We start from the raw sequence: 144,179 nt of genomic DNA, 5'->3' as shown, positions 1-144,179 counted from the left end.
ACAGACTTTTCAGGAGGCAGGTCAGGTGGTCTGGTATTCCCATCTCTTTCAGAATTTTCTGAAGTTTATTATGATCCACACAGTCAAAGGCTTTGGCATAGTCAATAAAGCAGAAATAGATGTTTTTCTGGAACTCTCTTGCTTTTCCGATGATCCAGTGGATATTGGCAATTTGATCTCTGGTTCCTCTGCCTTTTCTAAAACCAGCTTGAACATCAGGAAGTTCATTTCACGTGCTGTTGAAAGCTGGCTTGGAGAATTTTGAGCATTACTTTACTAGCGTGTGAGATGAGTACAATTGTGCAGTAGTTTGAGCATCCTTTGGCATTACCTTTCTTTGGGATTGGAATGAAAACTAACCTTTTCAAGTCCTGTGGCCACTGCTGATTTCTCCAAATTTGCTGGCGTATTGACTGCAGCACTTTCATAGCATCATCTTTTAGGATTTGAAATAGCTCAATTGGAATTCCATCACCTCCACTAGCTTTGTTCGTAGTGATGCTGCCTAAGGCCCACTTGACTTCACATTCCAGGATATCTGGCTCTAGGTGAGTGATCACACCATTGTGATTATCTGGGTCATGAAGATCTTTTTTGTACAGTTCTTCTGTGTATTCTTGCCACCTCTTCTTAATATCTTCTGCTTCTGTTAGGTCCATACCATTTCTGTCCTTTATTGAGCCCATTTTTGCATGAAATGTTCCCTTGGTATCTTTAATTTTCTTGAAGAGGTCTCTAGTCTTTCCCATTCTGTTGTTTTCCTCTATTTCTTTGCATTGATCATTGAGGAAGGCTTTCTTATCTCTCCTGGCTATTCCTTGGAACTTTGCATTCAAATGGGAATAGCTTTCCTTTTCTCCTTTGCTTTTTGCTTCTCTTCTTTTCACAGCTATTTGTAAGGCCTCCTCAGACAACCATTTTGCCTTTTTGAATTTCTTTTCCATGGGGATGGTCTTGATCCCTGTCTCCTGTACAATGTCATGAACCTCCGTCCACTACGGTTGTATAATATTGTCCTTATCACAATAAGGAACTCTTTAAGGTTCCAGAAATACAACAGAGAACTTTTGCTTTTTCAAAAAAAAAAAAAATTAATTGTAGTAAAATATGCGTAACATAAAATTAGCCATATTAACCATTTTTAAGTATACAGTTGAGAGGTGTGAAGTTACATTCAAGTGCTTGTGCAATCTCCATAATTATTTTCATTCTGCAAAACTGAGACTCTAAACCCATTATACAACTCCTCATTCACTTCTCTTGTCAGCCCCTTGCAACCACCATTCTATATTCTGTCCTTATGAATTTGACTACTTGTAGATATCTCATACAAGTGGAATCATACAATATTTGATTTTTTGTGACTGGCTTACTTCACTTAGCATAATGTCATCAAAGTTCATCTAATGTAATATATGTCAGAATTTCCTTCCTTTTTAAGGTCAAACAATATTGTATGTATATACCCCATTTTGTTTATCAGTTAACCTATTGATGAACACTTGCATTGCTTTCACTTTTTGATTACTGTTTATTATAAGCATGACTGGTCAAGTATCTCTTAGAGACTCTGCCTCAATTCTTTAAGTATATATTTAGAAGTGAATTTTTTGAATCGTATAGTAATTCTACATTTAATTTTTTTAGGAACCTCCATAATTATTTTTATAGTGGCTGCACTGCATTTTGCATTCCTGCCAACTGCACAAAAGTTGCAATTTCTGCACATTCTTGCTAACATTTGTCACTTATTTATATTTTGTAATAGCCATTCCATTGAACATGAGCATAACAGGAGTTTAAAATTTCTTTTCCTCTAGATTATAAACTCCTCAAGGCAAGTATCATAAGTGTCTTGTTTACTGCTATATCCCAAGTGCTTCAACATGTCCAGAGCTCAGTACAGAGCCAATAAGCATGTATGAAATCCAAATAGTTAAGGAACACAGCATAGTTGGGGCGCATTGTGTGTTCTGCAACTCTATGATACACCAGAGAGAAACATCTCAGGCAAGGTGACTTCCCAACATGCTCAAGAAGCAGATCAGAGGTGACCTCCCTCTCTGGAGAGATTTGAGGGCAACAAATATCAGCAAGGCAGCTGTTGAGAAATACATGTAGGTAGAAATTTCTGTAGGAATACAGGTATTACATGAACACTTTTGAGATGCCTTGTGGGATTTTCTGGAATTTATTAAAGAATATGTTAGATTTAGGAAAGCAAAACTGGAGGAGAGTAGGAATGCTGACTTTTTACAACTAGGGTAAGTCCACAGAATTCAGATATTACAATTTAAGTGACTACAATCGGATTTTAATTTGAAACAGCTATACTGAGCCTGCCAATGCAGGAGATGTATGAGACTCAGGTTCAGTCCCTGGGTGGAGAAGATCCCCTGGAGAAGGAAATGGCAACCTGCTCCAGTGTTTTTGTCTGGAGAATCCCATGGACAGAGGAACCTGGCAGGCTACATTCCATGGAATCACAAAGAGTTGGACACGACTAAAGTCACTTAGCATGACTTAGCTTGCATGCACATACTGAGTCCAAATACGGGCTTCCCAGGACTCAGTGGTAAAGAATTCGCCTGCCAATGAAGGAGACACAGGATACACGCATTTTATCTCTAGATGGGGAAAATTCCCTGGAAGAGGAAATGGCAGTCCACTCAATATTCTTGCCTGAAAATCCCATGTAGGAGCCTGGAGGACTACAGTTGGTGGGGTTGCAAAAGATTCTGAGACAACTGTGTGACTGAACACACATAGCACACATACTGAGCCCAAATTGAGCTCAATTTTCCCTACTATGTGTTAATATTTCTGAGTGACTGGCTCATTAAGTCTTTACATTACAAACAAACTGATAGTGATCCTGTTTCAGGCATTACTAGCAGTGAAAGTGAAAGTTAGTTGCTCAGTCACGTCCAATTCTTCATGATCCCTTGGTCTGTAGCCTGCCAGAATCCTCTGTCCATGGAATTCTCCAGGCAAGAGTACTGGAGTGGGTTGCCATTTCCTTCTCCAGGGGATCATCCCTACCCAGGGATCAAACCTGGGTCTCCTGCTTTGTAGGCAGATTCTTTACCAACTGAGCCACTAGGGAAGACCATTACTAATGAGAATTATTAGTAAAGAATTGATAATGCACAATACCAGTTAGCTTTAGTTCATAGGCATCAAAATGAACTTGCTCTAATGACTCCCACTGGATGATACTTCATTTTGTAAAAAAAAGTTTCCTTAAAGCATAGCTGATTATGAATGCTAGATGACAGTTGAGAGGTCATGGAACAAGGTACATAAGTCATATGATTACCTACTTTGCTGTGGCATATGGCCCTTGTATCAGTGTATGAAACAGCTTGAACTTAGAGCTAACTGAATTAAAAACACAGGAAGAATTCGCTAATTTGCCGTAGAAATAGGGTCAATAATAACAGATGATCCAGAGAAACCTGAGAAAGACAATTAGATGTGTTTAGAGATTAAGAGGCTAATGGAGAAGAGATGTCCCATGTTTTCAGAGAGAGCAGGAGAGTAGCTTGTCTCTAGAGTTGTCTCACTTTGTTTATAGGTTTTCTGTTCCAGTTCAGTCTACTGGCATTATCATTTTTTTAATATTTATTTATTTATTTGCTGGTTCAAGTCTTCATTGTGTTACACAGGATCTTTTGTTGAGGCTCACTGGACTTTCTAGTTGTGGAGCACAGGCTCCAGAGTGTGTGGGCTTAGTAACTGTGGTACATGGGCTTAGTTGCTCTGCAGAATGTGGGATCTTAGTTCCCTAACCAGGGATTGAACCATACCCCCTGCAATTGCAAGGCAGCTTCTTAACCAGTGGACCACCAGGAAAGTCCCTACAGGCATTATTAAAATCATCCAACTTTTTCTTGAGGTTACTTGAGTTACCCTCCTTCAAAATCAATTTGAGCATTGTGTCCTTTGATTAAAGCTGACCTCAAACCTGCTTTTATGTGCTGAGAGCAGTTTCATTCTCCACCATGCTTTCATTTGTAAATTGGTTAAATATAATAGAGGGTCAGACAGTAAAGTTTTGCACATCATGTTATTATTTACTCTCGTAAGTCACCCATTTTTGCTATGGAAGCTTAGTACCAGAATTAAGTACAATTGCCATTTATTGAATGTTTTATTTTTATTTTATTCAGTACGTATGGAGCTAGGTACTTCAAATAAGTATGACATAGGTAATAATATCATATTTTATATAAGAAGAAATTAAAGCCCAGAATGTTTAAGGACTGTTTTAGAGGTCACATTCAGGTCTTCTAGACTCCAAAGTCTTTAAAACATTAGAATGAGAGATGATGATACCAGCTTCTGTGTTAAAAAGGTCAAATCTTCTCAAATAAAAATTCCGTGTTCAGTCCTCAAACATCCATAATGTGTGAAGTGCTAAAGACTGGCATGCATAACACCACAACACATTTGGGAAGACATTAAAGTAGAACAAGACTTTAATAAGTTTCCAAGACTATCCTCTGAAGGACCCCCATAAACCCTGTGATGGGCAAGTCCTCTATGCGTTTATGTGTCAGTTGCTCAGTCACGTCCAACTCTTTGAGACCCCCATAGACTAGCCCGCCAAGTTCCTCTGTCACTGAATTTCTCCAGGTAAGAATACTGGAGTGGGTAGCCATTCTCTTCTCCAGAATATTTTCCCAACCCAGGGATCAAACCCTGGTCTCCTACATTGCAGGTAGACTCTTTATCATCTGAGCCACCAGGGAAACCCTCAATGACTTTATCTGTCTCTATTAAAAGCCATCTCTTTGCAGGGTTATCCAATGAATAAAATAAGTCATGATTTCAGTTACTTTCCCTTGATCTGATCACAGTTCCACAAAAATAAGGTATGTTGCACACATGTAAACCAGTACATTTTGCTGTAATATTTCCTAGTAAAGTTGTTTTACTTTAAATATAATTGCAAGATTTCTGGCTCTCACCCTTATTCTCTTAACCCATCTCTGTTTGTCATGAAAGTCTTTACTGAAATCATTTAGAAACTGCAACCAGGATGGTCTTTTGACAAAATTTAACTGAAGTAAAATCATACCTTTGCTTAAAACTCTTTGATGGCTATTTATTTTACTCAAACTAACCTGGCAAAATTTCCAACATGTCCTAATAACTTCAGGGAGATTTTGTCTTGCTTTCCCTTCTATTTGCTTGTTTTTTTCAAGCCTGTGAGTCTCAAGACTTCCCTGTGCCTGGAGCACTAGTTCCAATTATTTTTATTTAAACTCAGATATCCTTGTGATTTTTTCACATTTCCTCAATTTTGGGGAAAAATTATCTGAGGCGGACAATTCAATGCTTTGTCTTTTTTCCCAAGTGAATTAGAAAATACAAAAATTTCATTTGTGTTAAGATAAGTGCTCTGTGTTTTTGCCACTCCTCTCTCCCCAGCACTTCCAAGGTTTCCTCCAGTGTTTCTTGGCGTCAGTGGCTCTGACTTCTGAGTCACAGCTGCATCCCTGACTTTATATTTCACAAGGCAACACTATACCCAATCATAAATAATATGCTGGAAGCCTTACTAAGCTATCTGCACTTTCTAAAGTCACTGGTTGAACCAACATTCTCTATTCCCTTTGAAAAAATACTGATCTCTCATTGAAATCATGGCAGAGGGCTCAGTGCTGGTAGAACCCTGGCTAGGACCCTACCCACTCCTGGATCCTGCTCTTTGAGTTCATAGTATAACTAGAGTCAGCCATGTTTGTTCTCTTCTATGTCAGTTGATAGTCCCTATATTGAATCATTAAACTACTTATTACCTAAGCCAATGGAACAGGACTGCAAAAGTAAAAGTAATTTCTATTTTCATGAAATCTATATTAAATACTTTGGAAAGACTCAAGAAAGAAATGTTTTAAAAAGTTCAGTGGAATTGGATGTGGGCAGTTTCAGTTTCAGTTCAGTCACTCAGTCATGTCCGACTTTTTGTGACCCCATGGACTGCAGCATGCCAGGCATCCCTGTCCATCACCGACTCCTAGAGTTTACTCAAACTTATGTCCATTGACTCGGTGATGCCATCCAACCATCTCATCCTCTGGAATCCCCTTCTCCTACTGCCTTCAATCTTTCCCAGCATCAGGGTCTTTTGCAATGAGTCAGTTCCTTGCATCAGATGGCCAAAATATTAGAGTTTCAGCTTCAACATCATTCCTTCCAATGAATATTCAGGACTGATTTCCTTTAGGAAGAACTGGTTGGATCTTCTTGCAGTCCAAGGGACTCTCAAGGGTCTTCTCCAACACCACAGTTCAAAAGCATCAATTCTTCAGCACTCAGCTTTCTTTATAATCCAACTCTCACGTCCATACATGACCACTGGAAAAACAGCCTTGGCTAGACGGAACTTTGTTGATAAAGTAATGTCTCTGCTTTATAATAAGCTGTCTAGTTTGATCATAACTTTTCTTCCAAGGAGTGTCTTTTAATTTCATGGCTGCAGTCACCATCTGCAATGATTTTGGAGCCCAAAAAATAAAGTCTGTCTCTGTTTCCATTGTTTCCCCATCTATTTGCCATGAAGTGATGGGACCAGTTGCCACGATCTTAGTTTTCTAAATTTTGAGTTTGAAGCCAACTTTTTCACTCTCCTCTTTCACTCTCATCAAGAGACTCTTTAGTTCTTCCCCACTTTCTGCCCTAAGTGTGGAGTCATCTGCATATCTAGCACTTTTAGTCTCTTACTATTACTTCAAGCTGTAATAGAATTTGTTACTAGATTTCCCCTTTTACTTTCAAAAGAGACTTTTGTTATGCAGTGCCTTATAGATTATTCAGTATTTTGGCATAGTGAGGGAAGACTTGCTGAGGCAGAAAACATAATATTGGGAGGTTGAGGGCTCAGAGGCAGGGACAGCTAAGACTCAATAGTAAGATGTAGAAGTTAGCCAGGTGAGATTTGTTTGTTTTCTTGCAGGGAGTGAATTCATTATTACTTTACATAAAGAGTATGAATCAGTGTTATGGCGTTTCTGTTTCTTTTATTTACTTCTACACTTATATTTCATCTTCTGCTAAAAGGATTTGAAGTGCTGGATAGTAAACACACAGTTCACTAAAGCTGAACCATCAACTGAGAATTGTCTTTATCAAGCATTTTTTTGCATTTCAATTCTGTGTTGTATTTGAAAATGTCCTTGCATTTCACAGAGCTGAGTTTGTAAACAGTTTTTTAAAAAGGAAACTGCATGTCTTTGCCTTCCTTTCCCCTCTGACTGCTCTCCCCACATTTTAATAAGCAAGAAGAACAGAAACTTTATATAATGCATGTTGCAAACTTACATGTTGGTATTGTTTTTGAGTCGCTAAGGTGAGTCCCACTCTTTGTGAGTCCATGGATTGTAGCTCAGTCTCCTCTGTCCAAGGGATTTCTCAGGCATGATATTGGAATGGGTTGGCATTTCCTTCTCCACAGAATCTTCCCAACCCAAGGATCAAATTCACTTCTCCTGTACTGGCAGGCAGATTCTTTACTACTGAGCCACCAGGGAAGCCCACAAATTGGTACACATAGCCATGTTAAAAAAAAGGTGTCTATAATAATTTTTTATCACATGGTCTGATTTTATTTTGTTTGTTTATTTTGTTTTATTTTTTTTAATTTTGTTTTGGCAGGAGGATTCTTTACCATTAGCTCCACCTGGGAAACCCTGTATGTGTACAGGGCACTTAAACTGTAATCTGGAGAATCAGGTTGTTTCTAACTCCATCAATGTGCACTTGGATTTGCAACAAATAGATGTCACTAAAATGTGTTCAGCTTCACAGTTCTAACAAATAAAAAAAATTATTTTTATTATCTATCTGTCTATATATACACACACACACATAAGTACACTTGTAGTCTTTCCTGTGGCTCAGTGGCAAAGAATCCACCTATCAATGCAGGAGATGTGGGTTCAATCCCTGGGTTGGGAAGATCCCTTAAAGAAGGAAATGGCAACCCACTCCAGGATTCTTCCCTGGGAAATCTCATGGACAGAGGAATCTGGAGGGCTACAGTTCATAGGGTCACAAAAGAGTTGAGCATGATTTAGCAACTCAAGAACAAACACCAAAGTACACGTGTATATGCAGTTGTTTTTGAAAGTGAAGTAACGAACTTCTTGATGAGGGTAAAAGAGGAGAGTTATAAAGCTGGCTTGAAATTCAACATGCAGAAAGCTAAGATCATGGCATCTGGTTGCAACACTTCATGGCAGATAGAAGGGGAAAAAGTGAAAGCAAGTGGCAGATTTTATTTTCTTAAGCTTCAAAATCACTGTGTATAGTGACTGCAGCCATGAAATTAAAAGACACCTGTTTTTTGGACAAGACAGTGTGTTAAAAAGCAAAGACATCACTTTGCTGACATAATTCATATGCCATATGACTTTCATATGACTTTCACTTTCATATAGTGAAAGCTATGATTTTTCCAATAGTCATGTACAGATGTGAGATTGGTCCATAAGGAAGGCTTGGCACCAAAGAATTGATGCTATCAAACTGTGGTTTTGGAGAAGACTCTTGAGAGTTCCTTGGACAGCAAGGAGATCAAACTAGTCAATCCCAAGAAATCAGTCTTGAATATTAACTGGAAGGACTGGTGCTGATGCTAAAGCCCCCACACTTTGGCCACCTAATGTGATGAGCCAACTCATTGGAAAAGACCCTGATCCTGGGAAAGATTGAGGGTAGGAGGAGAAGGGGGTGACAGAGGATGAGATGATTAGATGGCATCACTGACTCAATGGATATGAATTGGAGCAAATTTCAGGAGATAGTGGACAGAGGAGCCTGGCATGCTACAGTCCATGGGCTTGCAGAGTAAGACACAACTTAGTGACTGAACAAAGAGAGTCTACAAAGAATTAAATTCAGGACTTGCTTACTTATCAATTTTTCAATTTCAATCTGGAAGCTTCATCAGTATTTTTTTTTCTCACTTTATACCAAAGACTATGTCAGCCTAATTGCTATAAATCTTTTTGTTCCATTTTTTGCAATAGTTTCTAGGCTATAAAAAGTCTATCACATGGCTTATGGGTCTAATTTACTGACTCAATAAATATGCTGCCTCACCTGGTTGACAATAGTGAATTCAATAAGTCCTAGGAGAAATTTTAAAGAAAGGGTTGGCTCAGGATTCCTATTCTTGGATGAAGGCCCTGTGATGCCCTGATCCACCAGTGGTGATCTCATATGTCACTTGGTGTGTGGTAGAGCCAAAGGAGACTGACATGTTTAAAATTATTATAGATGCTCCAGCCTCGTTGTGGAAGAAAAAAGTATATTAGAATTTTGAAGTTATTTTAGCTTTTCATTCTATGCCTATTGGGTTCTCAAAAATATAGTTCGATTTGACTGGCCCAAAAATGTATTTAGATCTCATTGATCAAAATAAAGAGAACTGATTTTTGTTTTTTATTTTTTAATATTGAGTGTAACTTACATGGGATTTTTTATAAGAGGTTTAAACACAGGGAACAAATATCTATTTTATCTAATAAAATATCCATTAAAAAAGTTGAAGAGGTTCATTACAGTTCTGATCTGCTCATTCCATTAAAGAAATTATTAAAGATTGCTTCAGGATGTGGCCAAAGTAATGAAGTGCTCAGAGTAATATCTTATAAATGTCATTCTTACAACTAATGGCTTCTGAGTAGCCATTTTAAATATTAAACCTTTTAAACATATTTTTTGAATATTTATGATTTGGGGAAGGAGATTCTACTTATTTAGTATGTATCCCTTCATGCATTTATATGAAAGTATGTTTATATTTGTTCTGTATGTTGAATGCTTAGTCACTCAGTCGTGTCTGACTCTTTGAAGTCCCATTGACTGTAGCCCTTCAGGCTCCCCTGTCCATGGAATTTTACAGGCCAGAATACTGGAGTGGGTTGCTATTCCCTAGGCATTTTCCTGACCCAGGGATTGAACCCACATCTCCTATGTCTTCCACATTGGCAGGAGGATTCTTTACCATTAGCTCCACCTGGGAAACCCTGTATGTGTACAGGGCATTTAAACTGTAATCTGGAGATTCAGGTTGTTTCTAACTCCATCAATGTGCACTTGGATTTGCAGCAAATAGCTGTCACTAAAATGTGTTCAGCTTCACAGTTCTAACAAATTTATTTTATATATTTAATTTAGTTCTTTCCAAATCTCAGAAACAAAGAAGGTCACATCCAAATAAAAGTTTTGCAAGTTTCATGAGAGCAAAGACTCATAAATGTTTTGGTATGTCTTGTAGGGTCCCAATTCCAAGGATGGTACCTGGGATATAATTTGAAAATTAGAAGCTGGGGCTACAGAATATATTATATTATATTATATTGCCTGGATGAGAATCTAGCATTGCCACTTGCTGTGTAATGTTGGGTACATTGTTCAACTTGTTCATGTCTCAGTTTCCTGAAACAGAATAGATCTGGTGTCTGGTGCTACGTCTGGATGTAGCATTTATCTGTTCCATGTTCACTCACTTCAGCTCCAGCAAGATCCTGTATGCTTGTCTAATTGCATTACAGACTCAACCTGAACTTTAGTTTACTCTTACCGTTTCATAGCCCATTTGAAAATTTCACTTTGATTCTACTTCAGTTTTTTTCTTGAACACTGAAATAAATGATCTACTAGTTTTGTTATGTAGTGTGGGTTTTGTGTTATGCTTATTCTTCCATTTCCTAATGTCCTCATGATAATATATAAACATTGGGAACTTTTAAGCTGGATAATGGATGGGGTGTGTGTGTGTGTGTGTGTGTGTGTGTGTGTGTGTGTGTAGTATTTGAGGAGGAAGAATAATTGTAGTTGCTGGTATGGTGTAACAAGTCTTTTCCTTTTTTATAAAGATCAGTGTGGGCATCACTCTGCTCAGATAATGGAATATGTCAATGTTTTGAATTTACTTGACATTACACTAGCTAACTCATGAGTCACATTTTTCCTGAAAAAAAAAATGAAGCAAAAAATATTCTTGAATAAAAAAGCAAATATGCTGTTTTTTAGTATAAAACATAAGATTTTTTAATTTGCTCTTTTAATTTCACAATTTCTATATTTTCCTATAAGTGGACTATTTCCCAGAAGGACTGAGTCTGAATTTTGTGCTAAGGGATGAAGAAATTAACCATATAAAGGGATAAGAAAGAATATACATGGCTATAACATTTCATAAGGATAAGATAAAAAATCTCCTAAATTGCAGTGAGACTAGCTGGTCATGATTTCACTGGCTTCTGTGGAGTCTAGAGAATGAGGTAGCATTTATCCACTTGGGACTGATAATGGACCATCAACATTGTATGCAATATCAAAGGCTGAGAGTTCAACAAAGTTAGTTACTAAAACATGTGCATTAGGCTTGACTGCAAAGTGATCCCTGGAGCTATGCAAATCTCAGAAACAAAGAAGGTCACATCCAAATAAAAGTTTTGCAAGTTTCATGAGAGCAAAGACTCATAAATGTTTTGCTATGTCTTGTAGGGTGTAAATGGTATAAATGAGGTTCTGTTCTCTGGTCTGTTACTGAGTTTGGTGTCAAAGGAGTAAGGAATAGGTCCATGCCATGCAAGCAATCTTTTAGGACCCAATGGCATCGACCCTACCAAGGAACTTGTCAGAAATGTACCTCTCTACAACCACTGGATGAAAATACACATTTTAACAAGATATCCAGGTGATTGCCAAGCATATTTAAGTTTGAGAAGCAATGATTTTAGACATCAGTTTTGAGAAGGTAGGCAATGAAAGAAGGGACATATAATTCATAAATTATTATTATTATCAGACTGAGCAGACTGAACACATAGAAAGTGATAATAGGCAAGTTTTAAAATACAAATTACATAATATCAAATCAAACATTAACAAAATAGATGTCTTTTTAAACATATAGATTTGGAAAAATTAGTCTCAGGGAGGTTAAGATACTTTTTCAGTTATAAAATAAGATGTTGAATAATTTTTCAAGTATGGGTATGTCTGTCTTGAGGTGCTTCTACCTTATTATAGTTAAGATTGACTCTTCAGTTCAGATCTGTTCAGTCGCTTAGTCGTGTCTGACTCTTTCGACCCCATGGACTGCAGCATGCCAGGCCTCCGTGTCCATCACAAACTCCTGGAGTTTACTCAAACTCACGTCCATTGAGTTGGTGATGCCATCCAACCATCTCATCTTCCACCATCCCCTTCTCCTGCCTTCAATCTTTCCCAGCATCAGGGTCGTTTCAAATGAGTCAGCTCATTACATCAGGTGGCCAAAATATTGAAGTTTCAGCTTCAACATCAGTCCTTCCAATGAATATTCCGGACAAATTTTCTTTAGGAAGAACTGGTTGGATCTCCTTGCAATACAAAGGACTCTTAAGGATCTTCTCCAACACTACAGTTCAAAGGCATCAGTTATTCAGCACTCAGCTTCCTTTATTGTCCAACTCTCACATCCACACATGACTACTGGAAAAACCACAGCCTTGACTAGATGGACCTTTGTTGACAAAGTAATGTCTCTACTTTTTAATATGCTATCTAGACTGCTCATAACTTTCCTTCCAAGGAGTAAATGTCGTTTAATTTCATGGTTGTAGTCACCATCTGCAGTGATTTTGGAGCCCAAAGAAATGAAGTCTGTCACTGTTTCCACAGTTTCCCCATCTGTTTGCCATGAAGTGATGGGACCAGATGCCATGATCTTAGTTTTCTGAATGTTGAGTTTTAAGCCAGCTTTTTCACTCTCATCTCTCACTTTCATCAAGAAGCTGTTTTGTTCAAGATGTACTCTGTATACAAGTTAAATAAGCATGGTGACAATATACAGCCTTGACGTACTCCTTTTCCTATTTGGAACCAGTCTGTTTGTTCCATGTCCAGATTTAACTGTGCATACAGATTTGATGTGCATACAGATTTCTCAAGAGGCAGGTCAGGTGGTCTGGTATTCCCATTTCTTGAAGAATTTTCCACAGCTTATTTTGACCCACACAGTCAAAGGTTTTGGCATAATCAATAAAGCAGAAATAAATGTTTTTCTGGAAGACTCTCACTTTTTCAATGATACAGCGGATGTTGGCAGTTTGATCTCTGGTTACTCTGCCTTTTCTAAAACCAGCTTGAACATCTGCAAGTTCATTTCATGTACCTTTGAAAGCTGGCTTGGAGAATTTTGAGCATTACTTTACTAGCGTGTGAGATGAGTATAATTGTGCAGTAGTTTTGAGCATCCTTTGACATTACCTTTCTTTGGGATTGGAATGAAAACTAACCTTTTCAAGTCCTGTGGCCACTGCTGATTTCTCCAAATTTGCTGGCGTATTGACTGCAGCACTTTCATAGCATCATCTTTTAGGATTTGAAATAGCTCAATTGGAATTCCATCACCTCCACTAGCTTTGTTCGTAGTGATGCTGCCTAAGGCCCACTTGACTTCACATTCCAGGATATCTGGCTCTAGGTGAGTGATCACACCATCATGATTATCTGGATCATGAAGATCATTTTTGTATAGTTCTTCTGTGTATTCTTGCCACCTCTTCTTAATATCTTCTGCTTCTGTTAGGTCCATATCATTTCTGTCCTTATTGAGCCCATCTTTGCATGAAATGTTCCCTTGGTATCCCTAATTTTCTTGAAAAGATCTCTAGTTTTTCCCATTCTATTGTTTTCCTCTAATTCTTTGCACTGATCACTGAGGGAGGCTTTCTTACCTCTCCTTGCTATTCTTTGGAACTCTGCATTCAAATGGGTATATCTTTTCTTTTCTCCTTTGCTTTTGGCTTCTCTTCTTTTCTCAGCTATTTGTAAGACCTCCTCAGATAGCCATTTGGCTTTATTGCATTTCTTTTTCTTGGAGATGATCTTGATCCCTTTCTCCTGTACAATGTCACAAACCTCTGTCCATTGGTCATCAGGCACTCTGTCTATCAGATCTAGTCCCCTAAATCTATTTCTCACTTCCACTGTATAATTGTAATTAATTTGATTTAGATCATACCTGAATGGTCTAGTGGTTTTTCCTACTTTCTTCAATTGCAGTCTGAATTTGGCAAGAAGGAGTTCATGATCTGAGCCACAGTCAGCTCCTGGTGTTGTTTCTCCTGACTGTATAGAGCTTCCCATCTTTGGCTGCAAAGAATATAATGAATCTTAGTTTGGTATTGACCATCTGGTGATGTCCATGTGTAGAGTCTTCTCTTGTGTTGTTGGAAGAGGGTGTTTGCTATGACCAGTGCGTTCTCTTGGCAAAATTCTATTAGCTTTTGCCCTGCTTCTTTCTGTACTGCAAGGCCAAAGCCTGTTACCCCAGATGTTTCTTGACTTCCTTCTTTTGCATTCCAGTCCCCTATAATGAAAAGGACATCCTTCTTGGGTGTTAGTTCTCAAAGGTCTTGTAGGTCTTCATAGAGCCATTCAACTTCAGTTTCTTTAGCATCACTGGTCGGGGCATAGACTTGGATTACCGTGGTATTGAATGGTTTGCCTTGGAAATGAACAGAGATCATTCTGTCATTTTTGAGACTGATTGCATCCAAGTACTTCATTTCTGACTCTTGTTTAGTATGATGGCCACTCAATTTCTTCTAAAGTATTCTTGCCCACAGTAGTAGTTATGATGGTCATCTGAGTTAAATTCACCCATTGCAGTCCATTTTAGTTCACTGATTCCTAAATTGTTAACATTCACTCTTCCCATCTCCTATTTGAAAACTTCCATTTGCCTTGATTCATGGACTTAACATTCCAGGTTCCTATGGAATATTGATCTTTACAACATTGGGCCTTGTTTCCATCACCAGTCACATTCACAACTTCATGTTATTTTTGCTTTGTCTCTGTCTTTTCATTCTTTCTGCAGTTATTTTCCACTGTTCTCCAGTAGCATATTGGGCATCTATTGACCTGGGGAGTTCATTATTAAGATTGACTCTTAAAGAGAAGAAATACACTGAATGAAGCAAAGGATGAAACTATGATGGTTGAGACTGTTAATTTTGGCATCATGATGCCAAATGGTATAGGAATTTCTTCTGTTATTTATTTCCTAATTATCTTATCAGCAAAGCAAGTCAGTGGATATATTAAGAAAATATTTTGTGCAATAGCAGATTCATGACAGGTATAGCCCCTACTATAGTTGCTAGTCCTTGTGATGCTAAATTTTGTGAAATCTTGAATAAAGTGTAATTTCCTGTGAATATAGTCTCCTACCTGTTAGCATACTACCGATGATGTGGTATCCATCCCAGAAAATCTTCATGAGGTTGATACACCTCATCCTTGAGTTGCACAATTTACTTTTCTCAAGGAATGGTTCTTAGTTGAAGGGATTTTTTTTTTTTCCAGACATTTGCTTGGGCTTCCCTTGAGGCTCCACTGGTAAACAATCCACCTGCAATGTGGGAACCTGGGTTCGAACCCTGTGTTTGGAAGATCCCCTAGAGAAGGGAAAGGCTATCCACTCCAGTATTCTGGCCTGGAGAATTCCATCGACTGTATAGTCCATGGGGTAGCAAAGAGTCAGACACGACTGAGTCACCTTCACTTTGCTTCACTTTTCTTGGGCAACTCATCTCCAGTGATTATAGAGATAATAGTGATATAAAGACCTAACCCTCATGTTTCAGTTTGGTCAAACCACAGAGAATCTGAGCTCCAGAAGGTTATACAGGGTTAGGTGAGGCCTCTGTTGGACCTGTGTTATAGTTCAATTCAGTGATGTGTTGGAGCCAGTTCCAGAGAGCTGCCAAGAGGCCATTTTATGGATCATTCCCTGGTAGGTCAAACAGTAAAGAATCACGTGCATTGCAGGAGACCCTGGTTTTATCCCTGGGTCAGGAAGTTCCCCTGGATGAAGGGAATGGTTACCTGGAGAATTCCATGGACAGAGGGGCCTGGCGGGCTACAGTCCATGCCACTGCAAATAGTTGGACATGAACATGACTGAGTGACTAACACTTTCACTTCCAGTTTCCTGTTCAGTGAGTTTATGTCAGTAGCTTTAAAAAATAAAATACAACATAAATATCAACAAATGCTACAAATCAAGTTTTTTTTTTTTTCCTGTAGAACTTGTTAAACTGTTACCTACATACCCCAGGTTCAAGTTCTACTTCAGCTCAAGCCTACATTCTTTACTTCTTTACATTTGTCACCTAAAGGGCATCCTTCAATAATCCTCCTGCCTGCATTTATTTCCTATCATCTGTTTAAGGGAACCCATCTAATATAATGGCATTTTTTTAAAAAGTCAGATATTTTCAGCCCTTTACAGTAGGGTGCGGCAAACAATAGCCAAAGGGCCTGATTTTGTAAGTAAATTGTATGGGAGCACATCGCTCATTCATAATGTTATTCATTCACTAAGTCATGTCTGACTCTGTGACCCCATAGACTGTGGCACACCAGGCTCCTCTGTCCTCTAATATCTGCTGGAGTTTGCTCAAATTCATGCCTACTGAGTCAGTGATGCTGTCTACCCATCTCATCCTCTGTTGCCCCCTTCTCCTTTTGCCTTCAGTTTTTCCCAGCATGAGGGCCTTTTCCAATGAGTTGGCTCTTTGCATCAGATGGCCAAAGTTTTGGAGCTTCAGCTTCAGCATCAATCCTATTAAGGGTTGATTCTTCTTTAGAACTGACTGGTTTGATCTCCTCATAGTCTAAGGGATTTTCAAGAATCTTCTGCAGTGTCACAATTCAAAAGCATCAATTGTTTGGCACTCAGCCTGTTTTGCGGACATCTCTCACATCTGTATATTGCTACTGGAAAAATCATAACTTTGACTATAAGGACCTTTGTCAGCAAAGGGATGGATCTCCTTTTTAATACACTGTCTATATTTGGCATAGCTTTTCTTCTAAGGAGCAAGCATCTTTTAATTTCCTGGCTGCAGTCACTGTCAGAAATTATTTTGGAGCCCAAGAGCATAAAGTCTGTCACTGCTTCCACTTTTCCCCCTTCTATTTGCCATGAAGAGAAGGGACCGGATGCTATGATCTTAGTTTTTTGAATGCTGAGTTCAAGCCAGGGTTTTCACTCTCCTCTTTCACTCTCGTCATGAGTCTCTGCAGTCCCTCTTCACTTTCTGACATTAGAGTGGTATCAATAGCATATGTGAGGCTGTTGATGTTTCTTTGGGACTGGGATGAATTCTTGGGTTTTCCAGTCTAGTGGACACTGCTGAGTTCTCCAAATTTGCTCACCTATTCATACACTTACCTTCAATGATTGCTTTCACGACAGAATGCCAGAGTTATACATGGCTTACAAAAACAGAAATCTTTACTGTCTGGCCCTTTATAGAAAATGCGTGCTTACTTCTGATACCCTGAATAACTTTCATGTCTCTCTAAGATGATTTAAGCTTAAGGTGTCCCAAACTAATTTCACTATCCTTCCTCTTCTCCATTTTCTATACTATTCCTGTCTCTGTATATTTCTTCTCTGTTTTCAGTGTTATACTCCATCTGGTTTCCCAAGAAACACTTGAATTCATGTTGTTTTTTTCTCCATCCTTATTATACTAACATTCAGATACTATATACTGTTTAGTGCCACTTTTTAACCTGCCCTTTTGATAAGCCATCTCTTGCTTTCTTAGTTTTCTCTCTATGCTCTTCTGAGAATGATTTTTTCTAAAACACAAATTTTACCATACAAGCTTTAGGCGAAAAACCTGTACTTAGACACTATGAATTTAATAAATTGCAACCCCCTTGACTTGGTATATGTGTTCTTTCTTTGTATGACCCTTCTGCTTTTCTACTTCTGCCTGTCAACAGTCTCCTTCAAATAAGGCCTCTACTTTAACACTACTGATGATCTTTTACAAACCAGAAATGCTTTTTGTTCTTCTGTGTCTGTGTAAATAGAGTCAGCTGCTTGTGATGTTTGTCCCTTTTCTGATTCATAAAATCCTATTTGTCTCTCAAGATCCAGCTCAAATATTCCTTCTAACTTTAAGGCTTCCATCACTACATCTAACAGAATTAGTTTCTTGCATTCACAAAACATGCTGAACTTATCACTACTTTGTACTACAATATGTTTCAATATTTGATTTTACATACAGTAGGGCCAGTACTATTTGCACATCTGCCTCTCTCCACCCAGTGACTGAGTTCTAAGATCATGGGCAATATTTAGTTATTCTTTTTCATCTTCCCCAGAATCTAGCACAATGCTTGAGGTTCCACTGGTTCTTAATGATGCTGCCTATATGAATACAGAAATAAAAGACAGCCCTAGAAATATACTGAGATTTGTCTTAGAGGGGGTTTAGGCTTATCAAATGGTAGAAAGTAGTGCATACCAGATTATATGACATTATCAAGTTTCAAAATTTTGAAAGGACCACTGCTTTCTAAGTAACTATATGTTAATTTGAAGCTTTGAGTTTTTTTTTCTTTATAATTTATTTTATTTTTTAAAATATTTTTTAGTTTACTTTTTATTGAAGGATAATTGCTGTATGGAATTTTGTTGTTTTCTGTCAAACCTCAACATGAATCAGCCATAGGTATACATATATTCTCTCCCTTTTGAACCTCCCTCCCGTTTCCTTCCCCATCCCACCCCTCTAGGTTGATACAGAGACCCTGTTTGAGTTTCCTGAGCCATACAGCAAATTCCCGTTGGCTATCTATTTTACATATGGTAATGTAAGTTTCCAGGTTACTCTTTCCATACATCTCACCCTTTCTCCCCTCTCTCCATGTCCATAAGTCTATATCTTTTTGTCTGTTTCTCCATTGCTGTCCTGTAAATAAACTCTTCAGTACCAATTTTCTAGATTCTGTATATGTGCATTAGAATACAATATTTATCTTTCTCTTTCTGACTCACTTCACTCTATAATAGGTTCTAGGTTCATCCACCTCTTTAGAACTGACTCAAATGCGTTCCTTTCTATGGCTGAATAATATTCCATTGTGTATATGTACCACAACTTCTTTATTCATGCATCTGTCAATGGACATCTAGGCTGCTTCCATCTTCTAGCTATTGTAAATGGTGCTAGTGCAATGAACAATGGCATATATGTGTCTTTTTCAATTTTGGTTTCCTCAGGATATATGCCTAGGAGTGGGAATGCTGGGTCGTATGGTGGTTTTATCCCTAGTTTTTTAAGGACTCTCCATAGCATCTGTATCAATTTACATTTTCACCAACAGTGCAACAGCATTTCTTTTCTCCACATCTTCTCCAGCATTTATTGTTTGCAGACTTTTAGATGATGGCCATTCTGACTGGTGTGAGGGGATATCTCATTGTGGTTTTGGTTTGCATTTCTCTAGTAATGAATGATGTTGAGCATCTTTTCATGTGTTTGTTAGCCATCTGCATGTCTTCTTCGGAGAAATATCTATTTCGGTCTTTCCCCCACTTTATGATTTGGTTGTTTGCTTTTCTGGCATTGAGTTGTGTGGGCCACTTGTATATTTTGGAAATTAATCCTTTGTCATTTGTTTCATTTGCCATTATTTTCTCCCATTCTGAAGGTTGTCTTTTCACCTTGCTTGTAGTTTCCTTTGATGTGCAAACTCTTTTAAGATTAATCAGGTCCCACTTGTTTACTTTTGTTCTTGTTTCCGTTATTCTAGGAGGTGGGTCATAGAGGATCTAGTTTTGATTTATGTCTTCGAATGTTCTGCCTATGTTTTCCTCTAAGAGTTTTATAGATTCTGGTCTTACATTTAGGTCTTTTATCCATTTTGAGTTTATTTTTGTGTATGGTGTTAGGAAGTGTTCTAATTTCATTCTTTTTCATGTAGCTGTTCAGTTTTCCCAGTACCGTCTACTGAAGAGTCTGTCTTTGCCCCATTGTATATTTTTTCCTCTTTTGTTAAAAATAAGGTACCCATAGGTGCATGGGTTTATTTCTGGGCTTTCTATATTGTTTCATTGGTCTATATTTCTGTTTTTGTGCCAGTACATGCTTATTGTCTTGATGATTGTACAATTGTAGTACAATCTGAAATCAGGGAGGCTGATTTCTCCAGCTCCATTCTTCTTTCTCAAGACTGCTATGGCTTTTTGGGGTCTTTTGTATTTCCATATGAATTGTGAATTTTTTTTTATTCTAGTTCTATGAAAAATGCCATTGGTAATTTGATAGAGATTGCACTGAATCTGTAGATTGCATTTGGTAATATAGTCATTTTCACAATATTGATTCTTCCTACCCAGGAACGTGGAGTATCTCTCCATCTGTTTATGTCATATTTGATTTCTTTCATTAGTGTCTTATAATTTTCTGTGTACAGGTCTTTCGTCTCCTTCAGTTCAGTTGCTCAGTTGTGTCTGACTCTTTGAGATCCCATGATTGCAGCACGCCAGGCTTCTCTGTCCATCACCAAATCCCAAAGCTTACTCAAACTCATGTCCATAGAGTCAGTGATACCATCCAACAATTTTTTCCTCTGTCATCTCCTTCTCCTCCTGCCTTCAATCTTTCCCAGCATCAGGATCTTTTCCAATGAGTCAGTTCTTCACATCAGGTGACCAAAGTATTGGAGTTTCAGCTTCAGCATCAGTCTTTCCAATGAATATTCAGGACTGATTTCCTTTAGGATGGACTGGTTGGATCTCCTTGAAGTCCAAGTGACTCTCAAGAGTCTTCTCCAACACCAAGTTCAAAAGCATCAATTCTTCAGTGCTCAGCTTTCTTTATAGTCCAACTCTCATATCCATATATGACAACTGGAAAAACCATAGCTTTGACTAGATGGACCTTTGTTGGCAAAGTAATGTCACTGCTTTTTAATATGCTGTCTAGGTTGGTCATAGATTTTCTTCCAAGGAGCAAGCGTCTTTTAATTTCATGGCTGCAGCCACCATCTGCAGTGATTTTGAAGTCCCTCAAATAAAGTCTGTCACTGTTTCCATTGTTTCCCCATCTATCTGCCATGAAGTGATGGGACCGCATGCCATGATCTTAGCTTTCTGAATGTTGAGTTTTAAGCCAACTTTTTCACTCTCCTCTTTCACTTTCATCAAGAGGCTCTTTAGTTTTTTGCTTTCTGCTTTAAGGGTGGTGTCATCTGCATATCTGAAGTTATCGATATTTCTCCTGGACATCTTGATTCCAGCTTGTGTGTAATCCAGCCAAGCATTTCTCATGATGTACTCTGCATATAAATTAAATAAGCAGGGTGAAAATACAGCCTTGATGTAATTCTTTCCTGTTTTGGAACCAGTCTGTTGTTCCATGTCTAGTTCTAACTGTTGCTTCTTGGCCTGTATACAGATTTCTCAGGAGGCAGGTCAGGTGGTCTGGTATTGAACATCCCTTGAACAATTTTCCATAATTTGTTGTGATCCACACAGTCAAAGGCTTTGGGGTAGTCCATAATGCAAAAGTAGATGTTTTTCTGGAACCCCCTTGCTTTTTCGATGATCCAAAGCATATTGTCTGTTGTAACTTCTCCTTTTTCATTTCCAATCTATTTATTTGAGTCTTGTCTCTTTTTCTCTTGATGAATCTGGGTAAAGGTTTGTCAATTTTATCTTCTCAAAGAACCAGCTTTTAACTTTATTAATCTTTACTTTTGTTGCTTTCATTTCCTTTTCATTTATTTCTGCTCGTATCTCTATGATTTCTTTCCTTCTGCTATGTTTAGGGTTTTTGTGTTCTTTTTCCAGTTGTTTTAAGTGTAAAGTTAGGTTGTCTTTTTGATGTTTTTCTTATGTCTTGAAGTAGGATTGTATTGCTGCAAACTTCCTTCTTAAAACTGCTTTTGCTACAACCCATAGATTTTGTGTTTTCATTGTCATTTGTTTCTAGAAATATTTTTATTCCCTTTTGATTTCTTCAGTAACCTGTTGGCTATTTAGAAACGTGTTGTTTAATCTCTATGTTTTTGTGCTTCTTTCAGTTTTTTTCTTGTAATTGTTATTAAGTCTCAGTGTTGTGTTCAGAGAAGTTGTTTGATACTATTTCAATTTTCTCAAATTTACTGAGGTTTGATTTTTGACCCAAGATGTGGTCTATCGTGCAGAATGTTCCATGTACATTTGAGAAGGTATATTCTTCTGCCTTTGAATGGAATGTCCTGAAGATATCAGTGAGATCCATCTCATCTAATGTATCATATAAGGCTTGTGTTTCCTTATTAATTTTCTGTTTTGATGATATGTTCATTAGTGTAAGTGGGGTTTTAAAGTCTCCTACTATTATTGTGTTACTGTCAATTTCTCATTTTATGTCTGTTAGCATTTGTCTTATGTATTGAGGTGCTCCTGTGTTGGGTGTATAGATATTTACAATTGTTATGTCTTCCTCTTGTATTGATCCCTTGATATTTATGTAGCATCCTTCCTTGTCTCTTGTAATCTTCTTTATTTTAAGGTCTATTTTGTCTAATATGAGAATTGCTACTCCAGCTTTCTTTTGCTTCCCATTTGCATGGAATATATTTTTCCATCACTTTCCACACATTGCTTTCAGTCTATATGAGTCTTTAGGTCTGAAGTGGGTTTCTTGTAGACAGCATATATATAGGTCTTGTTTTTGTATCCATTCAGCCAGGCTGGATCTTTTGGTTGGAACATTTAATCCATTTACATTTAAAGTAATTATTGATATATATGTTCCTATTGCCATTTTCTTAATTGTTGGGAGTTGATTTTGTAGATCTTTCTTTTTTGTTGTATTTCTTTGCTATATAAATCCATTTAACATTTGTCATAAAGCTGGTTTGGTGGTTCTGAATCCTCTTAACTTTTGCTTGACAGAAACACTTTTTATTTCTCCATCAATTTTGAATGATATCCTTGTCGGTTACAGTAATCTTGGTTGTGGATTTTTCCCTTTCAGTTCTTTAAATATCCTGCCATTTCCTTCTGGCCTGAAGAGTTTCTGCTGAAAAATCAGCAGTTCAGCATATGCTGTTTCCCTTGTATGTTATGTGTTGCTTTTCCCTTGCTGCTTTCAATATTCTTTCTTTGTGTTTAGTCTTTGTAAGTTTGATTAGCATGTATCTTGGCATGTTTCTTCTTAGGTTTATCCTGTATAGGACTCTTTATGCCTCTTGGACTTGATTAACTATCTTTTTCCATGTTGGGGAAATTTTCAACTATAATCTCTTCAAAAATTTTCTCATAACCTTTCTTTTCCTCTTCTTCTTCTGGGACCACTCTAACTCAAACATTGGTGCATTTCATATTGTCCCAGAGGTCTCTGAGACTATCCTTAGTTCTCTTCATTCTTTTTACTTTATTCTGCTCTTCAGAAATTATTTCCACCTTTTTATCTTTGAGCTCAGTGATTCGTTCTTCTGCTTCAGATAGTCTACTATTGGTTCCATCTAGAGTATTTTTTAATTGCAGTAATTGTGCTGTTTGTCTCTGTATGTTTATTCTTTATTTCTTCTAGGTGTTTGTTAATTGATTCTTGCATTTTCTCCATTTTGTTTTCAAGGTTTTTAATCATCTTTATCATCAACAAAGGTCCGTCTGGTCAAGGCTATGGTTTTTCCAGTGGTCATGTATGGATGTGAGAGTTGGACTGTGAAGAAAGCTGAGTGCAGAAGAATTGATGCTTTTGAACTATGGTGTTGGAGAAGACTCTTGAGAGTCCCTTGGACCGCAAGGAGATCCAACCAGTCCATCCTAAAGGAGATCAGTCCTGGTGTTCATTGGAAGGACTGATGTTGAAGCTGAAACTCCAATACTTTGGCCACCTCATGCGAAGAGTTGACTCATTGGAAAAGACCCTGATGCTGGGAGGGATTGGGGGCAGGAGGAGAAGGGGACGACAGAGGATGAGATGGCTGGATGGCATCACTGATTCGATGGGCATGGGTTTGGGTGAATTCTGGGAGCTGGTGATGGACCGGGAGGCCTGGCGTGCTGTGATTCATGGGGTCGCAAAGAATCGGACACGACTGAGCGACTGAACTGAACTGAACTGGACCATCATTATTCTGAATCCTTTTCAGGGAGTCGCCTGTTTCCTATTTATTTGGACTTCTGTGTTTCTGGTTTGTTCCTTCATTTGTGTAGTATTTCTCTGCCTTTTCATTGCTTTTTTTAAAAACTTATTGTGTTTGAGGTCTCCTTTTCCCAGGCTTCAAGTTTGAATTCTTCCTTCTTTTTGGTTTCTCCCCTCCTAGGTTTGGCTCAGTGGTTTGTGAAAGCTTTGTATTGGTTGAGATTTGTGCTGAGTTTTTGTTTGTTTGTTTGTTTTTCCTCTAATGGCTGAATGAGATGGTAATCCTGTCCGCTGATGATGGGGTTTGTATTTTTTTGTTTGTTTGTATTTTTCGTTTGTTGTTTGTATTTTTTGTTTGTTGTTTACATGAGGCATCCTGCACAGGGTGCTATTGGTAGTTCAGTGATGCTGGGTCTTGCATTCGAGTGGTTTCTTTTGTGTGAATTCTCACTATTTGATACTCCCTAGGGTTAGTTCTCTGGTAATCTAGGGACTTGGAGTCAGTGCTCCTACTCCAAAGGCTCAAGGCTTAAACTCTTGTTGGGAATGAAGATTCCACAATTGGTTTGTTATGACATTAAGTGAGATTAAAATAAATATCCAAAACAAAGAAACCAAAGATGAACCCTGGACAGATGGCAGTTACAAAATCAGGCAAATAATTATTAAAATAATGAAATATATACATATACTGAGCTAAGTCAAAACAGTCCAACAAAAACAAAACACAATAGATTGACCTGGCAAACAAAGGAAATAAAAAAAATTATATTTACCAGCTGAGAACAAAACTAAGGCACAACGTGGAAAAACAAAACTAAAGGAAGGTTTCAAGTGGGGAATACAGCAATGAAAACAAAACTAACAAATATGTTGAGGGGAAAAGAAGGAAAGAATAGATACGCAAAGTTAAATAGAGGTAGATGAAGATTTATATACATTAAAGATTGACTCCCAGGGGAAAAGAACAGTAGGAAAAGCAAACAAAGGGATAAGTGTAGAGAAAATATAATAGGTTTGGAAAAATCAAAAGCAAAATTATAAACAAGAGAAAGAAAAAAAAATGGGAGAAGAAAGAAAAAAGGAAAAAAAAATACAACCATAAGCAAAATCAAAACAGTACAACAAAATAAAGTATAAGAGATTGACCTGGTGGGCAAAAGAAACAAAAAATTATATCTACCAGAACAAAACTAACTAAAGCATAAACTGGAAAGTAAGATTGAAGCAAGGTGCCAATGGGGGAGTTAAGCAATGAAAATAAAACTAACAATATGTTGAGTGGAAAGGAGAGAAAGAAAAAAAAAGAAAGAATAGATATGCAAAGTCAAATAGAGGTAGATAAAGAAGATTTATATACATTAAAGATTAACTGCAAGGGGAAAAGAAGAGTAGGAAAAACAAACAAAGGAATAAATGTAAAAAAAAATAATAGGTTTAAAAAATTAAAAATTAAAATTAAAAATGAGAGAGAGAGAAAAAAGGAAAACTCCCCAGAATAGCAAAAGCCCAACATAGGGGCAGAGGTTTATAACAACAATAAAATATGTGACTTAGAGAAAAAAGAAAAAAAAAATCTCAAAAGAATATACAAAGCAAGTCAAAACATAAGAATAATAAATGCTTTTCTTGAGTTACTGCTGTCAGAGCCCTTTCCCTCGCTGGAAATCACAGTCCACCTCACCTCCCTAGGATGCCCTCCAACACTGCGCTGATCTCTGGACCTGCTGTGGGGGCAGCTCAGATTCTAATCTGGTCCTATTCCTCTGTGTTCTTGCCTCCAATGTCCACAGCTATGAGAACTAGTGCCTTTTCTTTTGTGGGAGCTCTCAATGTCCTTCTATATATTCCATAGACACAGAGTCTGCCTAGTTGATTGCTTGGATTTAATCTGCAGCTTGTGCAGCTGGTGGGAAGGTTTTGGGTCTTCTTCCTTAGCCACGCCGCCCCTGGGTTTCAATTGTGGCTTTATTCCCACCTCTGCAAGTGGGTCGTCCACTGGGGTTTGCTCCTGAGGCTGCCCTGGAGGACTGGGGTTTGCCCCTGTGAGGGCCAGGCGTGGAGGTGGTGCAGCTGCTTGGGTTGCAAGGTTCTGGCAGCACCAGGTTCTCAGGGGAGCCGGCAGCTAGGGAAGCAGGAAATATAGAGCTCAGGAAAGGTATAGCAACCAGTATTGGCCAATACGTTCCAGTATTCTTGCCTGGAGAACCCTCCCTCCCTGACAGGAAAGCCTGGCAGGCCACAGCCTACAGGGTTGCGAAGAGTCAGACACTACCAAAGCAACCCTGCACGCGTGGCCACAAGACTTTTTTTGCTGGTGGCAGTTCTGCCCCAGTGAGTGTTGAGTGAGAAGCTGGCACAGCCGCTTGGCCTGCAGGGACCCTGGCGATGCCAAGTGTGCAGGGGCATGGGCTGCCTCCACCACGGGAGTCAGGCCCTATAAGAGTCTCTTTTTGAGCCTCTTGTGCCTGGCGATCAGAAGGCCTCCTTGGCCAGTCTTTCTTCGAAACTCCGTCGGTTCAGGTATTTAGAGGGCTCCCTCGCCTGGGGTCCTTCTCTGATGTTCAGCGCGTCAGGGACATAAGAGGGGCCTCCCTGGTTGGGGTCCTACTCTATAGATCAGTGCGTCAGGGGCACCGTGGGTGGGATCTTACTCTGCAGTTCGTGCGTCAGGTGTTTGATGGGCCAGCCTGTCTACTTTTCAGCTGCCAATGTTGGTGTGTGGGGAGAGAGAGGCTGTGGTGATGGCCCCACCCCCATGCGTGACTCAGCAGCATCGCCTTGCTTCCATGGCTGTCTGGCTTTCCTCCACTGGCAATTCCCATCATATTCTTCTCCCTCACATCCCCTTGATCCATCTCTCCGCAGACGACAGCAGCCTTTGCCCTGGGATTGCTTCATTCCTTAAACGCCAGCTCCCAGCTCTGTGCCTTCCAGGATACCAGTGGTCCTGTCCAGGGTATGTATGGTTCCAACAAGGGATGTCTGATGCTTATTCCATTTAGGCCGCCACAGATCAGCTGTTTCACTCTCAGCCTTAATTTTTTCTCCTCTGATCAGAAAATTGCCCTGATGTGGGGATCAGACCCCTGCTTCAGTTCCCCTTCTCCACTGACGGCAGGTCCAAGCCAACTGACACTTGTGTTTCCTCCTAGTTCCTTCTTCCTACCGAGTTTTGTGTGGATCTATATATTCTTTCTGCTGGTCAGGAACTCCTGTCCACTCTCAGATGGTGTTCTTCATGCACTTCTGGGTCTGATGGTGTATTCTTGATGTATTCATGGAGAGAGATATACTCCATGTCCATCTACTCTTCCACTATCTTCCAAGCTTTGAGTTTTGATGAAGACATTTCTTATGCAACTTCTGGGATTAGAGAAAAATATTCAATTTCTTAGGAAATGTATTTCATCATTTTGCTTTATAGTCTTCACTGGGCTTGAAGCAGACAATAAACATTGAAATTCCTATTTTCAACATTGTTGCATGCCCTTGAAAAATGGTTGTGGGAGATTAAATTAATAAATTACACAAATGGTATTTTATCAACTTTTTCTTCTTGAAATTATATCCTGAGATAGAGTTCCAAAAGTTCATGTTTCCCGACTCCTCAGTAGCTATAAAGTTGAATGTAGCTCTTTAATTCAAAGGATTAAATTGGCTTTAACTGAAAGAGGAGAGTGTGGTTTTCTTTCACAAATTGCCATGGGAACATGAGTGCTGCAAAGCTATTATACCTCTCATCTGAAGCATTTCAAATAATTTGGAATGTCTCAAACAATGACATTCAAAACCTCCCAAGCATGATCATCTAGAATATTAAAGCTAGAAGACCGGGCTATTTTATAATTTAGTGTCATTTCACATATTCCTGTGTTATCAATTTAATAAATCATAACCTCATCTGGAATAACATCTGAATCAATAATATTTAAAAAAGCCTAATTATCATGTAATATGTATAGTGAAAATGTACCAAGCTCAAATATAAGACAACAAAATTCTAGAAAAAGAAAATAAATTATTAATGATGTAACAAAAGCAATTGACCCAGTGGTTTTTCTTATGATCATATAAGCATTAAAAACCATTTTTAGGAAAAGAAGCCCATTGTTTTCTTTTAGGAAACGAATCTATAAAATAAGATTTTATAGCAACGTGAAATGTGAAGTTTTTATCTTTGACATGTTACTAACTTGCAGTGCCGTCTATATAATCAACAACTGGACTGAAATAAGACTGCGTTTTCATTCATTTAGTATGAAGTCCAAATTTTACATTTTATTCAAGTTTATTGCTACTGCCAGCATGGTTAAAAAGTTCTATATGCAAGCTATTTTTGAACTGGAATACATACATTTTTATTCTTAGTTTTAGTTCAATGTTGCTGGAAGCAATTTCATTAAAGATGGATAGAAAGACAAAAACCACAAATTCTTTAAAAAAGACCACCACCAACAACGTAAGCTGCTCCTTTGATTTCTTTCTAAGTTAAAAAGAAAAGGCTATCTGAATATACTTCAGACATCATGAGGCAAACATTCTTTCCATGCAATCTTGACTTTTCTCATTATTAACCAATTGATTTTATACTTTTCCTTCCCTTGTTATTTTGTGAACATTTGAATTTATCTTATATTTAGTAGTCCATTATGGACTATTTAGCTTTCTAGGTATTCAGGAACCTATATTTTCCCATACAACTATAACAAAAATGCATTATTTTCCTAATGATGTTAATATATGTTCTGACTCATCAGAAAGAATGCCAATTTTTCCTAAGGGAAGACTATGCTTTAACTATTTCCTAAATGTTTCACATTTTCTAACTAGTTCAGTGTCAGATTCACTAAACCTTAAATAAATACATCTGAATGTTTGTTTTTTTCATTCTTAATGCACTGCTTTCAAACATTCTCTATTCTGACCCATCTTCCTAAGAGACAATAATTTTGACTCTTTAGAGTACTAGATAGACATGAGTCTGAGCAAGCTCTGGGAGTTGGTGATGGACAGGGAAGCCTGGTATGATGCAATCTGTGGGGTCACAAAGAGTTGGACACGACCGAGCGACTGAATTGACTGAGAGTGCTGGAGATAAGCTGGTGAGGGAAAATCAGGCAGAAGACCCATGATATAAAATGTTAGCAGCATGCGTTTATTTCATTTTCTCCCTAAACAGAAGGTAATGTATAAAGGTAATTGCACTTTCAGCAATTAAAAAAAAAAAGTTTACATAAAAATAATTTTCACTTACTGGGAAATACTTCAAAATAGATTTCTCATTTGATAGTGTAATTCACTTCTGAGCTTCTTGAAACAATCTGATTAATGTTAAAAACAAAATTAAAAGACATTTTTAGTATCTTTCTTCCTTCAATACCTGAACCAGAGAAAAATTTATTATTGTAGTTTAATTTTATTGCTACTGAACCTTTCTTGAAAATGAACTGGCAGACGCCATTAGTAGGTTAATTGATTTAATAATGTTCCTATGAATAAGCTAGCACTTCTGACTTGAGTCGCTTTCTCAATTGATTGGTACTCTATAATAGAGTTCTATAAAACTTATAGAAGGAGCAACAAGGAACTCAGCTTTGGGTTTTTCAGTTAATTCATTAGCGTTTTCAATTTGCTAAGTGCATGGCATTTGTTACTAATAATTAGACACATGCATTGCTTTTACAAAGGATCTTTAAAATGTAGTCTTGTAAAAATCACACTAGAAAAAAAAGTGTTTTAATAGCCTAGTTGTGTGTCTATTTTTCAAGTGCCAGCAAGTAGCACCTTCCAGAGATTTACAGGGCGGAAGAAATCAGTATCAGTCCAGGTAAGCTGCAGGGCAGGCTTGGTTCTGGAAAAGGAGGAGGGAAGGGGAGTGTCACAGAGAAGCTGCAAGAAGGGGGCTGCCACCACGCGCTCCAGAGGCCTGAGGAGGGTCACTCTTTGCTAATTTCCAGAAGTGAAAAAATGTTTCCATTTTTCAGGAAAAAAAAAAAAGCTGAAGTTTTACGAAACAAGATTGCTAGTTTAGAGGGTTAATGAATCCATTATTAGTCTGAAAACCAACCGGTTTCTGACTAAAATCAATATCTATCCAGAGCCCCAGCTAAAGTTACCTGTCACATTTATAGAAAGATTTCTAAGAGTGGCGGATTAATCTAAAGTTTTATTATGATCATCCCTATTATTAAAGTTGTATCATTTAATATTTGTAGTGAAATTTTAAATGATTGACATTATTGTAAAGAACTGATAATCTCTTTCAGTTTATGTTGAAGAAAAGCATCTTTCTGTAATGTGTTCCTAATTCTTCTTTAATGTTCTTATTTTTTTTTACACTCAATAGTTTTATATTCTATCTAAATGAAGTGCAAGATCATTGATTTTTTCACTTTTTGAAATAAAGTATGAAATATTAAATTTATTTTTGTAAAAAATTTCTGCAAAGATTATAGAACCCTCATCTCTATTATTCTGATTGGTATTGTTTAAACACAAAAATATTTATTAGCTCAAAAAGTAAGATAATCCTCAACACACTCTCATAATCCTCTCTGCAATTAAAATCTATTACCCTAATTATTTAAGTATTTAAAAATACTACATTGTCTAATGCTGTAATAATTAATGTATTTTTATATTAACTGAGAGAATTTCAATATACCAAATATGTATGACTTCATTTATTCCAAGTCATAGATATAACACTTATCTGTATTTGAAAGAGAATACTGAATTATTGGGCTTCTCTATTGGCTCAGAGGGTAAAGAGTTTGCCTGCAATGTAGGAGACCTGGGTTCCATCCCTGGGTCAGGAAGATCCTCTGGAAAAGGGAATGAATGGGTACCCATTCCATTATTCTTACCTCAAGAATTCCACGAACAGAGGCTATCGTCCATGGGGTCTGAAAGAGTTGGGCACAACTGAGCTACTAACACTTTCACTGAAGTATTAGATATCTGAATGATGTGCTTTGCTTGTTGTAGATATCATTGATAAAGTAGATTATAATTTCTGGTTGTATGACATTCACTGTGTGTAAAAATAAAGTATCAACTAAAGTGTGTGCGTGCGTGCTTAGTCACTTCAGTAATATCCAAATCTTTAAGACCCATGAACTGTAGTCTGCCAGACTCCTTCATCCATGGGATTCTCCAAGCAAGAATACTGAAGTGGGTTGCCATGCCCTCCTCCAGGGGATCTTCCCAACCCAGGGATTGAACTGGGCCTACTGCATTGTAGGTGGATTCTTTACTGCTAAGCCACCAGGGAAGCCCATCGACTAAAGTAAATAATACCTCCAGAAAAGGGCAAACCTACCTTCTACAAGAACATTAGGGTGGTGATCGAGTGTTCTGTAATTGAACTGTGCATTGACTTGGCTACAAATTTAGGTAGACTCAGTTCATAATTATCATCAGATATTTTGAGAGTACAGTGTAGACTTTCCTTTGTCAAGGCTTTGACTTTAAGCATTATAGAGATGTTAGCCATTCCTTTGTATTTTTCTAAACTACCTCTAGTTTTCCCAACCATGAGCGGTCTCACTTTGCTCCTGGCTGCCAGCCTTTTTTCTCTGGGGATGTTTTCTTTCGATCATTTGGTTGAATTTCTTCTGCCCTTTCCCTAGCTTTTGGGACACTGGAACTATTCATCTACCTGGTACACAGACTTGGAATGCTATTGCAATGCAGTCAGTGAAAATCTGAAATGATTAAGGAAATTTTTATTATCTTCCTCGACCCATGCACAACCTTCAAAGGGTCACTATTTCACATTCAGAGAATGCCAAGAACCAGGGGATCATTAGTGAACATCTCAAAGACTTCCTGCCACAAGTTAATTTACTTTTCTTAGTATGGTAAGACAACAAAGCAAAGCAAAACAAATGAACAAAAGGTGCCACCACCAAAATAAAAAAAACTCTGTAAAGATTTTATACTTACCTGACTTGTTCATTTTGTTTATGTTGAGAGTGCTGGTTTCTTATAAACTTAATTTCTACATTCTAACTTGTAGTGAGAACCTTAATCTTATTATAAGCATTTTAGTAGAAACTAAAGTAGAAACATTTCTTACTTTAAAATGTAAAAGTTATTTCTTATATCTGTGTAAAATCATACATAGTAATTTACATGTGTATATAGTTTTTTTCACAGTTGGTGTCTTGTGGACACAAGCTTATTAGAGGGGACCAGGGTCAGAGTGAGTGTGAATTGCTTTGGTGGGGGGGCATGGGCAGCATTCCCAGGGGTTGGGGTAGTTGGAGGGAGGATAGAGTCCATAGAGCATTGGGTCAGCACTCACTCTGTGGGTTTCTTCAGAACACTGGGACACTTCGGGGGAAGGTGAAGGGTGTAGGTGCCTGGCTCCAGTTGCAGCTGGGGTGGGGGACAGGATGATGAAGAAGCCCCCACCCCAGGCGTCTGCAGTCACTGAGAGATTAGCTTGGAGAGAGGATTTAGGGAAGGGCTCTTGGTTGAAGTGGGCAAGGGGCAAGTGTGATGGCGTCAGCAGCTGTACTGAGGGTACACACCACAGAGGGAACGGCGGGGTTGATGGGAGGCTGGACCCAAGGATGGGAGACTCAGACCTTTGGGAAGCCCTCTTAGCCCTGCCGTAGCGAGGGCAGCAGGCCCAGTGGGACAGCTCTTTGGCCATCATCTCCTGACAGCATTGGTGGCTCACGATGATGCAGAAGGCTGTCTGTACCCATAGCTTATCCCTCTGATACAAGAAGTTTTCCACTCAACTACCTAATCTTTGATCAGGGCCCAAGAAAAACCCCACATGTGGGGTCCATATTCTCTTCCATGTCATTTGCAAGCTCTATAGTAATACAGTACAATGTGTATATACTATATATGCAGTAGAGGTGTTTGTTAGTAAAAAAAAAAAAAAATTTAGACCGCTGGATCTTATATTTGTTTTGTAATGAACACTAGAAGTAAATAAAGCACTCTTTCTGGTGAATTCAAATCAAACACAAAACAGCCATTTTTCTACCTATTTTTTAAGACTTAGCTCAATTCTTCTTCTTTAAGAAGCTTCTCTCCTTAGGGAATTATTTCTCTTTTCTGTGTTTTAATGAACTATATGTATTTGTATTCGTTTATCATGGTTTCCACTATATCACACAGATTTATTTGACCATCAGTTCTGCTAAGACTCCAGTAGAACACATGATCCATAATAAATGCCTACACATATTTATTCAATTAATTAATTCAGAGTATTAAAACATACTTTCTTGGTGTCCTCTTAGTATCTGGCTTCATTAACAAATAAGAAATCTTACTTTTGAGTGACAAGTCATTTTTTTTAAATGCTTAACGACAGTTTCAAGTAGAATAAAATGGTATGAATTCTACAGTTAATATTTCTGCCTTTTCTCACATAAAAGATAATAGGTTTTGGTAAATTGACTTTGGGTAGAGGCCATTATGAGCTTCCCATGTGGTGCTAGTGGTGAAGAATCCGCCTGCCAATGCAGGAGAGGTAAGAGACACAGGTTTCATCCTTGCATTGGGAAGATCTCTTGGAGAAGGGCACAGAAACCCACTCCATTATTCTTGCCTGGAGAATCCAATGGACAGAAAAGCCTGGAAGGCCACAGTCCATAGGGTTGCAAAGAGTTGTAGAGGACTGAAGCAACTATACACACGCACGCATGCAGAGGTCACTGTAATATACAGGCTACTAATAAATAAAAGCTCTATTTGAAATCAACTCAAATAATTTATTGAAATCTACAGACTGACAACAATTTCAATAAGCAAAAATAACAGAATAGAGTTTTCTAAGAAACAGATGCAAGGATTACTTTCTGTAAGTAAGTTTAAGTCTTCTTTGCTGAATTGATTTGGTTGACGTCCCAGTAAATCTGCCAACACCAACAGCCACTTCTCTTGATATTTACTTATACTTCCTAGGAATTTGGTTATGCTGAGAAACTTTGGAACCAGTTCTTCACAAAGAGATGCCAGTGCATTGGCAGTGTGAACTATGAAAGGTCTTCAAAGAAACATTATTTATGGCATTTGATAATGTCTTTTTTTAAAATGCCTGGATACTTCCCAAGTATTCCTCTGTGACCTGACAGTATTTTCAATCATCCCAGGAGCTAATTCCTTTTCACGTTCAAGTGTTAGGAAAGAAAGAAGTTTTTCTTTTTTCTTATTTTGTGTTACTTATCAATCCTTAAACATAGAACTATCATGAAAGCAGCACTGATGTGGAAAATATTATACATTTTAAAGTTATTGGTTTTTAATTTTTTATATCAGATAATTTATACCAGAGAATTCTTAAATAAATGTTTGTATTTATACTAAGAATACCTGGATATTTTCCTTTTTTTTTTTTTTTTTGAGTGGCTTGAAAGCACAAGTTGATCACAGTTCTGTGGGCAGAAAGATTGAGGTGCCATCAAAATAGGTCTCTAGTGAGACCTCATGATGGCTTGTGAATCGCCACCTTCTTGTCCTCAGATGGCCTTTCTTCTGTGCACATGTAGGAGGAGAGAGCTCAGACATCTCTTGCTCTGCTACTGGATTAGATTCTGTTCTATCAGATTCCAGTTCTTCGGGATTATGACCCCATCTATTTTTTTGACTATGTGTAAATAGTCCTGAGATTAGGATTCAGATTGAAGGAGAATACTCTGCCTTCAAAATACAGAAGACAGGGAGGCCATTTTAGCACTAGTTAGGTTCTCCCCTGGGCAAAGTATGTTTACTGTCCTGAGATCCCTTTCTTAAAATATTTGCATAAAGAAATCAGGGACCTGGAACTTCCCTGATGGTCCAGTGGTTATGACTTCATCTTGTAATTCAGGGGGTGTGGATCCGATCCCTGGTTGGGGAGATAAGATCCCACATGTCTTGGAGCCAAAAAACTACAACACAAGACAGAAACAGTGTTGCAACTCACTCAATAAAGACTTCAGACATAGTCCAAATCAAAAAAATCAAAATTAGTTTTCCTTAGATTAGTCCTTGATAAATAGAAGGACACACCTTAGTCAATTTCTTATTTAAAATTGAAAAATCAGTTTTATCTAGTAAGTATTTATCAAGCCCTTATTGGGGCTTCTCCGATGGCTCAAGTGGCAAAGAATTTTCCTTCAGTGCAGGAGATGCAGATTCGATCCCTGGGTCCAGATCCCCTGGAGGAGGAAATGGCAACTCACTCCAGTATTCTTGCTGGGAGATCCCATGGACAGAGGAGCCTGCCGGACTACAGCCCATAGGGTCATGAAGAGTCGGACACAAATGGGTGCACACTTGCATGTGCACACACACACACACACAGACACACACACATGCAAGAAAGCACTCATTGAGGCAAGTCCTATGTTAAGCACGGAGAATATTCCTAGGATACAATGTACATAATCCCTGTCTTCCTTGAGCTCACATTCTCAAACAGGTAACAAACATTAACTAAAGGATATTTATTCAATTAAATTTAAGAAAACTACTATGAAGTAGGACAAAGAGAACTATTCTAGATGTTCCAGAAATATTTAAGGAAGTTCCATTTAAGGCCATTGTGGTATTATACTAGGTTACTATTGCCATAAACTCAGTAGTTTGAGATAGCACACATTTATCATCTTACAGTTCTGGAGACCAGAAGTCCAGTATGGATCTCACTGGGCTGAAGGCAAGATTTTCAGGGTTGCGCTCCTTCTGGGGCAGTTTGTTTCCTTTTTCAGTCTCTATAAATCACTGACATTCCCTTGTTTGTGGCCTCCTTCCTCTATATTCAAAGGCAGAAACTATGGTTGTTACACTGTTCTCATATTGCCATCACTGTGGTTTGCTCACTTCTGCCTCCCTTTGGTACTTTTAAAATGCCCTGAAATTCCATTGAACATATCTAAGTAATCTGGGATTGTCTATCCATATCAAGATCAGCTGATTATCAAACTTATATCTGTCTGCAACTTTAGTTTTCATTGGCCATGTAATCTAATAGTCACAAGTTTAAGGGTTTAGGATTTAGGCGTCTTTCAGTTCAGTTCAGTTTAGTTGCTCAGTCGTGTCTGACTCTTTGCAAACCCATGGACTGCAGCATGCCAGGCCTCCCTGTCCATCACCAACTCCCAGAGTCTACCCAAACTCATGTCCGTTGAGTCGGTGATGCCATCCAACCATCCATCTCATCTCTGTTGTCCCCTTCTCCACCTGCCCTCAGTCCTTCCCAGCATCAGGGTCCTTTCAAATGAGTCAGTTCTTCACATCACGTGGCTGAAGTATTGGAGTTTCAGCTTCAACATCAGTCCTTCCAATGACTATTCAGGATTGATTTCCTTTAGGATGGACTGATTGAATCTCCTTGCAGTCCAAGGGATTCTCAAGAGTCTTCTCCAACACCATAGTTCAAAAGCATCAGTTCTTCATCACTTAGCTTTCTTGACAGTGCAACTCTCACATCCATACATGACTATTGGAAAAACCATAGCCTTGACTAGGTGGACCTTTGTTGGCAAAGTAATGTCTCTGCTTTTTAATATGTTGTCTAAGTTGGTCATAACTTTTCTTCCAAGGAGTAAGCATCTTTTAATTCCATGGCTGCAATCACCATCTGCAGTGATTTTGGAGCTCCCCCCAAAATAAAGTCAGCCACTGTTTCCACTGTTTCCCCATCTATTTGCCATGAAGTGATGGGACCAGATGGCATGATTTTAGTTTTCTGAATGTTGAGCTTTAAGCCAACTTTTTCACTCTTCTCTTTCACTTTCATCATGAGGCTCTTTAGTCCTTCACTTTTCTGCCATAAGGGTGGTGTCATCTGCATATCTGAGGTTATTGATATTTCTTCCAGCAATCTTGATTCCATCTTGTGCTTCATCCAGCCCAGAGTTTCTCATGATGTACTCTGCATATAAGTTAAATAAGCAGAGTGACAGTATACAGCCTTGACCTACTCCTTTTCCTCTTTGGAACCAGTCAGTCTTTGGGTGGCCATTATTCTATTTACCACAAGTAGCAACTTAAATGAATAGGACTTGGCCCAGCAAAGGCAGGTCAGTAAGACCATTTCAATCAAAGGAAGCAACATGAGAGAAGACTGTGCACTGGCATAGAGAGGTATGACTAGGACCAAATTTGTCTGCCCCTCAGGCAACAGTAAGGGTAAGAGTGAGACGTGATCTATTGACCTGTGTATGGTGATGGATATTAACTGGGCTTATTGCAGTGATAATTTTGCAGTATATACAAATATCAAATCATTACATTGCATATCAGGAATTAATATAATTTTTATGTCATTATACCTCGGTTTAAAGAAATCTAAGATGAATAAGTAAAAACAACAATGTATATATTATCTTCTTCAATACTTACCTGTAAAGTTATAAATATGTATATTTTACTTCCAAGCTTTTTACAGACATAAATTTTCTTAAACAACATGAGAATGAAGCTTACATAAAATTTACATGACACCTGTCAAGCATTTAAAGAAAGCAGAATATATAATTCAACTTTCAGATAACTATGAATGGATAGAAAATATTTTTAATTGAGAATGAAGGATAAGTGACTGGAGGTATAGAAAATAAGTCACCCTGAAAGTCCACAAAATTTCAGAAAAACTCTGATTTAGTCTAGGATATGTGATACATACAGGCATTGAAACAAATTTAGAATTTAGAAGTTATTAATTTTTGCCAAACATAAATACACATTTCTATGAATTATAATTAAAACTCTTTCTTTCTGCTTCTTAACCTAGGAAAAACTTCCTATTAATTATATGAAACACAATTTCTGCTAATAAAAATGAAATGTAAGCCTTGAAAAGAATATCACCTGTTCAATTTATATGACTGCTTCATTTTTAATCAGAGCTTCTACTCAAATGTCTCTTTTTTTCATAGTGACAGAATAAAGGAATTGTTAGAAATTGACCTTGGTAATAAGTTCTAAAGATGAAAATTTTTAGTAGTGACAAGATGACAGAATTGAATGATTAGAAAAGGAAAAGCAAAAGTTTCTATGAACTTGCCACGTTTGAAATTTTTTCATTTATAAGCATGTCAATTTATCACTAAATAAGAATTACTGTTGAGGAAGATAGAATGTTATGTGATTTATCTTCCTGTTAAAATGGTCACAGATAATCATATATCCTACAAATATGGAGTATTTTTACATTCAAAGTTGGATCAAGGAGGAGAAAAAAGATGGGGTGTTAATCAAGAGTAGAAAGACATAGACAAAGTGTTACCAAATGCAAATAAAACTGAGGAAAAATCATATCTGTCTATATTTTAACTTAATACTATTTATCAAATATCTGGAATTTTTATGGTTTTAAAAAATAATAGAGAAATATACTTACAAAGTGTATAATCTGTTAATACTCAAACTGTGTGCAACACCTTAAAGATAAAGGATATTCAGTGCTGTCCTTGAGGATTATCAATAAATTTTATCAATAAATAAATTTTATCAATAAAATTATCATTTTATCAATAAATAAACTGACATTTTAACCAACTTTGTTATCTTAGGAATCCCTTGCAAAGAAGGTCTGAATCTCATTCATGGAAATCTCACGGGGAACGAGAGTGGGCAGAACTGGCACAACAGATGTTTCAGGACCAAAGATACTATGGGGGCTCATCATTCAGCTTTGTGTCTCGTTCTTATTCTAGCTGCCTCCGAAAGCACACTCATCTCCTAGAAGTTCAGAGCCACAGACACTCCCTGGAGAAGCTGTAATGTTTTGCTAATAATCAGGAGCACCATCATTGATGGCTCAGTTGGTAAAGAATCCCCTGCAATGCAGGAGACCAGGGTTCAATACCTGGGTCAGGAAGATGCCCTGGAGAAGGAAATGGCAACCCACTCCAGTATCCCTGCCTGGGAAATCCCATGGACAGGGGAATCTTTCGGGCTACAGTCCATGGGCTCGCAAGAGTCAGACAAGGCTTAGCAACTAAATCAACAACAAAATGAGCAGTCATTATCTGTAAATATAGCCAATTCGAAATTTTATTACCACCTTCTATGGATCAACCAGTTCCCCTTTCTTTCCCCAGAGAGCCATTTCAGTCTCTGCACTTCCCACTCTCACTTAAGAATTCCTTTCACCCTAGACTGAGAAGTCTTAGGATGGGCCAAGACTGTCACAGACTTGGGTGGATATGTAAGTGCCCTAGAAGGCAATGTGTGATTCCATATGTAGTAGAAATGAAGTAAAACAAAATTATTACATAAAAGGTTAACCACAGGATCTCTAGAAGAGATTTCTCTGAATCCCCTTGGACTTGTTTGGTTGTGTAAAGAAACCCTCTGGGTATGACTTGGAAGTGCAATGGCAGATCAAAACCCAAAACTGCTTGGGAAAAAATGTAAAGGGCTTTGGAGACTGAGATCAGGGATTCTAGGGAGATTAATAAAGGAATTCTGACAGAGATAGAGGGGCTATTTGAACAAGGTAAATAACTGAAGCCTGCACTGAAGAAAACCACAGTGACAATTTCCCTTAAGGGAAGAATACTCAAGTCGCTTTAAAGAACGCAGTTTAAAATGCTAACACAAGCCTTGTACCCAATCCCAGTGCTCATACATGATCTAGAAGTGGAGAAATAATGAGATTGAGTATTATGTAGAAATTCAGTGCAGCTCTTCTCATCTTTCTCAATTTTAGCTCTTGCTCATGTGTCATCTTTCAGTAAAATGGCTAAAATTCAGTAAATGGGCAAAGCCAATTACTACTGAGGAATGCTCATTCATTATTGATGGTAATTCACAACATTCACTTTGGAAGAGAACTTGGCAGTGTTTAAAAATGCTAAACCAAGCTCCACTATATAATCCAACCACTGCACTTCTAGGTATTTACCCAACTTATATGAAACCGTTTCCACACACAAAAAAAAACCTGGCATTCAGATAGTTATAACATCTTTATTCATAACTACTCAAAACAAAGCAACCAATATGTCACTCAGATGAATGTGCAAACAACCTGTAATACAGCTTTCCAATGGAATACTGTAAAAAAAAAAAAAATGCACTACCAAACTGTGCAACAACATGGATGAATTTTAAATCCATATTGTGAAGTGAAAGGAGCCAGTGTGAAAATTCTACAGACTGCTTGATTCCATTTGTATGACATCCTGGAAAAGGGAAGACTACAGAGATAAGTTTATTGCTGGGGGGGAGGGATAGTTAGGGAATTTGAGATGGACATGGACACACTGCTATATTTAAAATGGATAACCAACAAGAATCTATTGTGTAGCACATGGAACTCTGCTCAATGTTATGTGGTAGCCTGAACAGGAAGGGTATTTGGGGGAGAAATGATACAGGTATATATATGGCTGAGTCCCTTGACTGTTCACTTAAAACTGTCACAGCACTGTTAATTGGCTATACCCCATAAAGTCCCTGACCACGTGGCACTAGTGGTAAAGAAAACCCCTGTCAATGCAAGAGAGGTAGGAGATGGTGGTTCATTCCTTGGGTTGAGAAGATCCCCTGGAAAAGGGCATGGCAACCCATTCCAGTATTCTTGGCTGGAGAATCCCATGGACAGAGGAGCCAGCTGGTCTACAGTACATAGGGTCACACAGAATTGGACAGGACTAAGGTGACTTAGCACACACCCATGCATACTCACAGAACTTAGTTCAGAGTAAATCCTACGGTGATGTTGCTGGTGGTGGTGGTTTAGTCACTAAGTCGTGTCCAACTTTTGCAACCCCATGGACTGCAACCCACCAGGCTCCTCTGTCCACAGGATTTTCCAGGCAAGAATACTGGAGCGGTTGCTATTTTCTTCTCCAAAATCCTATGGTACATTAAAAAAAAAAATATATATATATATATATATATATATATATATATATATATGGCAGGAGTCCTATGATGGAATACTGTCCGTGACAAAGGAATATAAGTGAAAGTTGCTCAGTCATGTCCAACTCTGTGACCTCATAGACTATAGCCTGCCAGGCTCCTCTGTCTGTGGAATTCTCTAGGCCAAAATACTGGAGCGGGTAGCCATTCCCTTCTCCAGAGGATCTTCCCAACCCAGGAGTTGAACCAGGGTCTCCTCCATTGCAGGCAGATTGTTTACCAGTTGAGCTACCAGGGATAACTGTCTTGCAGATAGAAGAAACAACCTCGTATTGGGCTTGGAAGGAAAATCTACCAACTTATGTAGCTTTGGAAGTAAGTGGAATCTATGAGACTAAAAGCAAAGGGAAGTGTAGGTAACTCTATATAGTAGTACATGAACTTGTTTTTTTACATGGAAGTGCAAATTTACAATTCTGAAAATGCTGTACATGTATCCTAAAATTTAACAATTATGAAAATAAATGGTGGGATTTCTCACTGTTAAAGTGGAAGGGTACATTCAGCAAGAGAAGGAGGCTAGAATGATCCATGCCTTAAAGGACTCAGCTGGAGACAATAGAACCAAGTCATATTTACCTTTGCATAAAGAGATGTTACATAGAGAAATAATTACAGATATGTATACGTACATGTGTGTGTGTGTGCCCAGTTGCTCTGTTGTATCTGACTCTTAGTGATCCCATGCACTGAAGTCCATCAGGTCCTCTGTCCATGGAATTTTCCAGTCAAGGATACTAGAGTGGGTTGCCATTTCCTCCTCCAGGGGATTTTTCCAACCCAGGGATCGAACCCATGTCTCTTGTGTGTCCTGCATTGGCAGATGGATTCTCTACCACTGCACCACCTGGAATCCCTATATATGGGTTAATATATGCATATAAATTTCCTTGCTAAATTAAGTGAGAGCATCTACATGCAATAATTCCCCAGCAGCAAAGAATACACTGAGTGTTCATATCTTGGTTTTTAATGCCATTTTCAAATGAAAGAAACTAGGGGCACATGGGGAAATAGTTGATTTAGCAAATATTGGGGCAGGGCATGTACAAGATGGGCCTGAAGCATTTCACAGTGCCTGAAATTGAGTTAGTGCTAAAACTTACAATGAAAAACAAAAAAAATAAGCAATGGTAGAGGTATGTCAAAGGGACATAGATACCAAATGAAAGAGTTTCCAGTTGCCAAATATAAAACAATTTGAGCTACACATGCACATTCACACACAACAGTATTGGAGCATAACCCAAAATATAAAATGAATATTGATGATGAATATGTAAATGAGGAAAATAAGCACATCTTTGGGCAAAAAGGCTTCAAATAATTTATGCACATGATCCAACCTCCAGGAGGTGGAGTATACCTTCCCACTTTTTAAGGTAGGCTGCACATAATGGCCATGTTCTGAAGACTACAGTAGAGAATAGAAGAAAAAGCTAGAAACTGTACAATAGAGAAATCTGACAAATTCCATCTCAATACAGGTGGTTAAGTTTAACATGAACAGTGTTAAGTCATGTCAACAGTATGTACTTTTGATATGATGCAATGAAGATGATATTTGACCTTCACGGTCTTCCTTACAAACCCATAACAGTAGGTATAATTATAAGAAAAATACCAGTCTAGGCATATTCTACAAAATGCTTGAACAATACTTCTTGAAATTGTTGAAGTCATAAGAAATAAGGCAAGTTTGAGAAGCTGTCATGGTGGAGAGGAACCTAAGGATAAAAGATGACAAAATGTAATGTGATATCCTACATAAGATCTTGAGAAAAACAATTTTAGTAACAAACTAAGGAAATTTGAGTAACATATGGACTTTAATTAATAATAATGTATCAGTATTGGTTCATTAATATGAGCAATGCATCATACTAATATAAAGTATTAACAAGAGGGTAAACTGGGTGTGGACAATATGGAAATTTTTGTGCTATCTTTGAACTTTTCTATAAATTAGAAACTATCCTAAAATCAAAAGTTTATAAAAATATTAAAATTTTAGTTCTGAAAATTGAAAGTTACATTTCTTATAGTGCAGCTCTGGATATTGAACTTGTGAGTAAATATATAGACTTCTAATAGAAGATTCTTGAGAGTCCCCTGGACAGCAAGGAGATCAAACCAATGAATCCTAAAAGAAATCAATCCTGAATATTCATTGGAAGGACTGATGCTGAAGCTGAAGCTCCAATACTTTGGCCATCTGATGCAAAAAGCTGACTCATCAGGAAAACACCTGATGCTGGGAAAGATTAAGGCAGCAGGAGAAGGGGATAACAGAGGATAAGATGGTTGAATGGCATCACCAACTCAATGGACATGAGTTTGAGCAAATTCTGGTAGATGGTGAAGGATAGGTAAGCCTGGCATCCTGCAGTCCATGGGGCTGCAAAGAATCAGACACGACTTAGTGACTGAATAACGACAACAATAGAAGCCAAGCAAAAATACTTTTTATTTTATTGACAGAAGGTTGACTACAATAGATCACATAATTAAAAGAAGAAATGAAGAAGTTATAAACTTCTGAATATAGTTCAAAAAGATAGGATGAAGTCATCTTCCTAACAGTGCATTCTGCTCATTCCTTTATCCTAACAGCATTTTAGGGCAACTCGTATTATCTAACATCTATTAATCAACTCAGTAGGAAGCAGACACCACAAAACATTAGAGTGATGAGGATTTTCTTAAGTATTTTAGAACTCATCAAGGTAAAATTAGTATTTTGTTGCATTGCTTAGAGGAAATAACATTTAGCTTTCATTGTCATTCTAATCACTGGCAAATCTTGCTTGATTTTGTTGACAATTTGTTTTGTTAGAATATTAGTTGTTATTAGAAAAAAGATCTATCTTTAGGTAGAAACCATTTGAGATATAAGTATATGTGACAATAGAGTTGTAATATCTCAGGTGGGAAATGTCAATTAGAAATATGAATTGAAACTGTGGCAAAAACTTCCAACATTTCAGGTATTATAATAATTAATTCTTATGTATTCTAGTTCTTATGTTTCCTTATTATCTCAAACAGTTGAATTATTCACTGTGGAATATATTCTTAATCGAATGTAAAAATGACCTGTACAATTGTTAGCAATTTTATTATCACTGGCAGGGATTCTGTATTCTTGATCAGGTACTATTTTTATAAAAGTATTTAACATAATTTATTATTCAACTTAACCAAGTAGAAAGGTAGTGCCCCTTACCAAACTCATACCCCACTCAACAGGCTGGAAGGAAGTGTGATTTTGTAATGAGCAGCATCAGTGAGATTTCTTGCTATGTATGATGGTGGGAAGAATGTTCTTGATGAATATAATCTGATGAAAAGCAAGGTGACTTTGTAAAAAATACCTATATTTTTAAAATAGCATATTTGGGAGAAAAGACTCCAGTTACTGAAATGTCTATATTGCATTGTTGTTTTCACATCAACACCAATGGATAAACATATATAATGTTAATGATCTAAAAGATATGACTTTCTTAGACATTGTGATTATTTCTGTGATTACAATATGGCAACTCAATATATAAAAACACATCTGTTGTTTCTAATTATACCTGTTTCTGAACATTTCCATCATGCTAATTTCAGTTGCTGAAATAAGCAACTGAAATAACTGAATTTGCCTTTCCTTTCATCTAATATTTGTTTAAGCAAACACCTGGGAATTTCTGTCTACAGGGAGAAATATAATGAGATGATTCAACGATACAGCTTACTATAAAAACATAATTTTCATTTTTTGCTGTTATTTATATAAGTACAAATTCTCCATTTCTTTCTCCCAAATTAAAACTGCTTTACCTTCTTCAGCTAGATGTTATTGGTGGGGGAAAAAAAAAAAAGAATATTGCAACTTGAAGGATTTACCCAGAACATGACTTTGATTAAATTTTATAAGCTGAAAAGGAAACATATTTATAGCAAATTTGTAATTTCTTTTCCCAAAGAAAGGAAAAGCCAAAGAATGCTCAAACTACCCCACAATTGCACTCATCTCACACGCTAGTTAAGTAATGCTCAAAATTCTCCAAGCCAGGCTTCAGCAATATGTGAACCATGAACTTCCAGATGTTCAAGCTGGTTTTAGAAAAGGCAGAGGAACCAGAGATCAAATTGCCAATATCCGCTGGATCATCAAAAAAGCAAGAGAGTTCCAGAAAGAACATCTACTTCTGCTTTGTTGACTATGCCAAAGCCTTTGACTGTGTGGATCACAATAAACTTCAGAAAATTCTGAAGGAGATGGGGATACCAGACCACCTGACCTGCCTCTTGAGAAACCTGTATGCAGGTCAGGAAGCAACAGTAGAACTGGACATGGAACAACAGACTGGTTCCAAATAGGAAAAGGAGTATGTCAAGGCTGTATATTGTCACCCTGCTTATTTAACTTATATGCAGAGTACATCATGAGAAACTCTGGGCTGGATGAAGCACAAGCTGGAATCAAGATTGCTGGAATAAATATTAATAACCTCAGATATGCAGATGACACCACCCTTATGGCAGAAAGTGAAGAACTAAAGAGCCTCTTGATGAAAGTGAAAGAGGAGAGTGAAAAAGTTGGCTTAAAGCTCAACATTCAGAAAACTATGATCATGGCATCTGGTCCCATCACTTCATGGCAAATAGATGGGGAAACAGTGGATGACTTTGTTTTTTTGGGCTCCAAAATCACTGTAGATGGTGATTTCAGCTATGAAATTAAAAGGCACTTACTCCTTGGACAGACAGTTATGACCAACTTAGCATATTAAAAAGCAGGGACATTACTTTGTCAACAAAGGTCCATCTAGTCAAGGCTATGGTTTTTCCAGTAGCCATGTATGGATGTTAGAGTTGGATTATAAAGAAAGGTAAGTGCTGAAGAATTGATGCTTTTGAACTATGGTGTTGGAGAAGATTCTTGAGAGTCCCTTGGAGTGCAAGGAGGTCCAACCAGTCCATCCTAAAGCAGATCAGTCCTGGGTGTTCATTGGTAGGACTGATGTTGAAGCTGAAACTCCAATACTTTGGCAGCCTGATGTGAAGAGCTGACTCATTTGAAAAGACCCTGATGTTGGGAAAGACTGAAGGCAGGAGAAGGGGACGACAGAGGATGAGATGATTAGATGACATCACTGACTCAATGGACCTGTGTTTGGGTAAACTCTGGGGCTTGGTGATGAACAGGGGGGTCTGGCATGCTGTAGTTCTTGGGGTTGCAAAGAGCCAGACACGACTGAATGACTGAACTGAACTGAACCTTTTCCTATTAGTTCCTAAAATTCAAGTAAACTCATTATTTCTATTTAGATAATTTGTTTCAATGCCTCAGTGAATCATATTATTAATCAACTAGTTGCAGAACTCACTATATTAATCATTTTAGGTGTTATATATAACATGAATTTTGAGCTTTGCTGAATATACACACTAGTTGAGCAGATATGTCCTAACATAACTGAACATACAAGATGGTTCATATTTCTAATAGTTAATAGAGTTATCAATAGTTAATACTATTATCAATAAGAGGCTTCCCTTGTTGCTCAGTTGGTAAAGAATCTGCCTGCAATGCTGGAGACCTTGGTTTGATTCCTGGATCAGGAGGATCCCCTGGGGAAGGAAATGGCAACCAACTCTGGTATTCTTGCCTGGAGAATCTCATGGACAGAGGAGCCTGGCAGGCCAGAGTCCACGGGGTCTTAAGAGTTGGACATGACTTAGTGACTAAAACCACCACCACCTTGACAGAAAAACTATATCAATAATAGTCAAAATGTTATCACATAATCTATATATTATTAATTTTCATAAGAGGGTTAAATAATATCAGACTAGAGAGGCTTTAAGAAATGAATGGATTAATATATGTCTAAGTGAATAAATACCATAAGACATTCCTGAGGAGTTAACAATGTATTTTAAGGCAAAGAAAGAAGGCAAAGAAAACGTGGGCAGACATGACTATCAAGTTAGACTCAATTTCTCCCACTTTTGTTAGAAATTCCATACAAGTGAACCTAACAAGGTCTTTAAAACCTCTCAGAGATGTGTAGTAGGAGACCAAATGATTCTGTTAGGTGAATATAACTATGAAAAAAGTAAGCAATTACAAACCACAGTGATGCCTAGTAAAAATTTTACCTTTACCTAAAGCAGAATGTATGAGGGAGTATCAATCTTCTTGAACCATTTCACATATTCTTTCTTATTCTCCCTTTAAAAGTGTCTACTCCTTTGTACTTTGTGATTAATTGTCAGGATGACTGAGTAGCTCTTTCCTAAGCAATATAAATGTCATTCACTTCTCTTGAAACATGTTTGGGACCACTTAGAAGCTGAAAATCTCAGACTTCAATGTTCTCCCAGACAGAGAATGATAAACTGTCTTTCAAGACAGCAACAGGTCAGATTTGTTGAGAATAGATTTCTAGAATTAAGTTACACATGGAAATTGGTATTTTGTTGTATAATTTGGCATATCAGTGAAAAGTTGCTCAAATATTCCAGGAATGGTCTATTTTCATCTACATAAAATAATCTTGTGATTAAATGAAATGTCATGAGCCATTGTAAATAGTGTTTTTTTCATCATGCACTGCTTTTTAACAATTGGAATATAATTGTTTTACAATTATTACAGCTGGAGATGAACAGGGAGGCTTGGCATGCTGTGGTTCATGGGGTCGCAAAGAGTCAGACACGACTGAGTGACTGAACTGAACTGAACTGAAGTATAGACATAACCTGAGAAAGTAATAATTCAAAAGAACATATGTACCCTAAATTTCATTGCAGCACTGTTTACAATAGGCAGGACATGGAAAAAACCTAAATGCCCAATGACAGATGCATGGATAAGGAAGACATGATACATTTATACAATGGAATATTAAGTCAGTCATAAAAATGAATGAAGCTGGGTCGTTTGTAGAGATGTGGATGGACCTAGAATCTAGAATCTGTCATACAGAGTGAAGTAACACTCTGTTAGTGAAAGAGAAAAACAAAGAGCATATGTTAGTGCATATATATAGAATCTAGAAAAATGGTACAGGTTAACCTACTTCCAAGGCAGGAATAGAGACACAGACGTAGAGAACAGACACGTGGACGTGGGGGGGGAAGGAGAGAGTGGGTCGAACAGAGAGACTAAGACTGACAAAAACATACTCCCGTGTGTAAAGTAGACAGTGGGAAGGACTCTGAAGCACAGGAAGCTCAGCCAGGTGCTCTGTGAGAACCTAGAAGGGCCGGATGGGTGGGAAGTCCAAAAGGAATGGGATATATGTATATATATGGATGAACCTTTTTATTGTACCACAGAAACTAACACAATAATAATAATTGTAAATAATTGCTGCAGTCCAAGGGGTTGCAAAGAGTCGGACATGACTGAGCAACTGAGCTGGACTGAACTGAGGTGGCTCAATAGGCAAAGAATCTGTCTGCAATGTGGGAGACTGAGGTTCGATCCCTGAGTTGGGAAGATTCCCTGGAAGGAAGGCCTGGAAACCCACCCCAGCATTCTTGCTTGGAGAATCCCATGGACAGAAGGCCCTGCCAGGCTACTGTCCATAGGGTCACAAAGAGTTGGACACGGCTGAAACGACTGAGGATGCATGCATGCACTATATAATTGCAGCAATATTTTAGGAGAGCCTATATTTGATTTTTCTTCCTGATAAGAAGTCAAGTGGCAGTAAAGAACTAATTCATATTTCCTTTGTGCATTAATGTTGTGACAAATCAGTGAGCCTTTTTTTTTTTTTTTTTTTTTTTTCAGAAAAATGAAGCAACATGTAATTTTTGTTAAATAATTGGTTTTCTTAAATCATATGGCTGCATAAGGATATATGCTCATTTTCTTCTCTGTCTACACATTGCTTAGATGTCCTTGGAAGAAAGGTAGCTAAATTTAGGACAAAAGTAAAATCCTAAGATAAGCTTTCAGTCATTCAGAAAAGAATAGGATAAAATCTGGAGTTATTTTAACTCTTCCTGCAGGGACCAATCAACTGGGCTCCACTGCTTTTTTTGAAATAGGTTTTAAATACAATGTCCTGTTTTTCCTTTCATAGCATTCCTCATGTTTGAGTTATGCATCATTGGTAGTGTTTTAAACCATGGCATCTACATCTGGTCTTTATTACATGCTTTATTGCATACTTGAATGGCATTTTTCAAAGCCTGGAGGTTTTTCACATTTCCTTTAGTGAGATTTATGCAATAGAATTTATAGAGTCGGAAGAGGAGAATCGAGGAAAGAGAGCTGATGACTCTATTTAATGTAAACTTTGACTGCCACAGGCTAAGACAGACATAAGGAAAAAAAATCAAGTACCCAACTTAAATCAATGAAGCTTTAAATTCTTTTTTTTTTTTTAATACTCTATTGAAGTTCCAATTCCAACAGCCTTCACAAATGGCTGCTTGTGATACCAAAATGCTTCCTAACTTATTTTTTCTGTCTCCATATCAAGGGCAACTTATTTAAGGAAAAATGCCTACTATCACAGTTATAGAATGCTTAAAATACTATTTATTGAAAGAAAGGGCAGAGTTAAAATACTAAGTAGTCCTTGCACTGTAAGATCCCTTTCAGCCTTGGGCAGATGCCCTCCAGTATCTGGGGCAATCAATAAACTAGGATTGTTTCTACCAAGAGTTACATATTTTCCAAGTATCATGGTATAATGTAAAGCACAAAGGTATTAAAACCAGACAGGCATAGATTTTTAATCCCATCTTTGTGTGGCTATGGGAACATAACTACACCAGCTAAGTTTTAGTTTCCTCTTATATGAAAAGTAAATGTGACCTTGGAAGGCTGCTAGTAGATTAGAAATAATGGATATAAAGCACCTGGACCATAATAGACATTCTATAATAGCTATTAGTAAAAATTATCTGTCGCCTTTTTAGTTGCTGTTGGATACCCTAAACTGATTCATATTCTTCTGGTCTCACAAGGTAACCTTGCTCTTTCAGGCTTACCTACTCTTCTGTGAGTAGTTTATATCATGTCCTCTCAGGAATTGGTACAGGAGCTGTTTTTCTGTCAAGGAGTGATGCTAAACTCAGTTGTCTCCTTCCCTGACCTTCCCCATTTTTTCTGAAGTTTTCTATTTCAAATTTGTGCCTACACTGGGAACCCAGTGCTGAGTTAGATATGATCCCTGCGTCTGATCCCAGCTCCTGTCTCCCAAGTCACAAGTTCTCATGTTTTTTAAGAATGCCTCTAGTAGAAAGCCCATAGACCTAAATGACAACAGTATCCTTAATAGCCTGATTTACACAAAATTTTCATGGCTTCATTTTCATTGCTTCTCAGACTATTCAAATACAATTTTAGAATAAAATCTCTCTACAATAAAATTGACAGTTGAAAACCAGGAAAAAATTATAGTGCCCTCTCCCTCTTCAAACTCTTCCATCTTTAAATTGCTATTGCAAATGAATAATAGACCATTTATTATACAAATGTTTGCTGGGAATCTACTGAAGTTCTTGGCATAAAGCCCTGAATAAAACAAACAACTGTCCCTCATGGAATACCTGCTTTTGAGCCTTGGGCTTGTGTGGAACCTATGTTGTGTGTGTGTGTGTGTGTGTGTGTGTGTGTGTGTGTATGTGTGTGTGTGTGTGTGTGTATGTGTGGCTCAGGCATGTCTGACTCTTCCCGACCCCTTGGACTGTAGCCTGCCAGGCTCCTCTGTCCATGGGATTTTACAGGAAAGAATGTTTTAGTGGGTTGCCATTTACTACTCCAGGGGATCTTCCCAACCCAGGGATCGAACCTGCGTCTCTTGCATCTCCTGCATTGGCAGGCATATTCTTTACCACTGCACCACTGCTACATTATCTAGGTGGTAGGAATAATTTTTTTTTAAATTACAGCATATTTTCTTCCACTTTTATTGAGATATAACTGATATACGGCGTTGTATAAGTTCAAAGTGTACAGTGTGATTTGACTTACATACATTACATTATGAAATGATTATCATAGTGAGATTAATGAATGTCCACCATCTCATATAGATAAAAAAATTAAAGAAATAGAAAAAAATGTCTTTGTGATGAGACTACAGGATTTACTCTCTTAATAATGTTCATAAATAACATATAGCAGTGTTAATTGCATTCATGTTGTACGTTACATCCCTAGTATTTATGTGTCTTATAATTGGAAGTTTGCACATTTTGACTGCCTTCATGCAATTCGCCCTCCTTTCCCTTGCCTTTGGTAGCCACAAATCTTATCTCTTCCCCTATGATTTTGCTTGTTTCTTTTGAAGTACATAAGTTCCTGGTATATGCTATAGTGAATTGATATTTCTATGCATTTGAAAATGATCATCAAGGTAAGTCCAGTTAATATTCATCACAATATGAAGTTATTACATAAGTTAAGTTCAGTCGCTCAGGCATGCCCCACGTTTTGCGACCCCATGGACTGCAGCACACCAAGTTTCCCTGCCCATCACCAACTCCCAAAGCTCACTCAAACTCATCTCCACCAAGCCAGTGATGCCATCCTACCATCTCCTCCTCTGTGGTCCCCTTCTCCTCTTGTCTTAAATCATTCCCAGTATCATTCTTTCCAGTGAATCAGTTCTTCACCTCAGGTGGCCAAAGTACTGGACTTTTAGCTTCAACATCAGTCCTTCTAATGAATATTCAGGACTGATTTCATTTAGGATGGATTGGTTGGATCTCATTGCAGTTCAAGGCACTCTCAAGAGTCTTTTCCAACATCACGTTTCAAAAGCAACAATTCTTCACCACCTAGCTTTCTTTATAGTCCAACTCTCACATCCATACATGAGTACTAGAAAGCTGTAGCTTTGACTAGATGGACCTTTGTTGGCAAAGTAATGTCTCTGCTTTTAATATGCTGTCTAGGTTGGTAGTAGCTTTTCTTCCAAGGAGCAAGCATGTTTTAATTTCATGGCTGCAGTCACCATCTGCAGTGATTTTGGAGCCCAAAAAATAAAGTTTGTCACTGTTTCTATTGTTTCCCCAACTCTTTACCATGTAGTGATGGGACCAGATGCCATGATCTTAGTTTCTGAATGTTTAGCTTTAAGTCAACATTTTTACTCTTCTCATTCACTTTCATAAAGAGGCTCTTTAGTTCTTTTTCGCTTTCTGCCATAAGGGTGGTGTCATCTGCATATCTGAGGTGTTTGATAGTTCTCCCGGCAAGCTGATGCCAGCTTGTGCTTCATCCATCCTGGGATTTCACATAATGTACTCTGCATATAAGTTAAATAAGCAGGGTGACAATATACAGCTTTGACGTAACCCTTTCCCAGATTGCAACATGTCTGTTGTTCCATGTCCAGTTCCAACTGTTGCTTCTTGAGCTGCACATAGATTTCTCAGGACGCAGGTCAGGTGGTCTGGTATTCCCGTCTCTTTCAGAATTTTCCACAGTGTGTTCTGATTCACACAGTCAAAGGCTTTGGTGTAGTCAATAAACAAAAGTAGATGTTTTTCTTTAACTCTCTTGCTTTTTCTATGATCGAGTGGATGTTGGGAATTTGATCTCTGGTTCCTCTGCCTTTTCTAAAACCAGCTTGAATATATGGAAGTTCATGGTTCACATACTATTGAAGCCTGGCTTGGAGAATTTTGATCATTACTTTGCTAGCGTGTGAGATGAGTGCAATTGTGCAGTAATTTGAACATTCTTTGGCATTGCCTTTCTTTCATATTGGAATGAAATCTGACTTGTCCAGTCCTGTGGCTACTGCTGAGTTTTCCAAATTTGCTGGCATATTGAGTGCAGCACTTTCCCAGTATCATCTTTTATGATTTGCAATATCTTAACTGGAATCCCATCACCTCCACTAGCTTTGTTCATAGTGATGCTTCCTAAGGCCCACTTGACTTCGTGTTCCAGGATGTCTGGCTCTAGTTGAGTGATCCCAGCATCCTGGTTATCTGGGTCATGAAGATTTTTTTGAATCACTCTTCTGTGTATTCTTGCCACCTCTTCTTAACATCTTCTGCTTCTGTTAGGTACATACCATTTCTGACCTTTATTGTGCCCATCTTTGCCAGAAATATTCCCTCGGTATCTTTAATTTTCTTGAAGAGATCTCTAGTCTTTCCCATACTATTGTTTTCCCCTATATCTTTTCATTGATCACTGAGGAAGTCTTTCTTATCTCTCCTCGCTATTCTTTGGAACTCTGCATTCATATGGGTATATCTTTCCTTTTCTCCTTTGCCTTTCACTTCTCTTCTTTTCTCAGCTATTTGTAAGGCCTCCTCAGACAACCATTTTGCCTTTTCTTGGGGTTGATCTTGATCCCTGCCTCCTGTGCAATGTCAGAAACCTCTGTCCTTAGTTATTCAGGCATTCTGTATATCAAATATAATCCCTTGAATCTATTTCTCACTTCCACTGTAAATCGTAAGGGATTTGATTTCAGTCATACCTGAATGGTCTAGTGGTTTTCACTACTTTCTTCAATTGAAGTCTCAATTTGGCAAGAAGGAGTTCATGATCTGAACCACAGTCAGCTCCCAGTCTTGTTTTTGCAGACTGTATAGAGCTTCTCCATCTTTGGCTGCAAAGAATATAATCAATCTGATTCTGTTATTGACCATCTGGTGATGTCCATGTGTAGAGTCTTCTCTTGTTTTGTTGGAAGAAGGTGTTTTCTATGATGAGTGCATTCTCTTGGCAAAACTCTGTTAGCCTTTGTCCTGCTTCATTTTTCACACTTCCAAGGCCTAATTTGCCTGTTACTCCAGGAATTTCTTGACTTCCTACTTTTGCATTCCAGTCCCCTTTAATGAATAAGACATCTTTTTTGGGCTTTAGTCCTAGAAGGTCTTGTAGGTCTTCATAGATCCATTCAACTTCAGCTTCTTCAGCATTACTTGTTGGGACACAGATTTTGATTAGTGTGATATTGAATGGTATGCCCTGGAAACAAACAGAGGTCATTCTGTTGTTTTTGAGATTGCATGCAAGTACTGCATTTCAAATTCTTTTGTTGACAGTGCAGGCTATTCCATTTCTTTGAAAGGATTCTTACCCACAATAGTATATATAATGATCATGTGAATTAAATTCACTCATTCCAGTCCATTTTAGTTCGCTGATTCCTAAAATGCTGATGTTCACTCTTGTCATCTCCTGTTTCACCACTTCCAATTTACCTTGATTCATGGACCTAACATTCCAGGATCCTATGCAATAGTGCTCTTCATAGCACTGGACTTTACTTCCATCACCAGTCACATCCATAACTAGGTGTTGATTTTGCTTTGGCTCCATCTCTTCATTCTTTCTGGAGTTATTTCTCCACTGATCTCCAGTAGCACATTGGGTACCTACTGACCTGGGGAGTTCATCTTTCAGTGTCCTATCTTTTTGCCTTTTCATACTATTCATGGGGTTCTCAAGGCAAGAATACTGAAGTTGTTTGCCATTTCCTTCTCCAGTGACTCACATTTTGTCAGAACTCTCCACCATGACCCATCCATCTTGGGTGATCCTACTTGGCATGACTCATAGTTTCATTGAGTTAGACAAGGTTGTGACCCATGTATTCAGTTTGATTAATTTTCTGTGATTGTGGTTTTTATTCTATCTCCCCTTGATGGATAAGAATAAGAGGATTACGGAAGTTTCCTGATGTGAGAGACTGACTGCGGGGTAAACTGGGTCTTGTTCTGATGGGTGGGGCCATGCTCAGTAAATCTTTAATCCAATTTTCTGTTGATGGGTGGGGCTGTGTTCCCTTCATCTTGTTTGACCTGAGGCAAACTATGGTGGAGGTAGTGAAGACAATGGCAACCTCCTTCAAAAGGTCCCGTGGATGCATTGCTGAACTCAGTGCTCCCGACCCTGCACCAGGCCACCGCCAACCCACGCCTCCACTGGAGACTCCTGCACACTCACGGGCAAGTCTGGGTCGGTCTCCTGTGGGGTCCCCGCTCCTTTGTCCTGGGCCCTGGCACACACAGATTCTGTTTGTGCCTCCAAGGGTCTGTTTCCCCAGTCCTGTGGAAGTGCAGGCTCTATGGTGGGGTTTATGGCAACCTCCTCCAGAGGGCTCATGCCACACCTGGGTTTGCTGCACCCAGGGCCCCTGCCCCTGCGGCAGCCCACCGCTGACCTGGACCTCTGCAGGAGACACTCAAACACTCAAGATATTGCATAGTTATTGACTATTCCCCCTACACTGTACATTTTATACCCTTGACTCCTTTGTTTTTCAGCTGGAATTTTGTCCATCTTAATCTTCCTCATCTATTTGCTTTCCCTAATCCTCTTTCCTCAGGCCACCACCTGTTTATTCTCTGAATCTATAACTGTATCTCTGTTTCCTTTTTTTATGTTTGTTCATTTGTTTTTTTAGATTCCACATATAAGTGAAATCACCTAGTATTTGACTTTCTCTGTATGATTTATTTCACTTAGCATAATACTGTCTAGGGCCATCAATGTTTTCACAAATGCCATGATTTTGTTTTTATGGCTAAGTAATATTCCACTGTATACCACATCTTCATTTATCTATTGATGGTCACTTAGGTTGTTTTTATATCTTAACTCTTGTAAATAATGTTGCTGTGAACACAAGGGAGTTTCAAATTCGTATTTTCATTTTCTTCAGATAGATATCCAGGGATGAAATTGCTACAGTAGGTCTACTGTAAATATTTTGAGAATCTTTATACTGTTTTCCACAGTGACTGCACTAGTACACATTCCTACCAAAAGTGCATGAGGGTTCTCCTTGGCCCGAGGCGTCCTAATACCGGTGGGACAGGCTGGTGAGCAGGGCTGGGTCCCAGCACTAATAAACTAGAGCAAGTTTTCCAACATGGTGCTTGCTAGCACCAGTGTCCCTGAGGTAGAATGAGCCCCTCAGTGTCTATATCCCTGTGATGAGTTCTTGCCTCTCTAGGCATCTCTCTGAGACCAGCAGGTGGGTCTCAGCCAGGCTCCTTTTAAATTACTGTTTCTGCTGTGGGTCTGGAGCATGTGAGGTTTTGTGTGTGCCCTTTAAGAGTGGAATTTCTATTTCCTACAGCCCTCTGGGTCTCCTGAAAGTAAGCTTCACTGGCCTTCATAATCAAATATGCTGGGCCTCATCATCCTGGTGCAGGGCCCCTGGGCTGGAGAGCCTGATATGGGGCTGACACCTCTTATTGCTCCTTAGGGAGAATCTCTGAAATTATTATCCTCTCATTTTTGGATCACCCAACCAGGGATATGGGTTTTGGGTATAACATCTTTGCCACTCCTACCCTTCTCACTATGGTTCCTTCTTTATATCTTTAGTAGAAGAAGATCTTTTCCAATAGTCTTCCTGTCTTTCTCACCAAGAGTTCCTCTGTAAATAGTTGTAATTTTGGTGTGCCTGTGGGGGGCGGGGTGTGCTCAGGGTCTTCCTACTCTGCCATCTTGGTCACTCTGGAAATTTTTTTTTTTTTTTTGGATGCATTTCTCTCTCTGTTCTGCTATTTTCTTTGGATAAACATCAATTATCTGCTAACTGAGCATCATTGAAGGTTCTATAACCCTTCATCAGAAATTCAAGATCCCTTTCTTAATGCATAAGCAATACCCAAAGTCCTAATTAGGCCAAAATAATCACCTCAGCTTAGAATTTTACCCAAGACATTTATTATTTTTTTTTATTTCTGAGCCAGAAAGCTGGACAGAAAGCATGTTTTGACAAAGGGGGAGTGTGGGCTTTTATTTTGATCCTGGGAGTAAGATATCAGTTTTTCTTCCTTCTGCATGAAGCCATTTGCTTGTTTCACTTAATAATTAACCCCTTCAGAAGAACCAAAAAGCAAACAAAAACTTTTCAAGGGTAAAATTATAAGTTGTTTTCTCAGAGAGTTAACAATTTGGTCAGCAGAAACTGAATTAACTGTAGAGTTATAACTATAAAAGCTGTTTTACATAGTGGAAAGAAAGAGCTCAAGAATGACGTAGATGTGTTAACATCATGACTTTGCCACCTGACTGCCATACAGTCTTCGGTAAGTTTCTTACATCTAGTAAGCTGAAATTTCCACACCTGTAAGATAAAAGTAACATCACCTATCATATAGCTACTTTGTGGAAAAATGAATATTGTAAGTACAATACTCTGATAGAACATGGTTAGTAATACTCTGATAGAATATGGGTAGTAATTGTACTCATCATTATTATCTTTCATAAAGTCACAGAAATTAGAAAATTAATCTTTTAAAAGTTATTTAAAATGTGAATGATATTGTAGAAATTTAAAAGAAAAGGTAGCATTTTTACTTAAGCAAATTATTGGGTCTGGAATAGATCTTTCTAGAATTTTCCTTTCTTTCAACCTGACAGAGAAATTTGAAAGAATTCTTGTTGAAAGTTTGTGTTATAGATTTCTCCACTTTTAGATATGAATAACTTATAGGTAAAAATAGCATGCAAAGTCATAAAACCAATATTTTACTAACCATTGTTCATATGGCAAAAAATTGATTTAGGTAAGAAAAAGATATATAAAATGAAGAAAAACAATATTCTCAAACTTTACTTTCCATGGATAAATCCTTTTACTCATTCACAAAATGCCATAAATTATTTAAAAGACTAGATATGCACATTTAAATAAAATTTAATTTTAGTCTGTTACTGGGTAAGAGTAAAGCAGTATAGAATAAAATCTTTCTTTGAAGAGAAAGTAAGATAGAGTTTTGCCCTTTAAAAATGGGATGCTTTGGGTCCTGCTTGTCTTTATTTCACATTCTACAAAATCAACTTTGAAACAAGTAGCCCAGACTTTATTTTCAGAAAAATGACATTTTAAAATATAATGTATAACAGATGGATGAAAACATATACACACATGCATGCTGAGTTTGCTTCACACTGAATCCTCTCTGGTAAAAAGGAAGTCTGGTAAAAATGAGAGTTCCTATGAATGATGACCAGGAAGTGACACAGAAGGACTGTACCTGCCATCTCTCTCCCATAATTTTACTTTATTGAGACTTGACATTGGCTATATCAGAAAAGCTTTACTTGATCCCTGACATGTACTTCTTTCATCATCATTTAGTGTTTCAAATCATTTATAAACTTATGAAGATGAGATGAAATGCAATGCTCAGAGGGGATAGAGAAGAAAAAAATGTTTGCTAATGTAATCTTATTTTTTTTCTCATTCTTTAGAAAACTAAAATTTGAGTTGCCATTACCTTTGGGCAACTGGGAACTGTATGCTAAGTCTCTGGGGGTTTAAACTGTCAGGTTGGGTTTCTATCTTTTAAAAGCATAAACAACTTTAAACGCTAAAGCTAGGGCGTTAAAGCTGTTTCACTGAAATTCTTGTGGAAGTAAGGCCACGTGGTTAGGAGAAACTTTATTCTCTTGACTGCAGTCTAGCCTAAGAACCTGGGGATCCCAGGTGTTTGAAAGCTGGACCAGCATGCAACACAAGTACCAGAGTAACACTGCCTCATAACAACTTCATAAGATCGATGTTGTCCCGATTTTGCTGCTGTGGAATTTGCTGCTTTAAAAGTTTTGACTAGGTCTACATATATCCCCTCCCTTTTGAACTTCCCTCCATCTCTCTCACCATCCCACTCCTCTAAGGTGATACAGAGCCCCTCTTCCAAGCTTTATTCAGACTCCTCTAAGCCTTCTTCTCAATTAGATCAGACTGTGTCCCCAGCCCTTGTAAGCCCACATAGTCCAGTTTTAGCAAGAATTCTGCTGAGCCAATTTAGAGAGAATCCTTCACTCTTTATATCTGATCAAATCCCCCACCCCCCACCTTGACCTGCCTTCATCAACAACGCCAAGTCACTATAGTAAGAACTCGCCACTTCTTGATGTCTCCTCTTGGTAATTTTCCATCCACCAACACCTTCTCCAACTGTTCGTCAGCTATGTTCCCTTTCCCTTGTTGTGTTCAAGGTTGAGTTCAGTCTTTCTGCTCTGTTGCCATAGTTGTGACACCTATTGCAATAGTCTGGAATAATGTCTTCCTTACCATTTTAACAAGTGTCAGAATAGTTTTTTTCTTTAACAAAGATAAAACTAAGAATGGAATCAAGTCTGCTGAGCTCAAAACCCTTGTTCATTTCCTTAATTTGTTATATAATATCTCAACATTTGACATTTTTATTCTCTAATATTAAATTTCTGTTATATTAGCTAGACATATTAAAGTATTAAAAAAAGCAGTAGACAATTCTATATTTGGTTATCAATCAGCAAAAGCAATGTAAATTTTTTTTAGAATCATTTTTTTTTTTGTCACAAAAGTATTTATAATGTGATGTATTTCCTTTTTTAAAAAAGTTCTGCAAGTCATATGGTCTGTGGGCTTCTCTGAACCACTCAATGAACTTGGTCAAGTACACTTAGTTTAACAAGAAGGGAATTAGAAGATTATTTTTTTTTTTATTGTATAGTCTTTTTTCCATGATTTTTATTGGAGTATAGATGACTTATGACATGTTAATTTGAGGTGTACAGCAAAGTGATACAGCTATATGTGTACATATGTTCATTCTTTTTAAGATTATTTTCTCATATATGTTACCACTGAGTAGTGTTATGACCTTTTCTGCTGTCTCCATAATTATATTAGCCAATACTCCATGGGCGGACTTTCCTGGTGGCTCAGCAGTAAAGAATCCACCTGCCAAAGCAGGAGATGCAAGAGACGCAGGCTCAATCCTTGGTTCAGAAAGATCCCCTGGAGAAGAAAATGATAACCCACTCCAGTATTCTTGCCTGGGAAATACCATGGACAGAAGAGACTGGTGGGCTACAGTCCATGGGGTTGCAAGGAGTCAGACAAGATGTAGTGACTAAACAATAAAGGGTAAAAATATGGCATAGAGTTGGTAAGTGATATACATGATTTTTAAAATGGGCATATAAAGTAAGCTTCCAAAGAACAGTGGTTTTCATTTAATGCCTCCATTCATTCATTATATGGTGATATTTGCTACTATTATTACTGCCGAGAGAAAAATGTAACAAAAATTATTATTAGAAAATCTCCTTTATGGTGGTAACTATGATAAACTAAGGTCATGGCATCTGGTCCCATCACTTCATGGCAAGTAGATGGGGAAACAGTGGAAACAGTGTCAGACTTGATATTTTGGTCTTCAGAATCACTGCACATGGTGATTGCAGCCAAGAAATTAAAAAGACACTTACTGCTTGGAAGGAAAGTTATGACCAATCTAGATTACATATTAAAAAGCAGAGACATTATGTTGCCAACAAAGGTCCGTCTGGTCAAGGCTGTGGTTTTTTCAGTGGTCATATATGGATGTGAGAATTGGACTGTGAAGAAAGCTGAGTACAGAAGAATTGATGCTTTTGAACTGTGGTGTTGGAGAAGACTCTTGAGAGTCCCTTGGACTGCAAGGAGATCCAACCAGTCCATCCTAAAGGAGATCAGTCCTGGGTGTTCATTGCAAGGACTGATGTTGAAGCTGAAACTCCAATACTTTGGCCACCTCATGTGAAGGATTGACTCATTGGAAAAGACCCTGATGCTGGGAGGGATTGGGGGCAGGTGGAGAAGGGGACGACAGAGGATGAGATGCCTGGATGGCATCACCGACTCAATGGACATGAGTTTGAGTAAGCTCCGGGAGTTGGTGATGGACAGGGAGGCCTGGCATGCTGCAATTCATGGGGTTGCAAAAAGTCGGACACGACTGAGCAACTGAACTGAACTGAACTGATGATGTGTCTCCCCGGAGGAGAGCACAGCCACCCACTCCAGAATTCCTGCCTGGGAAATCCCATGGACAAAGGAGCCTGGTGGGCTCCAGTCTATAGGGACACTAGAGTCAGACACAACTGAAGTGACTTAGTTTACATGATGTGTCTTATCACAAATACATTTAAATAAGTAGAAATAATGTTCAAAATCTGTGGTCCTATATTTTGGCTATCTAAAAAATAAAGTTTGTCACTACTTATCACTTTTATTTTTTGAATTAGATAAGAACCTATTTATTTTTCCTCATAGTCCTCATAGACACTTCCCTTCTACTTCAACAAAAACTTCTATTTTCCTAACTTTATTGCTTTATTGTTGCCTGCTGCCCTTACAGAGATCATTTGTTTGCTATTCCTATACACGATTGTGCTCAAATTGTGTTCTTTGTTATGTCACACAAACAGTAGGTTTTAAAGGTTTTCATTTTTAACTGTACTTTATTATTTGCCTTGTTTAAGGAAAAAAAATCAGATAAACTAATATCTTCAATTACAAATGTTTTATTTATACTGATTTTATTAGGCAACATTTATAATCCTTTGAATCAAGCCATTACTGGTGACTGAGGCAATAATTGGAGGTTGCATCATTTTCACAAACACTGTATGTGATAATTATTATAATGTCCAAATTTTAATTTGAAGAGTTTAATCTACTATTCTACATTTCCGTAGACTGTAAGTAATGAATCTTGGACTTGAAACCTGGTCTTTCAACTGCAAATTCAAAGCATTTTACATTTGATCTTCACAAATGTTCACTTGAGCTGTAAATATTTATTGTTGACTCTTAATTAATGTTGCTTCTATCCATTCATCTACACTTCATCTTTATTTTTTTTTTTATTTTTTTTTTAAAAGAGAAAGTAACTATATTTAATAAAAATTTTAAACTGAGTTTCCCAATGGAAAGAAAATTTTTGAGGGGTAAAGAGAAAAAAAATACTAATGCATTTCTAGAATTTCAAAATACATTTAAAAATAAGCGTATTATAAGCTTCCTTAATTTTTCTCTAATTAATATTTTTTATAGTAGTAACAGAGGTTTTACCTTTTGAATTTATACTCAGTTCAAGTCTCTTCAAATTCACGGTGAATAAGACATATCTTAACACCTATAGATAGTTTAAATGGTTGGGGTCAGAAAAGGTTTTGATGTATGAATGAAAATATGCTTCTGTCTCAAGATACATTCAGTTCAGCCGCCCAGTCGTGTCCGACTCTTTGCGACGCCATGAATCGCAGCATGCCAGGCCTCCCTGTCCATCACAAACTCCCGGAGTTTACTCAAACACATGTCCATCCAGTCAGTGATGCCATCCAGCCATCTCATCTTCTGTTGTCGCCTTCTCCTCCTGCCCCCAATACCTCCCAGCATCAGGGTCTTTTCCAATGAGTCAACTCTTCGAATGAGGTGGCCAAAGTATTGGAGTTTCAGCTTTGGCATCAGTCCTTCCAGTGTTCATTGGACTGATTGGATCAGATCACCCAGGAATGATCTCCTTTAGGATGGACTGGTTGGATCTCCTTGCAGTCCAAGGGACTCTCAAGAGTCTTCTCCAACACCACAGTTCAAAAGCATCAATTCTTTGGTGCTCAGCTTTCTTCACAGTCCAATTCTCACATGTATACATGACCACTGGAAAAAACGTAGCCTTGACCAGATGGACCTTTGTTGGCAAAGTAATGTCTCTGCTTTTTAATATGCTGTCTATGTTGGTCATAACTCTCCTTCCAAGGAGTAAGCATCTTTTAATTTCATGGCTGCAATCACCATCTGCAGTGATTTTGGAGCCCCAAGAAATAAGGTCTGACACTGTTTCCACTGTTTCCCCATCTATTTGCCATGAAGTGATGGGACCAGATACCGTGATCTTAGTTTTCTGAACGTTGAGCTTTTTTTTTTTTTTTTAATTTTTTTATTAGTTGGAGGCTAATTACTTCACAACATTTCAGTGGGTTTTGTCATACATTGATATGAATCAGCCATAGATTTACACTTATTCCCCATCCCGATCCCCCCTCCCACCTCCCTCTCCACCCGATTCCTCTGGGTCTTCCCAGTGTACCAGGCCCGAGCACTTGTCTCATGCATCCCACCTGGGCTGGTGATCTGTTTCACCATAGATAGTATACATGCTGTTCTTTTGAAATATCCCACCCTCACCTTCTCCCATAGAGTTCAAAAGTCTGTTCTGTATTTCTGTGTCTCTTTTTCTGTTTTGCATATAGGGTTATCGTTACCATCTTTCTAAATTCCATATATGTGTGTTAGTATGCTGTAATGTTCTTTATCTTTCTGGCTTACTTCACTCTGTATAAGGGGCTCCAGTTTCATCCATCTCATTAGGACTGGTTCAAATGAATTATTTTTGATGGCTGAGTAATATTCCATGGTGTATATGTACCACAGCTTCCTTATCCATTCATCTGCTGATGGGCATCTAGGTTGCTTCCATGTCCTGGCTATTATAAACAGTGCTGCGATGAACATTGGGGTGCACGTGTCTCTTTCAGATCTGGTTTCCTCGGTGTGTATGCCCAGGAGTGGGATTGCTGGGTCATATGGCAGGTCTATTTCCAGTTTTTTAAGGAATCTCCACACTGTTTTCCATAGTGGCTGTACTAGTTTGCATTCCCACCAACAGTGTAAGAGGGTTCCCTTTTCTCCACACCCTCTCCAGCATTTATTGCTTGTAGACTTTTGGATAGCAGCCATCCTGACTGGTGTGTAATGGTACCTCATTGTGGTTTTGATTTGCATTTCTCTAATAATGAGTGATGTTGAGCACCTTTTCATGTGTTTGTTAGCCATCTGTATGTCTTCTTTGGAGAAATGTCTGTTTAGTTCTCTGGCCCATTTTTTGATTGGGTCATTTATTTTTCTGGAACTGAGCTGCAGGAGTTGCTTGTATATTTTTGAGATTAATCCTTTGTCTGTTTCTTCATTTGCTATTATTTTCTCCCAATCTGACGGCTGTCTTTTCACCTTACTTATAGTTTCCTTTGTAGTGCAAAAGCTTTTAAGTTTCATTAGATCCCATTTGTTTAGTTTTGCTTTTATTTCCAATATTCTGGGAGGTGGGTCATAGAGGATCTTGCTGTGATTTATGTCGGAGAGTGTTTTGCCTATGTTCTCCTCTAGGAGTTTTATAGTTTCTGGTCTTACATTTAGATCTTTAATCCATTTTGAGTTTATTTTTGTGTATGGTGTTAGAAAGTGTTCTAGTTTCATTCTTTTACAAGTGGTTGACCAGTTTTCCCAGCACCACTTGTTAAAGAGGTTGTCTTTTTTCCATTGTATATCCTTGCCTCCTTTGTCAAAGATAAGGTGTCCATAGGTTCGTGGATTTATCTCTGGGCTTTCTATTCTGTTCCATTGGTCTATATTTCTGTCTTTGTGCCAGTACCACACGGTCTTGCTGACTGTGGCTTTGTAGTAGAGTCTGAAGTCAGGCAGGTTGATTCCTCCAGTTCCATTCTTCTTTCTCAAGATTACTTTGGCTATTCGAGGTTTTTTGTATTTCCATACAAATTGTGAAATTCTTTGGTCTAGTTCTGTGAAAAATACCGTTGGTAGCTTGATAGGGATTGCATTGAATCTATAGATTGCTTTGGGTAGAATAGCCATTTTGACAATATTGATTCTTCCAATCCATTAACACGGTATGTTTCTCCATCTGTTTGTGTCCTCTTTGATTTCTTTCATCAGTGTTTTATAGTTTTCTATGTATAGGTCTTTTGTTTCTTTAGGTAGATATACTCCTAAGTATTTTATTCTTTTTGTTGCAATGGTGAATGGTATTGTTTCCTTAATTTCTCTTTCTGTTTTTTCATTGTTAGTATATAGGAATGCAAGGGATTTCTGTGTGTTAATTTTATATCCTGCAACTTTACTATATTCATTGATTAGTTCTAGTAATTTTCTGGTAGAGTCTTTAGGGTTTTCTATGTAGAGGATCATGTCATCTGCAAACAGTGAGAGTTTCACTTCTTCTTTTCCTATCTGGATTCCTTTTACTTCTTTTTCTGCTCTGATTGCTGTGGCCAAAACTTCCAACACTATGTTGAATAGTAGTGGTGAGAGTGGGCACCCTTGTCTTGTTCCTGATTTCAGGGGAAATGCTTTCAATTTTTCACCATTGAGGGTGATGCTTGCTGTGGGTTTGTCATAGATAGCTTTTATTATGTTGAGGTATGTTCCTTCTATTCCTGCTTTTTGGAGAGTTTTAATCATAAATGAGTGTTGAATTTTGTCAAAGGCTTTCTCTGCATCTATTGAGATAATCATATGGTTTTTATCTTTCAATTTGTTAATGTGGTATATTACATTGATTGATTTGCAGATATTGAAGAATCCTTGCATTCCTGGGATAAAGTCCACTTGGTCATTGTGTATGATTTTTTTAATATGTTGTTGGATTCTGTTTGCTAGAATTTTGTTAAGGATTTTTGCATCTATGTTCATCAGTGATATTGGCCTGTAGTTTTCTTTTTTTGTGGCATCTTTGTCTGATTTTGGAATTAGGGTGATGGTGGCCTCATAGAATGAGTTTGGAAGTTTACCTGCTTCTGCAATTTTCTGGAAGAGTTTGAGTAAGGTAGGTGTTAGCTCTTCTCTAAATTTTTGGTAGAATTCAGCTGTGAAGCCATCTGGTCCTGGGCTTTTGTTTGCTGGAAGATTTTTGATTACAGTTTCGATTTCCTTGCCTGTGATGGGTCTGTTAAGATCTTCTATTTCTTCCTGGTTCAGTTTTGGAAAGTTATACTTTTCTAAGAATTTGTCCATTTCATCCAAGTTGTCCATTTTATTGGCATAGAGCTGCTGGTAGTAGTCTCTTATGATCCTTTGTATTTCAGTGTTGTCTGTTGTGATCTCTCCATTTTCATTTCTAATTTTGTTAATTTGGTTCTTCTCTCTTTGTTTCTTAATGAGTCTTGCTAATGGTTTGTCAATTTTGTTTATTTTTTCAAAAAACCAGCTTTTAGCTTTGTTGATTTTTGCTATGGTCTCTTTAGTTTCTATTGCATTTATTTCTGCCATAGTTTTTAAGATTTCTTTCCTTCTGCTAACCCTGGGGTTCTTCATTTCTTCCTTCTCTAATTGCTTTAGGTGTAGAGTTAGGTTATTTATTCGGCTTTTTTCTTGTTTCTTGATGTAAGCCTGTAATGCTATGAACCTTCCCCTTAGCACTGCTTTTACAGTGTCCCATAGGTTTTGGGTTGTTGTGTTTTCATTTTCATTCATTTCTATACATATTTTGATTTCTTCTATGATTTGTTGGTTATTCAGAAGCGTGTTATTTAGCTTCCAGGTGTTTGAATTTTTAACAATTTTTTTCCTGTAATTGAGATCTAATCTTACTGCACTGTGGTCAGAAAAGATGACTGGAATGATTTCAATTTTTTTGAATTTTCCAAGACTAGATTTATGGCCCAGGATGTGATCTATTCTGGAGAAGGTTCCGTGTGCACTTGAGAAAAAGGTGAAGTTGATTGTTTTGGGGTGAAATGTCCTATAGATATCAATTAGGTCTAGCTGGTCCATTGTGTCATTTAAAGTTTGTGTTTCCTTGTTAATTTTCTGTTTAGTTGATCTATCCATAGTTGTGAGTGGGGTATTAAAGTCTCCCACTATTATTGTGTTACTGTTAATTTCCTCTTTCATACTCGTTAGTGTTTGCCGTACATATTGCGGTGCTCCTATGTTGGGTGCATATATATTTATAATTGTTATATCTTCTTCTTGGATTGATCCTTTGATCATTATGTAGTGTCCTTCTTTGTCTCTTTTCACAGCTTTTATTTGAAAGTCTATTTTATCTGATATGAGTATTGCGACTCCTGCTTTCTTTTGGTCTCCATTTGCATGAAATATTTTTTTCCAGCCCTTCACTTTTAGTCTGTATGTGTCTCTTGTTTTGAGGTGGGTCTCTTGTAGACAGCATATATGGGGGTCTTGTTTTTGTATCCATTCAGCCAATCTTTGTCTTTTGGTTGGGGCATTCAACCCATTTACATTTAGGGTAATTATTGATAGGTGTGGTCCCGTTGCCATTTACTTTGTTGTTTTGGGTTCACGTTTATACAACCTTTCTGCATTTCCTGTCTAGAGAAGATCCTTTAGCATTTGTTGAAGAGCTGGTTTGGTGGTGCTGAATTCTCTCAGCTTTTGCTTATCTGTAAAGCTTTTGAGTTCTCCTTCATATCTGAATGAGATCCTTGCTGGATACAGTAATCTAGGTTGTAGGTTATTCTCTTTCATTACTTTCAGTACGTCCTGCCATTCCCTTCTGGCCTGAAGGGTTTCTATCGATAGATCAGCTGTTATCCTTATGGGAATCCCTTTGTGTGTTATTTGTTGTTTTTCCCTTGCTGCTTTTAATATTTGTTCTTTGTGTTTGATCTTTGTTAGTTTGATTAATATGTGTCTTGGGGTGTTTCGCCTTGGGTTTATCCTGTTTGGGACTCTCTGGGTTTCTTGGACTTGGGTGGCTATTTCCTTCCCCATTTTAGGGAAGTTTTCAGCTATTATCTCTTTGAGTATTTTCTCATGGCCTTTCTTTTTGTCTTCTTCTTCTGGGACTCCTATGATTCGAATGTTGGGGCATTTCACATTGTCCCAGAGGTCCCTGAGGTTGTCCTCATTTCTTTTGATCCTTTTTTCTTTTTTCCTCTCTGCTTCATTTATTTCCACCATTTTATCTTCTACCTCACTTATCCTATCTTCTGCCTCCGTTATTCTACTCTTGGTTCCCTCCAAAGTGTTTTTGATCTCATTCATTGCATTGTTCATTTTTAATTGACTCTTTTTTATTTCTTCTAGGTCTTTATTAAACAATTCTTGTATCTTTTCAATCTTTGTCTCCAGGCTATTTATCTGTAACTCCATTTTGTTTTCAAGATTTTGGATCATTTTTATTATCATTATTCTAAATTCTTTTTCAGGTAGATTCCCTATCTCCTCCTCTTTTGTTTGACTTGGTGGGCATTTTTCATGTTCCTTTACCTGTTGGGTATTTCTTTGCCTTTTCATCTTGTTTAGATTGCTGTATCTGGAGTGGACTTTCTGTATTCTGGAGGTCTGTGGTTCCTTTTTATTGTGGAGGATTTACCCAGTGGGTGGGGTTAGACGATTGGCTTGTCAAGGTTTCCTGGTTAGGGAAGCTTGCGTCAGTGTAGTGGTGCATGGAACTTGATTTCTTCTCTTTGGAGAGCAATGGAGTGCCCAGTAATGAGTTTTGAGATGGGTCTATGTGTTAGGTGTGACCTTGGGCAGCCTGTATGTTGACATTCGGGGCTATGTTCCTGTGTTGCTGGAGAATTTGCGTGGTATGTCTTGCTCTAAAACTTATTGGCTCTTGGGTGGTGGTTGGTTTCAGTGTAGGTATGGAGGCTTTTGGACGGTCACTTATTACTTAAAGTTCCATGTAGTCAGGAGTTTTCTGGTGTTCTCAGGTTTTGGGCTTAAGTTTCCTGCCTCTGGATTTCAGTTTTATTCTTCCTGTAGTCTCAGGACTTCTCCAACTATACAGCACTGATAAGAAAACTTCTAGGTTAATGGTGAAAAGATTCTCCCCCGTTAGGGACACCCAGAGAGGTTCACAGAGTTACATGAAGAAGAGGAGAGGGAGGAGGGAGATAGAGATGAGCAGGAGGAGAAAAAGGGGGACTCAAGAGGAGAGAGACAGATCTACGCAGCTGTCTGTTCCCAGAGTGTTCTCCGTATCTCAGACACCTACAAGGATTCACAGAATTGGATTGGGAAGAGAAGGGGAAAGGAGGAAATAGAGGTGTTCTGAGGTAGAAAACAGAGTCAAGATTGGGAGAGAATAATCTTCGGTTTAAAGATAGGGCTTCTCTTTTTTTTTTTTTTTTTTTGTAAGGTTATAGTGTAGTGAAAATGAAAATGAAGAGTAGTAGAGGAGTACTACAGGACTTTAAAAGAAATAAGAGAAAAAGAAAAATAGAAAATAAAAGAGAAAACGGAAAGGAAAAAAAAGAAGAAAAAAGAAAAGAAAAAGAAAAAAAAGAAAAAAAAACAAAAAGAAAGAAAGAAAAAGAAAATTTTTTTTCCCCTAATTAAAAAAATCGTAAAAATCTATGAAAATGAAAGTTAAGGAGTAATGGGGGAGTAATAGGGAATTTTAAAGGAAAATAAAAGAGAAAAAATAAAAAAGAAAAAATATAAAAAGAAAAAAAATTTTTTTTTTCCTTACTTAGAAAAAAAAAAAAAGTAAAAATATATCTAGGAATTTCTCTGGAGCTGTTGCGGTCAGTGTGGGTTCGGCTCAGTTTCAGATAGCTCCTCGTTCCAGCTTACGCTTCTCGATATCTACAGGGCCCTTCCGGTGAAGTCGGTGTTTTCTACAGGGATTTTAATCTGTTGCACCAGTCCCTTCTGAAGCGGTTCCCTTTGTTTATTTGGCTTCTGTTTGCCGGTCTCTTCAGAGCCTCATTTCCGCCCTGACACAGGCGGGCGGAGGTGGACTCTTATTCAGGTAGCTAGTTCCGTTGTGCTGCTGGGAGGGGCTGGCGCTGCCGGGAGGGGCTGACGCTGCTTTCTCCGTCTGCGCTGCTCAGGCTCCCGGCTGTTCTATATGGAGCGCGCCCCGCGCTGCGCGAGGTTCCAGCCCTCGGGTGTTACACAAAAGCGCAGAAGGAAAAGCTGCGCCTGCTCTCTGTGCCTTCCCCGTCAGAGCGGTCCAGGCAGCCAGGGGCTTGATGGGCGCACTATCCCCAGGTGTGGCGCACTCACTCCCTTCCGCGGACCCAGTCTCAGTTTCCGCTGGCGCCAGTCGGGTGCGCGCGCCTTCCGCCCTCTGCGTCCCCAGCCCCAGTCCCCGCCCGCGCCGGTCGGGTGCCTGCGCCCTGTGTCTCACCGCGACCTTCCCCTCCCCACTGCCTCCTGCCTCCCGCGGGGCTGGGCCGGTCCGCAGCCTGCGAGCTCTTCTCGGGACTTTCTCCGTCCCTTTGTTCTGCGAACGGCCGGCAGTGTGTTCCAGCCGGTTAATTTTCTCTCTCTCTTTTGGTCTCCCACAGTTCAAGTTGGCACCTCACAGAAGCTCCCTCCGATTGTCCTCAGGGCACTCAGGCCCGGACCCTAGCCCAAGCAAGGCCGCCTAAGACTCCCTTCCTGGGACGGGTCTCCGTCCTTAGCTCTTTTGTCTCACTTTTTATCTTTTATATTTTGTCCTACCTCCTTTCGAAGACAATGGTCTGCTTTTCTGGGCGCCTGATGACCTCAGCTAGCGATCAGAAGTTGTTTTGTGAAGTTTGCTCTGCATTCAGTTATTCTTTTGATGAATTTGTAGGAGAGAAAGTGGTCTCCCCGTCCTACTCCTCCGCCATCTTGGCTCCTTTCCTACACTTCATCTTTATACTTCAAAAATGTTGTTACCATGCCTTGAAGAATATTGAAAGGAAAGCTTGGGTGTTCTAATATGAAAACCTAAAGATATCTGTGTTTTATTTAAGGAACCTATTTCACTGTAGAAAAATAAAATATTCTAATATATACTTATGTGGCATTGATAAGAGCATATCCAACATCAGAAATATTTGGCTCATGCTTATTCTGCTAATGGATGTCATTCACTTTAATTATCTTAAATATTTACCCTCTTCTGTTTAAGAATGTTGATAGATAAATATACTCTGCAGCTTTAAAGCCATTCTCAGAAACACTGGGTCTGCATTCTTGTTCTCTCCTGCTAAAAATATATTCAGCCCACCCTTATTTATCAATGTGTTTGTCACTCAGTCGTGTCTGACTCTTTGTGACCTCCATGGACTATACAAGTCTGCCAGGCTCCTCTATCAATGGGATTCTCCAGGCAAGAATACTGGAGTGGGTTGCCATTCTCTTCTCCAGGGGGTCTTCCAGACCCAGGGACTGAATCTGGGTCTCCCATATTGCAGGCAGATTCTTTACTGTCTGAGCCACCGGGGAAGTCTCTTATTTATTAATAGTGCCCTTTAATCCATACCTCCGACTGTTCCTTGTTCTAATAAGCTAAGACAACACTAGCATCTGCCTGTAGCAAATATACTCAGAATTAAAAACATATTTTGATGCAAACCAAACATGTAGTCTGTGAATTTAGAAGTGGCTTCAATTTCTTTGGGCCTTGCTACTTTATTCTTGTTAGGCCCCTGACTTATTCCCATCAAGCTGAACTCAATTTCATTTAAGCCATTAGCATACAGACTGCATTTGTCATCACAGCTGATAAAGACAGAATATATATCAATTTTTGCAGCTTTGCTACTGAATTCAATATGAAGTTAAATCTGTTTCTTACTTTAAAATACATAAAAGAATATGGCCTCAAAATACAAATTTACAGTACTTGGTATTGTCCACCTTGAATGATAATGAGTTCTCTTTCACTGAATAAGAACTGATATTAGTGCTGCAGAACTTCATAAGGCATTTACCACAAACTGGGCAAAGGTTCTATTCTGCACTGAATTTGGGGCTGAAGTCTCTATTCCAGCCTAGAGGCATTCTTAGGTGTTTAATGCTTTTGAGTTTCCATACAAACTTCCTCAAGTTTTAAAGGTTAATCTTCTTGCAAATATCCAAAGCAGATTTCATCAGAAAATATTTATTATTCACAGTTGTATGTATGCCATATAGTGCTTTTCAAATGAATGAGGAAGATGCCTCATTCCAAGAATGTGCCATTTACATTAGACTGCATGTGTAAGGCAAACACTGATACATTTTGAATGCTCAAGCAACTGGTTTCCTTCTTATTTCTTCTTTTGGTTAATAGTTTGGGTGTGTATTCAGTCTCTCAGTCATGTCTGACTCTTCGAGACCCCATAGACTGTAGCCTGGCAGGCTCCTCTGTCCATGGAATTTTCCAGGCAAGAATACTGGAGTGGGTAGCCATTTCCTACTCCAGGGGATCTTCCCAATTCAGGGATTTAACCCATGTCTCTTGCATCTCTTGCATTGGCAGGCTGATTCTTTACTACTGTCCCACCTGGGAAGCCCAATAGTTAGGAGTAGTAAGGAAAACAAGGTGGTAGAAAAATATATTAGATACTGTATTATGGGTTAAAGGGTTAGAAAGTAGAAGGGAATATTGAATGTTCAATGTAGAAAAATAAAGGAATCTTGAAAGAAACAGAAAAATATTGACAGAAAAATTTCATGAACTGACACTCCTGGTATATATCACAACTTCCAAATACTTTCTAATGAGAGTTCTTACATATTTAACTGTGGAGTCTTTTGACTTTCTGGTTTCTTAGGGGATGTTTTTGGAGAGAGCAGACGTATTAGCTCTCTAACAGACAATTTGAACTAAATCTATAATATTAAAGATCATTAAAGTCAATTTGGCTGGTGAACAAAAATTTAAATGTAAAAGTATTAAAACTAATCTTTATTATAATTAATGAGGCTTGGATTTAGAACAGTCATATTGCTCAAAATTATCCAACACTAAGACATGGTGTTGAAAATCGTTTGTGATTCTTCCAGTTTCATTTTGATTTGTATCTCTAGAAACGTCTGAAAAATTGTTTGAGTATAATGTTAAATGGTGAATGCTAGGTATTATGTTATTAGAATTTCACATATTAGTTTAATAAGTATTTTCATTTGTCCCTCCTTCCTTTTTCCCCTCCTTCCATTTTTCTTCCTTCTCCCATTTTTCCTTGTTTCCCTTCTTTCCTTCTTCCTTCTTTTTTTCCTTTCTTCTTTTCTTTCTTTCCAGTTCTTAATAAATAAAATTCATGCAGTATAAATTGTATTGACAACATTGCCTAGGGAAGATTTAATCTGAAATAACATTCTTTCATCAGATTTTAATATTCATCCTATATAATACTGTAAAATTAATATTATTTGTATATGTATTTTATAAAATATCCTATTAGAGAAAATTTTGTGTTATTTTTTAAAAAGAAAATATCTATATGTAGATACTTGCAGACAAGTCTTGGGAAATACTGTGAACTAAATAAGGTTTTCTTTCTGATACTATGTCATGTTTTGTCTCTTTTTCATTTTCAGATCTCATGTTGTCACCATCCAAAGCCTAACTTCTCTGGTCTTACAGGGATTGCTATGTTTTGTTCTGCACCTTAGGTTAAACTTCACCTGTCATATATCACAGTCCTTCAGATCATAACTTCTAGGTGACACATAAACAGCTTGCTCATGGGTAATATATTATTGGGTAAGGACAGAAAAATAAATCACTGAAACATCTGCCAAAGATCATATGAAACTTTCCAGGTCCATTGGACAAGAGAATGTCTTCAGGATCCAGCAGGAAAGACCATGTATTCTCTTCCTGAAGACATCCATGTGAAGGGCCTCTATCACCGGCTGTGCTTATTTTGCATTATTTAGTCAACTGACAATCAAAATATTCTTCTTGGTGCTCAGCTGAATCCTGCCCTGCCGTTATATCAGCCCATTGCTGCCACGTGTTCCTCTGAAGAGGATCGATTAAACAGCAGTTCTCCAAAGACTGAAAAATAAAGCATTTATTTTTTGAAAATTCACAAAATTACACAAATTCTCTTAGAAGAATAGATCTGGGTCACAGGCATAGAAATGAATTCCATCAAATGGAAGGGTCCCAAGTAGTAAAAGGTAAACTAGATTTTAGCATACAGATGTCTTTTCTTACCCAAAACCTGACAATTGCAGGTTTGAGCAGCTTATTACAGAGTCATTGCTGCCTCTTCAATAACTCATTTTGATATTTTGTAATTTGCCAAAATGTGCCTTTGTGATCCCACAGGCTCTTAACTACTTTGTAATGAGTGTGTATGAACAGATGGAAAATGTTTTCAATTTCAGAGAAAACCACTAATGGATGTCACCAGCTATTAGAAAAGCTCAGGTGGCTCCATTTTCCAAGGAAAGATATTGTCATAAAGCTCTTCATTTTTTAATGAAATGTTTGCTCATTTATACCTGGATGGTAATTTAAGATTTCACAAGTCTAAACAGATTACAACTATATTTGGAAATTATTCAGTGCTAAATAGCCTGGAAATTCAATCTCAATAATCTCACCTGAAAACCGTGATGCCAATCTAGGTCAGTTTATTAGAGCAACATGAGTTACTATAGAAGCAAGAAGTGGATAAAGAAATTTCACTAAAATGTCAAATAGATGCTTGAGCTTTGGTGAGTATCTTTCTTTTAAAGGAAAAAGAAGTATACCTTCTGTCCTCAATTTGTATCCCAAACAAATACATCTTTTCAAAGAGAAACACATCAAAGGAATGATTATAGCAGAGGTTGTTCCCAAAGTACAGTCTATCTCAAAGATATTTAAAAGATATTTATATTCAAAGATATTTACTTGTTCTCCAAAATGAAGAGCTCTTGGAACCAACTCTCCGCTCAAAATTCACACCAGCTTCCTCTTTTACAAAGCTCTTGGTCTAATATCCTGTGGAAGAAAATAAGCAGATATCTGGTCTAATTAGTTATTTTGGGCCTTTGTTACCCTCTGTTTTACTTAGAAAAACACTGGTTGAAAATAAGGGCAGTACCATCTGTGCAGTGATTGATCTAGCATGTGCTTATTTATTTAGAGCTCCACCAACAGAGATTATTTATATGTAGGTTAGGGAAGAAGAGCTAGCAATTTCTTTCTAGAAAAGTAAACTTCTATAATTTTAAGCTGAGCTTCATAGTTGCATTTCTTCCTTACTTGGATATGAAGTATTCAACATATATTTTGGATAAACACTTTTCTCTGGTCATGGAAAATAGGTGGTCCAAGATCATTCAGAAGGCTGATACTGTACTTTTTTTAGTATTATGTAAATGTAATTACATTAAGCCAAAATTATTAGCAATAATTTATATCTTTCAATTAGAGTGCTTTGATACAGAACAAAAATGTTTAAAAAAATTAATAGGTCTAAGGGCTATGTCAAATGCACACTGACGTTTCTTCACATTTTGTTTCACCGTGGAGACAAATCCCCTGACAGCGGCTTCTGAGATCACACCGTAAAGCAGCAGCAATGAGGCGATGATGTAGAAGCGATGTGCGCGAGAAAAGTCGCTGCTTTTAAACATATAGCTTCTTTAAGGGTATCATCTATTTTGTTCTCTGTGGCCTTTATGTATAGATTCACATGTTTAATGTAATTTTCTAAATAAGACAAATGGCACACAGTTCACTTTCCTTTTTGTTATTGATGCCAGGAAGTTCCCATTCGTGACTGTATTTTTTAACCAGGGATTATTGATATGATTTTCTTAGTTTCACTCTCCACTTTTATAACTTGCTTTTCTTTTCATCATTCTTTGTTCATTACTCTTTTCAAATGGATCTTTGTCATATTTTATGTTAAAGCATATATAATTATTTTTTAAAATTTCAAATCAAATTGCCTTTTAATCATTTGTCTATATAGATGCGGCTTTAAACATGCATGAATTGTTTATGATAAGATGACATTACTTTTCTCATCTCTTACACTTTTTAAAGCCACCTTAGAATTTAGAATCTTAGAATTTAGAATCTTGTAATATGGCTTAATCAAAGAAGGGATACAATTAATTAATGAGTTAAATTGTTGTCAGTCATGACATTTTTGGCTTTTATGAAGGGATGTGCTAATTTCTGACTTTGAATATCAATATTATTAAAACTTGTAATTTAAAACTTCTATTCTTTTTAGTTAAATATATACACACAAATAACTATCTATCACACATGAAATGAATGGAACAGTAGATATTGCAAAAGAAAAGATTGGTGAACTTTAAAAGATAGTTAAAGTAACTTTCCAAAATGAAACAGAGAAAATGTATGGAACTTCACGTTGCCTAATTGGGGTCTCTGAAAAAGGGGAGTGTCAGAAAACATTGAAGTAATGATGGCTAGAATTTTTCAAATTTTATGAAAATAATATATCCACAGATTTAAGAATCTCAATGAATTCCAAACAAAAAAGTTTGAAGAAAACTACCTCGAATCATAAAATAATCATATTGCTCTGAAATATGTACAGAGGAGTAAAGACATGGAGATGATAGCAGATTTCTTATCAGAATGATGCAAGTAAGAAGAAAATAGAGCAGTAATCTTCCATTTCTCTTCATTATCACTCTTACATAGAAGACTTTTAAAATATATATATTTTTCTTAGCACACCTGACTGATGACCTCAGTACTTCAGATATAAGACATATATGTTCAATGTGTTGTAACAACAACACAGTTGCTAAGCTGTGTCCAATTTTGTTCAGTGCCATGGATTGCAGCATGCCAGGTTTACCCAACCTTCACTATGTCCTGGAGTTTGCTCAAACTCCTGGCATTGAGTCAGTGATTCCATTCAACCATCTGATCCTCTGTCGCCCGATTCTCCTCCTCCCTTCAGTCTTTCCCAGGATCAGGTCTTTTCCAGTGAGTCAGCTCTTTGCATCAGGTGGCCAAAGTATTGGAGCTTCAGCCTCACCATCAGTCCTTCCAATGAATATTCAGGGTTGATTTCCTTTAAGTTTGATTGGTTTGTTCTCCTTGCTGTCCAAAGGACTCTCAAGAGTCTTTTCCAGCACCACATTTTTAAAGCATCAGTTCTTCAGCACTCAACTTTGTGATCCAACTCTCACATCTATACATGACCATTAGAAAAACCACAGCTTTGACTATACAGACCTTTGTTGGCAAAGTGAAGTATCTTCTTTTGAATACTTCATCTAGGTTTATCATAGCTTTGCTCCCAAGGCACAGATGTTTTTAACTTTTTTCCACTGTAATTTTGGAGCCCAAGAAAATAAAATTTGTCACTGTTTCCACTTTTTCTCCTTATATGGTGCCATGAAGTGATGGGGCAGGATGTTATAATCTTAGTTTTTTGGAATGTTTAGTTTTAAGCCAGCTTTTTCACTCTCCTCTTTTACCTTCATTGAGAGGCTCTTTAGTTTCTCTTCACTTTCTGCCAGTAGAGTGCTATCACCTGCATATCTGAGGTTGTTGCTGTTTCTCCCAGCAATCTTGATTCCAACTTGTGGTTCATCCAGCCTAGCATTTTGCACAATGAATTCTGCATTTAAGTTAACTAAGCAGAGTGAGTGACAATATACAGCCTTGACATACTCCTTTCCCAATTTTGAATCAATTCATCGTACCATGTCCAGTTCTAACAGTTGCTTTTTGACCTTCATGCAGGTTTCTCAGGAGACAGGTAAGGTGGTCTGATATTCCCATCTCTTTAAGAATTTTCCAGTTTGTTGTGATCCAGTCAAAAACTTCAGTGTAGTCAATGAAGCAGAGGTAGATGTTTTTCTGGAATTCCCTTGCTTTCTCTATGATCCAATGGAATTTGGCAATTTGATCTCTGGTCCCTCTGACTTTTCTAAATCCAGCTTGTACATCTGGAAATTCTTGGTTCACATGCTGCTAAAGCCTAGCTTGAAGGATTTTGAGCATTACCTTGCTAGCATGAGAAATGAGTACAATTGTACAGTAGTTTTAACATTATTTGGCATTGTCTTTCTTTGGGATTGGAATGAAAACACATTTTCCAGTCCTGTGGCCACAGCTGAGATTTCCAAATTTGCTGACATACTGAGTGCAGCACTTTAACAGCATCATATTTTAGGATTTTAAATAGCTCAGCTGGAATTTCGTTATCTCCATTAGCTTTGTTCATAGTAGTGATTCCTAGGGCTTCCCTGGTGACTCATATGGTAAAGAATATGCCTGCAGTGCAGAAGACCTGGGTTCCATCTCCGGGTTGGGAGGATCCCCTGAAAGAGAGCATGGCAACCCACTCCAGTATTCAAGCCTGTAGAATACCCATGGAAAGAGGAGCCTGGTGGGCTGCAATCAATGGGGTTGCAAAGAGTTGGACATGACTGAGCGACTAAGCAAACACACAAAAAATGCTTCCTAAGGCCCACTTGACTTCACACTCTAGGATACCCATCTCTCAGAGTTTTGTGAAGAACACTTGTGATAATAATTGGAAACAATTTTGGCATACTCCAAAATCAGAAATAAGCAAGAAGTATAATTTTCTTTAATTTTTATAATACAGTGTAAATTTTATTTATTAAAAAATGTAATAAATATATAAAAATGGATATATTGAATATATAATATACATATATAATAAATATATTTATAAATATATTTACTAAGTATATATTAATAAAGTACATTTATATATTTATATAAATATAAAATATATATGTTTTAGTTATATGTTCAATATAAACATGTATACATATACTCACATCATGTTGTATTATAAAAAATAAAGAAAATTACACTTCTTGCATATTTCTGGTTTTGGAAGGAACCATGCCCCTCCTATGAATGTAGTCTATGTTCCCTCTGAGGCACATCTTACATTACATTGGAACTATCAGATATGTCATTGTCTATGTTTGGTTTTTCTCATGTACCTGAAAATGGCAACAAAATTCAGACATTTAACTCATTTTCTCTCGAATGTTTGTATTGGTTACCAGATGTATTACTTAAATTTAAAAATCAAACCCACAGTATCTTCTTTGTAGAGAAAATAAGCTCTTCTAAAATTACAACTATATCCTTTACACAGATTATGGTCAGCTCACGGAACATAATCAGTTTAAACCAGAGGGTCCCCAACCTTCAGGATCCAATGCCAGATGATTGAGGGGGAGTTGATGTAATAATAATAGAAATAAAGGACACAATAAATGTAATGTGCTTCAATCATCCCGAAATCATCTTCTCTTCCCATAGTCCATGGGAAAATTGTCTTCCACAAAACTGATACCTTGTGGCCAGAAGGTTGGGGACCACTATATTGCAGGATCCTAACTTGGGTCCTTCACCCCATCAAGTTACATTCCACATGTTGTCTATAAATGAGTTGGAACACATTTATGTCTACTTGTATTAGCTATTCTAACCAGATATTCTGTCAAATTTTTACAGTATTCATTTTAAGAAGCACTTCATCAGAAACTTAATATAGCTAAATCTTAGGTAGTAATATATTTTCTAATTCTCTTATAGATTTTTATCAGTTTATATTAAGTTAAATAAATTTGCTTAGGTTATAATATCTGATTTCCTTCTGAAGTCTCACTATCAAAAATCTCTCTCTCTCTGATTATATCCTATTCTTCCAATTTACTCATTAAAGAACCTCTACTACAGTGAATCTTTGATTTCATTGAGATTTCTAATACATTTGTTGTGCACATTATCATTATTAACCGAAAATCTCTGGTGTTCATTTTTCCTTTCCTAGTCTACAATTCATACTCCATCATTATCATTATTTCTTACTTTTATTTCATATCCATAATACATGCCTAAAGCTATTAAAGTGACCTAAACCCCAATACCCATTTGTTTTCTCACAATCTGTACTACAGCCCATAACTGCTTGGTTGACCTGAATCATTTCCTATCACACATTTTAAACAGACCCTCAAGACTACTTAGCTCTCTTTTAGGGCTTTTTTGTTGGGTTTGTGTTCTCATGCCATGATATATTCCTTCTTCCTTTTAACTCTAAACTTCGTCACCTTTAATCTGGGTTGAGTATTCATCTTTTAACTCATTGAGAAAGCAGAAGTTACCAGAAACCATTTCATTCAACATTCCACCATCGAATCTATAGATTTGTCAATTCCACACCCCAAGTTGCTCCTTCTTATCCTTTCCTTAGCAAGTCTTATTGATTGTATCTCTGAAAAATGTATTGATTACATATTTGAATTGTTTTGAAAATATCTGTAAATTTTTAGATTCCTTTACTATGTAATTGATCTTTATTTTCAGTTGCTGTTAGCTATTATTTGAATTACTCACAATACCTCCTGTCCATTTGCTTCAACTTCTTCTCTGTGGGTGTTAATTGCTCAGTCGTGTCCGACTCTTTGCGACCCCCTGAACTGTAGCCCACCAAGCTTCTCTATCAATGGAATTATCCAGGCAACAATACTGAAGTGGATTGCCATTCCCTTCTCCAGATCTTCCTGACCCAGGAATCAAACCCTGGTCTCCTGTATCATAGGCAGATTCTTTACCGTTTGAGCTACAGGGAAGTCCTCTTTTCTATATGACAGTAAAAGTGATCTTTTAAAATGTAAGTTGGGTCACATTGTCCTACTACTTAAAAGTTTGAGTTGTTTCCCAAAGCTCTCAGAAAAAATTTCACACTCTTACTGTGATCTATGCAGTTGGGCATGATTCACCTTTGTTGAATCAGAAAACCCGCTTTACTGTTGTACCCTTCTGAAAGCTATTTTTATTTATTTTTGTGGAGAAGTACATGTTGGGGGGCTTCCCAGGTGACACTAGTGATAAAAACCCACCTGCCATTTCAGGAGACATAAGAGGCATGGGTTCAATCCCTGGGTCAGGGAGATCCCCTAGAGGAGGGCACCGCAACCCACTCCAGTATTCTTGACTGGAGAATCCCATGGACAGAGGAGCATGACAGTCTACGGTCCATAGGGTTGCAAAGAATTGGACATGACCAAGCAACTTAGCACACACGCATGTACATGTTGTATCCATGTTCCCATTAAATTTGCCCACAATTTCCTCTTCATCTGGTTGCTTCCTTTTCATTTTTAAGTCTTATCTTACATGACATGTGCTCAAAGAGACTCTCCCTGACTACTTTATTTAAAGCAGTTTTTCCGTTGGTGATCTCTTGTCTTTCTAATGTTTTACTAGCTCTTATTCATACTAAAAGTATTTTCTTTGTCCTTTTCTTTTTGTCTGTCTACTAAAGTGTACAATTCCACAAGGTCAGGTACTCTTTCTTCTAATTTAGCACTTTTTCTCCAATATCTTTAATGGGGTCTGTCATACTGTAGATGGTCAGTAAATTTATTTTTTGACTGAATTGCTCCTCATCAAAAGTATTAACTCTTCTCATTTGTAGTGTGTGCATGCATGCTAAGTAAGACTCTGTGAACTGTAGCCCACCAGGCTCTTCTGTCCATGGGATTCTACAGGCAAGAATGCTGGAGTGAGTTGCCATGCCCTCCTCCAGGGGATTTCTCCGACCCAGGGATTGAACCCATGTCTCCTGCAGCTCCTGAATTGCAGGCAGATTCTTTACCTCTGAGCCACTGTGGAAGTCCCTTATTTGTAGTAACTTTTGTTAATTTACCTTTGCTTTCCAAACATTGCTATTGGAATTGGGGCCTAATTACAAATTTTTAGGATATATTTGAAGTTTGGATACATTTTCCTCCATTTGGAGGTTGAGTGGTATTAAGAAAACTCCCTACATAGGTGCTTGATTTTCTCTAATACCTAATTCTAGACTTTATCATGGTCAATGCTCTGGTTCTCTATTACAGCATAATAAGCTATCACCAAGTTTAGAGGCTTAAAACAGCATCTATTTTGTTATTCTTTATACTGTGGATCCAAGATTTAGGCAGAGCACACAGGGAAAGACTTGTTTCTACTCCACAAAGTATAGCATCTCAGTTGGGATAAGTCAAACAACTGGGGGCTGGAACAGTTGGCTAGCCAATCGCTAGACATCTCTTCATATTATCTCAGAGTTTCTTTTTTGTTGTTGTTTTTTCTACATCATCTTCTACCTTGGTGTCCTCAGAATCATAGCCTCATGAAAGGTGGACTTCTTACTCTGACAGTTCAGAATTCCAGGAGCAAGTATTCTGAGAGAGGAAGAAGATGATGTCAGTCTCTTGAATCTAGGATCTGAAAGCAGATATAGAATCACTTCCACTTATGCTATTTGTCAGAGCAACCACGGACCTGCCAACATTCAAGAGGACACCTAGAGGAGTTGCAAGCAATCTGTAGCTATTTTAATCAACCAAAATAAGGGGCTGAATTTTGAGTGCAAGTAGGGATACTATTAAAAAAATAAACAAGAGAAGGGCAAATCTTTCTTATTAATGGTGTTTTGAAAACTCAATGGCCATTTCTGCCAATTTATAATTGATAATTTATTCCTTTCAAAGATGAAGCCTATAGTGTATTAGCATCATATTCTCTGGGCTTCCCTTGCAGCTCAGTTGGTAAAGAATCTGCCTGCAGTGCAGGAAACCCAGGTTCAACCCCTGGGTTGTGTAGAAGTTAAAAGTCTTTGTACCTGCAGAATCAGGATCATGACCCAGACTAATGTTGTCAGTAAAAATGTCAGTATAAATTCAATGACTGGCCTTCTGTCTTCACTGTGGCTATATCTCTTAACCTAACATGCAATTTCATTAATGCATATTAAACACTTTTAAATATGGGTTTAACACATATTAAACCCATATTCTTTACTGAATGCTTATTCATTCTAGTTTTGGTGTTTCAAATGTTGGCAATTACTTATATATATCTGTGTACTTTTATGTCATAAAAGTATAGAAATGTGTATAATAATAATAATTTGGCTGACCCAATAGAACACCTTTAAGCTTTTCTTTTTTCTTTATTTCCATCTTTTGGTAATAGAAATTTTCATTCACTGTGTGATTGTGGTTTTTGTTGTTGCTATTCTTTGTGGTCATTGTTATTTTGCTCTTCTTTGTTTTCAACATTGGGAAAGGTGAAAGGGAGGAACCTCAAATATTCCAAATACAAGAAGGAAAACCTAAGCTTTGAGCAACATATGTGTACTTTAACCTTTTAAATATTTCATTTTACTTAATTGTCACAACAAAGCTATCACACCAAATCCTCCTTATGTAATTGAAAAAACAATGTTTAATTTGCGTTAATGAAACTGCATATTAGGTTAAGAGATATAGCCATAGTGAAGACAGAAGGCCAGTCATTGAATTTATACTGACATATTTACTGACAACATTAGTCTGGGTCATGATCCTGATTCTGCAGGTACAAAGACTTTTAACTTCTACACAAATGTTAGATTAGTGGATCTCTAAATTTTCTATTGGTTGTAAAACTCCATGAAGATATACATTCTTGAAAGAGATAAAATGTCTTTTGAAGATTAGCAGAAAACAATTTTTATCAGTTAATTGAGTTATTGAAATAGATGGCAAATTAGAAAGTAGGACTTATGTTGGAAGTTCCTTGGTTATAATTCACTTTTACTTATCCCCAGAAATAACTTTTCCTGTCTTTTGAAATTACTCTTTGGTCCGGAAACACCTCCTGAACTATGCTTCCTTTTTCATGAAAGTTAGCCTGCGTTTACAGCCAAATGGCTTTTTTTTATTTTAAATTATTTCCTGTCAGAATTTTGGATGTCCATAGGGTTCTGTTCATTTTGTACTATTTCTTCCAGTTCAAGCTGGCACCTTGCTGAATATGAAAATGTTTGTAGATATCCTGTGAATCTTTTTTTTTTGTCACCACATTTGACAACAGCAACAAAAAATAAAAATACCAGTAGATTTCTTCAAAACAAGCACTTTTCTAACATATTTCTCCTGAGTAATAATGTCCTTATACTTCCTAGGAGGCCTATTATTTATTTAGAGAACTGTACTTTTAAAAACTTAAAATGATCTTTTGTCTGACTAAATAATCCTTTTGGGTGCTATTTTTATCTTTCTAAGGTTTTAACAAAATGTTTTGTAGGCATACCACTGGTTTCATTTTTAGACCATGTGCTTGTATTAACTATCTGTTGTTTAATAACAAATCATCCACAAATTAGTTACTTAAAGCAAATGCTTATTGTTTCATAAAGGTTTTGAATATCAGAAACCCAAGAGTGGCTTACCTGGGTGGTTCTGACCCAAGCTCTCTGATGATGTTGCAGTTAAGCTGTTGGTGGGGCAGCCGTTATCTGACAGCTGAAGGATATACATTCACACTTACAACCATGGAAGCTGGCAGGGGCTTCAGCGCCTTCCTCTGAAGGCCTCTTCATGCAGTTGGCTTCTTCCAGAATAAGTGATCAAAAGCGAGAACAAGATGACACGCTATTTCTTGTGGCCTGCTCTTGGAGTTAGAGACCATTAATTCTCCTTCATTCTACCAGTTAGAAGTGAGAGCCTAGGTCCAGCCAACGCTCAACACAAAGGCACGGATATCAGGAGTGGGGGTCTCTGTGAGTCAATTTGGAGGCAGACTACCATAATGCATTTCGTCAATTTTGGATAATTCTTGGGCAGTACCATCTCAAGTTTTACTGATGCTTTGTTATTACTCATAGCTCTTCATACAACTCCAAACACGCTTATTATATCTTTTCATCATGGGTTTTTTCCCTCTGTTTTCAACATCATTTTTTTGCTTTGTGCTTTAATCTCTGTTCATTCTACTGACCTGTGTTCTGATTTTTCAATGATCTTTTCTGCTCAGTCTAGTCAGATGTTAAGTCTGTCTACTGAATTTTAATTTCAACCATTGCATTTTTTTGGCTATATGATTCACCTTTTGTTATTTGTTTTTACTTCTGTTCTTTCTGTTTTTTTTTTTTTTTAAATGTTCTTTGAATTAACATGCTAATCCATGGGATTTAAAATTTGTTATCTATTATTTTCTCTATCTCTACTTTTCACAATTTTGATATTTTGAGTTTTGTCTCCTTATGTTACAGGTAAGTTTTAGCTTACATGCTGGGTATTATGTATTAAACATAATACAGATTCTGCATAATAATATCTTCCTTCAGAAAGGATTTCATTTTCTTCCAGTAATTAGGATAAGGGCATATCACCCTCTTAGCCAATGTTGATAAATTTCCAGTTTGCCTTTTTTTCCCTCAGGGCATTATATTTGTAAAGTTGAACTGAAAGGCTGGGATATTTACTTGGCCCCTTATACTTGAAAAAACCTTAAATGCTAACTTGCATCTAATGTGATAAGGCTGTCGAAATATCTGCTTAGCTTTAGAAACTGCTATAGATTTGTCATTTACAAATATTACCCTAAGAATGAGAATCTTTGGCAACAAAAAATAAAAATAAATAGCATTCAGAATGTTGGACTTCCTTTTTTCTGGTTCCCTTTCCTCTGCATCTTGACCCATAAAGTCATCCTTATTTGTTAGACTCAATGACAGACAGTTTCTGTCTGCTCAGCCCAGTGAGACTGTCACAAACTCTGGACCACTGTGCGCTTTTGCTCTTTGATCCCAAACAGTAAATAATCAAATTTCAAGCCTGGGAATAGGTGGAAATTTAGCACGCACATCTGTGTATTTCCTGTCCTTCAAAAATATTCTCTCTCTTGGTTAGGGTTAGGGTTAGCGGTTAGGGGTTAGGGTTAGGGTTAGGAAAAAAAAAAGAAAAAAAAAATTCTCTCTCTAATGTTGGCTATCATGATTAATTCTTGATGCCTTCAAACACTGTTTTTGTGTGTTAGCCAGATTTTATAGCTGCTATTAGTGGGAGATTTAGTCTAATGTCAGTTATTTTGTCTATGCCAAGAGTGAAATCACATTGTTATTGCAACGTATATGCATATTTAACACACAGCTATGTAGTTCAGAAGTCCAGATATGGCTCTGATTCTATATAGGATATACTGGAAGCCAGAGGATAGATATACTGGTTGAAGAGAACATCCTGATACAATCCAGATAAAAAACAGATGAATATTTTTTTTTCTGATAGTGGAAAATTAGTTCCTCTGATGTCTGCCATGTCAATTGAGCTAAAGTCCAATTGTGCTAAAACAGTATAAAGACCACAAAATAGAAGATTAATTCTGTTTTCCTAAAGAAGATTTTTCATGGAACTATTAAAACCCAGAGAGAAATATATTTCATTGAGATTAATGGATAATGTCTATTGAATGCAAAAAGTTAAAACTATATTATGTCTACAGTTCTGAACACTTTAGCCAAAAGAGGATGTAATTTTATTTATAAATTCTTGCTTTGAACTGCATTTAGCTTTCTCAAAAGTCTATCTAGGCAGTAAAACTTTCTGTGATTTCCTGAAAATAGTTTTACTTTTGATTCTGGCTTTCTTAAGCATAAAGGTTAGATTATTTAAATTTGTTTATATAACAAAGAACTAATGTGATAACATAACAAGGCTCGGAGAAATAAAGTTATAGTATATTTGAAAATGGCAAATATGCTTTAGGAAAACATTTTAACACTTACATTTTTACACTCAACGTGTGATTTTATATTAAAATACTATAATGCCAATTCATTTTTAAAAATTGATTATTAATAATCAAACCTGAAATTTATTGGCACATTTTACTGAAACGCCAATCCCCTCCCATGAAACTCTGAAAAAAAAACAAATAAAAACTAAATACGTTAAAACGTCCTGCAAAGTCATGCATGTTTCTAGTCCTCAGATAAAATTACCAACTTTTCCAACTTCATCTCCTATCTCTACCTAATTGCTTCCTTCTCTTCAGCCATTTGAATTGTGTTATTCATTCAAATTGTCAAGTTATTCTCACCTAAATATTTTTGTTCTTACTTTCTTAAGTTGAAGAGCTCTTTTCTTCCAGATTTTCAAATGGCTTTCTCAATTGTTTCACTTGTCTTTCCTTGATTTTTATATTTTTAGACTCCATCTTCTCATTAGTCTAACAATATAATATTACTCTGCTCTTTTTTCCAGATTGCTTTTTTGAAGTAGCTTCTAACATTATGTATTTGTTATTTTACTTGCTCACTATCTCTTTTTTCCCACTAAAGTGTCAATTCCATGAGAAGTTGTATTATCAGCACAAATATTAAAAGAGTAAGTAGCTTCTATTTATTATTGAATAAAGCACTCCCAGGCTTCTCACATACACACACAAATAGAAAAAGACAGGATGTAGCTATTAAAATAGCATTTGTAGAAATAATTATCTGTCAAAGACATCATGTTTCTATTGAATTTTTACTAATAATTTCCTTGAGACGCAAACTGATAAATTTGATCCCATCTTTAAAGATATTTTGGCTCTCTGGACTGAGAAGCAAAGTATTTGGATTCTAGTGATGAAACACAGCTAGTAGTTAGGTATGTGTTCCCTGCAGGGTGAGAGACATGGATTCAAATCCCAGGTTTATCTTTTGTAGCTGCTTTTGGGCAATATTGGAAAAGTTGTTCTCTACACCTGCTTGTTGTCTATACAGTGAAATGACTATAATTACAATACTTCAGAGAGAGAGGAATAAACTATGTACAATCTAAAACAGAATGATGAAGCTATAAAATTTAGCTATTATTTTCACTATTAGTTCTTATTTCATGAGTTACAGGCTATGAATGACCTTTTATGTCTCTGAGCCTCATTTTTCTTGCCTTCAAAGAATAGCACTCGCAAAACTTAAAATGTTTTTCTCTTTGAAGGCAGAGAATAGTCAGTGATTGTTTTCACTATTTTAGAGTGTTTCAATGCTGAAGAGCAATAATTAAGTTGTCTATTCAATTCTCTCTTTTCCAAAATAAGTAAACAATCTCCAAGCTTTTAATACCCTCAAGGTTGTCTCTTTATTTCTCAATCAGATACTGGCTTCATGATGAGTACAAGACATCTCTCTGCTGTTATTAAGGTACACTCTCAAATAAACAACTTCTAGGTCACTGTGTCTTTTCCCTGCCTGGGTCACTGTGTCTTTTCCCTGCCATGTGGATGGGCCAATGTTAGCGGGAATAGTTGTTGTTCAGTCACCAAGTCGTGTCTGACTCTTTGCGACCGCACGGACTGCAGCACACCAAGCTTCCTTGTCCCTCACCATCTTCCAGTTTGCCCAAGTTCATATACATTGAATCAATGATGCCATCCAACTATCCCATCATCTAATGCCCTCTTCTCTGCCTACAGTTTTTCATAGCATCAGGGTCCTTTCCAAGAAGTCCGCTGTTCACATCAGGTGGCCAAGTATTGGAGCTTCACCTTCAACATCAGTCCTTCCAATGAATATTCAGGGTTGATTTCCTTTAAGATTGACTATTTTGATCTCCTTGCTTTTCAAGGAATTCTCAAGAGTTTTCCCCAGCATCACAGTTTGAAAGCATCAATTCTTTGGCACTCTGCTTTCTATGTTGTCCAGATTTCACATTTGTACATGTCTACTGGAAAGACCATAACCTTGGCTAAACAGACCTTTGTCAGTAAAGTGATATCTTTGCTTTTTAACACACTGGTAGTTTTGTCATAGCTTTCTTGCCAAGAAGCAATCATCTTCTGATTTCATGGCCGCCGTCACCATCTGCAATGATTTTAGAACCCAAGAAAAGGAACTCTGTCACTGCTTCCACATTTTCCCCTTCTATTTACCATCTTTGGCCTAGATGCCATGATCTTAGTTTCTTTAATATTTAGTTTTAAGCCAGTTTTTTTTTTTTTTTCACTCTCCTCTTTCACCTTCATCAAGAGATTCTTTAGTTCCTCTTTGCTTTCTGCCATTAGAGTGGTATCATCCACATATCTGAGGTTGTTAATATTTCCCCCAGCGATCTTGATTTCAGCTTGTAACTCATCCAGCCTGGCATTTTGCACTACTCACTCTGCATACAAGATAAATAAACAGAGCAACAATAAACAGCCTTGCTGTACTCTTTTATCAATCTTGAACCAGTCAGTCGTTCCATACAGGGTTCTAACTGTTGCTTCTTGACCCACATACAGATTTCTCAGGAGACAGATAAGATGGTCTAGCATTCCCATCTCTTTAAGAGTTTTCCATAGTTTGTTGTGATCCACACAGTCAAAGGCTTTAGCATAGTCAATGAAACAGAGGTAGATGTTTTTCTGGAATTCTCTTTCTTTCTCTATGATCCAGAAAATGTTAGCACTTTGATCCCTGGTTCCTCTGCCTTTTCTAAACACAGCTTGAACACCTGCATGTTTTCAGTTCACGTGCTGAAGGCTAGCGTGGAGGATTGTCAGCATAATCTTACTAGAATGAGAGATGAGTGCAACTGTCCATTGATTTGAACATTCTTTAGTACTGCCCTTCTTGGGAATTGGGTTGAGAACTGACCTTTTCCAGTTCTGTGGCCACCGGTGGGTTTTCCAAATTTGCTGATATACTGTGAGCACTTTAATAGCATTATCTTTTAAGATTTTAAATAGATCCACTGGAATTTCATCACCTCCACTTGCTTTATTGGCAGCATTGCTTCCTAAGGCCCACTTGACTTCACACTCCAGAATGTCTGGCTCTGAGTTAGAGACTACACCATCTTGGCTGTCCAGGTCATTAAGGTCTTTTTTGTACAGTTCTTTTGTGTAGGTTTTCCATCTCTTCTTGATTTCTTCTGTTTCTATTAAGTCTTTACCCTTTCTGTCCTTTATTTTGCCCATCTTTGGATGAAATGTTCCTTCAATATTTCCAATTTTCTTGAAGAGATCTCTAGTGTTGCCCTTTCTGTTTTTTTCCTCTATTTGTTTGCACTGCTCATGGAAGAAGGCCTTCTTGTCCCTCCATGCTGTTCTCTAGGACTTTGCAGTTAGTTGAGTGAAGCTTTCTCTTTCTCCCTTGCTTTCTGCTTGTCTACTATTTGAAAAGCCTCCTCAGACAACCACTCTTCCTCCTTGCATTTCTTTTTCTTTGTTATGGTTTTCTTGGCTGCCTCATGTATGGTATTATGGACCTCTGTCCATAGTTCTTCAGGCACTCTGTTTACTAGATCTAATCCCTTGAATCTGTCCATCATCTCCACTGTATATTCATAGGGGATTTGGTTTAAGTCTCATACCTGACTGTCCTAGTGGTTTTCCCCACTTTCTTTAGTTTAAGCTTGAATTTTGTTATGAGGAGCTGATGATCTGAGCTACAGTGGGAATAGACTAGTCTTTGCTTTTTTCTGCCATGGTGTATATGGAGTCAGCAAAACTGGTATCTCCTCTGAACTTTCACTATATTCTTTATGTCTTTAAGTCAGCGTCATTTATAAGAGGATGTTTTCAAGTTCATTTAAAACAAACAAACAAACCTCAGTGTAGCTTAAATAAAGAATGGATTTTATTGACCTATTTATCCGAAAGGTTAGAGGCAGGCAATATTGGATCCAGTCTCCCATAGGACTTCACATCTGTCTTTCTGATATACTTTGATGATGTAAGTTTCCACACTAGAGTTCCAGACTCTCCTATTAGGATAGTAAGATCAGTAGGACGTATTCAGACTGCACCTTTTCACACATTTTTATGGTTTACATTTCAAGAGAAATTAGAGTTTGTCTTCTGTTATCTTTTGAAATTTTAGAAATTACTTTTTACCATTGATTGGAATCCATTTTCAGTGGCCAGAGAGGTTTGTTTCAGGAAGTCAATTCCGCTAGAGTCATGTAGCTAAGAATGGGAAGATCAAAAACTGTTGATGGAGAAAGAAGTGGAACTGAAGAATCAATCTGCAAATGTCTATCAACCTATTTTAAGTTACACATTTTCACATTGAGAAAACCTGTCTGATAAATACCACTAGGAATATAATAGTAAAACAAAATTTGGTTTATTTTAGTTTTCTGCAGTATTGGTGAACATTGTCCTTGAGGAAAAATGGGGCAGATAACTAAAAGGGGATGGGAAGGGACTTTTAATAGGGCTCACATTTCTGCCTAATGCCTGTTTCTAATGAGCACCTGGAAGAAGCATGAAACATTACTAGGTGTTTATCACAGCAGTCTTACTCAGGAGGGAGGAAAAGCAGGACTGAGGAAATCACTGGTCAGGAAGCCATAATTGCTTAGATTATGTGGCCTTGGCCATGTCTAGTTGAAAACATTCATTTAGTTTCTGTTAGAAATGCTATAGTCTGATTACCTGTCATACTAAGAAGATGATTTTGTATTCTGTTTTTACAGAAACTACAAAGTTAGAATAAATGAGGAATGCTATAAAAACAAAAAAAAAAAACAAAAAGTGAACCAAAAAAATATTCTAATCTGAAGAATTGAGGTTGGAAATTAAGGTTACTTCAATAGTGACCCAAATAGTTCAGATCCTTTAAGCAAAGGCAGAACGTTTCATTCTCACTGATTTAATTTCAGACAGTTTCGTTTCTCACAGCTGAGGGTTTTAATCAGCAAGGCTTCTCAGAACTATGTGTTTGAAGTGAATAAAAGAAATCTTTACATATTCAAAATGAATAGCTGCTACAGTTTAAAAACAGATTTTTAAACTTGCAGTTTTAGGTTCAAAGCAAAATTGAATGGAAGGTACAGAGATTTCCATACACTGCCTCCCCCTTGTATACATGGCTTCCTGAATTATCAGTGTCCCCCACTAGAGTGGGACGCATTTCAGTGGAAGGACGCATTCAAACACTAGAATCACTGCAAGCTTACGGTTGACAGTTAAGTCCACTCTTGGTGTTGTATTCTGTGTGTTTGGACAAATGTGCTGACATTTCGCATCTGTGTGTGCTTTGGCCCTCATTTGTGTCTGACTGTTTGTGCTCCCATGGGCTGTAGCCCGCCAGGCTCCTCTGTCCATGCAATTCTCCAGGCAAGAATACTGGAGTAGGTTGCCATTCCCTTCTTCAGGGGATCTTCTCCACCCAGAGACCGAACCCAAGTCTCTTATGTATCCTGCCTGCATTGGCAGGCTCAGTATAGCTGTTTCAAATTAAAATCCAATTGTAGTCACTTAAATTGCAATATCTGAATTCTGTGGACTTACCCTAGTCGTAAAAAGTCAGCATTCCTACTCTCCTACTCCTGGGGATCTTCCTGACCTTCTCTAGGGGATCTTCCAAACCTAGGGATCAAAACTGAGTCTCCTGCATTACAGGCAGATTCTTTACCGACTGAGCCACTGGGGAAGCACCAGCATTCTGATATCAAACTGCATAGTCTGACTGCCCCCAAATTCTCTGTGCTCTACCTGGTCATCCTTCCCTGGCCTTGACTCTGGTGTGCTCAGCCACTCAGTCAGGCCCAGCTCTTTGTGACCCTATCAACTGTAGCCCGCCAGGCTCCTCTGTCCATGGGATTCTCCAGGCAAGAATACTGGAGTGGTTGCCATGCCTTTCTCTAGGGGATCTTCCTGACCCAGGGATCGAATCCAGGTCTCCTGCATTACAGGTGGAGTCTTTACCAGCTGAGCTACCAGGGAAGCCTGACCCTGACCCTTAGAAACTACTAATTTTACTTTTTTCTGTTATGATAAATTTACCTTTTCTAGATTGTCATATAATTGGAATCATACAATATGAAAACTTTCAGATTAGTTTCTTTACATTTACTAGTATGCATTTAAGATTGTTCCATGTCCTTTCATGGCTTGATAGCTCATTTCTTTCTATCATGGGATGATATTCCATAATATCAATGTAGCAAAGTTTATTCATCCATATAGGGAATGACAGCTTAGTGACTTATAAGCTTTGGCAGTTATGAATAAAGCTGCTATAAATATCTGTGTGTAGGTTTTTGTGTGGACATAAGTATTCAGTTCAAGGAATTTAATTGCTGGATCATATGGTAAAATTATGTAAGTTTAGTAAGAAACCATCAGACTGTCCTCCAAATTTCACTTTCCTACCAGCAATAAATGAAAATAACTATTAATTCACATCTTCCCCAGAATTTAGTGTTGTCAATGTTTCATATTTTGGCCATTCTAATAAGTGTCTAATGGCATGTTGTTATTGTTTAAGTTAGCGTTTTCCTGATGAGAAATGATGTGAAGCATCTTTTCATATGCTTATTTGCCATCTGTATATTTTTGTTGAAACATCTGTTTAAGGTCTTTGGACCATTTTCTAATTGGATTGTTTGTTTCTTATTGTTGAGTTTTAAAGTTCTTTGTATATTTTGGAAAATAGTCCTTTTTGAGATGGGTATTTTATGGATATTTCTATCTGTGGCTTGTCTTCCTACTCTCTTGACATTGTCTTTGAAAGAGCAGAAGTTTTTACTTTTAATGATATGCAGTTTGTCAGTTATTTCTTTCATGGATTGTGCTATATTGGTTCTCTCCAAATTGTCATCATACAGTTGGGTATATATTTCCTTTTCTCCCTTGCCTTTCACTTCTCTTCTTTCTTCAGTGATTTGTAAGGCCTCCTCAGACAACCACTTTGCCTTCTTGCAATTCTTTATCTTTGGGATGATTTTGGTCATTGCCTCCAGTACAATGTTACAGGCCTCAGGCACTCTGTGTAACAGATCTAATCTTTTGAATCTGTCACCTCCACTGTATAATAGGAAGGGATTTGATTTAGGTCAAATCTTAGGGCCTATGGTTTTCTCCACTTTCTCTAATTTAAGCCTGAATTTTGCAATAATGATCTCATTATATGGGCCACAGTCAGCTCCAGGTCTTGTTTTTACTGACTCTATAGAGCTTCTCCATCTTTGACTGCAAAGGACATAATCAACCTGATTTCGGCATTGACAATCTGGTGATGTCCATGTGTAAAGGCGTGTCTTAAGCTGTTGGAAGACGGCGTTTGCTATGAACAGTGTATCCTCTTGACAAAACTCTGTTAGCCTTTGCTCTGCATCATTTTTTACTCCAAGGCCAAACTTACTTGTTACTCCAGGTATCTTTTGATTTCCAACTTTTGCATTCCAATTTCATATCATGAAAAATAAATCTTCTTTTGTGTTGGAAGGTGTGGGCTTTCTGGTGGCTCAGCTGGTAAAGAATCTGCCTGAAATGAGGGAGACCTGGATTCTATCCCTGGGTTGGGAAGAATTCTGGCCTGGAGAATTCCATGAACTGTATAGTCCATGAGGTCACAAAGAGTTGGACATGACTGAGCGATTTTCACACACACACACACACATACACACACACACACATGAAATGCCACATAGTATGAAGTATTGTAGATCTTCATAGAATTGGTCAATTTCAGCTTATTCAGCATTAGTAGTTGGAGCATAGACTTGGATCACTGTGATGTTGAATGGTTTGTCTTGGGAATGAACTGAGATCACTTTGTCATTTTTGAAATTGCACCCAAGTACTGCATTTCAGAATCTTCTATTGACTATGAGGACTACTATTTTTCTTCTAAGGGATTTTTGCCCACAGTATTAGATATAATGGTTATCTGAACTAATTCACCCATTTCTGTCCATTTTAGTTCACTTGCCTGAAATATAGATGTTCAATCTTGCCATCTCCTGCTTAACCACATCCAATTTACCTTCATTCATAGAGCTAAGATTCCAGATTCCTATGTAATATAATTCTTTACAGCATTGGACTTTACTGTCACCAAGAGACATATCCACAACTGAGTGTCATTTCTACTTTGGCTCAGTCACTTCAATCTTTCTAGAGCTATTCATAATTGCCACCTACTCCTTCCCAGCAACATATTCAACATGTTCTGATCTGGAGGGGCTCATCTTCTGGTGTCATAGCTTTTTGCCTTTTCATACTGTTTATGTGATTCTCTAGGCAAGAATACTGGACTGAGTTGCCATTTCCTCCTCCAACTGAATGCAGTGTTCCAGAGAATAGCAAGAAGAAATAAGAATGCCTTCTTATATGAACAATATAATGAAATAGAGAAAAACAACAGAAAGGGTAAGACTAGAGATATCTTCAAGAAAACTGAAGATATCAAGGAATATTTCATGAAAAGATGGGCACCAAGAAGGGCAGAAATGGCAAGGACCCGACAGAAGCAGAAGAGATAAAGAAGAGGTGGCAAGAATACACAGAAGAACTATATAGAATTGGTCTTAATGACATGGATAACCATGAAGGTGTGGTTGCTCATCCTGGAGTGTGAGGTCAAGTGGGACGCATTACGAGAAAATTGAAGAAAAGCTATGAGAAACCTAGACAAAGTAATAAAAAGCAGAGACATCATTTTGCCAACAAAGGTCCATATAGTCAAAGCTATGGTTTTTCCAGTAGTCATGTACGGAGGTGAGAAAGTGAAATGGAAAGTGTTAGTCATTCAGTCATATCTGGCTCTTGGCGGCCCAATGGACTGAAGCCTGTAGGCTTCTCTGTCAATTCAGAATTGAATAAAGATTTGATCCTTTGCCTCTGACAGTCTTGTTAGAAATTTTCTTGGTCTTATGTATTATGGTTTACTCTTCTGCCTGAGATTGTCTTTTTTAATATAAGTGACTAGGGAACATTTCTGTCTTTGTTTGATAGGTAACATGAAGTTTTTAAGACTTCAAAGAAATTTTATTTTCTAAAATAAAGACATTGTCTTAGTTCCATTGGATTGAACTTCCCTTTTGTTATTTTTCTGCCCTCTTTTAAAATGATTTTGATCTCTAATTCAGAGAATCTATGATATGATGAAAATTAATAAAACTTCTTTTATCTATTGATGTGAGATTTTTAATATTAGAAATTTATAATAAAATACATTAACAAGCATTTAGAAAATGAATATATCTTATTTATTTTGATCTAGTTGCACTTACTGGTGATAAAAACAATGTTTAGGTCCCTTGCTTTTCCTCCCAATCACCTAAGTATACCAATGACCATTTCAAAATACTTCCAAGAAAACTTTCAAGAATACTTTGTTTGATAATTATGAATGTCCCTTAAAAGAAGTTCTCTTTGTTCAAGAAATTAAAAACTGACCTGAAATGGAGCAGAGGTAGATCAAAGTTGAGACAACTCTATTCACACAAGAACAACAAAATGATAATCTGTGAAAGTATTTTGCCTTAACTGACATTTATAATCTGCTCCTTAAAATATACAAATATAGAATAGGATGTTCTGTTAGAGAGCTGACAATTGGAAAAGAAAGAAAAAAACACCCTGCTATTAATAAGGATAAGTTGGAGGGATATTTCCTTAACTATGACAGTTTGGAAAGTAAAATCTCATTATGCGCAGAAAGGAGTGAAAAAAAAAAAAAAAAAGGTGTTTGCCTTGACAGCTTGAACTGACTCTTCACTCTCTCTGGTCCTTCTCAAGGGCTCTGCTTTCATTCATCCATCAGACACTTTTGAACATCAATTTGTCAGGCAATGTTCTAAACTGTAGAGATATATAATGGCAATTATTAAACTAAACCAAATCCTTGCATTTAGAGAACTTTCTAGTGAGGGGAGGCAGAAATAATTCAATAAGGAAATAAATATATAACATCCCAAATAAAATAGGGATGGGATTTGGGGACATTTAACGTGTATTGATATTTATTTCACATCTATCCTATGCAAGTGCAATCTCACTTCTTGTAAATCTTGTAAGTGCAAAGACAGAAATGCTTCATCCTTGGGAATTCACAGGGGGAAACACAGATGAATAAACAAGTAAAGTTAGCAGATAAAGCTTTATAGAATAGCAAAAATGGAATATAGAAACATATACATTCTTACTTATTCTTTCCAAGGTTATGGTAATTGGGAAAATGCCATTAGCATGAGCTGGCTAGGCATGTGTGTTAAGTCGTTTCAGTCATGTCCAACTCCCTGCCACCCGCTGGAGTCTAGCCCATCAGGCTCCTCTGTCCACGAGATTCTCCAGGCAAGAATGCTGTAGTGGGTTGCCATGCCATCCTCCAGGGGATCTTCCACTGTCCGGGATTGAATCCATGTCTCTTATGTCTCCTGCACTGGCAGGCAGGTTCTTTAGCACTAGGACCACCTGATAGGCTTTGTCCTCAAAGCTGGGAGAACAGTAACTGCCTGGTCAGTTGGCAGCCCCACCCTGGTGATAAGACTGCTCATTACTGAATTTAAATAGATTTTTACTACAGAAAAGGAACTGTAAATGAAAGAACTCTGAGTATTCTACAGAGCATCCTAGCTTAATAGAAACATAATAATAACCACAAAATCTAAACATAGGTAGTTTAAAATTTTCTAGTTGCTTGATAAAAAGTGAAATTAATTTTAATAATATATTTTATTTAACACAATTTGTTCAAAATATTATCATTTCATTGTTTAATTACTACAAACATATTAATGAGATTTACACATTCTTCTTTCCATACTGTCTTCAAACTCTAGTATGTATTTAAAGCTAAGCACAGCTTAATTTGAAATATAGTTATATTTTAATTGTTCAATAATTCTTGGCTGCCATATTATACAGCATATCTATAGAACTTTTCATCTCACTTCATCCTGCCTTTTCTCTGAGATTTGTTTCTTAATTAATAAAGATATGTAGAGATTTCAGCATGGTCAGAGTATGGATTTTTTTTTATTTTTTACAAAATTGCAACCTGCAATTTAGGGGGCTTTTTTATTTGTTATGTTAAATATTTGGTTAATATTTCTAATACATTTCAAGGTAGTAGACATTTATATGTAGAGAAAAAAGATGCTTTATCTGAATAAGCTGAGTTTCTGCAAGTCCCTTATCCCTACTAAGTAACTGTAAAATCATTATTTTAAGAAGCAAACAAAATTTTTTCTTTCTTTTTTTTCTTGGTCCAATAACAATGAGAATATAAAGGTCAGGCTCAAGTGTCCCAAGTTTTCCTGAAGCTGTAAAGCACAGTGTAGCAGACAAGACACTGCGTTTCTCCTGGTACCTCATTGAATTACACGGTCACTAAGAACTGCCAACTTGCTGACTATATATATTTTTAAGTCCAAAAGGCAAAAGCTGAGTATTCACCATTGACCTTCTTGTCAAAAGTACTGGACAATTTTTCTCGATGCTGACAGCTTGTATGATTTTTCTCCTGTTTCGTCCTTACAGCCTTTTCTCTCAGGTGTTTTCTTTCTGTGCTTTTTCAGAACACTTGTTCAGGTGATTTTTGAATTTATAAACTCACTAAAGTATAAGGTTGGATTTAGTCAATCAAAACTGATTGGAAAGGTAGACTTTAGGTGTCCAAACCCGGTATAAATAAAATGCATCATTTAAAAAGTAATCTAATTTTGATATTTAATTAATCAGTTGTTGATAATTATGACTCAACATAACAATGAAAAGATGAATAATGAAATATCCCCCAAATCTAAATGCAGTGATATTCTTATAGGTTACAAATTATAAAGTTATTATTTTATATATATAATTTGACCAGAAAATTTAAAAAGTTAATTGTTCTTCACTGCAATAATTTATGGTTGACTTCTATTTTTTAATTCTTTCTAATTAAGTAGTTAGTTGATAGCTTCTATGATGTTCCCCTGCCTTTGTTTCAGGTCAAGTGGTATTGAAGCATTAATATTTTCTAGTTTGCAATTTTCTCATTAACACAACTTGAGGACACCCATATGTTCACCCCAAAACAAAGCAAACTGCAGTCATCAAATACAACAGAATGTGTCACAAAACCCTGAACATCCTTTGGCGATTTACTAAGGGAATGTTTAAACCTCTCAAACAAATTTAACATTTACTTCTATTTGTGTTTTGTTGGTCCACTTTACTTGAGATATTAACTTGAGAAAGAACATCTGCCAAACCTTAGGTTTCCTCTTGTTAGTATAAAATAAAAAAATGTTAAGGATTTTTATTCTAAACATAATTTTATTTTTTAAGTTAGTATTTAAAACTTCGGGATTGACCAAGTTTACTAACTGAACATTTTTATAGTTAGATTATAAAGGTGCTTAAACATGTCTGTGTTGTGTGCATGCTAAGTCACTTCAGCTGTGTATGAGACTATGCAGCCCTGTGGACTGTAGCCCACCAGGTTCCTCTGTCCATGGGATTCTCCAGGCAAGAATATTACAGTGGGTTGTCATGCCCTTCTCCTGGGGAATCTTTCCGACTCAGGGACCTGTGTCTCTTACTCCTGCCTTGGCACTTGTTCTTTACCACTAGTGCCATCTGGAAAGCACAAACATGTCTGTGAGTGTTATTTATTTTATCTTGAGACTACAGATTTTTAACTTAAATATAGATTCTGTTTTACTGAGTTGAACCTCTCTTCTAAATGATCATAATTATTTTTCTTTTGATGTATATTCCTCCTTTACTTTCCTTTGGTATTAGAATCTGCAGCTATCTTACAATGTCAGTTTTAATTCCTGCCTTTTTTTTTTTTATAGCATGCTATGAAAACTACATACAGACTTTTAGAATGCAATTAGATATTTGATAGTTACTCCTTTCAAAATTTTTACAATGTAAGGAAAGCATCACTAAAAAATGAACAATGGGATAAAGAGACAACTCTAGAAATCCCAAATGGCCTATTCAAATCTAGGGACAATTGCAGTGGTCCATGTTGTTTCACCAGAGATCTAGGGTCCTGCTTAGGTAGTTACACAGGTAAACTCAGGCATCTGCAATGTATTTTTCTAGCATCATTTTTAAATCTAGTTATTACCATCCTATTTGTTATTAAGAAGATAGAGAGAAAACACAAATATCTAGTTATGCATTGAAAATTGCAAAAATAGGATATCTTATTGTTAGCTGTCTAAGGAAAAGGGCCAACATAGGTTCTCAGGATGCTTTTTAGGACAAAGTCCTGATAAATAATTTGTACCAAAGGAAAATATTTGAAAGAACAGATAAACTGAGGTAGAGAGTGTAGACCAAATTTTATGAAAAAAGTACCTGTTCAATAATTTTTTAAACTTTTTAAAAATGAGTATAGATGAGAGAGTAACACTTTCACTAGATTCACTGTAAGTCACAAAAAAATGAAAACAAGACACAAGGAGATTCTTCACCCAGGTTTCCCAGTGGTAATATCATGAAAGACAATAGTTTAACATCAAAACCAGAAGACTAACATTGGTGTATATTACACAGAATTCCTTGTGTGTGTGCGCGTGCATGTGTGTGTGTGTTTTCTATGCAGTGCTGCATCTTTTTGTCACATGTGTGGATTCATGTAACTACCACTGCACTCCAGATACAGAACTGCTACACCACCACCAGGCCCATCCCACTAACCTTTCCTAGACTCACCCAAAGTTTCTCTCGCTTCCACCCCTAAACTTCATAAGCCATCAATCTATTGCCTATCTCTATAATTTCTCTAGCCAGCAACGTCAAATCAATGGAATGATACAATACCTAACCGAGATGGCTTTTTATTCACTCACTTGTGTGTGCTCAGTCCCCTCAATCATTTCTGACTCTTTGCCACCACTTGGACTGTAGCATGCCAGGCTCTTTTGTCCACAGGATTCTGTAGGCAAGAATCATGGACTGGTTTCCCGTGCCCTCCTCCAGGGTATTTTCCCCATCCAAGGATTGAACTCGGGTCTCCTGCATTGCAGGTGAATTCTTTACTGCTGAGACACTGGGGAAACTCACATGAGATCTACCCAAATTTTTGTATGACCTTCACATACTCTTTCTCTTTTCTAAGGTTCCAATGATAAGAATGCTAGATACATAGTCCTGTATATTCTATGGGTCTTTGAGTCTCCATTTTTTTTTTTTTTTCAAATCTATATCTATTTACCAGGTAATTCAGATCAGTATCAGTATCAGTTCAGTCACTCAATTGTGTCTGACTATTTGTGGCCCCATGAACTGCAGCACGCCAGGCTTCCCTGTCCATCACCAACTCCCAGAACTTACTCAAATTATGTCCATTGAGTCGGTGACACCAACCAGCCATCTCATCCTCTGTCGTCCCCTTCTCCTCCTGCCCTCAATCTTTCCCAGCATCAGGGTCTTTTCCAATGAGTCAGCTCTTCGCATGAGGTGGCCAAAGTATTGGAGTTTCATCTTCAACATTAGTCCTTCCAATGAACACCCAGGACTGATCTCCTTTAGGATAGACTGGTTGGATCTCCTTGCAGTCCAAGGTGCTCTCAAGAGTCTTCTCCAACACCACAGTTCAAAAGAATCAATTTTTCAGTGCTCAGCTTTCTTTATGGTCCAACTCTCACATCCATACATGACCACTAGAAAATCCATAGCTTTGACTAGATGGACTTTGGTCGGCAAAGTAATGTCTCTGTTTTTTATTATGCTGTCTAGGTTGGTCATAGCTTTTCTTCCAAGGAGCAAACGTCTTACTTTCATGGCTGCAGTCACCATCTGCAGCGATTTTGGGGTCCAAGAAAATAAAGTCTGTCACTGTTTCCATTGTTTCCCCGTCTATTTGCCATGAAGTGATGGGCTGGATGCTATGATCTTAGTTTTTTCAATGTTGAGTTTTAAGCCAGCTTTTTCATTCTCCTCTTTCACTTTCATCAAGAGACTCTTCAGTTCCTCTTTGCTTTCTGCCATAAAGTTGGTTGCTTTTTGTCATTTGCATATCTAAGGCTATTGATATTTCTCCCAGAAATCTTGATTCCAACTTGTGCTTCATCCAGTCCAGCATTTCTCATGATGTACTCTGCATATAAGTTAAATAAGCAGGTGACAATATACAGCCTTGACATACTCCTTTCCCAACTGGGAACCAATCTGTTGTTTCATGTCTGGTACTAACTATTGCTTCTTGACCTGCATACAGATTTTTCAGGAAGCAGGTCAGGTGGTCTGGTATTCCCATCTCTTGAAGAATTTTCCACATTTTGTGATCCACACAGTCAAAGGCTTTGGTGTAGTCAATGAAAGAGAAGTAGATGTTTTTCTGGAACTTTCTTGCTTTTTCGATGATCCAAAAGATGTTGGCAATTTGATCTCTGGTTCCTCTGCCTTTTCTAAATCCAGCTTGAACATCTGGAAGTTCTTGGTTCACGTACTGTTGAAGCCTGGCTTGGAGAATTTTGAGCATTACTTTGTTAGTGTGTGAGATGAGTGCAATTGTGTGGTAGTTTGAAAATTCTTTGGGATTGGAATGAAAACTGATCTTTTCTAATCCTGTGGCCACTGCTGAGTTTTCCGAATTTGCTGGCATTTTGAGTGCAGCACTTTTTAGCTTCATCTTTTAGGATTTGAAATAGCTCAACTGGAATTCCATCACCTCTACTAACTTTGTTTATAGTGATGTTTCCTAAGGCCTACTTGACTTTGCATTTCAGGATGTCTGTCTCTAAGTGAGTGATGACACCATCGTGGTTATCAGGGTCATGAAAAATCTTTTTTGTATTTCCTCTGTGTATTCTTGCCACCTCTTCTTAATATCTTGTGCTTCTGTGAGGTCCAAACCATTTCCGGCCTTTATTGTGCCCATCTTTGTATGAAATATTCCCTTAGTATCTCTGATTTTCTTGATGAGATCTCTAGTCTTTCCCATTCTATTGTTTTCCTCTATTTGCACTGATCACTGAGGAAGGCTTTCTTATCTCTCCTTGCTATTCTTTGGAACTCTGCATTCAGATGGGTATGTCTTTCCTTTTCTCCTTTGCCTTTCATTTCTCTTCTTTTCTTAGCCATTAGTAAGGCCTCCTCAGACAACCATTTTGCCTTTTTGCATTTCTTTTTCTTGGGAATGGTCTTGATCAGTGCCTCCTATACAATGTCACAAACCTCCAGCCATAGTTCTTCAGGCACTCTCTATATCATATCTAATCCCTTGAATATACTTGTCCTTTCCGCTGTATAATCATAAGAGGTTTGATTTAGGTCATACCTGAATGGTCTAGTTCAGATCAGGTAATGTCTATTGATACATCTTTGAGTTCACTGATTCTTTTCTCTGTCATCTCATTTTACTATTGAGCCTATCCATTGAGATGTCTTCCCCAGAATCCCTCTGGTTACTGTATTTTTCAGATCTATAATTTATTTTGTTTCTTTTTTCTACCTCAGTTCCTTTGACAGAGATTTTCTATATATTTTTTTCCACTTCTTTCAAGAGTGTTCATAGTTGCTCATTGAAGCATTTTAATGACAACTACTTTAAAATTCTTTTCAGGTAACTACAGTGTTGATGTAGTTGATATTCTCAATGTTGATGTCTCTTTATGATTGTACTTTATACAAGTTGTTTATTTGTAAAAGAGAGATTATTTGAAAAAAAGATTTTCTATTGCCCGGTGGCTATTATGTTATGAGACTCTGGATTCTATATAATCTTTTTTTCAAGCAGTAGTCCTGTTTAGGATATATTATGGTTAGATGAGGGTGAGGGTCCCATAGCCCATTGATTCATATTGACACCAAGGTGAGGTGGGGAAAACCAGAGTGCTGAATAGTCTTGCTTCACACACTTCATTCAGTCTTGTTGTTAGATGGGAGTGAAGGCTTAGCTCCTCACTAGGTCCTGTTGATACAAAGACATGGCAAGTGGAATGCTAACTAACTCACTTTCTACCACCCTGTTAAGCATTTCTGCTGCTGACTGTAGTAGGTGGCTCCTTGCTGGGCCTCCATGAAAGAAGTCTAGGAGGTGAATGAGAGCATTGCCTGCTTCTGCTGTGTAGAGGATTGAAGACCTACCCCTGACTTAGGCACACTGACTTTACCTTAGTAGTATAATTAGAGCATTGCTTCTTTATGATAGGTAGGGGATAGAAAATCAACTGCTATGGTTGGCAAGCTCTAAAATTGTTCCTCAGTATATTTCTCTTTACTCCCCATGTCCATAAGTACAGAGAGAAACATCTTGCCCATGATTACATCATTACAGAGTAAAATGGATTTTCCAGATGTAGTTCAGGTTTCTGATCAGTTGACACGGAGATAATAAAAATACAAATAATCTTGGTGTATATAACTTAACTATATGAACACTTTAAAAGTAAAGATACTTCTAAGCTAGCAGAGAAATGGGAAGTCAAAGATACTCAAAACAAAACAACAAAAGAAAGATTTCAGGCATCTTTCCTGGTTTTAAAGGTAGAAGGGGCCATTTGTTAGAGACTAGAGCAGCCTCAAGGAGCTCAAAGCAACCCCTAACCAACTGTAATCAACTATTAAAAATAGGATTATGGTGGTTTAGTTATATAAGATGTTTAAAGATTTTTCTGAGATGTGCCATATTAAGCTTCCCAGTTATGTCCCCTGAGTGGTATCCTTAGGCCACTACCAAATCATCTGTTATATAGCACCTTGCATGACGTGACTCTTGAAATGTTGACCTTGGGGTTTCCTGGGTGGCTCAATAGTAAAGAATCCACCTACAATGCGGGAGATGCAGTTTCAATCTCTGGGTCAGGGAAGATCCCCTGGAGAAGGAAATGGCAACCCACGTCAGTATTCTTGCTTGGGAAATCCCATGGACAGAGGAGCCTGGCAGGCCATGAGGTCACAAAGAGTTGGATACAACTTAGTGACTAAAGGGGACTCCTCTATAGCTCAGATGGTAAAGAATATGCCTGCAACGCAGGAGACCCAGGTTCAATCCCTGGGTCAGGAAGACCCTCTGGAGAAGGGAATGGCAATCCACTCCAGTATTTTTGCCCAGAGAATCCCATGAACAGAGGAAACTGGTGGGCTATAGTCCATGGGGTCACAAAGAGTCAGACACGACTAAGTGATTAACACTGGCAACTAAACAAGACATTGATCTTAATTTAATTTCCAAAGGATGACTTAGGTAATTGATTTGTTACTAGAAGTTAGAGTAATTCAAAGTTTATGAGTTATCCTAATTCTTAGTGAAATTTAAAAAATAATAATCACATTTTGTTTTCTCTAAATGAGTTCTGTGATAGCAGAATGTGAATGAAAAATCATAAATGAGGATGATCTGTGGAGATGGATGTGATTTTATGCTGGGTATAAAGAATATGGCTTAGAATATTTTGATTTGGTTATTCTCCAAATTCCCATTTTTATATGAATTGCCATTTTAAAACTTTGTTATTGAATAGATTTTGTAGACAAGATCCTTTGTCAATACAAAGACTCTATAATGGAGCTGAAAAGCAAATGTAAAAGAAAGCTTTAAAGAATTTTCCTATTTCTGTATCTTTGATGGCAAAGGCAGTAAGCAAGAGTATTAAGAAACACATAGGTCCAGAAAAGGTGGGCGAATCACCTACTAAAGTATTCTTGAAGAAGTTTCATTTCAAAAATCATTTTATGAAATACAAGGACTATTCACAGGATCAGTTAGGATTTCAAATCTGTTTATCCAAAGTTTTAAAATCTATTACAGTACAAAAGTGAAATATAGACTTTAATGGAAGAAGCAATAATTTCCTGAATGTTGAAGGAAAACACTTAACAGTTATATAAAAGTAGAGGTAAACTTTATTACAACTGCAACTATATTGTTTTCAAATTCAGTATTGAAATCAATCAAGACTGAAAAGCTTAAGTGTCATTTACAAGCTATTCCCTCATGTTCATTTTTACTCAAATCACATTTGGAGCTTATCTTCTATGATAGAAGGTAACATTTGCTGAATGCACTGGGTGGCATTTGCAATATGCTCTTTTCAAAATCCCAAATCATATTTATAAAGCAAGGTTCAGTCAAAAAACATTTTCAACTCATTTACTGACACATACTGTATAATCTTCATTCCTTTCCCTGTTTCCTAATATACAAGTTTGTTCCAAACTGACTATCATGAAAATGAGAAGAAACTAATAATTTTACATAACAGGAACACAGGATTTCAACATGATTTCTACATTGGTTAATATGTATTTTTGGCTAGATTTGATGTAAACATTCCATGAAATGAATTCAAGATTGTTTTCTGGAATCAGATGTAAAAGCATATGTAAGAATTTATGATACTGAAGAGTTTTATTTCCTCCCAATATATATATTACATATAAAAAGCAAATCTAAAAATAAGGCTAAAAAAATGATGTATCCTGAGCACCTACAAAATTTATTATAAATCTGTTGTTCCCTTTCCAACATTCAATGTTTGTGTGCTATCATCAAAACTGTTTATATGGAAGTGAAGACTTTCAAAGTACAGGAAGATTTAGGGTGGAGAAATGGAAGAATGCATTGAATACAATGATATACAACCATACTCTTTTCAAAATATTTTCAATTTTTTTTTTTACTAGAAATGGTTTAAATTTTGTTATAACTACAAAGTAAAAAATAATTGCATAATCATTAAATGTTTAAACTATCTCAGAATGAAGATTCTCAATGTAAAACATACACCTTTAATATATGTCAAACCTTTGAAACTAGTGGAAATTAAAGTCTTACCAAGTTTGTATTTTTAGCTAGCTAGCCATTTGAAGATAAAATTAAGCTGGATTCCTGTCTCTACATCATAAATAATTATGGCTGACTCAAAATCTTAAGCAAAAAAGACAGTTACTAAATAAATAATGAGTGAATATTCATTGCAGAAAAATGACACATATTTCAAACAAATCTTATGTTGAAATAAAATCATCACAAAAATTCTGGAACATGGAACATAAATTCAAAGTCTAGTGCTATGAATAAAAGAGATAAGAGTCACATTCTTTTTATCATAGAAGAAACACTAATAAATTAATGGTGAAAGGAATATCCCAAATAAATGAGAGTAAAAAAGAAAATGAATTAAAAGCAAATGATCAACCTCACTAATAAAAAATTAAAAATAGACTTTAAGAAATACCCCCCATATCCATCTATCTATCTGTTGTATATCTGTATTTCTCTATGCCAAAATGTATGATTACATTCACCAACATTCACATTAAAAAGGTGTTTTTCTCTATGCAAATAATAATCTTAATTATCTTTCTCTATCTTATATAAATGAACAGAGATAGATAAACACAAAATTATTGTTGGCATGGAGAAAAAAATCTCTTTATATGCTGTTGGTGAAATGTGGACTCAATTTCTATACACTTTGAGTCATTTACTAATAGGCAAACATTTTTAGAGGATTTTTGTACCACACTCTCATTCTTAGAAATTAATATCATGAGCATATTTGCATGAATGGGATAATCTAAGTATCTATATACTGTTGACCCTTGAATAATACTGGACTAGGGAGCAACAAACTCCATAGCAACTGAGGATCTATCGTACATATTTAGTGAAAAAATCTGCATACAAGTGGACTCTTGCATTTCAGACCACTGTTCCCCTAGGTCAATTATAGAAGGCTTTCAATTTATTGCATCATTATTTTGGTCTTCCTCTTAAGCAAATTAAATGAAATATGACTCACCCATATGATTATATCTGTAGCAACAACAAAAAATTAAAAATAGATGTATAGAATTTAGTGTGAAATGGCAAACAAAAAGTTATAAAATGCTTAGTATAATATCAGTGTTTATTAAAATATACAATGATAATATATGATTAACATGCCAGTAAAAATACATATTGAAATGAATTATTCATGTTTTGTCATTTTACAAATATTTTGAAAATCTAAACTGTGTCAATAATGAGGTTCTTTCTCCTATTTATTATGTACCATTTTTATGCAATAACATGATTATGAATTATTTTGTAATAGTTGTACAAATAGTTGATACATGTATATCCATGTGGTAAAAATAAACAATAAGATGAACATCTTTCTTTTTTTTTTTTTTTTTTATGGGTGGCATGGTGGTTGCTTATTTATTTTTTTTTAAATTTTTTTATTAGTTGGAGGCTAATTACTTCACAACATTTCAGTGGGTTTTGTCATACATTGATATGAATCAGCCATAGATTTACACTTATTCCCCATCCCGATCCCCCTCCCATCTCCCTCTCCACCCGATTCCTCTGGGTCTTCCCAGTGCACCAGGCCGGAGCACTTGTCTCATGCATCCCACCTGGGCTGGTGATCTGTTTCACCATAGATAGTATACATGCTGTTCTTTTGAAATATCCCACCCTCACCTTCTCCCACAGAGTTCAAAAGTCTGTTCTGTATTTCTGTGTCTCTTTTTCTGTTTTGCATATAGGGTTATCGTTACCATCTTTCTAAATTCCATATATATGTGTTAGTATGCTGTAATGTTCTTTATCTTTCTGGCTTACTTCACTCTGTATAAGGGGCTCCAGTTTCATCCATCTCATTAGGACTGGTTCAAATGAATTCTTTTTGACAGCTGAGTAAAATTCCATGGTGTATATGTACCACAGCTTCCTTATCCATTCATCTGCTGATGGGCATCTAGGTTGCTTCCATGTCCTGGCTATTATAAACAGTGCTGCGATGAACATTGGGGTGCATGTGTCTCGTTCAGATCTGGTTTCCTCAGTGTGTATGCCCAGAAGTGGTATTGCTGGGTCATATGGCAGTTCTATTTCCAGTTTTTTAAGGAATCTCCACACTGTTTTCCATAGTGGCTGTACTAGTTTGCATTCCCACCAACAGTGTAAGAGGGTTCTCTTTTCTCCACAGCCTCTCCAGCATTTATTGCTTGTAGACTTTTGGATAGCAGCCATCCTGACTGGTGTGTAATGGTACCTCATTGTGGTTTTGATTTGCATTTCTCTAATAATGAGTGATGTTGAGCACCTTTTCATGTGTTTGTTAGCCATCTGTATGTCTTCTTTGGAGAAATGTCTGTTTAGTTCTTTGGCCCACTTTTTGATTGGGTAAGATGAACATCTTTCAATCCTCAATCCAACTTAACTGGAACTTTGTCAATAGCAATGCATCATCTTTTGTGCTTCTCCAAATTACCTTCCAATACCTCTTTTTATTTTAATTATCCCAAAACTTGTGTGTATTATTTCCTTACTTTTCATTTTAATATTTATCAAAGTGTAAGTTCATATAGGAAACAATAAATAAGTGACCAGTTTGATGAATTTTCATACATATACAATAAAGCAAAACAAATACAAAAACAAAAATATAACAATTCCCAGATAGAGAAACGAACTTTACTTGCATCCAAGAAGCTTTTCATTTCCCCTTTAAGTCAATATGTTTTTGAAAGATAACCACTTCCCTGTCTCCTTACAAACTGTATCACTTTGTCTGCTTTTGAATTTTGTATAAATAGAATTATTTCATAGATCGTGTTTTGTTTCTTTTGTTCAGTATTATGTTGTAAAGTCCATCTATGCTGTTCATTGAGGCAATGGCTCATAAATTCAAGTTAGATACCTTTTTGCTATCATGTAGTAATTTATTGCTTTTTTCTCATTTACGATTTGTACTTTGGCATCTTGTCTTTAAAATATTTTATACCCCATAATTATAAAGATTGCATATATTTAAATTTTTTTTATTGCTTACATTATTATCAGCTTTCCCAATGGCTCAGTGGATAAAGAATCCTCTTGCAATGCAGGAGACACAGAAGATGAAGGTTCAATTCCTGAGTCAGGAAGATCCCCTGGAGGAGGAAATGGCAACCCACTCCAGTATTCTTGCCTAGAAAAATCCCATGGACAGAGAAACCTGGCGGGCTTCAGTCCAGGGGGTCGCAAAGATTTGAACCTGACTAAGTGACTAAGTACACACACACAATGTGGAATTATTTTCTGTGTATGCTGTGAGTTAGGGTCACAAGTTTCATTTTTTTCAATAAGGATTTTCATGTTGAATAGCCCCCACTTTTTTCTATATCTGAATCCCACACTTTCATCACTGCATTCCCACATCACTCTTACTTGGCTTATATAGAGTTACAGATATACTATGGCTGCATAAAATCATGGCAGCCTCTTCTGCTTACAACTAAATCTTTGGATAAAATACAAAAGTTTCCTTGAAAAGAAAAAGAAGGGGCTCTGAGCTGACAAATTGTGGAGAAATAGAAAGGAACTGGCTACCTTTTGCACTATATGAAGTCATGCACAGAACATAATTAAAGGTGTTACGCTGGGTTTCTGTTTCAAGATGAGACCTGCGTATAACTCGCTTCCCCATTGGCATCATTATTCAAAAGAATAGCTCTCTTGTTGAAATTTGAAATTTCTTGGGCGAAAAATACTTCCATAGGGTTCAGAAGAGGCCAGGTGTTTCTTGTTCAGTATCTCAAGCATCAGAAAAATTCTTGAAGGTAACAACACTAAACTTGTATCAAATCTAGCTGCTTTGATTCAGCAAGCGCTAGAAGTTAAAGACACAGTTATCAGAGAATTTTTGGATGTTTTTTATGTTTCTAAAAAAGGAAGTTCAGCAGACTGATGATTAAGACAAGTTGTCCAGCTACAAAAATGGCAAGCTGCTGGATGATTCATATTTGTGATGTTTTAAAGACAACATAAATGTCCTGTATTAGGGGAAAAAAAAGTCAGTAAGCAGCTTTGCACTCTCTTTGGATGGGCCAAGTACTTTTCCCACTTCTCTGACCTCACCTTGCAGGACCAGGTTATTCTGTTCTGGGCTGGGTGCAGTGGATTGGGGATTGCCTCCTCCACCTGCTTAGATTCTGTGTAGGTTGGCACCCTCTGGCCAAAGGTTTATACAACCATCTGAGCAATGTCCATAGCACTGGAGTTGACTCCATCTTTGACAGAATTCCCACTGAGCTGGTGCTCAAAATGAAGTAGATGAGTAAGTCAAAGCTAGGAAGGCTGCAAGTCACAGTGCATTTAACCCAGCTGTCAAGGGTCTGTCCAATTTCCAAGAGGTTCTGTGAAAGATTATGTCATTCTTGAGACCAACACCAAGCAGAAGTATCTGGAACAATTGGGTATCTTTGAAAAATTGCTGTGGTGCCCCCAGCCCTGCACTTTATCAGCTTGAATTGCTTGGGCCTCTCCTCTTGATGATTACTGGGGAACAGGCCCAGTGACACCTTCCTCATGGAAATAGAGATCCTGCTGCAGATCACCTGAGCCTCCCCAGATACAGCTTCCCCTATCTGACAATTGTATATGCTAGATGTAGACTAGTATAATCATATTGTGGTGCTTCCACTTAGTGTTAGTACACATGTTGACAATAAAATGTATAACAATGTTCAATGGGATTTTCAACATATGTAGGTGTAATAGATTTAGTAACTATTAATCTAAGATAATATAAGATAAGATAAACCTTATGGGGATATAAAGAGACCTAACTGGCAGCAAACATTCTGTATTTTATTGAAGTAATGAAACTTTATTTCGAGATGGCTGTGAACACTTGAATATGTGTATTTAAGTTCCTAGAGTAACACAGTTATACAAAGAGATATAGTCCAAAATTTAATAGATACCTTAAAATAGAATGATCAAATAATCCAAAAGAAGGGACTAAAGGTAAAACAGAGCAACAAAAATCAGAGGGGATAAACAGAAAGCAAATGATAAATGAGACTATATTAATCAACCTCAGATATGCAATTATACCACCCTAATGGCAGAAAGTGAAGAGGAATTAAAGAGCCTCTTGATAAAGGTGAAAGAGAGTGAAAAAGCTGGCTTAGAAATCAGCATTCAAAAAATTAAGATCATGGCATCCAGTTCCATCTCTTCATGGAAAATGTGTGTTAGTATATTAGTTGCTCAGTGAAATCTGATTCTTTGTGACCCATGGATTATAGCCCACCAGGCTCCTCTATCCATGGAATTCTCCAGGCAAGAATACTAGAGTGGGTTGCCATTTCCTACTCCACGGTTCTTTCTGACCCAGGGATTGAACCCAAATCGCCTGCACCGCAGGCAGATTCTTTAATGTCTGAGCCACTGGAGAATCTGGGTCATCCCAAAGACACAGAGAAATCTGAGCCTCCTCATTGAAAGCCTTGCTTAAGATTTTACCAAGCCGGCTTTTAATTTTTAACTGTGTATGCATTAAAGAGCCCCCTCAATATTTACGGTGAGATTTAATATCTTCAGTAACTAGGTACTTGCAAGTATGAGCTCCATTCCTTATGTCTTTCTACAATGGGGCCACACGGGAGCCACCTTTCAGCCGAGCCCCAGGTATTCCTTGATTTATTTCAATCGTGCCCCTCCTCCAAAACCTTTCTGCTGGGTTAATAATCACCTGTCCGTTTGCTTTTATTCAATCAGCCCCTCACCCAGTATCTTTAGAATGGGTAGGAATTTCTCAGTGTCTTTCAACTGAGCCCCACTCAGTGTCTAGGCTATGAGTGGGTATGCCCCAGATATTCCATTAGCCTGCCCCACCTCAGTATCTTTCCTGCTGGGAGACAGCAGGGAAACTGCTCCACCACCAAATAAAACTCTTGAAAAATAGATGGGGAAAAATGGAAACAGTGATAGAATTCACTTTCTTGGGCTCCAAAATCACTGCAGATGGTGACTGCAGCCATGAAATTAAAGGACACTTGCTGCTTGGGTGAAAAGCTATGACAAACCTAGACAAAGTATTCAAAAGCAGAGAAATCACTTTGCTGACAAAAGTTCATATAGTCAAAGCTATGGTTTTTCCAATAGTCATGTATGGATGTGAGAGTCGAACCATAGAGAAGGCTGAGCACCGAATAATTGATGCTTTTGAACTGTGGTTCTAGAAAAGACTCTTGAGAGTCCTTTGGACATCAAGGAAAGCAAACAAGTCAATCCTAAAGGAAATCAATGCTGAATATTCAATGGAAGGGCTGATGCTGAAGTTGAAGTATCAAGCCTTTGGTCACTTGATGCAAAGAGCTGACTAATTGGTAAAGACCCTGATCCTGGGAAAGATTGAGGGCAGGAGAAGAAGTGGGCAACAGATTTTGAGATGGTTGGATGGCATCATGGACTCAATGAACATGAGTTTGAGCAAACTCCAGGAGATAGCAAAGAACAGCAAAACCTGGCCTCTTGCAGTCCGTGGGATCACAAAGAGTTGGACACAACTTAGCAACTGAACAGCATATATCAACCATATATGACTATATCCAGCCATAATAATAATAATTACATTAAATGTTAATGGCCGAAGCACCAAGGACCAGAGATAGACAGGGGTAGATTAAAATGTAGATCTGTACTATGTGTGGCTTACAAGAAAAAAATATTTTAAATATAAAGTCACAAGTAGGTTGAAACCAAAGGAATAGAATGAGTTTTATCATACAAACAGTAACCTTAATAAGATTGGAGTGGCTATCTTAATATTGGATAAAATAGACTTCAAGATAAAGAATACTACCAGAAATGAAGTAGAGAATTTTATAATGATAAAAGAGGGGAATCATCAATATCACATAATTCAAAATGTATGTGCACCTCAAAATAATAAAATAGCTTCAAAATACATAAATTAGAAATTGAATGAATTTCAAAAAGAGACAATTCAACAAACATAGGAGATATTAACATCCCTGTCTCAACAACTGATAGAATAAAAAGATGACAAATCATTAAATATATAGAAGATCTTAACCTCTCTATTCATCAGTAGAAATATTATTTATGGCATTATAATATTCAATGATGTATACTCAATGTACATTATTTTCCATGGGAAAAGCGCTACTTATATTGACCATATACCGGACCTTAAAATAATACTCTAAATTTAAAATGATGAAATGCATAAAGATTTTATTCTCTAATGAAAATAAAATTGAAATAAGATGTAGAACTCTGTCTCAAATATCTAGAAATTAAAAAAAATACATCTGCTCAATTCATGCGCCAAACAACACACCCTGTTGGTGGGGTGGATGATAAATGAAATAAGGAAAGTAATTAGAAAATAGTTTAAACTGAATGACAATTGAAATCCAGCTTATCAATATTTGTTTGAATCAGCTAAAGAAACACTTTGTGGGACATTCATAGCTTAAAATGTTTATGTTAGGGAAGAAAAACAATCTAGAATAAATTATCAATGATTGCAAATTAATGTGTTAAAAAAGGAAAAGCAAAACCCAAAGTAAATAGAAGTAAAGGAATAATAAATAGAACATATATAAATGCTATGAAAACAGATAGGCAGGAGGAGGAGCTAAGATGGCGGAGAAATAGGACGGGGAGACCACTTTCTCCCCTACAAATTCATTGAAAGAACATTTGAACCCTGAACAAACTGCACAAAACAACTTATGATCACTAGCAGAGGACATCAGGCACCCAGAAAAGCAGTTCACTGTCTTTGAAAGGAGGTAGGGCAAAATATAAAAGATAAAAAGAGAGACAAAAGAGCTAGGGATGGAGACCTGTCCCATGGAGGGAGTCGTAATAGAGGAATTTTCCAAACACCAGGAAACCCTCTCACTGGCGGGTCTGGGGGAAGTTTTCGAATCTCAGAGGGCAACCTAACTGGGAGGAAAAATAAATAAAACCCACAGATTACATGCATAAAAACAACTCCCAGTAGAAAAGTACCCCAGATACTCACATCCGCCACCAGCAAGTGGGGGGCTGAATGGAGAGGAGCGGGTGGCATTGCTTAAGGTAAGGACTGGGCCTGAATGCCCTGAGGGCAATCAGAGGGAGCTAACATGAGATAGCAACATAAACTGTGGGATAGCAAGAGAGAGAAAATTAGCTGGCAAAAAGCGCACTAACTGGACACACTGCCAGCCGGCCATTCACAGAACAAAAGGAAGACTGAGCAATTCCAGAGAAGAGCTAGCAGGCGGCGGACTGGCCCATCCCCCATTGGAGGCAGTAGGCAGGGGGGAGGGGAAAGGGGCAAACTGCAAACAGGCTCCCAGTTTCTAACCAAAGACCTCCTGAGATTCTGGATGGTTGACATCCCCCGGGAGGGTTACGGCTAGAGGCCAGTCCTGAGAACAGACACAAGGTGCACCGGACCAGCGTGCTCGGAAACAGGCTGGAACCACGGGTGGGGCGGGGGCGGAGAAGGCGCGCCGCACCCAGGGAGAGTGCGCCCGTCAAGCTCCTGGCTGCCTGAGCTGCTCGGGCGAGGAAGGCACAAAACGCAGACCCAACTGAGTCTGTTCTTTTGTGGAGGACCCGAAAACTGGAACCACACACAACGCAGGGCCCACTCCCTAAAGAGCAGCCTGGAGCCTGAGCAGTGTAGACGGGGAAAGCACACACCCTTGAGCGGGGCAAACCCAGTGTGGCCGGAACACTGTGAGTGCTCCCCACACAGGCCAGCGACATTTGTCTGCAGCGCCCCTCCCTCCCCGCAGCAGGACTGAACAAGTGAACCTAAACAAGAGACCACCTCCGCCGCTTGTGTCAGGGCGGAAATTAGACACTGAAGAGACCTGCAAACAGAAGCCAAGTAAACAAAGGGAACCGCTTCAGAAGTGGCAGGTGCAACAGATTAAAATCCCTGTAGTTAACACCGACTACACCGGAAGGGGCCTATAGATATCGAGAAGTGTAAGCTGGAACGAGGAGCTATCTGAAACTGAGCCGAACCCACACTGCCCACAACAGCTCCAGAGAAATTCCTGGATATATCTTTACTATTTTTTTTTTAATTAAAAAAAAAAAAATTTTTTTTCTTTTCTTTTTTTTTCTTTTCTAAAATTTTCTTTTAAAATTCCCTATTACTCCTCTATTACTCCTTAATTTTCATTTTCATATATTTTTACTATTGTTTATAATAAAAATTTTTTTTCTTTTTTCTTTTCTTTTCTTTTAAAGTCCTCTATTACTCCTTAATTTTCACTTTCATTTCACTATAACCTTGCAAAAAAAAAAAAAAAGAGAAGCCTTATTTTTAAACCAAACTTCGTATATATTTCTAAAATTTTTTGTGTTTTTGTTTTTAATATTGTATTTTTAAGAGTCTAACCTCTACTCTAGACTTTTAGTCTTTGTTTTTCAGTATTTGATATCAATTTTGGACATTTAAGAATCCAATATTCAGTACCCATTTTTATTCAGGAGTGTGATGATTACTCTCTCCCCCTTTTAACTCTCCTTTTTCTCCCCCAGATCACCTCTATTTCCTGCTCATCTCTATCTCCCTCCTCCCTCTCCTCTTCTTCATGTAACTCTGTGAACCTCTCTGGGTGTCCCTCACTGTGGAGAATCTTTTCACCATTAACCTAAAAGTTTTATTATCAGTGCTGTATGGATGGAGAAGCCTTGAGGCTACTGGAAGAATAAGACTGAAAGCCAGAGGCAGGAGACCTTAGCCCAAAAGCTGAGAACACCAGAAAACTCCCGACTACAGGGAACATTAACTAATAAGAGATCATCCAAAAGCCTCCATACCTACACTGAAACCAACCACCACCCAAGAGCCAATAAGTTCCAGAGCAAGACATACCACGCAAATTCTCCAGCAACGCAGGAACATAGCCCTGAGCGTTAACATACAGGCTGCCCAAAGTCACACCAAACACATAGACCCATCTCAAAACTCACTACTGGACACTCCATTGCACTCCAGAGAGAAGAAATCCAGTTCCACACAACAGAACACCGACGCAAGCTTCCGTAAACAAGAAACCTTGACAAGCCAATCATCCAACCCCACCCACTGCGAGAAACCTCCACAATAAAAAGGAACCACAGACCACCAGAATACAGAAAGGCCACTCCAGACACAGCAATGTAAACAAGATGAAAAGGCAGAGAAATACCCAATAGGTAAAGGAACATGAAAAATGCCCACCAAGTCAAACAGAAGAGGAGGAGATAGGGAATCTACCTGAAAAAGAATTTAGAATAATGATAATAAAATGATCCAAAATCTTGAAAACAAAATGGAGTTACAGATAAATAGCCTGGAGACAAGGATTGAGAAGATGCAAAAAATGTTTAACAAGGACCTAGAAGAAATTAAAAAAGAGTCAATTAAAAATGAATAATGCAATAAATGAGGTCAAAAACACTCTGGACGGAACCAACAGTAGAATAACGGAGGCAGAAGATAGGATAAGTGAGATAGAGGATAAAATGGTGGAAATAAATGAAGCAGAGAGGAAAAAAGAAAAAAGAATAAAAAGAAATGAGGACAACCTCAGGGACCTCTGGGACAATGTGAAATGCCCCAACATTCGAATCATAGGAGTCCCAGAAGAAGAAGACAAAAAGAAAGGCCATGAGAAAATACTCAAAGAGATAATAGCTGAAAACTTCCCTATAATGGGGAAGGAAATAGTTATACAAGTCCAAGAAATCCAGAGAGTCCCAAACAGGATAAACCCAAGGCGAAACACCCAAGACACATATTAATCAAACTAACAAAGATCAAACACAAAAAACAAATATTAAAAGCAGCAATGGAAAAACAACAAATAACACAGAAAGGGATTCCCATAAGGATAACAGCTGATCTATCAATAGAAACCCTTCAGGCCAGAAGGGAATGGCAGGACATACTTAAAGTAATGAAAGAGAATAACCTATAACCCAGATTACTGTACCCAGCAAGGATCTCATTCAGATATGAAGAAGAATTCAAAAGCTTTACAGACAAGCAAAAGCTGAGAGAATTCAGCACCACCAAACCAGCTCTTCAACAAATGCTAAAGCATCTTCTCTAGACAGGAAACACAGAAAGGTTGTATAAACGCGAAGCCAAAACAACAAAGTAAGTGGCAACAGGACCATACCTATCAATAATTACCTTAAATGTAAATGGGTTGAATGCCCCAACCAAAAGACAAAGACTGGCTGAATGGATACAAAAACAAGACCCCTATATATGTTGTCTATAAGAGACCCACCTCAAAACAAGGGACACATACAGACTAAAAGTGAAGGGCTGGAAAAAAATATTTCACGCAAAAGGAGAGCAAAAGAAAGCAGGAGTCGGAATACTAATATCAGATAAAATAGACTTTAAAATAAAGGCTGTGAAAAGAGACAAAGAAGGACACTACATAATAATCAAAGGATCAATCTAAGAAGAAGATATAACAATTATAACTATATATGCACCCAAGGTAGGAGCACCGCAATATGTATGGCAAACGCTAATGAGTATGAAAGGGGAAATTAATAATAACACAATAATAGTGGGAGACTTTAATACCCCACTCACACCTATGGGCAGATCAACTAAACAGAAAATTAACAAGGAAACACAAACTTTAAATGACACAATGGACCAGCTAGACCTAATTGATATCAATAGGACATTTCACCCCAAAACAATCAATTTCACCTTTTTCTCAAGTGCACACGGAGCCTTCTCCAGAATAGATCACATCCTGGGCCGTAAATCTAGCCTTGATAAATTAAAAAAAAATTGAAATCATTCCAGTCATCTTTTCTGACCACAGTGCAGTAAGATTAGATCTCAATAGCAGGAAAAAACTATTAAAAATTCAAACATATGGAGGCTAAATAACACGCTTCTGAATAACCAACAAATCATAGAAGAAATCAAAAAAGAAATCAAAATATGCATAGAAACGAATGAAAATGAAAACACAACAACCCAAAACCTATGGGACACTGTAAAAGCAGTGCTAAGGGGAAGGTTCATAGCATTACAGGCTTACCTCAAGAAACAAGAAAAAAGTCAAATAAATAACCTAGCTGTAAAAAAATAAAAAAAAAAAAATAAAAATAAAAAACATATCCTAGCACTACACCTAAAGCAGCTAGAGAAGGAAGAAATGAAGAACCACAGGGTTAGTAGAAGGAAAGAAATCTTAAAAATTAGGGCACAAATAAATGCAAAAGCAACAAAAGAGACCATAGCAAAAATCAACAAAGCTAAAAGCTGGCTTTTTGAAAAGATAAACAAAATTGACAAACCATTAGCAAGACTCATTAAGAAAGAAAGGGAGAAGAAATAAATCAACAAAATTAGAAATGAAAATGGAGCGATCACAACAGACAACACTGAAATACAAAGGATCATAAGAGATTACTACCAGCAGCTCTATGCCAATAAAATGGACAACTTGGAAGAAATGGACAAATTCCTAGAAAACTATAACTCTCCAAAACTGAACCAGGAAGAAAATGAAGATCTTAACAGACCCATCACAAGCACAGAAATCGAAACTGTAATCAGAAATCTTCCAGCAAACAAAAGCCCAGGACCAGACAGCTTCACAGCTGAAGTCTACCAAAAATTTAGAGAAGAGCTAAACCTCTTACTCAAACTCTTCCAGAAAATTGCAGAAGGTAAACTTCAAGCTCGTTCTATGAGGCCACCATCACCCTAAAATCAAAACCAGACAAAGATGCCACAAAAAAAGAAAACTATAGGTCAATATCACTGATGAACATAGATGCAAAAATCCTTAACAAAATTCTAGCAAAGAGAATCCAACAACATACTAAAAAGATCATACATCATGACCAAGTGGGCTTTATCCCAAGAATGCAAGGATTCCTTAATATCCACAAATCAATCAATGTAATACACTACATTAACAAATTGAAAGATAAAAACCATATGATTATCTCAATAGATATCTTTGACAACATTCAACATGAATTTACGATAAAAATTCTCCAGAAAGCAGGAATAGAATGAACATATCTCAACATAATAAAAGCTATATATGACAAACCCACAGCAAACTTTATCCTAAATGGTGAAAAATTGAAAGCATTTCTCCTAAAATCAGGAACAAGACAAGGGTGCCCACTCTCACCACTACTATTCAACCTCCCGAGAGGAGGTACTCCACATTCAAGGTCAGGAGGGGCAGCCGTGAGAAGATACCCCTCCTCCAAGGTAAGGAGCAGCGGCCGCGCTTTGCTGGAACAGCCGTGAAGAGATACCCCACGTCCAAGGTAAGAGAAACCCAAGTAAGATGGTAGGTGTTGCGAGAGGGCATCAGAGGGCAGACACACTAAAACCATAATTACAGAAAACTAGCCAATCTGATCACAGGGCCACAGTTGTGTCTAACTCAATGAAACTAAGCCATGCCATGTGGGGCCACGCAAGATGGTCGGGTCATAGTGGAGGGGTCTGACAGAATGTGGTCCACTGGAGAAGGGAATGGCAAACCACTTCAGTATTCTTGCCTTGAGAACCCCATGAACAGTATCAAAAGGCAAAATGATAGGATACTGAAAGACGAACTCCCCAGGTCGGTAGGTGCCCAATATGCTACTGGAGATCAGTGGAGAAATAATTCCAGAAAGAATGAAGGGATGGAGACAAAACAAAAACAATACCCAGTTGTGGGTGGGACTGGTGATAGAAGCAAGGTCCGATGCTGTAAAGAGCAATATTGGACAGGAACCTGAAATGTTAGGTCCATGAATCAAGGCAAACTTGAAGTGGTCAAACAGGAGATGGCAAGAGTGAATGTCGACATTCTAGGAATCAGCAAACTAAAATGGACTGGAATGGGTGAATTTAACTCGGATGACCATATATCTACTACTGTGGGCAGGAATCCCTTAGAAGAAATGGAGTAGCCATCATAGTCAACAAAAGAGTCTGAAATGCAGTACTTGGATGCAATCTCAAAAACAACAGAATGATCTCTGTTCGTTTCCAAGGCAAACCATTCAATATCATGGTAATCCAAGCCTATGCCCCAACCAGTAACATTGAAGAAGCCGAAGTTGAACGGTTCTATGAAGACCTACAAGACCTTTTAGAACTAACACCCAAAAAAGATGTCCTTTTCATTATAGGGGACTGGAAGGCAAAAGTAGGAAGTCAAGAAACACCTGGAGTAACAGGCAAATTTGGCCTTGGAGTATGGAATGAAGCAGGGCAACGGCTAATAGAGTTTTGCCAAGAGAACACACTGGTCATAGCAAACACTCTCTTCCAACAACACAAGAGAAAACTCTACACATGGACATAACCAGATGGCCAACACGGAAATCAGATTGATTATATTCTTTGCAGCCAAAGATGGAGAAGCTCTATACAGCCAGCAAAAACAAGACCGGGAGCTGACTGTGCCTCAGATCATGAAATCCTTATTGCCAAATTCAGACTTAAACTGAAGAGAGTAGGGATAACCACTAGCCCATTCAGGTATGACCTAAATCAAATCCCTTATGAATATACAGTGAAAGTGAGAAATAGATTTAAGGGACTAGATCTGATAGACAGAGTGCCTGATGAACTATGGACGGAGGTTCATGACATTGTACAGGAGACAGGGATCAAGACCATCCCCATGGAAAAGAAATGCAAAAAGGCAAAACGGTTGTCTGAGGAGGCCTTACAAATAGCTGTGAAACGAAGACAAGCTAAAACCAAAGGAGAAAAGGAAAGATATTCCCATTTGAATGCAGAGTTCCAAAGAATAGCAAGGAGAGATAAGAAAGCCTTCCTCAGCAATCAATGCAAAGAAATAGAGGAAAACAACAGAATGGGAAAGACTAGAGATCTCTTCAAGAAAATTAGAGATACCAAGGGAATATTTCATGCAAAGGTGGGGCTCAATAAAGGACAGAAATTGTATGGACCTAACAGAAGCAGAAGATATTAAGAAGAGGTTGCAAGAATACACAGAAAATTGTACAAAAAAGATCTTCATGACCCAGATAATCACAATGGTGTGATCACTCACCTAGAACCAGATATCCTGGAATTTGAAGTCAAGTGGGCCTTAGAAAGCATCACTATGAGCAAAGCTAGTGGATGTGATGGAATCCCAGTTGAGCTATTTCAAATCCTGAAAGATGATGCTATGAAAGTGCTGCACTCAACATGCCAGCAAATTTGGAAAACTCAGCAGTGGCCACAGGACTGGAAAAGGTCCGTTTTCATTCCAATCCCTAAGAAAGGCATTTCAAAAGAATGCTCAAACTACCGCACAATTGCACTCATCGCACACGCTAGTAAAATAATGCTCAAAATTCTCCAAGCCAGGCTTCAGCAATATGTGACCCGAGAACTTCCAGATGGTCAAGCTGGTTTTAGAAAAGCCAGAGGAACCAAAGATCCAATTGCCAACATCTGCTGAATCATCAAAAAGCAAGAGAGTTCCAGAAAAACATCTATTTCTGCTTTATTGACTACATCAAAGCCTTCGACTGTGTATATCACAATAAACTGTGGAAAATTCTGAAGGAGATGGGAATACCAGACCACCTGACCTGCCTCTTGAGAAACCTGTATGCAGGTCAGGAAGCAACAGTTAGAACTGGACATGGAACAACAGACTGGTTCCAAATAGGAAAAGGAGTAGGTCAAGGCTGTATATTGTCACCCTGCTTATTTAACTTATATGCAGAGTATATCATGAGAAACGCTGGGCTGGAAGAAGCACAAGCTGGAATTAAGATTGCCGGGAGAAATATCAATAACCTCAGATATGCAGATGATACCACCCTTATGGCAGAAAGTGAAAAGGAACTAAAAAGCCTCTTGATGAAAGTGAAAGAGGAGAGTGAAAAAGTTGGCTTAAAGCTCAACATTCATAAAACTAAGATCATGGCATCTGGTCCCATCACTTCATGGGAAATAGATGGGGAGACAGTGGAAACAGTGTCAGACTTTATTTTTGGGGGCTCCAAAATCACTGCAGATGGTGACTGCAGCCATGAAATTAAAAGACACTTATTCCTTGGAAGGAAACTTATGACCAATATTAAAAAGCAGAGACATTACTTGGCCAACAAAGGTCTGTCTGGTCAAGGCTATGGTTTTTCCAGTGGTTATGTAAGGATGTGAGACCTGGACTGTGAAGAAAGCTGAGCGCCGAAAAATTGATGCTTTTCAACTGTGGTGTTGGAGAAGGCTCTTGAGAGTTCCTTGGACTGCAAGGAGATCCAACCAGTCCATCCTAAAGGAGATAAGTCCTGGGTGTTCATTGGAAGGACTGATGCTGAAGCTGAAACTCCAATACTTTGGCCACCTGATGTGAAGAGTTGACTCACTGGAAAAGACCCTGATGCTGGGAGGGGTTGGGGGCAGGAGGAGAAGGGGACGACAGAGGATGAGATGGCTGGATGGCATCACCGACTCAATGGGCATGAGTTTGGGTAAATTCTGGGAGTTTGTGATGGACAGGGAGGCCTGGCGTGCTGCGGTTCATCGGGTCGCAAGAGTCAGACACGACTGAGGGACTGAACTGAACTGAACTGATACAGAGTGAAGTAAGCCAGAAAGATAAAGACTAATATAGTATACTAATACATATATATGGAATTTAAAATGATGGTAACAATAACCCTATATGCAAAACAGAAAAAAAGACACAGATGTACATAACAGACTTTTAGAGTCTGTGGGAGAAGGCGAGGTTGGGATGTTCTGAGAGAACAGCATTGAAAGAAGTATACTATCAAGGGTGAAACAGATTGCCAGCCCAGGTTGGATGCATGAGACAAGTGCTCAGAGCTGGTGCACTGGGAAGACCCAGTGGGGTCCATCCCAGAGGGATGGGATGGAGAGGGAGGCATCAGGGGGAATCGAGATGAGGGTACACATGGAAATCCATGGCTGATTCATGTCAATGTATGGCAAAAACCACTACAATACTGTAAAGTAATTAGTCTCCAAATAATAAAAATAAATGGAAGAAAAAAAAAATGTTCATAAACACGTGGAATTAAAAAAAATGAAAACAGATAGACAACAGAGACAATTAGAAAAGCTAAAAATGTTTATTGTTAAGATCAATGTCATCAACAAATTCCTAGGTAGACTAATTAAGAGATAAAGAGGTACCAAAAATTACCAGTATTACGTGGCTATTACAGATATTTTAGAAATTAAGCTGTAGTAACTGAATACTGTAAGTGACTTTATACCAACAAATTTCATAACTTAGACAAATGGACATATTTCTTGAAAAAGATAACATCAAAATTGATAAACCTCTTCCCCCCAAATAGGAATAATTCTATATCTATTGAAGAAATTGTGTTTGTTATCAAAATATCTCCCAAAATTGTTAAGGTCCAGATGATTTTGCTGTTGTATGTTATTAGACATTTAAGGAAAAAATAGCACACATTTAATATAACATTTTTCAGCAAATAAGGGAGGAGGGCTGATGGATCAATTTTTTTTAAACCATTATGACCCTGATAATAAAATTTGACAAAGAAATTTGAAAAAAATAAAGGAAAGAGAAAGAAAATTACAGAAATGGCTTACTGATAGATGCAATAGCAAGGGTGAATTTCATCAGTACATAGATTTTTATTTCATTTGCATAAAATGTAAGCAAATTGTAAAACTTTTTATATGCATTAATTACTATCCTTGAAATATGTTAATAAAGTTATAACCAATAACATGATAGGAAAGCGCCTAATGGAGCACATGTTGTTGTTGTTGCTTAGTTGCTAGGTTGTGTCCAATTCTTGCGACCCCATGGACTGTACCTCACCAGGCTTGTCTGTTCATGCGATTTCCCAGGCAAAAATATTAAAGTGCGTTGTCATTTCCTTCTCCAGGGGATCTTCCCAACGCAGGAACTGAACCCACATCTCCTGTGTCTCCTGCATTGCAGGTGAATTCTTTACTGCTGAGCCACTGGGAAAACCCCAACAGTCCATATAATGTGTTAAATTTCCAACAAATTGTTATTATGTTAGTTTCCTAGGGTTGCCATAACAAAAATATCATGAACTGGGCTGGCTTAAACAACAGAAATTTACTGTCTCGAAATCTGGAAAATCTGGATGTCTGAAGTCAAAATGATGGTAAGGTTTGTTCTGTCTGAGGGCTATGAGAGAGAATCTTTTTCACACCTCTTCCCAATTTCTGGTGAATTGCTGTCAATCTTTAGCATTCTTTGGCTTGTGGATGCTTCACTCCAGTCTCTGCTTTTTATCTTCATATGCCTTCACATGGTTCTCCCTGGTGTGTCTCTCTGCCCTGTGTCCTGATTTTTATATAAGATATATCAGTCATATTGAATTGAGGGTCCAGTCTAATGACTTCATTTTAACATGATTACCTCTGTAAAGGTCCTTCTAAGTAGAGCTGTAATCAAAGATATTGGGACCCAGTTTCAATCCCTGGGTTGGGAAGATCCCCTGGACTTCAGGATGACAACCCATGCTAGTGTTCTTACCTGGAGAATTCCATGGACAGAGGACCCCAGGGGTCTTAAAGTCAGACATGACTGAGTGACTAATACTAATAACTTCATTTTAACTTGATTACCTCTGCAAAGTTCCTTTTAAGTAAAGTCACACTCAAAGATATCAGGAGTTTGGGAATTAGGGCTCCAACATATCTTTTTTGAGGGATACAATTAAATCTCTTAGAGGAAGGAATTTATTGTTAGAATATAGAAAAATCATTAAAAAAATAAAAGTTGTTTTATAATGAAAAAAAAAAAAAAAAAGCTCTGTGCAAACTCTTTGTTTATGCATCACACTTGTGAGAACCATTGTTTACCCAAGTCTAGTTGGTGGTGTTTCAAAGCCACTCTGGTACTCACTGTACAGAATTAATCTAGACCAACCCCTCTTTATCTGCTTGATCTTGCTGTTAAAATAAATTGCTCTTCAGCTTCTCCTTCTACAAACATGTCTCTTTATTTAGTATTTGCCTGGCTTCTTTGATGAATGACCAGGTTCACTTTTCTGCTTGACTCGGTTGGTATCATCTAGGAAACCACTTTTGGAGTTTTCAGTCTTTTCCCAAAGCCCTTTGTGTTCATCTATCAAGTCCAGTTTTAGTACCATGAAAATGACTGCCTTTACACATCCTCTGTTCAGTCTCCCACAGAAAATGCCCTTACTGATATTTCTGATCAAAGCAAAACAACTCTGTGCTCTCTTCCATGTGACAGCACTTAAAAATATTTGAAGAGAATGATTTTATGCTTTTCATATACTGCTTTTTCCTTTCAATTGCCCAGCTAAGCCTTGTTTTTCTTAAATTCTTACATATCCTACAAGAATAAACCTAGACCTGCCTATCTAAAAATTCTGCAAACCTCAAACCCTGGCTCTGTTAATCATTACTTCTACCAAATTGGAGTTCTCTGCATGATTTAGAATATCTATTTTAATTTATTGTAATTATTTACTTAATCTTTTCCTACCCACAATGCTATCTGCCTTTTGAGTGTGGAAACATTGTTTAAATCATCTTTTCAATTCCAGGGCAAAGAATTAAATTAAAATGTACAGGCTATCAGTAAGTTAAACTTAAATGAATTAATGAATGAGTAAATGAGTTGTGAGCTCTGTAAGCATTATCTTCAAGTAGAGTAGTCAACAGTTATCCAATATCTTATTAATTTGAGGCCTGCTATCTATCTGGTTAAGCATCTTAATGCATGTTCATTAGTCCATGCTGTGCTTAAAATATGGCAAGCAGAATTGAATAAAAATGATCTTGATTTTGAAATAAAGCTTCCAGTTAAGAGTTACTGCAAGTTGCTGCTCTGAAAATGACAGGTAGCACTACTTAGGATAATCTAGGTTTTGGTGAATGGTTAATTTTGTATGTCAATATGATGGGGATAAGGGATGCCCAGATAGCTAGCAAAGCATTATTTCTAAGTGTATCTGTAAGGATGTTTCCAGAAGAGATTAGCATTTGATTCTGCAGACTGACTGAGTAAAGACTGCTCTCTTCAGGGCAGGTAGGCGTTATCCATTTCCCTGAAGGTTTGAATGGAACAAAAATGGAGGAAGAGAAAATGTGCTCTTTGCCTGAGATGGCATCTGTCATCTCCTCTGCCATAAGTGCTCCTAGTTCTCTGGCCTCCAGACTTGGACTGGGACTTGTATCATTATCCTCCCTTTCTCCTTATTCCCCAGGCTTAGGCCTTTAGACTAGCCTGAGACTTAAAAGCTACTGACTTCCCTGGTTCTCAGGCCTTTAGACTTGGGCTGAATCACACCACCCACTTTCCTGGTTCTCCAGAAGACATCAGATGTGGGACTTCTCAGCCTCTTTAATTGCATAAACCATTCCTATAAGAATATGTAAATACATAGGTATATACAGATACCTCGTTCTGTCTCTATCTATTTCTATCTGATGGGTCTGTTTCTCCAGAGAATCCTAATACAGTAGCCAAATTTAAGCTACTTTACAAATGGTGCAATTTTTACTTAGATAACATTGCAGGCTTGAGCAGATATACTCTGAATGTTCATTTGGGTTCATTTGGGGCCTAATAGCTGCTCTTTTATCCTCTATACATTGCATGCAAATTTACTTTTGAGATTATCAGCCCAATAGAAGAAACACAATTTTGACACAAACACGGGTTTTTTTACTAAAAAGAATCTGCCTACCAGTGTAGGAAACTTAAGGGACATGAGTTGAATCCCTAGGTCCAGAAGATCCCCTGGAGTAAGAAACGGCAACCCACTCTAGTATTCTTGCCTGGGAAATTCCATGAGTCACTGAACTACAATAACACGAACAATACCATCTATACCTGAAAAGTAATCATCAATCATCATTTCCTCACAGAAATATTTGCCAAATTCACAGTGTGTATTCATACAACACATACAATCCTTTTTAGCTCTTTTTTTATAAAAAATAAACATTGCCAGATATGCAATAAGAGTTTGTTGATGATGTTCCTCTAAGTGTTCGATTCTCTGCCTGTGGATGAGCCAACTATGTGAAGACATCAGCTAAATTCTTTCAAATGGAAAACATAAAAAAAAGGTCTCTACATACAAATTTATATCTTAGAAACTATGTTTTAGGCACTAAAGTGTATATTGATTTTAATAATTACACAATTTTGTTCTTCACATTCATTCCCTTAATCGTTACATTTTTCACATTTTATTTGTTCAAGCTAGGAATATTATTTTATCTTTTTTATATACAAATAGATAATTTTTACATTACTTATTGAAAAGTCTGTCTTGGTCAATGATTACCTGCAATGCCTCTTCTGTCCTCTACACTACTTTCCTATATAGGTGATTTTGTTTACAGTGGTCTGTTGGGCAATGATGCCTACAGATATTTGGAGAAATGAGTCCTTAGAGCTAGTATTTCTTCCAATTCTTTTTGTTCTTAATGGTCCACTATTTGTTCAGTCAGCTTGTCAGCTCATGAAAAAATATTTGAGGATTTAAATAAACTTGTATAGAACATATGTTTCTACATTTGTTTAGATCTTCTTATAGGTCTTTTGATGAATATTTCATACCTTTCTCTGAAAAGTTCTTCAATATCTTTTATCAAAATTCTGTGTCAGACCTTCTAAAATTTTAATTTTTTTCTGCTCTTGTACATGATATAGATGTAAATAATTTCTGTTTTGAATGTTTGAGACACAATAAATTTTGGATACAGATAATGTATGATCTCCACATTGTAAATATTATCTAAAAAGTTACTTGACATTCTTGTGAGAATAATAATGAGCATAAATAAAATAATTGCTCTTTTGTGTTTTCTTTCCAAACATAAAATTTATGTTTTAATAAATACAGTATCTGCATTTTATCTCTCACTAGAAGGAGTCCTTTCCTAATTTCTAAAGTTAAAATACATTTCTATCACTTTGTGCTATATCTTTTTATAAGTTATAGAAGCTCACTTCTTTTGAGAGGTTGCTGAGATGTTCTAATGAAATAAGAGTCTTTGTATTTTGCATTGATAATACTTTTGTAACCTTAAAATGTTAATATATTAATAAAATGTATTTATTTTAATTATAAACTATATTTGCATTTCTGAGACAGATTGAAACTTGCTCATGATGTATACTTATTTTATGAAATGTTATTGCATTCAGTTTGCTCCTATTTTAGTGACAATATATTTTTGATAATTTGTGAAATTGGATGGTTATTTTAATTTATCACATGATTGATGCCTGCTTTTTCATCAATGATGTACTTGTTTTATGTAATGAAACCACGGACATTCCATTTTTTTTTCTATTATCTCAATATTTGTATGAAATTGATTATATCTATTACTTGAAATTCTGATAAAAATAGCTGAGTTTGATGATGTTTCTTGAGGGAGAACTTTAAATATTTATTTGATTACTTAATACATATAAAATAGTATGTGCTCAAATTTTATACTAATTTTTGTTAAGATATGTCTCTAGAAAGCTGTACATTCTGCTTATTGTCAAATTTATAGCATCTGTCCCCTGGAGAGGGCAATGGCAACCCACTCCAGTATTCTTGCCTGGAGAATCTCATGGACAGAGATACCTAGTAGGCTACAGTCCATGGGGTTGCAAAGAGTCAGACACTTCTGAGCTACTAAACTATAACAATAGCATCTGTGTTTTCATAAAATCATGCAATGATAGTTTTCGAAGTCTTATTGCTAATATTATTTTCCATATCATTTTTTTCTCTTTCATCTACCTTGCCAGACATGTGCCAATTTTATAAGTTGTTTCAAGGAAGTGTCCTTTTAGTTTATCTTTAATATTTCACTAAGCTTTTTCTTATTTTATTTCTAGATTGTCTAGGTTTCTTTTCTTGTTAATCTAGTTTCTCAGTTGAATACTAACTTAATTGTTTTCAAAAATATCAATATTTTAATAGATGCAGTCAATGTTATAATTTTCTAAGCATTTATTTAGTTATATTTGGTATCTTGTCTCTAGCCTCATAAAAATATTTCAAGGTTCTTCTGGCTCTCATGACATAGCCTGTCACAAAGGAGCTTCTAGTAGAATTTCCATCCTAGCTGAAGGACAATCAAAATAATCTTTTGAAGTCTTATAATTTCCACTTTGGAGTTCATCCAATTCCTTTAAAGGTATCTGCATTGTGTAAAAGTGATTTAGTTTAGTTTCAGGTGAAGGGAAGGGATATATGGTATGGTAAGACCGTTGTCATAATATATCATTTATAAATGTGTGTTTCAAAAACCTAGGAGTTTAAAGATAGCAATTTGAAAAGTTTATATATATATATATATATACACACACACACATGTGTATATATAGCCATATATGCTTACTCTTCTTAGTTATAATTCTTATGCACTCTCTTTTCTGGAAAAAACAAACAAACAAACAAACTCAATCAAAAAGTTTATCCTGATTTTTGGATATTAAATTTTCTCATCTTACAAGATCCCCATGAAAATTCTATAAATCTTCAATTCACTTTGTTCTGTCTTTTCTTCAATACTAAGCACACACAGAAAGCAAGTCTAAAACCAATTTAGCTTCACCTATAGGTGAAGATGATGTTGGAGACAAACATCGAATTGGAAGATAACCAAGTAGCACGGTCAAGCACTGTGACTCCGGACTGCTTCCACCAGCCAAGGCATACTGGTTAGTACTTCAAATGCCTGATGTTTCAGATCTCATTTGTTGTTCAGTTGCTCAGTCATGTCCAACTCTTTGCAACCCCATGGACTGCGGCATGCCAGGCTTCCCTGTCCTTCATCATCTCCCAGAGCTTGCTCAAACTCATGCCCATTGAGTAGGTGATGCCCCCCAACCATCTTGTCCTCTGTCGTCCCCTTCTCCACCTCAGGTTCTTTTCTAATGAGTCAGCTCTTCACATCAGGTGGTCAAAGTATTGGAGCTTCAGCTTCAGCTTCAGTCCTTGCAATGAAAATTTGGGGTTGATTTCCTTTAGGATTGACTGGTTTGATCATTTTGGAGTCCAAGGGACTCTCAAGAGTCTTCACCAACACCAGTTCAAAAGCGTCAATTCTTTGGCACTCAGCCTTCTTTATAGTCCAACTCTCACATCCATAAATGACTACTGGAAAAACTATAGCTATGGCTAGACAGACCTTTGTTGGCAAAGTAATGTCTCTGCTTTTGATGCTGTCTTGATTTGTCATAGTTTTTCTTCCAAGGAGCAAATCTTTTAATTTCATGGCTAAAGTCACCATCTACAGAGATTTTGGAGCCCAAGAAAATAAAGTCTGTCACTGTTTCCATTGTTTCTCCATCTATTTGCCATGAAGTGATGGGACCAGATGCCATGCAAAAGTAGGAAGTCATGGGATACCTGGAATGCAAAATTAGATCTCATTAGAACTCCTTTTTGGAAGACCCTGATTCTGGGAAAGATTGAAGGCAGGAGGAGAAGGGGACAACAGAGGATGAGATGGTTGGATGGCATCACTGACTCGATGGACATGAGTTTGAGTAAACTCCAGGAGTTGATGATGGACAGGGAGGTCTGGTGTGCTGTGGTCATGGGGTTGCAAAGAGTCAGACACAACTGAGCGACTGAACTGAAGTGAAATGAGAACTCTTGAAAATGACTTCTGGTTATTTTTCTAATAAACACCCTAATGGAGAAACAAAAGAAGTCCTTTTCATTTATAGTCTTACATTTTTATGTTTCTTGTGTCCTGTAAATATGTATGTTCTACTGATTCCATACAGTACCAGGATAGAAAAAAAATCAATACTGACATTTGTTTGCAAACTGTGTGGAATATATGCCAAGTGACACAATTCACTTTACACAGTGAAAAACCAGATATTTTAACAAGTAATGTGATTAAATGATTACGTCTCTATTCTCTCTAATATAAAAACTGTTGGTTGCTAGCCTTCATCTTAAAGATGGAACTCAACTGTTGATAAAAACCTCTCTTACTGAGGAATGGCTGGGCTAGTGACAAATGATCATTATCCTTGCTTCGTTGCAACAACAAAAAATGCTTTGACATGATGAAGTGCTCTAATCGATCACAGCCTCTCTTCTGTTGTTGAAAAATCTATTAACCTGTGGGTAGCTGTGGCCTTAAAGGCCAAAGATTCAGTATTGTTGGTTGAGGAAGATCCATATCTTTTGTTTGGCAGTTTGGCCCAAATTAAAGGAATAAGAAAAACAGCGATTTTTTCCCCCTCTTCCTTAATATTATGTTGTTTTTGTTTTTCTTTCATTCTGATTACTCATCCTGAGGTGAAAGGGCTTTTAGACAGCTCACTGTGATCTGCCTGAACCTTTTCTGTATCTGGGATACTTCTAGAATTTTACACAGGTGGTGCAGCTCAAGCTAACATTCCCTTCTCCTTGCCAGTCTCTCAGATATTTTTCTGAGGAAAGAAAGTATAAGATTTCCTTAAGACTTCTTGATGGTCTCAATCTTTCACAGTCAACCAACCTTACTTTTCCATAGGGAAAATTAGTGTTTAAATTAGGATTAACAATAGCATAGACTCTGTATTCTATTTTAGAATGATCTCAGTTTTGGAATTATTAAATGAACTCAACAGCTGATAACTTTTAGGAAAGTAATTTTTAAAAAATTCTTATTACACTTTCAGATAATAAGACAACTAACAGCTAAAATCCTATTTTATTTAGTGAGGTGGCGCTAGAGGGAAAAGACCACCTGCAATTTATGAGACTCCAGTTCAGTTCTTGGGTTGGGAAGATGTCCTGGAGGAGGGCATGGCAACGTACTTCAGTATTCTTGCCTGGAGAATCCCTATGGACAGAGGATTCTGGCAGGCTACAGTCCATGGGGTTGCAAAGAATCAGACATGACTGAGCAATTAAGAACAGAACATCCAGTGCAGTAGATGTAAGAGCTATGGATTTGATCCCTGGGTTGGGAAAATCAACTAGAGAAGAAAATGACAACTCACTCCAATATTCTTGCTTTAAAAATTCCATGACAGAGGAGTCTGACAGGCTATAGCCCTTGGGGTCACAAAGAGTTGGACACAACTGAAGCGACTTAGCACACATGTATATTTGCCTACAACACAGGAGACCTGGGTTTGATCCCTAAGTCAGGAAGATCCCTTGGAGGAGGAAATGGCAACCCACTCCAGTATTCTGACCTGGAAAATTCCTTGGACAGTGGAGCCTGGTGAGTTACAGTCCATGGGGTCACAAAGAGTCGGACATGACTGAATAACTGCCCTCACACACACATGTATGTTTGCAAGTGCAAACTATGTATATACTAATTTTAATTGGATATAAGTGAATATCTTAGAAAGATGCTATATATGTGTGTCTGTGTGTGTGTCTTTTTTTTTTTTCCCATAGAAGAGGAAGATTATCTAAACCTTATCATCTAATTATGGCCCGGTATACAAGAACCTTCCTTGCCTTGGGATTCTTCCTTCTGTGAAATAGATGAATTGTCTCCCTTAGTCAATGGCTCAAGATACATGGTCCCTTTCATACGGTTTTCTAGTGTCGAGATAGAAAGGGTATGCTTAACAATGCAGATGTGAGCAAAAATGACTCTGAAGGATGAGTTACTATCAATTTATATTAACTCAATCCTTCACTTTCGTATGTACCTCAGCCACCTCCTGGACTTATAAGTATTCTTTTATATTAAAAGCTATACTATGTCTTTATGCCCTCTTAACCATTTCTTATTAAAACATACTTTCAGAATGTATGTTTATAACTATGCAAGATTTCAAAACATTAACATCAGTTAGAGCATGGAAATGTCACCCCACTCCAGTACTCTTGCCTGGAAAATCCCATGGACGGAGGAGCCTGGTAGGCTGCAGTCCATGGGGTCGCGAAGAGTCGGACTCGAATGAGTGACTTCCCTTTCATTTTTCACTTTCACACATTGGAGAAGGAAATGGCAACCCACTCCAGTGTTCTTGCCTGGAGAACCCCAGGGACGGGGGAGCCTGGTGGGCTGCCATCTATGGGGTCGCATAGAGTCGGACACGACTGAAGTGACTTAGCAGCAGCAGCAGCAGCAGAACATGGAAGGGCTTCCTGCACCTTTGAGATCACATCAGAATCAAGCTATTGTTTTCTGGGTTCAGCTATTAAGATAAGGTTGTATTTAATATATATTAGGTATATTTAATATATATTAGATATATTAAATAAAGTTTGATATAAATATAAAGAAAATGAAATTGTTAGTCGTTCATTCATGTCTGACTGTGATCCCATGGACTGTAGCTTGCCAGGCTCCTCTGTCCATGGAATTATCCAGGTTAGAATACTGGAGTGGTTTGTCATTCCCTTCTCTAGGGCATCTTCCCAACCCAGGGAATAAACCTGGTCTCCTGCATTGCAGGCAGATTCTTTACTGTCTGAACCAACAGGGAAGCCCATTAATATAAAGCAATGTATAACTACATTACATTGTAAGAATGTATACTTATATTACATTGCAAGAATCCGCCTGCAATGCAAGAGACTTGGATTCAACCCCTGGGTTGGGAAGATCTCCTAGAGAAGCGAAAAACTACCCACTGCAGTATTCTGGCCTGGAGAATTCCAAGAACTGTATAGCTCATGGGGTCATAAAGAGTCAGATACGACTGAGTAACTTTCACTTTCACTTTTCACTTTCAATGTATTCAGTTCAGTTCAGTTCAGTCGCTCAGTCATGTCAGACTCTTTGCAACCCCATGAATCGCAGCACTCCAGGCCTCCCTGTCCATAACCAGTCGGTGAAATGTATAATTACATGCATTTCACTGGCTGATTTGTCTCTGAACAATTTGGCACTTTTATTATCAAAGTTTAAGAAATTTAGATTTCTGTGGGTTTAAATGCATTGGGGCTGGAATTATATGCTAAGAAACCACCAAATATAGAATCAATGAGTGTCAAATTTTCTTGACCTCAGTGATTTCTGTAATGCTTGTTATCATGGTCTCAGTAAAACTGAAGTCAGAATATTTTATTTTGGTAAATTAGCTCAAGACATATGCATTCAATATAATAAGAAATTGTTAGATACATTTTGTTTACCTTAGATTTTATCACTTATGAAAATGGTTACAAAATTTTTGAATTAAATATTAATTAGCATTATAGTTTAATCGTACATGAAGATTAATTCATTATGGCCAAATAAGTTTAATTTCAGAAATGGAAAGGTGGCTTCAGTGTATTTATATATACATACATAATCAATTGTATCAACACATAAGGGGGAAAATATGAAGGTAAGCACAATGTAGAACATTTGATAACATTTCACTACTATTGTAAATCAAACACTAAACATACATAATAGAAAAAAACTATATAAATAATATAAACTACTTAAATTTACTCAATAAAAATACTATGCCAATGTGGAAATCTTTAAAAACATTTTCACTAAAATGGGAACTAGCAAAGGATATCAGCTAAAGGATATCACCTATTTTTGCTTAATATTGTCTTAGAGTTTCTAACAGGTGCACTGGATGAGAAAACTAAATAAGCAACATAAACATTGGAAAATAAGAAGCAAGTTTAGCTTCTTTACTATCACCAAATTCCTTATTATTGAATTGCTCAAAAATCTGGGAGCATCTAGTAAAAAACTGCCAAGAAAAAAAGAGATAGTTTAGTTGTATACAATATTAGCATGTAAAGTCAATTATTACTTATGCCAGCTTCCAGTAGTAAATATGCTTCCAGGTGTAAAAATTGGGAAAATATTATTATTCACAATAAACATAAAGTCTAAAAATTTAGAAATGTGTTTTATGATGATATAGAAATTACATTAAAAATCCTGGTGAAATATGTAAAAGATCTAAACATATGGCAAAACACAAATATCCTTGGTTATGAAACTAGTATTTTACAGATGTGAATTTTCCAATTACTTTTACATTTTCAAAACAATTTTCTTATGCCCCCTGGATAAACTAACTTCAACATTCATATTACAAAGTAATATCTTACAGTATCTAAGAAGAAGTTTTAAAAACAAGAAGTGCTAAATAGTCAGTAATATATTGTCTATCAATATAACCATAACAGTGTCAATATTATTTGGTACCAACAACTGACATAGATGAATAGAGTAGCAGCATACAACCTGATATACAGAGGTAGATTTCAGTTCAGTATACAAGGATATATTCTACAAAATGTATAATACCTTTCAATTCAGTGGGAAAGAGAGGTATTGGTATTATTTGCCAAGTAATCTGACTTAAATAATGATAGATCTAAAAGAAATTTGAGTTTTGACTCTACCTTATAACATAAATGAAAGATTTTTTTGACAATAAAAGTATGCATGTAAGAAAAACAAATATCTTAGAAAAATCGAAATCAATACCTGTTACAATCTAAAGGCACGAAAACATTTTTTACCAAAAGTAGAACTTTAGAAACCATAAAAAACAACATAAGCATATTAGTTGGAGAAATTATTTATCTATACTCTCCTCAATTCAGAAAAATATTCAAATGGTAAGCATCTAGATTCTGGAACACACAAAAAGTTCTTACCACTTACAAATTGACAAGGTAAAAGCAAGCAACTCAATGAATAATTAAACCAAGATTTTGAATAAGAAATTGTGAGAAGAACATATTCAAATGACTAACAAACATGAGGAAAATTATTTAATTCACCAATGGCAAGATAAATGCCTATTTCGATAACTTGAAGTAGTTTTACATGCATCAAACTGGAAAGTATTTCAAAGATGCAAAAAGATTTTGCCAACTAGCAGGGTGGGAAAATGGTATTCTCATATACTGAGAGTTATAAAATGCAAAATTATAAATACACTGAGAAGCAAACTGGAAAAATGTATTAACATTTTAAATTATTTATATATTATTCTAGAAAAATGAATTATACAAATCTATGCTAAAGCATGAGAACATAAAGATGAACATATAAGAAAGTTTTCTGCAACATTTTTGTAGAAACAACATACAAATCTGTCATTCATTGTGATGATCTATCAAGTTATGTCATATATGCACCATGAGCTTATATGTAATCATTAAAATAGTTTAAGCTCTAACAGTTGACTTTCAAAGTATTATAAAAGCTAAATTGCAAAAAAAGATAAGGTGCATAAAAATATGTCATGTTTGTATTTTGCGGCAAGAATGATGCCCCTGAAGAATTTAGAATCTCTTACAAATATATAGATTTAAATAGATACATAGAAAAACATGGAACTAAGGCAGATTCCATTACTAATTTGGGTTGCACAGAAAGGAAGAGAAAGGTAAGAGAGGTGAAAAGCAGACAGGCATTTTAAAGACAGACCTATTAAACCAGGCTGTACTCATGTAAAATTTGGTATATTAGTAAGCAAAGTTGGTATAAGTGAATGTGCATAAGTGACCTTAAATTTACAATAAATTGGAAAGAATTTTAAAAATAAGGAAGAACTTTAAAGCTACCCCAGATTAGATTAGGTAGTGAGAAGTTCAAATAATAAATCCTATTTTCACTTGCACTTTAAAATATTAATCAAGCTTATTTAAATGTGATAGAGGTTTCATTTCATGATGTTAAAAACTTTTAACAAAATTACTTTATTGACTAACTTTCTATATAATGCATATTCCATGTGAATTTCTTTAAAGATGATCAGTAAGAAAAAAGCAGTGAAATGGCTAAATAGCTGTCATTTGTAGTTTGCATAGATGGTGTCATATTTGTGTTTCAATAACTATTATTTTCCTGTCTATTTCAGAAGTTTCATTTCACATGTAACAGACTGCCAAATTGAGGGTGTATTTCTATTTTTTTAATGAATATTCATTCTTTTAGGGTGATTCAAATTTACTCTTATCAGAAAACTTGGAAGAATATTATATAGCACATTGTATCGGTATTTATTTCATGTGTGATATTAAATGTTTCACCTTAGGACAGAGCTAAGAGGAACACTTAAATTTTCTTTAATTGCTTTACTTTTTACAGTGATCTTAGATTCCCAGCAAAATCAAAGGGAAGGTATAGAGATTTCCCATAAACCCCCATCTCCACACATGTATGCTGCTGCTGCTGCTAAGTCGCTTCTGTCCGAATCTGTGTGACCCCATAGACGGCAGCCCACCAGGCTCCCCCATCCCTGGGATTCTCCAGGCAAGAACACTGGAGTGGGTTGCCATTTCCTTCTCCACCACACATGTACAGCCTCCCCCATTATCGACATCCACATCAAGGGTGGTTCTTTTGTTACAACTGATGATTTATGCATAGGCACATCATAATCACCCAAAGTCCATAGTTTACATTACAATTCTAATCTTGCTATTAGACATTCTGTGGGTTTGGACAAATGTATAATGGCAAGTATCCATCGTTACAGCACCATAGAGCTCTAAAAGCCTTTGTGCACCAGTTATTCATCCCACCCACGCCCCTAGGCCCTGGCAACCACTGATCTTTCTACTTCTCCATAGCTTTACCTTTTGCAAAATGTCATATAATCTGGAATGAATTGCTATGTAACATTTTCCAATTGACTCTTTTCACATGTAATATTAATTTACAATTCCTTCTTATCTTTTCATGATTTCATAGCTCTTTGTTTTCCACCGAATAATATTTCATAGCCTAGATGTACCATAGCTTATTTTTCCATTATCCTACTAAAGGACATGTTGGTTGCTTCCATTTTGGGGCAGTTACAAATAAAGCTGCTATAAACATCCATGCGCAGGTATTTGTATTGAGGTAAGTTTTCAGTTAATTTGGGTAAATATCAAGAAACTTGACTGCAGGATTTTGTGGTAAGTGTATGATTCATTTTGTAGGAAACCATTGAACTGTCATCCAAAGTTGTTGCAATGGATGTGAGTTCCTATTGCTTCACATTCTCATCAGCATTTAATGTTTTCAGTGTTCCTTATTTTGGCTATTCCATCAATGTGTTTTAAATTGCAGCGTTGTTTTAATGTTTATTTCTCCAAAGACATATGATGTGGTACATTTTTTCATATGCTTATTTGCTATTTATAAATCTTCTTTGGCGCAGTATCTGTTTAGGCCTTTGGCCTGTATTTCTGATTGGATTGGTTGTTTCTTGTTATTGAGTTTTAAGAGTTCTTTGCATATATTTGGAATGCATTCTCTGTATATATGTATATTATCCTTTGTCAAGAGACTGCTTTCTATGCTATTCTTTTTCTTACAACTTATTTCTTTATCAAGAACTCACGTGACACAAAGATAGAGTAAGAATCATTATGCCTAAGATAAAGTGAAGGACATCTACTTGAAAGAACAGATACTAGCATGTTGTAGGGGAAATGAAGATTATAAAAATTGAGATCATCCTCTGAAAGCGTAAACCTTCATTCTCTTATAATCTAGAATCAGTGGGAGTTACATTTCAGAAAAGAAAAATCAGGGTTACGTTGAAGTTTTAGTAAAGTCTTTGTATCAATAGGGTAGTTACAGTTGCTAGGAAAAATTTTGAAGAGTTTATTTTCTAACTTCTAGAAATTTACATTTTCAAAATTCAAGTTAGAAACATAAGGCAATTAAAGATATAAGTAGGATAAAAATAATTCCAAATTGGAGTCTGCAATGTAGAATTTATAAGGAAAATATACCTTTATTTTTGAAAGTGGTCATTACTCATTCCAACTATATAATGGTATGAAAAATTCTACATTTGCACTGAAGATGAACAGGTGTCTTATTTAGATTATGAAGCAACTGCAAGATCACTAGAACCAGGAAAACCATTTCATCATTTTTTTCTTTTTTAATACAAGTGAGCCATCTGGTTTGGGGGAGATTAGTTAATATTTCTTATCTTCTGTCTCTCTGTATTGGTTCCTTTGATAGTCCTACTTTATGTCTGTGTCCTAGTAAAATATTAGTCAGGGACCTTTCACAGTTAAAAGTGTATTGCTTTGGATAATCTAATTATAACCTTGCTTATGTACATTTACTAACCAGATGTTTTGCATGTTTTTTAAGCCTCCTTGAAGTCTGTTTAAGGTACCCTCAGAAAAGTGGATGTTAATTTTAGTGTGCACACAGATCTCTTGAATGCTTGTTACATGTCACGCATTAAGCTCTGGAGCTCTCTCCCAAATGGTCTTGCCTGGCAGCTCCATAAGGGTGAAAAAGGTCTTTTTACTTAGGTGGCAGTCATTAGTGTTGTTCACTGTTATGCAGTTCTCCGATTTCTGGCCCATGGTGGAATTGCTTTTTGTGGACCTTTTGTGGTTAGCAGGCGCACGTGACTATTAGTTCTAGCCACTGAATTGAAGATAGACATGATGCTTATCACTTCTGGGCTGGAGCTTTTTTTTTTTTGCTGCACGGTAACAGGCAACTTTTATGATGATAGCTGATCTGCCAGTTGTATTTCATGAGTGAGTACTATTAGCAGATATTTCTTCCTTGCCAGTCCCTGATGCAGATTATGAACTATGAATGAAAAATAAACCTTTTCTACTTTAAGTCATGGATATTTTTTAACTTTTAGTCAGATCTAACCTGTCTTGACTGATATGTGCTTCAGTCCATGTTTTGAGATCATTGGATGGAAACTTTACTGATATAAAATGAATACCTATATCCTAGAGGAATCTCAATAAATTATGAATTACAATATTTAATAATTTTATACAAAAGAAACAATGACAAAAGAGTTTCAAAGGCTATTTTCAGAATGGTAGATGGAATTAGAAGAGAAAATTAAGAGAAGAAAGTGTTGTAAGAATATCAAATAGTCACATGTCAAATGATGTGAAGTTAAGTAAAGTAAGGACTCAATGTACATATTAGATTTAGTTGTATGATACCCATTTTTTTGGTTGGCAAGATTTTCTAAAGAGTGTTGATAGTTCAACAGAGAAGAAGGCCATTTAGACAACTAGTGTAAATTATTCTTTGAGATATTTTGCATTGAAGGGAAGAAAAACAACGTCTGGAACAGATAGATGTACTGGGGTAGTCTTTCCAGTACAGTTTTAATTATACGAGAGATTATAACAGTGCTTCTCAATCCTGTGCATTAAATAATGCAAAGAATATTTTTAAAAAGATGTCCAGGACCTGCTAATGGTCAATTAACCAGAATCTCTTGGCATTTGTAAAAGAACTTCACATGATTGTAGTGTAGAGTCATATTGTGAGAACTACTGACAAAAACATATTTGAATTCTAATGGGAAGAATTTAGTGGGTTGGAAATGTCTCTGAGAGGTAGAAAAGAAAATCTATAGCAAAAGAGTCCTAAGAATTCCAAAAGATGTGTCACTAAAGCTTAAATAAAGAACTAAACCTTAAGTAAAAGATTTTTTCCCCCACATTATTGCATCAAGGCAAAAGCAGAATGTTTATAGTATCTGCCATTCCGTTTATTAGAGAATATTGACAGAGTTTGCATCTAATAGAAACTTCTATTTTTGTCAGTGCAGCAGAGGAAAAGTAATATTCTTTGCACAAAGGAATATAAGGAGGTCAGAGGTTTAAGAAGAAGTCACTTACTGGAGAAACATTGTGGTATCTCTGGGAAATACTGAAGTCCCTTATGAGGCTAAAAGTCACAAATTATTATAAGCTTCTCAAATATGTGATTTTTCCCAGAAACATCCAGCTAACTTGGCTGTAGTCAAGGACAAAGCTTCAGTCTGCGTTTACCGTGGATGTGAACTTGCCATGAGGTGGCAATGTGAAAGCAGTGATGCAGGGATCTGGACATTTTCTAGACAGTGATTGAAATGAGGGTTTTTTGTCTGTTTGTTTGTTTGTTTTTGCTTGGAATTAAAGCTGGATATGGGCTTCCCTGGTGGCTCAGATTGTAAAGAATCCACATGCAATGTAGGAGACTCTGGTTTGATCCCTGGGTCAGAAAGATCTCCTAGAGAAGGGAATGGCTACCCACTCCAGTATTCTTGTCTGCAGAATTCCATGGGCAGAAGAGCCTGGTGGGCTACAGCCTATGGGTCACAAAGAGTCAGACACAACAGAGTGATTAACGCTTTCAAAGCTGGATATGGAGAAAATAAAGGGGCGATGACACTGATTTCACATCATATACTGTTGGTCTGCTTTATGACTAAGAATAGAAAACTTGAGAGGGAAGATACTGTGGCCAGAGAATGACATGTCTAAGTTAACCTTTTAGGAAATGAAATAGTTTCAGGCCATGAGGAGAATACAAGATCAGGTGGCTGAGAAGGATTGGAGGATAAGGTCATTCGTTATAAGCAGAAAGACTGATCTGTTAGTATTCTTTGGAAAATGCATTTTCATGGACATTGAAATGTTAAAATAATGACAAGGGTTAGGTTGGAAAGGATAGATGTAAAGCCTTCATTGATTGATGATTAATGATTGTGATTAATCACAATTGATTAATTAACTAACTAATTAATCAACTAATTGATTAATGGTAGTGATAGGGAAATTTGGAGTCTGTTGCAATGAAAGAAGAGTTGTATAGTCAGATATGGTTAATTCACAGAAGCTGGAAGACCTATACAGTTGGAAGAGCGATTACCTAGTAGAGGCATCAGAGAACAGTGAGGATGCCATCTCTACTTTCTGACCTTGGGGTGTGTGGGACATGAAAGAGAGATATAGCTGTGGTGGAACATTTTAGATTTTCCTGTTTCAGCAGCAATGAAGGTGGTGAGAATATTGAGACAGTGTGAGTCAGTGAATACTACAGTGAACTAATAGGTCTTGGGATGAGCCTGGGAGGAGAGAAATCCTAAGGAATCTTCTCCCACTCTTTCTTTAGGTTTTCCACTGATTTCTTTGAGGTGATTTCAGTGTCTTTTTAATAATATATTTTCTTCCTTTAAAAAAAAAAAAAATTCTTGGCTGTACCTCTTGGCATGTAGAATTCTAGTTCCCCAACCAGGGATCAAACATATGCCCCTTGCATTGGAAGTATGGAATCTTAACCACTGGACTGCCAGGAAAGTCTCGATTTCAGCATCTTCTCTTTTGGGGAAGGAAGGTAGACTTTACCAGACAATGTCAAAAGCATCTTTTCCAGTGATTTTAGGCTTGAAGTGTTCTTCACATAAAAATATCAGTGCTTTAAAGTTGCCTAAGGTAATTGTATATATGGTGATGATACCAGAAGTCATATAACTAAAACCCCAAATAGAAAAGATTTAGGAGTGTCTAATAGGATATGAGCTGCTTTCCTGAGAGAATTCTGTCTACATGGAAACAGTATCCCATTAACTATTTTAAGCCGCTTCAGTTACTGTTCTCTATTTTTTCATAAATGAGTAGAGTTGATGGAAATGAATATCATTGGAAGACCATCAAAGCCACAAAAACATTCCCAAAGCTTCTTATGTGTTAGAAACACATAGGGACAAGATGTTTCTGTATTGAGTAAGTAATGAGTACAATAGTTAACTGGATATATTTACCTCTTACTAGCAAATGTTGTCTATTCCTTCCTACAGTTTTGTTTCAAGTCTCAAACCTAAATATTAAAATAAATAAACCTACCTCCTTGATTTGGTATTTTTAATTCTGTTTCTTTGAAATCTACTGATATTTTCTTATAAAAGGCTCACTACCAATAACAATTTAAGCTTTTCAGTGTGACTAAATACAAATATGCATTTCCATCAGTCACCAAGTAAAAACCACATCAATAATTTGAACAGTTACCATTTAATGCAAATCATTATCAACTAATAAAAAGGTTAACTACTATCAAAGGGTTATAAATTGAGACTCTAGGAATATGGAAAAAGTCAATGCAGGGGGAACTACTACCTCTAGGACTGATAAAAAGTGAGCAAGGAAGAGGCTAAAAACTCATGGAGGCATCTCCTGGCCCACGTCCACCACTCCTGAGATGCTGAACTAGTGGAAGAATGTGTGACTGTTGCAGAAATGTACAGTCTATCCGAAGCAGAGAAACAACAAAAGGAATAGGTGAGGGCTGAAGGGGTGAATAATCAGCAGAAATTAACGAGTAAGTATAAGCAAGCCAAAGCTGGTTTGTAATAGTAATGCACTGGCGCCAAGAAATTTGCTGAAGGGTCCAGATGATCTGGGGCTGGTCTGCAAGGACATAGAGATAAGCACCACTGGGTCTCCAGCCGGCACACCTGCCAGCAAGCACACACACAAAACAATAACACGTCATAGCCAGGAATAAAGGCATCTTATTTTTGCTATAGTCTCACAATGACCCAGCTTCCCTAGTGGCCCAGCAGTAAGGAATTTGCCTGCCATGCAGGAGACTCAGCTTCCATCCCTGGATCGAGAAGAATCCCTGGAGCAGGAAATGGCAACCCACTCCAGTATTCTTGCCTGGGAAATTCCATGGACAGAGGAGCCTGGTGGGCTACAGTCTGTGGGGTTGCAAAAGACTCATACAGGACTGAACACACACAGACATGGAAGCCACAATGACCCTCTATTCTCCATGAAAAGGCCTAACATTGCTCTAGCTAGCCAAAGAGAAATGTTTACAGAATTCAGTCCTAGTATCATCTTTGCAAAAAGCATCTCAAAAAACCTTGCACTTAGAACTGAGAGGAAATATACTGATAACTGTCACAGCTTCTAAATTGAAAAATCAGAAAATAGTTCCTAATTCTGGAGTCTCAGAAGCAAAGGGGTGAAAGGAACTACCATAATTATCTGTCTGACTTTAGGCTTCAACATAATCATCCCAAAAGATGAATTTTGGATTGATTAGGCAAGATGAGCAACATTTTATCTTAAAAAACCAATTCAAACTTAGATACAACTGAGGAATAATAATAAGCCATAATACATTAAGATTGCTTTTTAAAATATATAGAAATAACTTTTATAAGTGAGGAATTTTACTTTGTAAACATTTGACACATTATGTACCAGTTTTCTATATGAGCTGGTGCAACCCATAGGTCTGAATCTTCTATAGGCTGGTCACCATCACATATCATTCACTTGTAGTACTTAATGCTTTGGGTTAATAATCATCTTCCCTAGCTTCTTTGGAAAGGAAAATATTTCAAGGGAATTTTCCTGTTTAATTCTTGCCAGCTACCTTTATCTTTAGATACATATGCAGCTTTTATGCAGTCATTACTATTCATAGAAGCAAAAAACAATCCCCTGGTTCCTGGAGAAATCTTGAATGTTATTCTTTTCTGCACTTAAAAATTAGTGTAAAGTCATAAGTATTATTTTTCATAAAATTTCTCAGTTTAATATTTTGAAGTGGATTTGAGACTATCTTGCTCAATTACTCATATTTTCCATTTAAGAGAGGGGCAAGTTCATGTAACTCACAGTTTTAGTTACTTGAGGGAACATAATAATATTCAAACCATCAGACCACCCAATATAATTCAACTTCCTCTTATGAGTGGTAAGGTACAATGAAGACAGTGTACATAAAAAGTGGAAGGGCTTTAAAAAATACACAGATAATTATGAAAGCTAAAGTGCAGTCACCGTGATGAACACCTCAGAATTTTAACTAGGACATGGCCCAAATTTAACTCTGTAATGGTTGCTACATCTTTCCAACTTATTGTTTAAGAAAAATATTCGGGCAACCAATGAGCTGATTTCTGTGGCTGTTGTTGCTTCTATTACTCTTTATATATAATAGCATACAACTGACCTGACTACTCTTATATTTCTTATTGAACTGACTTTTGTAGGTTAACCAAATCATTGGGGCTTTTTTTTTTTATGCTTCAAGTATAACTGGAATCTTGCCTGTGAAAAATAAATAGCATTGTTAATCAGCATTTATAAACCATGCTTAACAAATG

General features: G+C 37.2%; 1 non-coding gene and 1 pseudogene across 1 annotated transcript; one reads left to right on the top strand and one right to left on the bottom strand.

Annotated features, from left to right (window-relative positions):
* Positions 1–3,034: 3,034 nt before the first annotated feature.
* TRNAC-ACA lies at positions 3,035–3,106 on the bottom strand. Its single transcript has one exon. It is a non-coding gene; the product is annotated as a tRNA-Cys (tRNA).
* A 29,556-nt stretch (positions 3,107–32,662) lies between these two features.
* On the top strand, positions 32,663–109,929 carry LOC122696648 (annotated as a pseudogene).
* The last annotated feature ends 34,250 nt before the right edge of the window (positions 109,930–144,179 follow it).

Source organism: Cervus elaphus, chromosome 6 (genome assembly GCF_910594005.1).
Source record: "Cervus elaphus chromosome 6, mCerEla1.1, whole genome shotgun sequence".
NCBI lineage: Eukaryota > Metazoa > Chordata > Mammalia > Artiodactyla > Cervidae > Cervus > Cervus elaphus.
The sequence above is the reverse complement of the archived record's forward strand: the minus strand, read 5'-3'. Positions and strand labels throughout refer to the sequence as shown.